Source organism: Microtus oregoni, unplaced genomic scaffold (genome assembly GCF_018167655.1).
Source record: "Microtus oregoni isolate MIOR12 unplaced genomic scaffold, Mior012 000032F_ref0000030, whole genome shotgun sequence".
Lineage (NCBI taxonomy): Eukaryota > Metazoa > Chordata > Mammalia > Rodentia > Cricetidae > Microtus > Microtus oregoni.
The window spans coordinates 28,039,754-28,173,428 of NW_024543091.1; the positions used below are offsets into that span (position 1 = coordinate 28,039,754).

The following is a 133,675-nucleotide window of genomic DNA, read 5'->3' on the forward strand; positions in this document are numbered from 1 at the left end:
TCCTGCCTCTGCCTCCCAAGTGCTGGGATTAAAGATGTGTGCCACCACTGCCCGACTGCAATCCCTTTTTTAAAATAAAAGATTTATTTATTATATATACAGTGTTCTGCATGCATATGTACTTGCAGGCCAGAAGAGGGCGCCAGATCTCATTACAGATGGTTGTGAGCCACCATGTGGTTGCTGGGACTTGAACTCAGGACCTCCGGAAGATCAGCCAGTGCTCTTAACCTCTGAGCCATCTCTCCAGCCCCTGCAATCCTTTTTTAAAAATAATTTAAAACTTTCTCTTACAGGTATATACTGTATATTGGGCACACTCCCTCCAGCCCATGCCCCATTCTTACTTCTTCCCTTCCCATTATTCCCTTGGGATATCACCAGCAATTTTGCTTCCTTCATTTAAGTGACACGCACATGAGTTTATGTGACCATATGGAGTCTAGGAATCATAAACCAGAGAAAATATTGATCTGTAGAACTTCCTGAATCCAGCTTAATTAACTTAATCTGACTGACTCCAGACTGAACTCTCGGGCTTCTCATGGGCTCCCAGGACAACAGGCGTGTGGAATGCGTGCTGTTACAGGTGCTGGACTGACGGAACATACAGGGTGACCGGAGGAACCAACCACAGACGTGTTCCGATCTGGGAAATTCAGGGAGTTGGGCCAGAGATGACCTGGCAAAGCATGAGGAGCTCCCAATGGATTTTGAAAGACAGCTAGAAGTTTTTCAGGCCTATGAGAAGGCATTGCTGACTAGGGAAGACTGTGTGCCGTTACAATGGGTGAGAATATGGGGCCACTGCGGATGGTCTTGGATAGGGTACTGCACCTAGAGGGGTGGGTTTGGGTTAGTGAGAGACTCTATCAAATGATATTTGGGTACCAGATTTCAGCTGTGGGTTAAGTCGTGGTCATCCCCCTGCCACCCACCACAGACGTCTAAGAGCTAACTCATACTATCTGTCAACATGGCTGCATTTGGAGAAAGTGTTGTAGGTGTCACTGAGTTAATGTCTTGAAATGAATGGGAACATTCTGAATTAATCTGAGAGGGTCCTACATCTAATGACAAATGTCCTCATAAGGAGTGGTAAAGATACAAAAATAGGAGGGCAGCCAGGCGGTGGTGGCGCACGCCTTTAATCCCAGCACTTGGGAGGCAGAGGCAGGCGGATCTCTGTGAGTTCGAGGCTAGCCTGGTCTACAAGAGCTAGTTCCAGGACAGGCTCCAAAACCACAGAGAAACCCTGTCTCGAAAAAGCAAAATGAATAAATAAATAAATAAATAAATAGGAGGGCAGCCACGGTGGAGGAGGTCCTGTGAAGATACTAGCAGAGTCTAGTGTAGGTAGGGTTTTCTTTTTCTTATTTTTCCCAGTTTTTCGAGATAGGGTTTCTTTGTGGTTTTGGAGCCTGTCCTGGAACAAGACCAGGCTAGCCTCGAACTCACAGAGATCTACCTGCCTTTGCCTCCCAAGTGCTGGGATTAAAGCTGTGAACCACTAACACCCAGGTAGGTGGGATTTTCTGTCCCACCAAGCAGCTCCCAAATAACCACACAGAGACTTGTTAATTATAAATGCTCGGCTGATAGCTTAGGCTTGTTACTGACCAGCTCTAACAACTTAATCCGTATTTCTTATCTACACTCTACCATATGGTGATACCTTTTTCCAGCACAGCATGTTCATCTCCTGCTTCCTCTGTGTCTGGCCGGCAACTCCGCCCTTCATCCCTGCAATCTCTTAGTCTGGCTCTCTCACCTAACCTCTTTCTGCCTAGCTATTGGCCAGCTGGCTCTTTATTAAACCAATGAGAGCAAAATATCTTAAGGGTGTACAAAAGGATTATCCCACAGCCGTCTAGAGTAGTGGTTCTCAACCATCCTAACGCTGCGACCCTTAAATATGGTTCCTTATATTGTGCTGATCCAACCATAAAATTATTTTGTTACTATTTCACAACTGTAACTTTGTTACTGTTATGAGCCTTAATGTAATTGTATGATGTCTGACATGCGACCCACAGGTTGAGAACCACTGGACTAGAGTGATGCCCACATAAATCAAGGAATATGAGCGGGTGCTATATGCTAGAGCAAGGCAGGTAGAGGAGGCTTCCTGGAGCCTCCAGGTGAGACCAGTTTGACATTGTGAGTTTTAGAATTCTGGTTTCTAGAACTCTGAGCAAAAACAATTGGGGTCTAACCACCCAGTTGGTGGTAGGTTGTTAGGGCCACCACAGATCACCAATGTATAGCTTTGGGTGCTCAGATCCAGTATAACTCTGCAGTTGGTAATCATGGAAGTGGGACTCCAGAGAGAGGTCTTGTGAGCATGTGTGATTCTAATCCCTTCCCTTGGTGGCTTAGCACAGAGAAAGTTACAGTTAGAACAGGCTAAGAGGATTCCTGGTGAGCAGCCAATCCATTGCTGCCCAAAGTGGGCTACTGGCTACCTTCTCAGTATGATGCAATGGAAGTGTCCCTGGATGAGAATCTTTAAGTGTGTGCATGTTTGTGTGCATGCATGTGTGTGTGCATGTGTGTGTGTGTATGCATGTGTGTGTGTGTGTCCATGTGTGTGTGCGCACCCTTGAGGTGCAGGCTGAGGGTCAACCTTGGTATCATTCTTCAGGGCTGTCCACCTTGTTTTACTCTTGCGGAGACTTGGGCCTTGCTGGTTAGGCTAGGCTGGCTAGCCAGCAAGACCCAGGAATCCACCTGCCTCCAGTTCCCCATTTCTCTGGTTATAAGGGGCACCACTGTGGACCCAGGTTTTCCACTGGGGTCTGGGCATTGAATTCAGGCCTTCTTGCTTTATCAACTGAGCTGCAGCTCCCACAGAATGCCTCTGTTAGTAACTCTCATCCTGTCTGACTCTGGGGATTTGGTTTTACTTCCTGCTCACTGCAGATGTTTCTAAGTCCCTTTCTAAAGATAAACATTTATTTGGTGGCTTCCAAAATTATTTCAACAGGGAGAAAGAAATGGGTGTCCCAAGTGATGTCTTTTTTTTTTGTCTTTGAGTTTTCATCCAAGTGATGTCTTATATCTGCCCACCAGGACTTTTTAATGAAAGTAAACCTGAAGATACTCCTATGATACACCTTAAAAAACAAAACCAAACCTTCATGTTCAGTGTCTTCTGAACATGACAGGGCCACAGCTTTCATGAAGTCACAGCAGCCGGGGTTGCCTGCACAAGACCCACGTGAGATCAAGCCTGTCAACATCCCAGCATGGATGACTTGCTGGGATGACCCCAGCTGGGAGCTATTGCCAGACAATGGCTGCCAGAGGGAGAATAGTCAGTTTTCTTCAGGGGTGTGGCCTCTGACAGATTGCCCATACTCTAGTCGCTAGAACCTTGTGGATACCTCTACCCCATGCACAAGTGGGCAGCACTAATGGGACTCAGTGAGTTTTAAAAAAAATTAAAAGGGGATATAGGAGGAGGGGATCTGGGAGGAATTGGGGGAGGGCAGTAGTTCGGGGGTGGATATAATCAAAATGCCTGGCATACATGTATGAAATTCTCAAAAAATAAAGATTGCATTTTAAAAAAGAGTTTCTTGAGAATATAAGATTTGTCTGAGTTTTTTTTTTTAAAGATTTATTTATCACATGTAGTATTCTGCCTGCATGTATGCCTGCTTGCCAGAAGAGGGCACCAGATCTCATTATAGATGGTTGTGAGCCAACACGTGGTTGCTGGGAATTGAACACAAGAGATCTGGAAGAGTAGCCGCTGCTCTTAAGCCCGGAGCCATCTCTCTAACCCCTGTCTGAGTCTTTACAAAAAAATTAAAAATATTTTCTGTGTGTGGATGTTTCACCTGTCAGTATGTATGGACACTACCACATGTGTGCCAGGTGCGTGTGGAGGCCAGAAAAGAGTATCACGTGCCTATGCCAGCATACACGTGGTAGCTACAAATGATTGTGAGCTACCACGTGTATGCTGGGAACCTGACCTGGGTCCTCTGAAAGAGCATTAAGTCCTCTCAGCTGCTGAACCATCTTTCCAGTGCCGTGTCTGACTCCATTAGCAGCTGGCTGGTTCTTCAGCCAGTTGTGGGAGGAAGATCCATTATACTTTGTCTCCATAGATGTCTTGTCCCAGTCTCTAGAACAGGAGAGTGTGTTAGACCAGATAGGAGGAGGAATGGATATTAGGGGTGGAATTAAAGTTGCTAAGCAGATAACTTTAAAATAGAGGAATTGTCATGGACTTCCCAGGTGGTCCCTAAGTGTGTTTGTCAAACAAGTTGTGTTTGACAAACAAGGGTGTTTGTCAAAGAAAGGGCCTGGGGAGGTGAGAAAGACCTTCTAACCTGCTGTCCCTGGGTTGAAGAGGGAGGGATGCAGGCAGCACTTGAAGCCTGGAGAGGCCAGGAAGGGGTCTTGTTCTCAGAGCTTCTAGAAAGAAAGCAGACTTGCCAATATGGACTTTTAGAATGGTGACAGCCATTCCAGACTCCTGACCTTAGAAAATGCATGTGTGGGTTTAAGCCCCGGAGTGTGGAGTATGCGGTGACTGTTATGGCAGTGACCTGAAACATGCTGGGGAAGTTCTGGTGGAGACATCCTAGAGAATGCAGGCTGGAGCAACAGGAGAGAAGGCGAAGCGTGGTCATAGCCCTTGAATGTAATCCTACCACTGAGCAAGCCATGGGAGCCTATTTCCCCCCTTTCGGGAGTAAGATGTCTCAGCAGAGTCCATAGGGTTCTGGCTGGAAATGGTCTCTGCCTGGCAGCCATGGAGAGACCTGTGGGATTCTCCTCTCACTGTGGGGACAGCTGCTACAGAGAACAGGATTGCACCAGCCTCTCTGACCTGATGAAACCTTAGCCCCTGTGGGGTGTCTTGTTTCTCTGGAGAAGTGCCCTGGAGGCTTCCCTGTGTTCTGATTCTCCCAGGCCTTCCTGGCCTAATAAGACACCCTGAGCACCTGTCATGACTGGACCACGTGTCACCCCCACCCCAAGATATGGAGAAGCAACTGAACCTGCATGTATTCCAGGCATGCTCCCTTGAGTCACTTTTCCCGACAGCTTCTGTCTACACCTTCTCAGATGTCTCCTTGGGTTCTGGCTGGAAGCCCCTCAGCTTGGAATCCATGAGATCCAGACTGTCAGAATCTAAGCTTGGGGATGGCTTTCCCTGCCTGACCTCAGAGCGCCAATGGCAGAAATGGAAAGGGAGGACTTTGGAGGCCAGAGCGGGTGGGAGGGGATGGAGCAGTGTCAGGGGGAATGTCAGGGGATCTCTACAATTGCATCAGCACCTTCCCGAAGCTGCAGGAAAGTCGGGGTTCCAGGTGGTCAGGTTGTGTGCTGTGGAATGAGATCATAACCCCATTCCACCATTCGCTAACTAATGACCTTGAGAGGGAGGTTTAGCATCTCTGAGCTTTGTCTCCCTTTGTGTAAGATAATAAAGCACTAAGAAGAAATAACCATGAGCTTCAATGGTAACCATTGCTATTTGTTACCAACTATGCCCTTCATCTTGGAGAATCCTAACTCTTCAAATATTCTCCAGTGATATCCCCCAAACATCTCTGGACTTCCACCTCTAGTTCTCCTTGTCTGTCTGTCTGTTTTATTATAGTATAGCTGACATATAGGACATTGCATATTGAAGTTTGATATATCTTTTTTGTTTGTTTATTTTGTTTTTTTGAGACAGGGTTTCTCTGTGTAGCTTTGGTGCCTGTCCTGGAACTAGCTCTTGTAGACCAAGCTGGCCTCGAACTCACAGAGATCCGCCTGTCTCTGCTTCCCGAGTGCTGGGATTAAAGGCGTGCACCACCACTGCCCAGCTGAAGTTTGATATATCTTGACACATATACATACTTAAGAAATAATCACTATCATAAAAATAACAAAAAAAATCCCTCCATCGTGCCCTCGCTTTCCTTTGTGGTCCCTTCTTCCCATTTCTTCCTTCAGACCCTTCTGTTCCCAGTGATTTATTGTTCTCATTACATATAAGGTATTTTATAGCAATAGAATCATACAACATATCTGTGGCAGAAATCTGGCTTCTTTCAGTTAGCTTAGTGATTTGAGATTCACTCATGGTGATGTGTCTGTCAATGGCTTTTTCTTTTTTATTGTTTGGAATTTGCAAGGATGTTTCACGGTTTGCTTACTCCTTCACCTGCCCGTTGGCATTTGGGTTGTTTCTGGTGTGAGACAGCTTGAATAAAGTTGTGAACATAAAATTTCACTTCTGTTGAACAAACATTTAGGCGTGGAAGGTAGGTGTAAGTTTAATTCCCTAAGAAGCTGACAGATGCTTTCTTGAGAGGTGGATGGCACCCACGCCTCACCACCCATCTTCTTTGCTAAAGCTTGGTATGGTATGACTTGTCGGTTTAATTTTATATTTCAGTCGGATGTACTGGCTTGAATTTGCATTTCCTTGGTAGATAATGGCTTTGGACATATTTTCTTTTCTTTTTTTTCTTTTTTGTTTTTTACTTTTTTTTCTTCTTCTGGTTTTTTGAGACAGGGTTCTTCTGTAGCTTTGGAGCCTGTCCTGGAGCTAGCTCTTGTAGACAAAGCTGGCCTCGAACTCACAGAGATCTGCCTGCCTCTGCTTCCCGAGTGCTGGGATTAAAGGCGTGCGCCACCACCACCTGGCTTGGACATGTTTTCTTGTGTCATCTATGTTTTATGCCTATTTTGAAAATTGAGTTAGATGTGGCATTGCATGCTAATAATCCCATCCCTTGAGAGATGGTGGCAAGAGGCCAAGAGTTCTAGGCCAGCCTGGGAAACAAAGTAAGACTGTGTTTCAGAAGCTACAACAGAATACCCCCAAAACACGCTGTATGCTTTCCGATGACCAAGCTTTCAGAGGTTGTTATGTATTGAAGATATAAATTCTAATTAGGAGTATTTGAAAATGTTACCTTCATGTCTGTGGCATGTCTTTCCAGCCTCTTAACAATTCTGACAAAAGAACAGAAGTTCCTAATTTTGGTGGTGCCCAATTTGTTGAGCATTATCTTTTATGGAGTGTAGTATGTGTGTTGACACTAAGGAATATTGGCTTCAATTAGCATACAAAGATTTTTTCCTGGATTTTATTCTGGAAGTAGTATAGCTGTATGCTCACCATCAGCGTTGTGGCCTGTTCTGAGTGCTTTCTCGTAGGTGATTCGAGCTAAGTACTGAAGTTGTTTTGTTTTTGTTTTCAGTATTTGAGCAACTGATGCTTGAGCGTGAACCACTTCCACCCTGGGTTCTCTTTGCATCTTTTCATTGTTGCTGTTTAGAGACAGGGTCTCGTTTTGTAGTCCAGCTGCCCTTGAACTTTGAATGGTCCTCCTCCTTCAGACTCCATAGTGCTGGGATTATAGGCAGGAGCCACCAATAGTCGGTGACCTTAGCTTCTTTCTTATCTCTCTGTTGACCTTATGTGCTACAGGTCTATGTCTGATGAAGTGATTACTTATATTGTTCCATTATTAGTTAATAATAATAGAAGTCAGATATCAGATATTGGGGTAAAAAATCTATCTTGGGATTTTTTTTTTGATCCAAAGAGCAAAGGAGGAACAATCAGTTGACCCTGCCTCTCCACACTTCCAGATCAAAAAGGCCATTGAATCTTTATAAGGCTTCCCTATTCCTTCCTGTGTCTCTATCCTAATCTGGGTTGTCCAAAAACCCTATGGTTAATTCTGGACAGCTGAATGTTTGACTCCACCCTCTGATTCAAATTTTAACCTATTGTCAGTCTCAGAAGTGCCAGAGCGCAATCGAAATATCCCATATTACCCCACGTTTGTCTAAATAAAAATATCCCATATTACCCCATGTTTGTCTAAATAAAAATATCCCATATTACCTCATGTTTGTCTAAATAAAAATATCCCATATTACCCCATGTTTGTCTAAATAAAAAGGGAAGGTTTTAACTCTAGCACAGTAAAACTATGTGCAATAAAAATATTATCAGGTATTGCCTAAATAAAAAGGGAAGGTTATAAACTTAACAAAGTGAAGCTATGTACAGTAAAAATTTCCAAATAAGAATTAAATTCACAATGTCCAGTTCATTTACATTTGCTAAATTCAGAGAAAATCCTCCATATCTATCCTATTTTGGTGAGTCCAAAATTTTGCACCTAATTTACTTTCTATCTTAACTTGTATTACCAACCCCAAACTATTTTTATAGATCTCTAAACATTTTTTTATATAAAAAATTAAGCTTTTATGTCTCTCAACCTTATACACTTTACACCTTTTTTGTGGGTTTCTTTTCTGAATTTGGTAACAGTGAAAACTGTAAGTATCTGCTCTTCAAATCTACCAAAGACCCAAGAAGGATATACTATCACTTGAGTAAACAGGAGGTGCAGAGCAAATGTATTCCAAAACTATTGAAATGACAGAAACAGCTGGCCACCTGGAGAGTCACCCAAGGTTCCTCTGCAACTGGGGCATCCATCTTTGGCCTACAGGTATAGCATATCTGACAGACTTTTCTGTGAAGCAGGGATTTTGAAGGACTGTCCTTCCTTGTCTTGGCAAAGTTTGGTGATCATCTTCTTTTGTGTTCTACTTGTCCAATTTGGACAGCACACTGTCAGCTGAGGCAAGGGCATTTTTTTTTTTGCCCAGTGGCTAACTTGTGCCATAAAGAAAACAAACTCCATATGGAGGTTCTTTGATGCCCATCATCCTTTTCTGAAGTAAACGGTACTGCCAGGAGCAGATGTGTCTCATTGTCATGATAAACCTTATGTTATTAAAACATCTTAATTACCATATTCTATAGATCTCTGAAGTATGTGAAGACCATCTGTCTATTGAAAATATATCTCTGTTTGACCTTGAAAACATATCTAACATAGCCACAAATTTGATTGTTAGATAACTAACTACTAACCTGTATTTATTAATTATCCTAAATAGTTTATAATAATAACTTTTAAAGGCTAGAAATTTACACTATATTTTTAAGTGTGCTCCACAGGTACAATACCTTAAACAAGAGCATAATCATATATACAGTATAACAAAGATAACCTTAAATTTATATTGATATACAAAAATCTATACCAATGTAAAATATTTAAGACTACTATTTGCTTTTTTAGTTTAAAGGTAGATTAAATAATCTACCCTTTTATCCTATCATTCCTATATTCCCCCTATTTTCTTTTCAGAAAAAGATCCCTGAATCTAGCCTCCTTTGCTTAATTTTTTCCCCCTGATCATGACAAGTAGTAATTTGCAACCAACCCTCCTAAACAATGACAAACATTCATAATTCACCAAACAACCAAACCAAACCAAACCAACCAAATAACAACAACAACACAACCACCTTACCTCTTGGGAATGTGGGCATTGTCTTCTTAAAGTTACTTCCTATTGTCTGGGGCACTGACATCTTTAGAAGATCCTGATAAAACTGAGATAGTGGTCACTTCGTGGGAGAGCTAGTTGTTGTCCAGTATCGGTTGATGGGAAAGTGTAGAGCTTACCTGAAGTCCCAACTGGAGTAATCTATGAGGCTGGACTACCTTAGCTAACTGCGTTGATGCTGGCCTGAGCAGTTTGTAGTCCAAAGCTGATCTTTGGATGGTGTTTGTCAGCTTAGTGGCATTACCACAATCTAGGTGGATTTGTCATTGTGGGTCCCCATCATCTTCTTAGAGACTGGTCACTGCCAGGAATGGTCACAGGTCACTGCAGAAAACATGAACCTTTTAAATGTCATATGCAGCAGATTTCAGAGAATTTAAAGGACCACAATCTATTAAGTATATCCAGGGTACACAAATTTAATTCCTAGTTACCTGCTTTAGACTCAAGCCTGAAATCACATATAGGAAGCTAGATGAAACCAATTTTTAGAATTAGTTTGTACTTTATATGACCATTACTATCACAGCAGAAAGTTTAAATATATATATTTAATCTTATAAATTTACACCTTATAAAAATCAAAGGATTATGAAGTTAGTGATAATAGAATAGTCCCTTAGTTTTGGTTTTCTTCGGTCCCATACCAGGCAGCTCTTTTGACATGAGACAGAGATTTTGGATTTTCCTTTAACAAACATGCTTGGGTTTAGAGGAGAGAGTCACACTCCAACTCCAAAACTAGCTTCAATTTTTAATTGAATTGGGATTACGAAAAGACCATTTGCCTTATATGTCTGTAGAGAACAGCAGAAACAAATATCTGGGAAGATTTATGAAATTTTATTGTGGGAGCCCATACATAGAACTGGTTCCACTCCATCTTGACATAAGGTCAGAGAGTTCAAGCTTATTATTGCTTCTTCAAGGTCAAACAACTGGCCTAAGGTGAAGTTGCTGTTAGTCTTGCTTAGATAACAGGATGTTTGGACTGGATGTTTTCTGCCTCAATACCTAATAACAGGATATTTGACTTAGGGCATAGCTGTTAGATGTTTTGAATATTGAAGAAGTAATCAATCTTGTTTGTTTCTTGTATCATGATTTTATAAAAGTCCTTTTACCCTGCCCTTTGACTTCAGGTATAAAAGGACTATGAAAAATGAGCTGGTTTTGCCAGCACAATTTGTTGAAGATGCTCTCTTTTTTCCATTGTATACTTTTAGCTCCTTTATCGAAAATCAGGTGTTCATAGGTTTGTGGGTTAATGTCAGGGTCTTCTATACGATTCCATTGTTCGACTTCTCTGTTTTTATGCCAATACCAAGCTGTTTTCAATACTGTAGCTCTGTAGTAGAGTTTGAAGTCAGGGATGGTAATGCCTCCAGACGCTCCTTTGACCGCGAGGGGTGCACCCACACACTGAGACAATGGGGATGTTCTACTGGGAACTCACCAAGACCAGCTGGCCTGGGTCTGGAAAAGCCTGGGATAAAACCGGACTCTCTGAACATAGTGGACAATGAGGACTACTGAGAACTCAAGAACAATGGCAATGGGTTTCTGATCCTACTGCACGCAATGGCTTTGTGGGAGCCTAGGCAGTTTGGATGCTCAACTTACTAGACCTGGATGGAGGTGGGGGTTCCTTGGACTTCCCACAGGACAGGGAACCCTGATTGCTTTTCGGGCTGAGGGGGGGGACTTAATTGGGGGAGGGGGAGGGAAATGGGAGGCGGTGGTGGGGAAGAGATAGAAATCTTTAATAAATAAATAAATTTAAAAAAAAAGAAAAATGAGCTGGGGGGTATTTGGTATTCACTGGAATGCCCTCCCAACTCTACCTGCAGTCTCTTGTCTATTTTTTCCTTAATCTACACTCCCCTTCTCAAGAATGTATAAACAAGTCTGCTGGACTGAGACATTTTATCCCGTTGGAAGTGTGATATACCATTAGGTCAATTTACTCTTTCTCTTGGGACCTTTTCCCTGGATAACTTGTCCTTCTTCAGATGTCTCATTTGTCCAGTGATCTTCAGATTTTTTAGTTGGATGCTATTATTCTCCTGAAAAGACACAAACAAAATTCTGCTCCAACCTTAACTTTGGGAAGTGTCCCTTTGTGGCAGGTTATAGCTAATCAAATAAAAGGCATTTGTTAGTCTTATTAGTTAGTTTAGATTGAATGGCCACACTGTCTGAATTATTGCTTCTCCTAATCAAGAGGTCTCTCTTGTTTTAATCTAATCTTTATCAAATTTGATGATATTCATGATATCAAACTTGATGTTTCCACAACGTTTTCTCTGCTGTGGAAACAAAAGCAATACCTCTTCACCAACATAACACATATCCTGGCTTCCATTCTGAGGCCATCGCATCTTTAAAGTATATGGACTGGTTTAATTCAGTAGTCCAATGTCTCTCCACAGCTATTGTTCCTTTGTCATTAGCATTTACAAAATTTAAAGTTAATAAAGCATTGTATAATCTACCTATGGGGGCCTTTATTACTCCTTTCTGTCTATTAAGCATATCTTTTAAAGCAAAACTAGATCTTTTATAACTGTCCTGTAGGATTGTGTGGTATACCTGTAGTATGTTTTATGTTTTAATATGCAAAAAAAACCTGTTTCATCTTACTAATCTTACTAGAGACATACATGTGATCATTGTCAGTCTTAGATTACATAGGTCATAACTTCTAATAAAATGTGTAATTACAGAATTAACCTCTTCAGAACTCAAAGCAGTTGATCATTAAAACATTGAATATGTATCTATAGCATGGTGCACATACTTTAATTTTCCAAGCTCTGCAAAATGATACACATCCATTTGCCAACTTTTGTTTCTTTGAGTACCCTGTGGGTTATATCCTGCAGGTAGTGGAGTTGGCTATATAAAGAACAGGTAAGACATGTCTTTATAATTTCCTTGGCTTGTTGCCAAGTGATAGAAAAATCTTTCTTCAACCCTTGCTATTAACATGGTGTTTCTTATGAAATACCGAGGCTTTTGCACATTTCCTACCAATAGCTGATTAGTTTCATCATTACCTTGTGTTAGAAGGCCCGATAGTACCATATGGGATCTAATATGTGTTATATACAAGGGATGATTTCTATTTCTGATTATGTCTTGTAATTGAATAAATAACATAGTTAATTCTGAATCATCTGGAATAAGTTTAGCAGTTTCAATATGTGAAGCAAATTTTTTTGCATATTGAGAGACAGTAACTATATTAAGAGGGTCTGGAAAATCTAATGATACCATGAGAATATTGTTCCCTGTTCTTAACATAGGAAAGACTTATTTTTTTTTTTAAAACCATTTTCTTCCTTAAGAATCCCCAAGAGTTTCACCAAACCTGATGACTTTTCAGTTTGTCCACAGCAACGATTACAATAATGGTAGACCTGTGTGAGGTTGGAGATGGAGGGGTGTTGCCTGACTGTGTGTGTGTTGGTGCAGGGCAGTCAGGGTAGTGTTGGAATCTTAGGGGCCGCCACTGCACTGCCCAGGCAGGGCTGAGAGCACCTGCCGCTGCTCACATGCAGTCAGGGGCTGAGGGTGTGCGACGGTGGGCAGCAGCAGTAAAAGTCCAAGCAGATGTGAGCGGTGGCCCTGGGGTGGGGGGTTCCAGGGAAAGCCCACAAGCGAGTCACCTGAAAAGTGGACACAGGGGACATGCGGGATAAACCTGTATGGCAGGAAGTGAGGGCACAGGGTGCCTGAATGCCAGCCAGTGGTCAATGGCTGACTCTGTTGTCTGCAGAGCTGAAGGCAGCTGCCACTGCAGTGTTGGACGCCAGATTAAACTCTTGTGATTTAGAAAAAGCAGCGTGAGAGAGAGAGATTACCATGTGACAAAGCTCAGGTGGAGAAGTTTTATATTGGGGGAAAGTGAGTGGGAAAAGGCAGGGGAGAGGGGAGACCAGCCTCTGGGGACAGGAGTGGCAGAAGAGGAGAGAGGAGAGAGACGGGGAGAGAGAGAGAGAGAGAGAGAGAGAGAGAGAGAGAGAAGAGGTGGGTAAGGCCTGATGGAGGAAGGTCATTGGTTAAATAAAAAGAAACTGCTTGGCCCTCATTGGTTAGAAGATAGGTGGGAGGAGTAAACAGAACAGAATGCTGGGAGGAAGAGGAGGTGAGCTCAGACTCCATAGCTCTCCTCTTGGGAGCGGATGCCTCAGAGAGACGCCATGCTCCGCTCTCCCGGGCAGACGCCATTCAGCTCCGACCCAGGATGGACCTAGAATCTTCCCGGTAAGACCGGTGCTCACAGATTATTAGAGATGGGTTGATCGGGATATCAGAATTAGCCAGTAAGGGCTAGAGCTAAAGGGCCAAGCAGTGTTTAAATGAATACAGTTTGTGTGTTGTTATTTCGGAGCATAAGCTAGCCCCGCCGCTCATATTACTACAAAGGCCCACTTTTTTTTTTTTTCCGAGACAGGGTTTCTCTGTGTATCAGCCCTGGCTGTCCTGGAACTCACTCTGTAGACCAGGCTGGCCTTGAACTCACAGAGATCTGCCTGCCTCTGCCTCCTGAGTGCTGGGACTAAAGGCGTGTGCTACTACTGCCTAAGGCCCACCTTTTAAAAGGGAACGTAGTGAATGTGCACAGAAGGTGCTCTTAGTGGCTGCAGCTGAGGACATATCCTGTCAGGACCTCAAGGGCAGGCCAGTACAGATGCCTGAATACTAACAGAAACGTTTACATTGTTCTATTATTAAAGAAAACTCAGGAGTCAGATATTGGAGTAAAAAACCTGATAGATCCAAAGAGAAATGGAGGAACAATCACCTGACCCTGACTCTCCACCCACTTCCAGGAGGCTCTCTCTCTCTCTCTCTCTCTCTCTCTCTCTCTCTCTCTGTCTCTCTCTGTGTGTGTGCATGTGTGTGTGTGATAGAGAGAGAGAGAGACAGAGAGAGAGACACGTCAGGTGTCTTCCCAGACTGCTCTCTACCTTGTGCACTGAGGCAGGTGAGGCAGGGTCTCTGGCTTGTCCTAGGGTCCTAGGGCTCACTGCTTCAGTTAATCCACTTACTGCAGGGATGCACTGTCCTTGGGGTTATAAACTGACTGCCGTGCCAACTCGGCTCTTATGTGGGTACTGAGGATCTGAATTCTGGTCCTCACACCCCCACGGCAAGCTCTTTACTCACTAGGCTGTCTCTCTAGCTCCTCTGTAGCTTAGGAAGACTCAGGCCAATAGATGTATCCTCCAATCCTGTTCTTCCTTTTCAAAGCCATTTTTAGTTATTTTAGTTCCTTTATTCTAGGGTCACAAAAATCTCTGAAAAGCACCCAAACTCTACAAAAATTCCTTTTATATTTGAGCTTGGCCCATTTGGAAAGAAAGGATATCTTTACAGTGTTAAATTGCTGAAATCATGGGTGTAGTATGACTGTCTACCTAGGCCATCTTTAACTGCTTTTATTGACATTTTATAATTTACAATGTACAATATATATATATATATATATATATATATATATATATATATATATATATAATGCTGGGTATGGTGACACATGTCTTTAATCCCAGCACTCAGGAGGCAAAACATTTTTTTTTATATGTATGGGTATTTTCCTGGCATATACTTATGTGCACCATGTGTGTACCTGGTCCCTCAGGAGTCCAGAAGAGAGTGTGAGCTGCCATGTGGGTGCTTGGAATCAAATCCGTGTCCTTTGGAAGAACATCCAACATTCATAACAACAGAACCATCTCTCCAGACCCTGCACATTAAAAACAAAGCAAACCCAAAAAACCCAACGGATTATTCCTCAGCTGTTTTTGTGTCTGGTGATGGATGCTATCTATTGAGAAGGGTATTTGGGTTTACACATTTAAACTTCAAATTCTTTGCTGCTAATGTGAAGAAATGGTTGGATTTTATCACTAAATCCACTTGTTTTTTGTGGTAGCTTTTGTAGATTGCATATGACCTTCTAAAAACACGGTAAGTCATTGACAAAGACGGACAGTTTTATCTCTTCCTTTTCAAGCTATGTGTCATTTATTCCCCTTTATTATCTTTTCATATCTCTAGTGTAAGGAGAGAAGCAAGAGAAAGGACAGTGCAGGGTATTTCCCTTCTGATTTTAGAAGAAATCTATTTTTCACCAGTAAGTATGTTATTATCTGTAATTTTTGCTGGTAGCATTTATAGGGCTGAGAAACTTCTATTGCTAGTTTTCTGGAAAGCTTTATCAGGAATAGAAGCTGGCTTGTGACAAATGATTTTTCTACCTCTTTAGAAATGAACTCTTTTTGGTGTTGTTCACTGGGGCAGGAACTGTGGCTGAGGAGGTCATTGGTCCTAGCGGGCATCCCACTGCTATTGTTTTGATAAATGGACTTGTTGCCAAGCTGCCTTCTAAGTAGTCATGGTTATACCCATAGATTAATGCTGCTCTCAGCCTTCACCAGAGAAGCTTCTTATTGCAGTGGGCAGTAGTGATGCAAAGACTCATAACTTGTCAAGCACTGAGAATAATTGATGCTGCCGTGCTCAGGCTTAAGCACAACCTCTCCATCACCCTCCAAGGCTCAGGGAACACAGCAGAAGAGTGAGGGGAAAGGATGTTAAACTCAGAGGATGGGGAGACGTGCAGCAAAAAGGTGTGTGACCGTGGGCATGATGTCACCATTGTGCTCGTGAACTCACTGCAGGCCTGGTTACCTGGACAAGATGAGGTCAGTCAATACTTTCTCATGGATAGCAGATAGGTCCACGAGGCTCCACCACTCTCTGAGGCACTATAGGCCATTAACAGAGAGTTAGTCGTTTCTGGGGGAGGGTGTCTCATTTTCTTTAGTGATATAGACACTGGTAAGTTTCCCATAGTCCGGTAAATAACCTTCAACCCATTCTTTAATGAGATATGGGGGTTGAACATGATAAAAAAAAGACATGGAAGCTGGAGGGTGGCTTTCTGGGAAGAAGAGTTTCAGCTGAGGTGGGATGAGCAAGGGTAAGGGAGAGTCAGAATAACTGAGATTCATTGTATGTATATATGTATGCATGAATGGTCAAAGAATTTTAAAAAGTAGATGAAAGAATAGAAATAAGCATATTTTATATAATGATTTTTAATGCTCAATTAATGTTGTTACTGGAATAAACCTCATTTCTTTGCAATACAGTATTATCTCAAAATATTTGGGCTACTATAACAAAATATCTTACACTGGGTAGCATACAACCAAGTTTATTTCTTATAGTTCTGGAGACCAGGGAAGTCCAAGAGTATGGAAACTTCTAATCCTTTACCCGAAGAGGGATCACTTCCTGGTTTCCAGACAGTGTCTTCTCATTCTAACCTCACAGGGCTGGAGAAGGGACAAGGGCTTCACACTCTTGACCTCACCACTTCTTGTAGGGTCAAAGGGCTAGCCAAAGAAACACACCTTGATCCTGGAAACAGAGCCAGCGAAAGAAACACACCTTGATCATGAAATTGGAGCCAAAGAAACACACTCTGGCCCTGAAACCAGAGCCAGTGAAAGAAACACACTCTGGACACACACACACACACACACACACACACACACACACACACACACCACATCCAAAAACAAACAAACAAACAAAACCCAATTAATCCCTGAGCAGGAAAAACTCCTGAGCATGAAACCAACCAATCCCTGAGCTTGAAATCCAGCCAATCTCTGAGCTAGTCAAAGTTCAGGGATTGAAATCCGACCAATTCCCACCCTGAAAATCTTCACCCTAGAAAAACTTCACCCCTAAGAAGCCCTATATAAGCCTGTGCCTGTTTATTTGGGAGCTGCCTTTTCCCATCCTGGCAGAGGCAGTCACTCTCCTGGATTCCTCCCTCCTAATAAATCTCTTGAATGAGTTTGGGTGAAGACCTTCTTTCCCTGGAGTGGAACAGAGCAGAGAAACAACAAAGTTCACTGCTGGGAAACTCCCTTAGTGGAGCTGAACAGAGAAGTAACAAGTTTTGCAGGAGCAGGAGCAAACTGTTGCATTCTTGCATGGGGGTGGGGTGAAGGGGTGGGGGCGTGTTTCCCTGAAGCAGAGAGAAGCAGAGAAGTAACAACTTCTGCCAGAGCAGAGAAGCAATGGTCATCTCTGCTGGGAAACTCTTAGCAGAACTGAGCTGTGATGGTGTGACAGAGAGGAGCAGGGTTGATACATTCCTGCAGGGAAACCATCCCCCACCAGAACACAACTATAGGTATGGCCTGGCTCCTGACAGTCAGGATACCTTCTCTTCATAGTTATAGGTATCCAGGATCCCTACCTTCCCCCATAGCTACAGGTATAGCCTGGTTCCCGACAGTCAGGATACCTTTACTTTCAGAGCTGCTAATACTTGTACTTTAACCCTATCTCTTGATTTCAACAGATGAGTTTTAAAGGGATATTGTCATTCAAACCGTAGTTAGTGCCTTTGCAATACATTGCTAGGTTCAATTTCCTATAATCTTGTTCTTTGGTGACATTTTCTAGGAATGTTGGCTTGGTTGTTCTTTCTTCTTTTTTCTTCTAATGATTTTAGTTTCTGTTGTCACACCTCCATCACTGAATGAATTGGGAAGTATTCTGTTCTCTATTATGTGTTCAAGGTTTGAAAACATTGAGCAGTAAAGCCACCCATGTCTGGGATTTATTTTATGCCTGCAGGAATATTTTCAATAATTTTTTAAAACACATTTAGGAGTACCAGGCTGGAATTATAGCTCAGTGGCCTGTGGCACTTCCCTTGAGAATCTGATGCTCTGGGTTCTATCCACAGCACCACCAAGAACAAAAGGTACTTTAATCTTTCTCTGTAGGATCCATAGTGATACCTCTTTCATTTCCTGAAGTTGGCATCTGCATCATCTATTTTCCTCTCTGATTTATCAATGTTACTGATCTTGTTAATAAATATTGTAGTTTTGAAATGTTTATATTTTGTGTGAGTGTGTGTGTGTGTGTGTGTTTGGCTGTGAGAGTTTATGTGTGCCATGTGTGTATCTGGTGTCTGCAGAGGCCAGAAGAGAGTGTTAGATCCCCTGGAACTAGAGTTACAGATGGTTGTGAGATGTCTGACATGGGTCCTGGGTCCTCTGGAAGAATAGTAAGCGTGCTTAACTTCTGAGCCATCTCTCAAATGCCAATATTGGAGTGTTTATTTCATTGAATTTTATTTTAGTTCAATTCAAAATAATTCCTTTTGGAGGAGTCATACTAATATTTTTGTTTAGTTTATTACTTAATTGTATATATTTATGGGATATAATATGATAACTTAATAAATCAAGATATATCAAAATACTTTCTAATTTCTTTTGATTGCTTCTTTGTGGGCTATTTAGAGATGTGTTAGTTTCCAAGTGTTTGGAGGCTTTTTCAGAGATATTTGTTATTGATTTCAATTTCATTTCATTGTGATCTCCAAACATACTTTGTATGGAATAATTAATTTCAGAGTTATTGATGGGCTGAGTAGTAAACTTGTCTATGATGCACATGATTTATGACTGAACACATGATGTTCAGTTCCCAGTAATCCTCACCCCAGACAAACATATCCTTTTTTAACTGAGCGTGATGGTGCATGTCTGTAATCCAAATACTCAGGGGCCGAGGCAGGAAGATCATGTATTTGAGGCCAGCTTGGGATACACGATAAGATTGACTTCAAAATAATGCAGAAGGGGTTTGGATACATGGCTTAGTGGAAAAGAGTTCTTCCTCATCTTCAAGAGGACCCATCTTCTGTTCCTAACACCTACTTTAAGCAGGCTTGTAACCACCTGCAACTCCAGCTCCAGGGCATCTGATGCCTTCTTCTGGCTTCTGCAGGTACTCCCACATGTGAGTGTATACATGTGTGCATGTGTATACACACACACACATATAAATAAAATAATAAAAATATCTTTTTAAAAAGCAAGAAGATGAGGAACTCAAGGCCATCCTGGACAAATGAAAAAATAACAATAAAGTTATTGAGCCTAGTCTTTTTTTTTTTTTTTCAAGACAGGGTAACTTTGGAGCCTGTCCTGGAACTCCCTTTGTAGACCAGGCTGGTCTCGAACTCACAGACATCCGCCTGCCTCTGCATCCCAAGTGCTGGGATTACAGGCTTATGCCACCACTGCCCGGCATTGAGCCTAGTCTTATGGCTGGAACATGGTCTTTCTTAGCAAATGTTCCATGTCCACCAGAGAACAGTGTATACATTAGTGATGTTGCATGGAATCTTCTAGAAATCCCAATGGAGTCTAGCTGGTTTCTAGTTCTATACAGATTTCTGTAGGTCTTTCTTCTTGTTCTAACAATTATTGAGATTGAGGTGTTGACATTTTTCTACTCTTCAATTCTCTTAGCTTTGTTTCATGAACTTTGAATTTGTTATTAAAGGCCAACATGCCTAGAAATTCTCTTCTCTTCTCTTCTCTTCTCTTCTCTTCTCTTCTCTTCTCTTTTCTCTCTCTCTCTCTCTCTCTCTCTCTCTCTCTCTCTCTCGCTTTGTGTCTGTTTGATTTTGAGATAGGGTTTCTCTGTGAACCTCTGGCTGTCCTGGAACAAGCTAGGAATTTTGTTTCTTCATCAACATGAAATTATGTCATGAAATATTTTTTGCTCTAAAATCTAGTTTTTCTGTTTCCTGGGCTTCTTTTGATGAGAGTTTGCCTGTGTAGTGATTTGAATAGTGTCCACCTTTCCAAATGTAACCGTATTTGGAAACAGGGTCTTTGCAGATGTGAAAGCAATGATTGAAAAGTGAAGATAGGATTGGCCTAGAGTCCACTGAGAGTACCCATAAAAGAAAGAAAATGACAGTAGAGACATGGAATGATGGGGGCACATACTGATGTCATGCTGCCACTAGCTAAAGGAGCTACAACAGACACTGGGAAAGCCATTGGCAAAGGCTTCCTCAGAGCCCCTAGTTGTACCTTGACTTTAGGCTTCTAGCTTCTAGAATTTTAAGGAAAAAAAAACCCCTCATGTTTTAAAATTTGAGGTGGTTTTTTATGGCAGTCTGGACATCAAATATAGCCTGGTGTACTTTTTACTATCTGTATTGCCATTCTGTGAGATAAAGCCAAAAGGATATATACAAACGTGTACTGCTTAACAACGAGGGCATATTCTGGGGGAAAGTATGCCTAGGTAATTCTGTCGTTGTTTAAATATCATCAAGTACAAGTACACTTTCATGGACCTTGATGGTAGCTGTCAGTCACCAAAGTGACCTCTTGGTTTCATCCAGCGACCCAGTAAACACGAGATGTAGAAGGCTGCTGCCAGTGCAGCATGGCACGCTGCTTCACAGCAATCTGTGTGTGTGTGTGTGTGTGTGTGTGTGTGTGTAGGAGTATATTCTAAAACAACGGTGGGAAGCATAGCATAAGAAACACATGAGCCAGGGTCATAATGGTTTATTATTGTCATTAAATGTGATGTGTTGTACATAATTGTGAGTGCAAGGCTTTTATAAGAGCAAAGCAGGAGGTGTGATTACAACAGGATCACCTCAATGTGCTGTGCCTGAGGAGAGGTAGGATGAAAATTCATTCCTTCTTTGCATTTATATTCTAACCAAGCCTAAACTGCCTGGAGGATTCCTGTCCACACCGGAGGGGGACAGATCTTCCTTTACTCAGTGAACTGACTCAAATGCCAGGTTCTTACAGCAATAGGATCACAGACACACCAGGAAACAGTGGCATTCTTATCTGTCACTTCATCCATTCAAGCTGACACCCATGAGTAGCCACACACCACCCTTTCCATACTGGTGTCTTCATGTTTAAAGTAGGTTTCTTGCTGGCAGCCTGTACTTGCAGGTTGATTTTCCCAGTAGGACAGCTGCTGTCTTTTGTGAGAGAAGTCAGACCATATACACTTAATGTGACTTTTCTTAGACTAAAATTGAGCACCTTCTTGTTTGTCTTCTTTGCTTCTGTTTCCTGACTTCTTTTGCACTAATTGTGTATTTTTGTGACATTCGTGATTGTCCTAGTTAGGGTTTCTGTGCTGTGAAGAGACACCATGACCATGACAACTCTTATAAAGGAAAGCATTTAATTGGGTGGCTTGAAGTTCAGAGATTCAATCCATTATCATCACGGTGGGACATGGCGGCATGCAGGCAGACAGTGCTAGAGAGTAGTGAGAGAGGTCAAGAGTTTTATGTCTTGCAGAGGCAACAGGAAGTGGTTTGAGATACTGGGTGTGACTTGAGCATATGGTACCTCAAAGTCTACATCCCCAGTGACATACTTCCTGCAAGGCCACACCCACTCCAACAAAGACAAACCTCGAAATAGTGCCACTGCCTTTGGGGGCCATTTTCTTTCCAAACCACCACAGTGATTATTAGGTGTATTAACATCTAAGTGACTATAAAGAAGTGTGCAGTACATATTTTGTAACATTTTAGAGACTTTTTATTTATGTGTATGTGTGTATGTACATGTGTTCAGGAGCCAAAGAGACCAGCAGAAGAGGTGTCAGATCTCCTGGGATTGGAGTTGCAGACAGCTGTGTATTGTCCAGTGTGGGTGTTGGGAACTGAACCCAGGTCCTCTGGAAGGCCAGCGTTCTCTTAGCCACTGAGCCATCTCTCCAGCCCCTACAGTATACATTTTAACTGTCACCTTCTTCCTCTGACTGAGAGCATGCCATTTCCTGTGTAACAAGAATTGACAGGATTGGCCTATAATCTAACTTCTCATAAAGCTGACCTAGGGAATTATTAGTCCAAGGCTTGCATGGGCTGGAGAGATGGTTGAAGACCAACTTGGGCAAATTAGTGAGTAACTGACTCAAAAAGTAGAAAACATCCTGGAGATAAAGTTCAGTGGCAGAGTGCTTGCCTAGCATCTGTGAGCCCCGGGTTTACTCCCCATTATGGAAAAAAGGGAAAAGAAAAGCCATATACAACTATGATTTCAATGTTCTGTAAGCCTTTTGAGTATATTTGCATCAGATATTGTTTTTCTTTTGTCCAAAACATTAAAACATTTCTTGCTGCCTGAGTGTGATACATTTGATTTTAAAAGTAATCATAATTTTATGTGTGTGTGTGTGTGTGTGTGAATGTGTGTTCATTGCCCATGTGTGGAAGTCAGAGGACAACTTTCTGGTGTCAGTTCTTTCTTCCCATCATCTGTGTCCTGGGGAATACATGGTCAGATTGGCAGCAAGCACCTTTACCAGCTGAGCCATCTTACTGACCACATACTTTTAAAAAATTAGTTTAGTTTCTGCGTGTTGTTTAAAGTCATTATTCCCCGCCCCCTCACCCCATGTGTGTATCTGGTATGTGAGGGCATGTGCATACACAGATGAAGACCAGAGGTCCGCATTAGGGATTTTCCTGTATTGTTTTCTACTTTCCTTTTTGAGCTAGGACCACTCACTTAGCCCAGGGCCCACTGTCTGGATAGACTGGCTGGTCAGTGAGCTCCTAGAATTTGTCTGTTTTACACCCTTTCTGAGCATGGTAGTTACAGATACATGATTATAACCTTGACTTTTATACATGGGTTCTCATGTTTGCACAGGAAACACTTCACCCACTGAATCATGTCCACAGCCCTCATCTCCATTAAAACAAACAAACAAAAAAAGTTTGCTGGGCATCAAAGTTCTAATTTAGCTGAATGTGGCACCAGGAGGCTAAGGTAGGAGGATGGAAAGTTCCAGACTAGTGTACTAGGAAGTTAAAGGTCAGCTCGCACTACCAAGCAGGACCACCCTCACCCTCCCTCCTTCTCTCCTCTCTCTTCTGAGGTTACTCACTGCTCACTGTACACTGACGGCTATCTTCATCTCTTTCCTACCTTCCATGTCTCTACTGAGCATGCTCTGTTCCTTTCGTTTAAATTGTTGTTAGTTTTTGAAAGTCTGGTATATTGCGTTTTGATAATATTCTCCACTCTACAACTCTTACCGTTAGCTAGGCCATTTTGTGCTGCCCAAATATTCTGAGATGAAGTTTTCCACTCACCAGGGCTGTCCTCTTAGAGAACACTGTCTCTTCCACTCCCAACAGCTAACAGTTGATAGTGGTTGCATGACTGGCGGGTGGGAGCTCATGTCCCACTCCAGTCTCTGTGCTAGGATTTGGTCTGACTGGACTTGCATAGGTCTAATGCATACTGTCACCACTCTGAGTTCATATCTGCAGCTGTCCTTCTGTATCCAAACATACTGTTTCCTTGTAGTCAGCCATCACCTCTGGCTTTTATATTCTCTTTCTTTCTTATTTATTTATTTGTCAAGACAGGGTTTCTTTGTAGCTTTGGAGCCTGTTTTTTTTTTGTTTTTGTTTTTTTTTTTTTTGGAACTCACACTATAGACCAGGCTGGCCTTGAACTCACAAAGATCCACCTGCCTCTGCCTCCCGAGTGCTGGGATTAAAGGCATGCACCACCACCACCTGGCTGGCTTTTACATTCTTTCTGCCCCCTCCTATGCAATGGTGCTTGAGTCTTGGTAGCAGGATGTGCCATTTGGGCTGAGCATTCTATAATCTCTTATTCTCTGCACTTTGGTCAGAGTCTTTGGGTCTCTGTGTCAATAACCATCTACTGAATATAGAAACTTCTTTGAAGAGGGTTAAGAGACTGATCTATGGATATGACAATATGTCATTAAGAGTTGATTTAATACTATGTCCATTTGGCAGAATAATAGTGGTAGGCTCTCCCCTAGGGCCTATGACCTATCTAGATATAGGTAATTAGTCCTGTAATGGTGCCATTTATGGGTTTCATCTTGTGGAGCAGATTTAAATCCAACCAGAGAGTGGTTGGTTGCTCCTATGACGTTCATACCGTTCACTACTGGAGCAGAAGGCATATCTTGCTAGACCAGTCATTACTGTAGCTCTAAGGGGTCTCAACTGCGTCTGACTGAGGATTACTTTTCTCCTCTGTGCATAGAAAGTTCCAGCACCATGAAAGCTAGCCAGTAGGGAGGAAGCGCTGGTCAGTACCGACTTCATTTCTCCATGCTGTGTGATGTTGAGTATGTGATGTCAGCAACAGGGTCTCATTGTCAAGTTCTGGAGGGTAATAAGAGCACTGGCTGTAGTCTACAGTGTTTGGGGTCTTTTAGTTTCTTGAACATACATTTGGAATGCAGATAATCTATTTGTTCTAATGTTCTTATTCACTAATTCAGTTAACTCTATCTTTTTTTTTTTTTTTAATTTTCGAGACAGGGTTTCTCTGTAGCTTTTGGTTCCTGTCCTGGAACTAGCTCTTGTAGACCAGGCTGGCCTTGAACTCACAGAGATCTGCCTGCCTCTGCCTCCCTGAGTGCTGGGATTAAAGGCGTGCACCACCACCGCCCGGCTAACTCTATCATTTTTGAGTCAGTTTCAACTGATAGTTTTTATCCTTGTATAAGTGTTTTTAAATGTCAGATTTTTTTCTTATTTTCTAACTTTCTCTTAGTTATATTTTTTACTCTATAGGTGTCTAGAACCTTTTCATAAACAAATTAGCCCAGCCAGGATGGAAATCAGTATTTAGGTTCCTGAAATAATCTAAAATAGATGTAACATGTGTCCCAGTTGTACAATTCCTGATGATTTATGTGAAGTATGTTAATCTCAGAAAACACAAATATTTGCATATTGCTATTTATTGTACTTCTATGCACATTGGCTAAGTCATGGAGGTGACTTAGACATCCATCAACAGAGAAATGGATAAAAAACATAAGACATATATTCACAATGGAATTTAAAAAGAATTTCCTGTGTTGTGTATGTGTGGTGTGTGTGTGTGTGTGTGTATGTGTGTATGTGTGTGTGTGCGCCTGCTTACATGTGCATGGACAAATGTGATGATGGGATTTTATTTAGCCATACAAAAAATAAAATGATGTTTTCTCAGGACAATGAAGTCGGTCTCAGACAGATACAACATTTTCTCTCCTTCGTGGATCCTAAACTTTATGTAGATGCATGAAACCATGTTCGTATATATGACATGGACCTAGAAGTGAAACTTGGGGGACAAAGGTGGCTAATATGATGGGAAGGCTGGGCATGTGTGGGACACAGTCGAAGAACCTTTTATGTTTATCTGAAAGTGTCCTTATGAAACCCAGGACTGTAGAACACACATGCACCAAAAAAAAAAAAAAATCTCAAGACTTGAGACTTATTCTGGGACAGTAACTTGGAAATAGTTTGATGTTTTCAGATCTCCCTTTTAAACTTTGTCAGATTTAATGAGAACAGACTTTATTCTGGGGCTAACTTTGCCCCCACAGATTCTGTAAAGCCATTCTGGATGCTTTACCCAGTGGCTCATACATTTTGAGGTTTTCCCAGTCCAACTGTGGGGAACAAGAATCATCGACAGCCTCGCGTGAGCCCTGGGAGCTTTCCCTCTCGCCTCTGCTCCTTGGGCCTTTTTTTGTCTCTGACGCACACACAGGTAGTGACCAGAAATGTATGTCTGTTCTCTCTTGGCCTCTTCAGGCTAGAGGGTAGCTGGCAGCTCACCTTGGACCCTTCTGTGACAGCGTTCTATTGCTAGGATGGAAGCGACTCGCTTTTAAAAAACAGAATCCTATTTCAGCTCCCAGTTTTGGAGATGTTGGTCTACAGTCAATCAAATCCAATATTTTGGGGGCCTATAGTAAGGCAACACATGAAGGTGGGAGCATGAGACAGAGAGAAACCTTTACCCCGTTGCTAGAGAGCTAAAAGAGAGGAAGGGGAAGGGGCCAAAGCCTAGCAGTGCTCTTCCTGGGTCTGCTTCAGTGACTTGACCCCCTTCTACCACGCCTCACCTCTTAAGGTTCCTCTGTGTCCCACGAGAGCTTTTCTGGGCCTTTGGGAATATTGAAGATTTAAACAGTAGCACCCTCCACATTTGTCTGCTCTTCCTTCATCCCCCACCCCTGGGTTTGCCAAGAAATGTCATCTACTTAGATTCTTCGCTTAGTTCAAGCAGGAGGCCTGTGGACGGTTATGGGCAGTTATACTCTTAGAGTCTAACATCTCAGGATTCAGATCTGACTTCCAGGAAATCATTTCTTCAGTTTGTGCCTCAATTTCCTTATGTGAGCAAGAGGGGGATGGCTTGCTTTAGGTAAGATTCACGGAGGAACGTGACTAGCACCAGGTAATGAGGTCTAGACTGTAACTCAATGGCTGCATGGCCAAATGAGTACTAGCGGGTCTATGGTTTAACATCGTCTCAGAAGCCTTTGTTGTCTGCTCCCGCTCAGCTCCTGCGAGAGAACCCACCGTCACTTTTGAACTCTGTGGGAGGGAGGGAGGCCAGCTCTGCATTTCCCACACCAACCGAGGGGAGCAGTCACGTGGAGAATGTCCAACAGCACACACTAGCGACATCATGGACATTTGGCTGCATGAAGTATTATAATGATCTTTTCTTCGCGGCAGATTGACTTTACTAATTAGGTTGGGTTGGAGCCAATGTTAAATACAGTTTGCACGCACAGACGCAAACCAATTGGCAGAAGCAGGGAACTCAGACATTTTAGGTATTGGAACGGGGCAGCTATGATGAAAGCTTTGCCTCAGATAATCCTTCCTCTCTCTCCTTGGCCTCCCTGCTCATGAGCCCTTTAAATATTGAGATATTAACCCTTCATTGGATTTGCTGCAGATATACCTCCCATTTGTTGTTCAGTTGCTGCAGGCGGAATTTTCATTTTGTGGGTAAACTATGGATCGTTCCAATTATAATTTTCCCACTGCCTCGAGGCTGGGCAAAACCCTACCCAGTGACAGGATAAATGTTCACTTTCATTTTATTCATATTTTCATATTGAGTTTCTGATTTGATTTGGAATTTATTTAGATTTTGATATGTAGTATAAGGCGGAAGAGTGTGGAAACGTATGTGTGTGTTGTGTTTATGTGTGTTTATGTGTGCGTGTGGTGTGTGTGCATGCATGTGTGTTGTGTGTGCGTGTGTGTCCATATATGTGTGTGTTGTGTGTATGTGTGCGTGTGTTGTGTGTGCATGCATGTGTGTTGTGTGTGCATGTGTGTCCATACATGTGTGTGTTGTGTTTATGTGTGTGTGCATGCGTGTGTGTTGTGTGTGCGTGTGTGTCCATATATGTGTGTGTTGTGTGTGTGCACACATGCACTCATCCCTGCATGCTCCTGTGGAAGTCAGAGGACGACATTGTCCTCTTCTACTGCTGTCCAGCTTACTTTCCTGAGATAAGAACTCTCACTGAACCCAAGTTCACTGTTTCAGCTAGACTAGCTGTCCAGCAAGCCCCAGGGTTCTGCCAGGCTCCATTCCTCAGCACTGGGGTTACACATGTAGTAAGTTACTAGAAGTTTCTGAATCTAGACCTCTTTATCTGTGTTCTGGAGGTCCAGTGCTCCACTTGCAGGGACAAGAAGCTGTAGCGATCAAATGATTTAATGTTCCAAAAATTACCAACTATGGGACTGGAGGGATAGCTCAGCGTTTAAGAATACAGGCTGTTCTACAAGAAGACACAGGTTCAATTCCCAGTCTAGGTTAAGACATTTCTAGTAATTTAAGGCCCTGAAGTTAATGAAGAGCCGATTTCAACCCGAGATAGTTGACTTCAAATCTCGTGTCCCATTAATGAAGAGCCGATTTCAACCCGAGATAGTTGACTTCAAATCTCGTGTCCCATCTACTTCATTGTATTTTTCCTACCACCTTTCCAAATCAGCAGGGAGACCTGGAATGTTTAAAGGCTTGTGAACAGAATTGAAAACTGTCTTGGAAATTTGTGGTAGTTGTATATGGGGGTGGGAGAGGATGGTTTCTCTGTTTTGTGTTTCTATGAGTGTGTAACAGGAGGTTTATTTGTCTCAGTAGACTGTGTGTGGCTAGAAGGGACAGTGTGTGGCATGCTGCCTTGGCAGGGCTCTCCTTGGTCATGTCTCATGTCATCGCTAGAGAAGCAGAAAGGGAAGTGGCAGCACCCAGAAAGGCCAGCTATGGCACTGGCCTTGTAACACTCTGCTCTCATGAGAACGGACTACTCTCGCGAGGCGGAACCCAATCCACGAGGCTGCTGCAAACCTATTCCCAAGAGTGGAGTTGAAAATACTGCCCTATAGTCATGTCTACGATGAGCGATCTAGGTGGAAAACCAGGAACCAATTGCCAGAACCACCCAGCTGAGGTTTCAGGCATTGGGCAGCAGATTAATATTTGCCCTTTCTTTCAACAGCTAAAGCAACAGTTACATGAGGAGGCCATCTTTCTGATGGCTTCCCTCTCACATCCTCCTCAGAACTGGCAAGGGAGCAAGTGAGAGAACTTGGGCAGGAGAGAAATGAAGTGTGGGCCTGAGCAGAGAGCAGCTGGCAAAAGATAAGAAGCAAAAAAAGGTTTTTATCTGTGTCAGAAGAAGTGGTCTGCATTGGGAGGAGGCCTATTCTTCAGGACGGCAGAGAAGCTTCAGTGTGTAGCCTTTCCATACAGAAAAATAGCCATCCTCTCAGCCTGCAGTGGCCATGACATTAGATGGTCATTTCTTTTTGCTTAAAGACTTTTGAATTCTGGGGCCGAGGAGATGGCTCAGTCTATAAAGTGTTACGCATGCAAATGCAAGGATCAAGGTTCAGATTCCTAGCCTCTCATAAAAGTAGGGCACCTCACCCCAGTGCTGGGGGTGGGGTGCTTAGAGGCAGGAGGATCCCTGGAACTCACTATCCAGCTAGTCTCGCTGAACAGGTGAGCTCCTGGGTCACTGAGACCCTGGCTCCAAAAATAAGGTTGAGAATGATAGAGGACATCCAGTGTCAATCACTACCTACGCATGTACCTGCACACACACACACGTATGCTCACACACACACTACACATGCACACACACACTTCTTGAATTTCAAAGTGATTGATTCTGACTTTATTATTATTATTATTATTATTATTATTATTGTTTTTTAGAGACAGGGTTTCTTTGTGTATCAGCCTGGCTGTCCTGGAACTTACTTGGTAGACCAGGCTGGCCTCCAACTCACAGAGATCCTCCTGCCTTTGCTTCCCAAGTTCTGGGGTTGAGGGCATGTGCCACCGCTGCCCAGTGATTCTGACATGTTCTAATCAGGAAGAAGAAATAATCTTCACTGATGGTGCACATGGCAGGAGGGACGCTCGAGAGAGTACACAATGGGCATAACCTGACATAGTCCCCTTGGTGTCCTTCAGCATGAGCCTAAGTCACTCACACGACTAAGGGGAGCCTCAGACAAAGGCAAAATACTTTGTCCTTGGGGTTTGGTGGATGCAGGACAATTTCCTCAGTGTTTAGGGCCTGAGAAACAAGTCTGCCTTCTGCCCTGAGAGCCGGTCCCTCCATGATTACATCCATGTGTGCTTCAGAGCTTCCGTCTTCTGCTTCGTATTCATTTACACTTTACACTTCAAAAGGCTGTTTTGTAAGAGCTGCTCAGTGCACAAGAAGTCTCATGAGTTTTTCTTTTAAATGAGCCAGCAACTTTCCAAGAATCAGGAAGCTGCAAGTTGCCAAGAATAAATAAATCAACTCCAGAAGGTTCAAGTTTGGTTTTAAAACTCTGTAAGATTTTAAGTAGGTTCTATATCTGGCTTAACTCCATGCCCTTATCTCAGACATCAAACTCAGGATGGAATAGTACTCCTGCCATGCAACTTTCCTTGTAAGTGCTGGATTTAATAATAATAATTTTTATAATGATTAATTCGAAAGTCTGAGCAAAAAGCCCTTCCGCCAGGATGTCGGTAGAAGTAGAGGTACATTAGCCTGCTTTGACCTGAAAGTTAGGTGGCTCATTCTGTTAGACAGACCAAGCTTTATGGGCCTCAGTTTCTTTCTCTAGAAAATCAGGAAATAGCTCCAGAAGGACTCCAAAATTCTGTAACAAAATTTCCCAAAGACCGTGGAAGCATCAAGACTGAATTAGTTGGTGTGTTCATGTTCAACACTGAAGGAATTTTAAAAAGTGAAAGTAGGTTAGTGACAGACTCCATCCAAAGAAAACATGGTTTGGGGATATGGCTTAATGGGTAAAGGTGCTGGCCACAAAGCTTGACAACCCGAGTTTGACCCTTGGGACTCACATAGTGGAACGGGAGAACCAACTCCCACCAACTGTCTGCTGAACTCCACACACATGCCGTGGCATATGCCTTTACACACACATGTACATGCGTGTACACAATACACTCTAAACAAATGTAATACAAAAATAAATAAAACAAAAATGTAGAAAATACATGTGGTTGAAAACAATCAAGAAAGATGTTGACAGAAGTCAATCTTTCACCGGGATACCTTTTACCAGGTCCCAGCCCCGTGCCCGCACTGCTAAGGCAATCAGCTGCTGGCACCCCACACCTGTCCTCTTCCGAGCTTGCCCTTGGCTGATGGAAGCTGCAGGTGTGGGCATTGTAAGTTCCCACTTCCGGTCTCTGGAGGCATTGTGTCAATGACGACTGGGTGATGGCCCTCTGGCCCAGTCCTCTTGTCTCTCAGCAGCATGAGCTGTGGCTAGATTTCTCCTCACACCCTCCCTGAGCTCCCTAAGTGTTCTAGTTCCTTCCAAAGAGCGCTCCCAGCGTATTGCCCAAGAACCTCACCTGAGTCTCTTTCTGTTTCAGGTGGGCATGGGGAGAAACAAGTGGTGTGAGTAACCCTTTGGTACTGTGAGAAGCAGCTCAGCTGGGCTCAGGTGTTCCACATATTCTGGGTGGCCCCACTATGAATTAACAGGGGTGCAGGAATCGGGGCCACCAGGGACACAGAACTCTACTGCTTGGGTAGAAATTTCCTTCTTTCGCCGGCTCAGCAGCGATCCGGGGACCATTAATTACTGTGACAGCCCTGGGTCAGCCTTACTCAGCCTGTTTGCTTCATGCAAGAGCCTAACAGAGCTGGACTAGGTGCTGAGGCTTCAGCAGCAAACTGAGAAAGGGTGGGGATGAGGCAGGGGATGAGCAGCTTCCCCAGGAGGCACGGGAATCCAGGATTTGAAGGGAAAAACAACCGCATTCACCCACCATCACAGAAGACATACTGAAAGGAGATAGCATGGATTCCAAACCCTGCTAGACTCGTCTGATTTTAAAATGGGGAGACACGGGGGGGGGGGGGAGCATCCAGATGGAAAAGAGCTGATTTAAATAACCGTGCTCTTTTTATGGTTACGGTAGTTGCTCTTTCCCCATGAAATGATACCAAAGTAAAATTTCAACCTGCGGCGGGAGTCACGGGTCTGAAGCTCCACGTTGGGAATTGAAACTAAGTCCCCTGGGACTTGGGGCCAGGGTCTGGTTTCCTCCTACTTGAAGCTGCAGGTCTCCTATGAGCTCACTCAAACACTTTTCTAGATGGACTTCCTTTTCTAGAGTCTCTTGTTGGTGGCATACACGACCAGAGGGGACTCCCTCAGGGGAAGGCAGCAGATTTGTCTCAAGGGAAATCCAGGGGAAGCTAAGTGCCGAGACGCCATTCTGAAAGCCCTGGAAAGATAAGGATCCAGTCTGAGCGAGGGCAGGGGAGAATTCCACGCGCCTACAAGAAAGTCGGAATTCTCGGGGGAGACAGAAAGTGAAGACGAGACGGCAGCTGGTGGTAGGCACCAGCAGATGGCTGGCCTAGCTGCTGGAGACCAACAGTGATCCCAGACAAAGACGCCATCCTGGAGAGAAGAGCCGGCTGTCCTGGCTCTTCCGTAGGAGGCCTGGGCCAAGCTAGCAAGAGCTAACTCCTGCCTTCTGCCAGGAAGTGGGGTACCGGAAGGAGGGACGGTGAGTTTTAGCAGATTTCCTCCTTCTGGCAGAATATTTTATTTTTTAGTGCAGAGGGTTGAACCTGGAGCCTGAACATAGTTAGGCAAATACACAACCCGTGAGCTACATCGCTATCCCAACCTCCATCCTTAAGACGGTCAAGAAGCAGAGACAGATGGGAGTGTAGAGTTGGAATCACGTTCTGTTGATGTCGGAAGAGTGCCCCCTGCATCAGGACCTCTCAGGTTGTCTCACAGGAGTAAAAAGGAATGAAGGGAGGGGAGGGAAAGAAGATCAAGAGAAGGAAGGATGGGAAGGGCATGGGACCCCCCCCCCCCCCCAGGCAAGGGACCTGCGGGGGAGGGATGTGAAGTCAAATGGACTGAATTGAAGAGTCTCAGGTCAACTTCCTTAGGGCCTGAGATGCTGCCCCGACTAAATGACATTACTGAATTTTTACACAATGTATCTTCTCATTGTGATTTCTCTTAGTGTCCTAACTATAGAAAATCACCACTTCAAGGGGTCTATTATTTAATATAAATTTGATTAAAACCTCTTAAGTTGCTATCATTTGAAAAGACAACTCTCTAAAACCATTGAGATTAATTTGAGTGTGTAGAGAGAGGTGAGGACCTCATTTTAAAAATAACCTGCAGCTTTCTGGTTAGTTAAGAAAAACGGAAAAACAACCGTTTTAGGCATTGTAGCCATAATTAGGACAATAGAGAAGGCTTGACAGAAGAGAAAACCAGCAGGTTTCCGCACCAACCACAGCTGCTTTCTAAAGCACATCTCCTTTGATTCTTTTGTTGTCTATAATTTTTCATGATTGTGATCAAATGATACATGCAAAATTACATGGGCTGGTTTTTAAAATTGCATCTATTTAGGTAATAAATGTAATATATTCTGATTAGAGAAAGTTTGGAAAATACCTGCTTTTTTTTTCTTTTTTAAGCAAAAACCCCATTTCAGTTTTTTTTTTTTTGTATCTCCTTGTAGGAATACTGCTATATAATTTTGTAACTGTCTTTCTTGTAAAATAGCAAATGCTGAGCTTTAAGCCTTGTAAGCATGTTGAGCAGGTTCCAGGTGAAGGCAAATAGAAGGAGCAGAATGGGGGCGGGGGCTGTGAGGTGGCTCAGTGGGTAAAGGGGCTTGCCACCACGCCTGAAAAAACCAAGTTTGATTCCTGGGACCCACATGGTAGAAAATAATAGCTGATTACCACAAGCTGTCCTCCGACCTTCACATGTTCCCATGTGATGTGCATGTGCCTAAACATACACATATACACAATAAGTAGATAAGTATGATCTAAAAATTTTAAAAATTTAAGGTGTGAATGGAAATACATCTGCATGCATTCCAGACCTGTAACTGCCCCATCTCTGTAGAACCTGCGGTCTGTTTATCATTCCCCGATACCATGTTCAGAGGTAGCTTTCCCATTGTGATCTTTTTCAATGACATTGGTGATGTATTTTTTTTTTTTTTTTTTACTCAAGCAGTCTTTAATGGAAACTGTATGAGACGCCCCTACTCCTGCATCTTCTCAATCGTTTCTTCCTTGTATTTGCCCTTCTCCTTTCCTACTTGTCGAGACTTGGCTTTCCTTTCCAGGATCTTCTTTCGGTCTTTGTCCAGCTTTAGCCTGGTGATCACCACCTTGCTGGGGTGGATGCCCACATGGACAGTTGTGCCATTAGCCTTTTCCCGCTGCACCCGTTCAATATAGATGACGTATTTCTTCCTGTACACTTGGACCACTTTGCCAACCTGCTGGCCTTTGTAGTGTCCCCGGACAACCTGAACTTCGTCATCCTTTCGAATGGGCATCAAGCGAACATTGTACTTCTGTCTCAGCTCTTTGGAAGGGGGGAAGACATGATCATCCTCCGAATGTGAGAAGGTGCATTGAAATGCCGTTTGCGGTTCTTGCTCTGGTCAGAAGTCACAAGGGGATTGAACTTCATTTTGGTGGCTGCAATCCAGCGATGGCCGCAAGAGGAAAGACTGGTGATGTATTTTTAAGTGGAAACGCAGTACTTCTTGGTCTTTAGCTTGTGTCATGGATTGAGCCCAGGGCCTCATGCGTACTAAGGAAGTGCTCCTCTGAGCCATACTCCCAGCCAGCACTGTTTATAAAAATTAAAATTGGGGGGCTCAGAGATGCAGCTCAGCAGTATAGTCCTTGCCTAGCAAGATGAGGCCCAAGTTTAGCTGCCAGTACCACAGGATAGGTAACGGGGTGTCCGAGGACCAGGAGGCATTGAGGGATGAGTGCCCTGCACTGTTATCAACGTCATGGTGACGTACAGGCCAGAGCCGCTGCTGAGGGCCTTGTCTGAGTCCATTGTCCAGCTGCAGCTGGGATCTGTACTAATGTCTGTGACCCGTGTCACCTCAGGAGGCCTTAGGAACCGTGTGAGATGAAATCAGAGGGTCATGCTGAGCCAGCCCTGCCCTTCGCTGGCCCTGAGAAAGCTGGCCTAGCCTCTCGCTGGACACTACAGCAAGAGAGCAAGAGAGCTGGCCCCTGCACTCGGGAGAGATGGCCCCACCCCTCACCACAGGTGAGGGTGAACTGACCCTGAGGGCTTGCACTTAGGGGAGCTCACTCTGCTCCTTTGCCAGAAAAACCTGAAACCCTGTCTTGGAAAAAAAAAAGTGTGTGTGTGTCAAAATATGCTTGACTTCTCTTATTATTTATTTTGTTTTGTTTGTTTGTTCTGGAGACAGAGTTTTTCTGTGCAGCCCTGGCTATCCTGGAACTCGTTCTGCAGGCCAGGCCTCCAACTTAGAGATCTGCCTGCTTCTGCGTCCTGAGTGCTGGGATTAAAGGTGTGCACCACCACTGCCTGCTTTGCTCAGCTTCTCTCACATTCTGTCTGTTAATAATTTTAAAGCTTTAGAAGTAAAAACCAAGTCAGAGACTGTGACGTGTCCAGATAGGTTTACTTACCATGTGTGTGTTGCACTTACGTTTCTCCTAGCCTTTTAGCCTCTCTGTGGGATCTGAGCACTGAATCAGGGCCTCTGGTATAGGGCCATTGCTCTTAGTTACTAAGCCATCGCTGAGCTTGCATTGGTGCCTATTAAAGTGTGGCTGAGAACATACATTTTGGCTCTACAATTTCTGTTACAAGATGCAGTTGTAAATGCTCTCTTTTTGGGGAACTTTCAATTCAGGGTTTCTCTGTGCAGCTCTGGTTGTTCTGGAACTTGCTCTATGGAGCAAGCTAGCCTAAAACTCAGAAATCTTTGTGTTCTTCCTTCTGAGTGCTTGAATTAAAGGCACGTGTGTGTACATGTATGTATACCTACACATGTATGTTTGTTGGGGTGGATATGTGCTCATGAGTGCAGGTACCTGTGGAGTCCAGAAGAGGGTGTTAGATTCCCCTGGAGCTAGAGTTCTAGGTGGCTGTTAACCACCCAGCATGGTTACTGGGAACTCCAGTTGGTCCTCTGCAAGAACAATACATGTGCTTAAGCACGGAGCCACCCCTCTAGTCCTCCACCTTGTTCTTTGAGACAGGGTCTCTCACTGAACCTGGAACTTGATGGTTTGACTAGACTGGGTGGCCAGTGAGGTCCTGGGATCTGCCTGTCTCCTCCTACCAGTAATGCTTTGCTTGTTGTGGTTTTTCAGTGGGTATGAGGAGCCACAGTCAAGTCCTCATGGTTTTACCCACCAAGTCAATCTCTCCAGTCCTAGACTGATTTGCTGTTAACATGTTAAACCTATTTTCTTTACTGTATTCTCTTTTTCTCTCTCACTTTCTCTCTCTGTCCCGGTGTCTATCTGTCTCTGTCTCTCTTCCATACACATACAGAAAGAAAAAGAGAGAGAGCTTTCCTTATTTGTGTGTGTGTGTATATGGGTATATGTGTATAGAGTATCACAAGTGTGTGTGCAGATGCACACATCTGTGGGCGTGCATACAGAGGCCAAAGAAGGGCACGAGGTGTCCTCATCGCTTTTTGATTTATTCCTTTAGGCAGGGTCTCTTCCTGATTCCAAACCAGATAGTCTCAGCAATCCTCCTGTCTCCACTCCCCAAAGCACTGGGGTTACAGGTGTGTGTGGGATCATGTCCAGATTGTTATGTGGGTGCTGGTATCTGATCTCTGTTCCTCATGGTTGTGCAGCAAGCACTCTTAGTCACTGAGCCATCTCTCTGATCCCTGAGTGTGATATTTTTTTTCTGATCCATTTTATGGTAAGATATATAAATATACATATTTTTCCTATACCCTTAAATTTTTTGAGCATTTCTTTACGTTTTTTCCTTTACTTGTTTATCTGAAGTGTAGATGTGTGCACAATACTGTACCTATGGAGTCAGGAGAAAACGTATAGGAATTGGTTCACTCATTCCACTGTATGGCTTCTGGGGATCAAACTCAGGTCATCATCAGGCTTGGCAGCAAGTGCTTTCACCACTGAGTCACCTTGCCTGCCCACACTTGGCTTCTTGACCTAGTTCCTGGGGAGCAATATGCTTTCAAGGAAGCACTTTATGGACTGAGCTCTCTCCCTAGCCCCCTAACCATGTCTTCAGCTCTTTTCAGATCCAAATCCCAGAGTATGTACTGTGCCAGCCTTGGAGCCCTTGGAACCCTGTACCCTGTCATTTAGAGTGTGTTCCTCGACTCTGGGGAACTGTGTCACTCTGCTCAGCTCCACTGCTGTGAGGGGGACGATAGAGCACCTGTTCGGTGACGTTTCCTGCATAGGAGATCAACAGCATAAAAGAGGTGCTCTCAAGGGCGAGCGCCAGACAGGAAGAGAACCGCAACCACTCAGCAGACAGCTAGTGCAGCCAGAAGATGGTAAAACCAGCGTTCAGATGAGGCAGCAGCTCGAAGAAAACTGTAGCCACCCCTCCAGGGTAGCCCTTTGGAGTTCAGCTTTGCCTCAGCTACACACGGCTCCTGGATGCTTGCAGTTCAACAGAATCAATAAATAAATCAAAGAAAGCGTCACTACAATTTAGCATAATTATTCTTAAAAATAATCTTTTTCTGGGGGGAGTATTTTTAGCTACAGAAAACTCAAGCAGAAAGTAGAAATTACCCCCTCATATCCATTCTGTCTCCTTCTCACCCCATTTACTCTGTTATTAGCATCTTGCTCCAGTTGATGAGCCAATCGTGATACATTACTATTAATTAACACCCATGACTTACAGTAGTGCTTGCTCTCTGTATTGCACGTTTTATGGGTTTTGATAAATGTCTAAGATCACGCAGCCACCATACTAGTTCCACACAGGACAGTTTCATTGCCTTAACGTGTTTCTGGGTACCACCAATTTATCCTGCTCTTTCCTCCCCAGTAAGCCTTTTCCAGAATGTTCGATGGCTGAAAATCACACAGTATCTTGTCTTTTCATGTTGGCACCTCTGACTTAGTAATATACATTCTCTCCTCTTTTTGTGGCTTGATGGTTCATTCATTCATTTTTAAATCATTAGTATTTCATTGTCTGGATATTTGACAACTTAGTTGACCACCCATGACCTACTTAATGAAACTTTGGTTGCTTCCAAGTTTGGAAAATTATAAATAAAACAACTATAAACATTTGTTCATGTGTGTGTACACATAAGTTTTCAATTCACTCAGGTAACAACAAGAACACTGGTCACTAAATTTATGTTTAGTCTTGGAAAGATGACCAAATTGTCTTCCTTCATCTGTTGTTGGGGTCTTGCTCTTGTCATCTGCAGGAGTGTAGTCCATAGTCTGTGAGTAATTTCTCAAAGACAGGTGAGGATAGCCTGCTTTTCTAAGAATGCAAATCTTTCTATAGACTTTACCATAGAAACTGCAATAGCCACATGGAATGATGGTGTGCATGTATGCACGTGTGTGTGTGTGTGTGTGTGTGTGTGTGTGTGTGTGAGCACATGTATATATAATGCGGACATGTGTGTGCAGAGGCCAGAGAGCACACTCAGGTATTGTTCCTCAGGAACTGTCCACCTTGTTGTGGAAACGGAGTTTCTCATTGGCCTAGAACTCACCAAGTAGGCTGGTCTTGCTTTCCAACCAGGTCCAGGCATCTGCCTGTCTCAGGTCTTCAAGCCCTTTTCTGACAATGGTGGTTTGAATGAGAATGGCCCCACAAGCTTACATATTTGAATACTTGGTCCCCAGTTAAGCAGAACTGTTTTGGGAGGGATTAAGAGGTGTGGTCTTGTTTGGAGAGGTAGGTAGCTACAGGTGGCTTTGAGGTTTCAAAAGCCTGCACCAAACCCAGCCCCTCCCCACTCTGTACCAACTGTGAATCAGATAGATGTAAGCTTCCAGCTGCTGCTCCAATGCCTGCCTGCCTGCTACGGTGTTCCTCACCATGATGTCCATGGACTAGCCCTCTGACACTAGAAGCAAACTCCTAATGAAATGCTTTCTTTTATAAGTTGCCATGGCTACGGAATCTCTTCACGGCAATAGGATAATAACTAAAACGCTGACCGACCCACGCCTTCAGGTCCAGAGGAAATGAACTTGAATCACAGATCTTTCCCCTCAAATGTCTGGAGACACCATTTTAGTGTCCTCCGGCGTTTAAAGTTACTGAGTCACAAATGAGTCAACCTTGCATTTTGTCTTTATGGATGTCCGAGTGCGTGCACCTCTGTCTTTAAAGGCTGGTGTCCACCGGTATCAGGATCTTGCTTAGGAAGTGCTGGGATGCGGATTTTCATTGCTTTTGGAGCATAATGAAACTTTTCAGAAATCACTCTCCAGACCTTTAACCACTTGGGGAGTTTTCTTTCACGAGTCTTCAGTTCTCCTAGTCTTGAACACTCTGGTCTCCCAGTTCTCAGCTGTCACCCTCTGCTCATCTTCATCATCCTCCAAACCGCCTTCTCTTTTGGAAACTTTCTCAAAGTTGCCCTGACATCACCCTTTTGCCTTATGAGGGTTAGTTTTCTTTACTACTGCCAATGTGAATTTTAACACACATCTTTGCTTGTTTTTTCTTAATGTTTTAATTTTGTAATTGTGTTTATGTACAGAAAACTTAGCAATGTACATCTAACCTAGTTTTGTGGCCATGTCTTTGGCCTTTGCCTTTTCTAGCTTGGCAACGGGTGCTACAAATTTAGGACTCAGGACGTTGCCTCACCGGTGGTAGCAAATTGCATCATATACAAGTAGCTTCTATCAGCTTAGCTGGAGCATCCTTGTCTTATGAGTTAACCTATGTGAAGCAACAGTGGTGCAGTCTTCCTGTGGACCAGCAGCCCCAGTCTGTTTTCTCCCTTGATGATGCAGTAGGGAACCCCCATCTTTGACACACGGCAGGCAGGAAGACCACCAGCTCAGTGGGATCTATGCCATGGGCACTCACCACCAGCTGAGCCTTCTTGTTCTCCACTAATGTGGTGACTGTATTGACCCTCCTTGAAGGACGGGTGGTCTCTCAGTTGGGACATCCCCTTTGCCACCAGCCTTCTTCCTAGCATGGGCCATCAACCTTAGCTTCTTCTCTTGCTTTGTCTCTGGTCTGAACTTGTGGGCAAGAGTAAGCAGCTGGGTAGCCGTTTCTGGTCCAGGGCTTGGGTGAACTGGTGAATGGCAGGAGGTACTTTGAACGGCTTATAGGGGATGGCCCTTTGCCATGGCAGCCTGATGTAACCAGGCCATTTGATGAAGTGGGTGAGGTCTCTTTGTTACTGGATGTCCTGCTCAGTGCTAAGTTCTTGGGCATTTTTTCAACCAAAGGATTCACTATGTTTTTGGCCTCCTGTTTCTTCACAATGGTAGGTGCCTGGGCCACCTTCTTCCCCCTGGCCTTCTCTACTTTGGACATCTTGCTTGGCTGGAGGAAAGAGAAAGCCTTGTTTTTTAGGTGTTTTTTGTTATACCTTTCTACTCTAATTTTAGAGCTCGTGTTTCCCAACATTCAATTAAGGATGTCATGTGATGTGCTGATATTTTTCTGACTCCTCTAATATATAATACTTGACTTTATAATTACCAGGTCTTAAGAGATCCTGCTCTACAGCCTATTTCATCTCAGATGACCACAGATAGACGTGCAGAGTTTACCCAGGTCCAGCGGGGTCCCATCCGCTGTAGCTTCTGGATCTTCTATAATGGAGAACATGAAACGCCAGTTCCCAGCCTGCATTGTTATCAGGCTGTGTCCTATGGGAGCCACAGGCTGCATGGTGGAAGCTCCAAAGACAGCACTGCCCCGCCACCCCTTCCTGCTCTGGAAAGGCTGCTTGAGGTGGGAAAGTCAGCGCCTGAGCTAACTCAGTTTAGGAGAATATGTCCCCTGCCTAAATGTGCCTCCTCCTTGGGGTGCATCAGGATGAAGGTCAGCCTACTTCACAGGGAGCCCCGGGCCCACCTGCTTCCACATTTGAGCATGGAGCGAAAGACATTCGATTCTGCCTTTGGTTTCTTGGGAGGTGAAGAAAAATGGCCAAACGCTGGGAAAGACCCATGTTCACCTCTTAGTGCTCCTGCTGACTTGAGAAATAGTCAGCCTACCTCATCAACTGGATTGTATCAGCTCTGAGATGCAGGAAAAATCCTTTCCCCAAAGTTCTAGAGGACCAGTACAAAGGAACAGAAGACAGCTGCAGCTCTGACTGCAGACCATTAATGCTGATAAACACTGGGAGACTCGGGACAGTTCATCCAACTAGCGTTTTCCTTGTGACGTGGTGTGTGTGTGTGTGTGTGTGTGTGTGTGTGTGTGTGTGCAGGCGCATGTGGAGGCTGGAGGTTGATGACAGATGTCTTCTTCTTGTTGCCCTTCACCTTATCTTTTGAGACAAGATCTCTTTCTGAACCAGGACCTTACTGATTCATCTAGACCGGTTGGCTTCCTGTCTCTGCCTCCCCATTGCTGGGATTGCAAGTAATCGCTACCAGCTTTATAGAGGTGCTGGTATTTGAACTCAGGTCCTCATGCTTGTGTATCCCCAGACCTTCAACAAATGTTTGTGTGCCTCCTCTGTGCAGTACACACAGGCTGACGTCTTTGGATGCTGAGAAATGCCCTACTCAGCACCATTGAGGAGGAAGGACACATCAGAGAACAGCCTCCAAAGAAGTGGCCTGGCTTCTCTGAGCACCCAGAGACCTTTGACAATGAGGAGAGGCTGCTGGGAGAGAGAAGGGAGGAAACCTCAGAGACCAAGCAGCTACAAGGTTGTGGCTCCCCAGAATCAGGCAGAATTGTGCAGGCTCCAATGAATTTGGAGTGTAAACTGAGCAGATCGACTTGGCTGTTGCAGCACAATAAAGATCTGCAGACACTCAGCTCTGTATTGAACCTGAGGCAGGGTGATTAATTCATTATTCACTTCCTACGCTGGAAGTGAAAGTGTGTACACCCAGGGGCCAGCTCGGATGAGAATGGTCATAAATCACGCTATTTAGAAGTCTAGCAATGAGAAAATCAGCTGGCTGCAGGGGGGTGTTCTGTAGGCAGCAACAGTGGCTGCGGGGCCAAGGCAGGCCAGCTCGCTCTTTGGAAATGGCCCAGTTGGCCAGGCATTTGGCTTCCCAGTTAAGGCAGCCAGCCTCTCCGCCACCCGCCTTGGCGCTTCCTGGCCTGACCACAAGCAAACAAACTCCATTACGCCCAGCAGAAGTGTGCCTGTGACCTGAGATGGCCTCTCTCAAAAGTGGACAAAGTCCTAGGAATAGTATTAGAGCCCCCAAAAGGGCTGCTGGAATAAACAGCCCTCTCCTGGGGCTGTTCTGGATTTCAGGTCTTTCTGGCCAGACTTGGGTGGCTCAGCATCTTTCAGTCAGGGTTCATGGCTATCACTAGGTACCAATCTTGAGCCACTCTCTTTACCCTCCAGTCTCCATTGTCTTCACACAGGAGTCCTTTGGAGGACTTGAATTTCCTTTAGAGTAACAATAACAATGAGTCTCTCTGAATATGTCATCTAATTTAACCCTCATAGTGGTGAGAGGAGTTTTTAGCTATAGTTTACAGTGGAGGAAACCAAGGCTTAACCCAATAAAATGGCCTACGAGGATGCAACCTTCGGTTGGTCTGTCTACAGGCACTGGGTTTTTAATGTTTGTTGACAGACCATTCGGCTGATCCAGAACTTTGCAATATTTGCTAAAATGCTCCAGGCATGTTTCAGGGCCCTTCAGACTTAGCCTGTCTTCCCTGGAGCCAGAGTGAGCCCTGAGAGACTGGCCAAGGCTTCACTTGCTACCAAATTTAGCGTGAAAGAATAAAAAATGAAGTAAAATAAATGACTAAAAGTATTATCTGTACTCGTTCCCATTCTCTGCCAGAGCTGAATACTCTCCTTAATAAGAGTCCTGACTCCTCCCAGTCCTTTCCCCCTGACGGAGCCCTTGGGCTGCCGAGGGCTGCCGGCAATCTGTCTGCACTTCCTTTGCCTCTCTTGGCACACAAGAAACGTGGCTCTCTTAAATCTACTATGGAGCAAAAGTGCAAATAGCAGAATTCTTTAACAAAAGGTCAACTAAGGGATTAATAGGTGAACCTCATTCTCCTGTGTTCCATAAAAGAACATCGTAACTCAGTTTACCTTTTTAAAGAACAGGTATGATCTTCTAATATTGCCCTTTCTGCTAAGCAGGGAAAGAACACTAACGGCCAGCCCTGCGTGTCTCAACTGCAGTGGGGATTCTACTGCCCGCTTCCTTTAGTCTTGCTGGCTTGTGTTGATCAAGCCCCAAGTGAAGGCCCCTAGAACGGTCAGTTTAGTCTGGCTATTCTCACATATGGGTTGTAGTTGGCATTTATGGCTAAGAAGGAAGACTGGGGAATAGACTTGTTTTTTACACCAAGTCTCATCCTGGAGAAAGGTGGGTGACCTGAACAGGTCACCAGGTGGGCCCTGCAGAGCCTGCTCGCTATTCAAATCAAGGCTGCTAGAGAGACAGACAGAGGGACAGCCACATTTGTTCTATTCCCTTCCAGAAGTTGTTTACTCAGTGTCCGCAGTGGGGTGGGGTTGCTCCAAGGGAATGGGACCCAGGCTCCTAGCTGGTGCCTGCCAGTGTTGTCTGGCAAGAGTTGTGAGTGGAGGCTCTGAAGAATGGGGAAAAGCTGGGGAAAATCGCGTTTGGCTCACACCCAGATGTAAGCATCCACCACAATCTGAACTCAGGACGTGGTGTCCTGAAGCAGCAAGCTGTAGTTTCGTTGCCCCATATGAATCTACAAACAGAAGTTATGAAATTTTACCCCATTACTTGATAAACTGAACTTTCTTTTTTTCTTTTTCTTTTTTTAAGTAATAGTAAGATCCAGGGTTAGTTTTTGTAGCCATGGCTGGCCTTTCTACTCTGGCAGGCTCAAACTTCTGGCCCTTGGAGCAGACATAGGGTTTGGTGTGGCTATGTGGGGTGTCTGGAGCCTTGCAAAATGCCAATACATCTCTCTGCCTTTCCAAGGACCAGATAGGAGCATGGTGTCACAGCCCTTTGGAGACTCCAGGTCAGCTGGTCAGGGATGGATATTACCCCAGCTTTGAGGATGAGACTTTGGGCCTGCTCACTCACAATCCACACACCTTCAGCTTGGGCACTTCCAGAGTCCGCAATCATCTGTGACTGTCCCCACACACAACACAGCTGTTGTGTTTTCTTGGCCAACAAGCTTCATCTTTCGGATCATCTGGGACAGGGACAGAGGTGGCCGGTTAGTGCGACTCATAAATAACCTTTTTTAGCACAACCTGATTGAAGGTGGAGTTGTTGTCTGTCCAGAAACCTGTACGGCCTGACTAGCAGCTGCAGGTAGACCTCCTGACTCTTCAGCTCTTTGCACCGAACCTTACCACCTTGTGGCAAAAGTCAACACCCATGATGGCACCTCCCGCTCAGACAGGTCTAGAACTGAACTGAACTTTCTAAACAGGCTCACCCAAATGCCTAACCAAGTACCCCTAAAACTACATTTTGCCAAAGAAATATGTAGTCTGAACTACAAACTGGGGTGAAAATATGCTCATTTGGTGTGTGTGTCTGTGTGTGTGTGTGTGTGTGTGTGTGTGTGTGTGTGTGTGTTCAGACCCTCACAAACCTAGGTAAGGGTTCTGTGCCTGAGCCACACCTTCAGCCTGGTATGTTTGTGAGTGGATGCTGGTATGAAATAGGGACTTTAAATGACAATTCTGGAGCAGGAAGATTGCTTGGTCAGTAAAATGTTTGCCTTGCAAACTTGGAAACCTGAATTTTATCACTGGAACCCATCTTTCTTTATTTCTTCCTTCTTTCCTTGCTTCCTTCTATCCTTCCTTCCTTCTTTCTTTTTTAAACGCCAGATTTGGGGTTCACACTTGTAATCCTAGTGTTTGGGATGTAGAGCCAGGCTTGCTGGCCTGCAAGCCTGGCCTCGTGAGTTCCATGCTAGTGAAAGACCTTGTCTCTAAACAAAAAGAGAAGCATATGGCACCCAAGATGGTCTTTTTTTTTTTTTTGGTTACACACGCACACATACACACTATACACTTGTAAAAGCTCATGTACCTGAGATGGTGCTCTGGCCTACACACACACATGCACTTGTGTGTATATGAATGTGCACTCACACATATACACGATAACAATTATCCCAGGGGGTATTTATTTAACGTAGTAAAGATACATAGTTTTTCAGAGGACAGCTCCAGGCTTTTGGTATGTGTACCCTCTTTTGTATAACGGCCACATTCTAGATCATGAAGCAGAATCTGCTCAGCTGCATCCAGTTCCCTCCTAGTCAGTCCCTACCCCCTAGATGAGAACTGTATTAATTTGTTTAGGGGACTTTAATTTGCCACTGCCTTTGAACTTTACATAGCTGGAACCTGACCTATGCATTCTCTGGCTTCTGATTAGTGTAATGTATTTGATATTAATTCACTTTGCTCATTGTATCAGCATCAATTCTATTACTGCTGAATGGTCAACTCAGCGTGAAGACAGACAAATCTGTTGATCCTGTCACCTGTTGACAGACATTTCTTGTCTTTCTAATGTTTGCTTGTAAAGAATAAAACTGGGTATGGCCTTTTGTTTGTTCTTGTTAAGAAGGCTTTATGTAAAAATTACATTGGTTCCTCTATGTTTAATAGGACTTTATTAGAAACTTCCAAGAAATATTCAGTAAGTTTAAAAATAACTTACAGAAATGTGAAATAAAGATAGAATGCCACTGAACCTTCATAATAATTCATATATTAAAAGATTTATTTATTTTTATTATGTGTATGAGTGTTTGGATGTATGTTTGTGTACCACATATGTGCCTGATGCCTACTGAGACCAGAAGAAAGCACTGGGTTCCTTGGAACTGGATTTACAGCTGATTAGAGCCACTATGGGGGTACCAGGAACAGAAACCAAGTCTTCTGCAAGAGAAATGAGTGCTCCTAATCATTTAGCCATCTCTCCAGCCCTGAATTCTTATGTATACTTATTTTTATTTTTGATTGTGTGTACATGTGTGCTCTGTATGTGGGTATGTGCACACAAGTGCAGATTTCCAATGGAAGCCAGAGTTTCCAGATCAGAGTGGCAGTCACTGGTAAATATGAGCTGCCTCTGTGGATGTGAGCTGCCATATGTAGGTGTGAGCTATTCTATGTGGGTGTGAGCTATTCTATGTGGGTGTGAGCTATTCTATGTGGGTATGAGCTGCCTATGTGGGTGTGAGCTATCCTAGGTGGGTGTGAGCTGCCTACATGGGTGTGTGAGCTGCCTATGTGGGTGTGAGCTGCCTATGTGGGTGTGAGCTGTCCTATGTGGGTGTGAACTGCCTACATGGATGTTGCAAATCAAATTTGGCTCCATTGAAAGAGTAGTATATTCTTTTAAGCACTGAACCATCTCTCAGGTCCCCCCACTATATATGTTTTTTAAATAGTTCAATTAGGAAGAATCATCCAACATCCAAAATTCTTGTAAAAATAAAATAATTTCATCCTATATAAGATTTGCCAGCATACTCTTAGGATCTATGTTTTCAGTATCTAGGAACTTGAAGCGAATTCATGTTAGGTAAATAGGTTAGACACAGGCTCTGTATAGTCCTGTTAGACATACCCAACCCCATCCAGCACTAATACAATTCAATCTGTAAACAATGCAGACTTAATGTTTCTTCCTAGGAGAGTCATACCAGTGGGAAATATATGGATGTTTATACACAGAGATACATGGCAATCGGGTGAAGGAAAATGTGGACCCTTGGTACAGAGTTCTAGGGAGACCAGAAATGAGCCAGGAGCTAGAGTGATGCCCAGGGCGTTAAAAACCTAGTGGAACCGTGGCAGGGGCCTCTGAGGTGGCGGAAACACAACAGGGCCTCTGCAGTGGTGTGGGTGGGGGAATAAGGGTCCCTGGGGAGCCCAGATGAGTCACAGGACATGGTCATCAAGGTTGGGAGCAATTTGTGGAGAGGAGTTGGTGTATCCTTACAGAGAATGAGGACATGAGACAGAAAGCTGGCCCTGGGGATGGTGACCAGAGAGTCACCTTGTTAGTGGGCTCTGAAAATTAAAACAAAACAACAAACCACTGATTCAGTCAAGTCTGAGCCTCTGTCCTGGGTGCAGACATTTCCATTTTCAATGTCAAAATGTGTCCACATATACGATTGCAAGTTAGAAAAAAAAGAATTATAGTCATTCAAATGCATTCGCTATCTCTTCTGTCTTGCATACATTTGATAAAAACAGTGCCCTGTCACCTTCCAAGTTACTCATATGAAAACCTTCCCAGTGAGGGGCCTCTAGATAATGACAGTGAACTGTGCAGTTCACAGAAGCTAGGAGGATTTTCGATGTTTTCATCGGAAAGGAATGATAAATACTTAAGATGTGCTTGCTCAGGTTTTATACAAGGTACTTCATAAATGTATGTATGCCATTTTTATGGGCTCTTTGGAAAAAATAGTTATTAACTTGGACAGAATCTGAACAAAGTCCACGGGAATGCCACCAGACTCCCTCCCAGGGTGACAAGACACTGTGAGAAGTCCTTTCAGGGGATTGTAAATCCACCCTTGTCCTTGGCACATGCCCACTCAAGCACAGAGCAAAGCAGGAAGAAAGGCCTCACAGAAATCAAGATGTAGGGATGATGGATGACCCCTTATCCACTAACCTGGGGAGACACAGAAAACTACACAGAGAGAGACAGAGACAGACAGACAGACAAAGACACAGAGACAGAGAAATAAAGTCAGACCCATGGAGACAGAGAGACTGAGAGACAGAGAGAGACACACAGAGACAGAGAGATATAGAGACAAGGAGACAGACAAAGACAGAGACACAGAGGCATGAGATACAAAGACAGAGAGAGACAGAAGAAATAAGCTAGACCAGTTCCTAGTGAGCCCAACTAGTTACTGGCAAACACTGTTTTCTTGTTAAAGAACTCTGCAGTCCATCTGTTCAGTAATCTTGTCTGGATTTTGGTTGGCACAGGTGGCACTTGTCAATCAAACTGTAAATTTTATTTATTAACTCTGATTAAAAATCAGTCTTGTGTGTGTGTGTGATTATGTGTGCATATGCATGTAAGTGAATGTGGAGGTCAGAGGTCAGCCTTAGGTACTGCTCCTCAGAAGTCATCTACCTTGCTTTTTTAGACATGGCCCAAGACAGCTAGGATAGATAGCTAGGCTGATTCCTAGGGAGTCCCAGAAATCTGCCTGTGTCTGTCTTCAAATCCCCAGCTACTGTAAACCACCATAAACGCAGCCACCACACGCGGCTTATCTGGGTGTGAGGATTGAACTCAGGTCCTCATGACTACATGGTGAGTGTTTTACTGACTGAGCCATTTCTCCAGCCCCAGGCCAATGTTTTCCATTTATGTCCTTTTCCTGCCATTCCTCTGGTTTTCTATGCTATCTTAAGGGTTTCTTGGGGACCCTTGCTATTCTCTGGGCAGTCAGCTCTCAGACAGGGTGAGCTAAGCCATTCAAACACAGTGGGCAATGCACTTCATGGAAGCATGAAGCATGGAAGCATGGAAGATACTGGGGTCTGAGTAGAAAGCCGCAGGTAACAATTCATCCGACTAATGACGTTTTTGGTCATAGCACTCATGGTAAGTAAAAAGTTCTACAGTCTCAGTTTAGATTGAAATTTCACTACCATATAAAAAGGAATCTGGAAATCTGTTTAAAGTTAAATCTTTCTCATCGGCCTGGGCTTGCTGCCAGCAGGGAGCTTCCAGCAGTGACTAGCATGTATCTGGCTTCTGTTCTTGTGAACCTGGAACTATGGTCCCTCCTGGGGTGGGCTATTCTAGAGGCTGGGAGCAAGAATCCTTTGACAGGTACTTCTGTAAGAGGACACTTCCCTCCGGGGCTTCACACAAGCTGTAAGCCTTGTTCTTTTCAGCTCTTCCAGTCAAGAATGGGAGCCCATTTGCCGTGTCCAGGCCTCTTCCTCTACACCCCATCTCTCAAAGAAGGCACGTATTTCCCCATTCTTTTTAGAGGACTCTTCCCCCACCTCCCATCTCCGCTGCTTTGGCCCTTATGGCTTCATTGTGGTTTTAAGGACTTTAGCAGTATTTGAAACCAGTTCAAAGACACTTAGGAAATATTTGAACAGTGGCCATCTAATGGAACGTAGCTTCTCTTTTCACATGGTAGCCAAGAGGAAGGCAGAGTTCCATCTGTGTGTTCGGCTAAAGCAGCTTCCCACTGTCTGTTCTAATCTTGGCTTTCAACTTCCTCCGTTCAAGCTTGATGGTATTTCTTTAACATTGTGTGTGTGTGTGTGTGTGTGTGTGTGTGTGTGTGTGTTATGGCACACATGTAGAGGTCAGAGAGTTGCAGCTTGCAGAGGTTGGTTCTCTCCTTCCACCACGTGCATCCAGCGACTGACCTCAGGTTGTCAGGGTTGATGGTAGGCTCCTTTACACACGAAGCCATTTCACTAGTCCCAGCTTAATGGCTTTTCTTCTAGATAGAAAGCCACTCAAAAGCAGAGGTTAAAAATCTGTGCAGTGTCACCCCACATGTTTTCCACAAGGGCAGTTTTCCTTCTATTTGAAACACGCAGTGTAAAGAGCAACAACAATTACGGAATCCATTTAAGTCATAATATAATGGTACATAGAGTTGAATGCTCACCTTATCACTTCTTTTCACGTGTATGGAATAGGTGTGTGTATGTGCTGGTTCATGTGTGTGTGGGTACATGTGTCTACATGCACACGTGGAAGCCTAAGGTCGACATCAGATGTCTTCATCAATTTCTCCCCATTTCAGTCCCTAAAGCAGTGCCTCTCACTTTAACCCCAGGCTTACTAATATGGCTAGTATCCTTAGCCTGCTTGGCTTGGGCGTCCATTGTCTCCACATTCTGAGCACTAGAATTGCAGTCAGGCTGCCATGCTGACCTGGCATCTAAGTTGGTTCTAGGGGACCCAAACTGCACACTTGTATGGCAACTGCTCTAACCATTGAGCAATCTCCTCAGCCCCTTATTGCTATTATTTCTTAATGGCAAATTTTAATAGGCTTGGGAAAAGATTGGGATGCATATAATGAAACATTATTCAGCCTTTTAAAAAGTAGAAAAATTTGCCATACAAAACAACATGACAAAATAGCAATTGCTATATATTAAAAATTGGAATTTATACCAAACAAAAATGGTCCATGACTAGCGAAGAGAACAAAGGGAAAAAGTCACTAGTCACAAATATCTAAAGAACCAATGTGTTTCTGTTTAGTGTTTTACTTGGGGATCTGTGTAAGCGGAGGCAGAGCTTTTCTTTTGTCCCAAATAATCACACAAAAGCTTGTACTAATTACAAAATGTTCAGCCTATAGCTCAAGCTATTATTAATTAGCTCTTACAACTTAAATTGACCCATTTCTATTCATCTGCATCCTGTCACACAGCCTTGTTCTCTAACACATCTCGTTCCTCTGGGGCTGCTCATGTCTCCCTCTGACTCTACCCTTCTTGTCTCTGTATTTTTAGTTTGACTTTCCTGCCCAGCCTTATTCTGCCTTGCATACACAGTTCTAAATCCTAATTCTTTCCTTTTCATCAGTAAGTTTGTAGGTACATGTGTGTGTGTGTGTGTGTGTGTGTGTGTGTGTGTGTGTGTGTTGTGAGGGTGAGCCTGTGCATATATATGTGTGTGTATGGACATGTGGAGCACAAGTTTTTGAAGTATGGCCGGATGATCCTCTGGATTTCCTCTGTGTCTGTTGTTATGTCCCCCTTTTCATTTCTGATTTTGTTAATTTGGATATTCTCTCTCTGCCTTTTGGTTAGTTTGGATAAAGGTTTATCTATTTTGTTAAAGAACCAACTCTTTGTCTCATTGATTCTTTGCATTGTTTTTTCTTTGTTTCTATTTTGTTGATTTCAGCTCTCAATTTGATTATTTCCTATCATCTACTTCTCCTGGGTGAGTCTGCTTCTTTTTGTTCTAGCACTTTCAGGTGCTCTGTTAACTCACTCGTGTGGGATTTTCCCAGCTTCTTTATGTAGGCATTTAGTGCTGTGAACTTTCCTCTTAACACTGCTTTCGTTGTGTACCATAAATTTGGGTATGTTGTGCGGTCATTTTAATTTCTTTATTTCTTTTTTGACCCATTGGTGACTCAGGTGATGATTGTTCAATTTTCATGTGTTTATGGGCTTTCTGAAACTAGTGTTGTTGTCAAATTCTAACTTTAAGTCATGGTGATCCAATAAGATACATGAGGTTATTCCAATTCTTTTGTATCTGTTGAGGTTTCCTTTATTATGAAAAATGTTTTAATGTCTCCACACTGGGCCAGTGTAGGGTACACCGTGATTTACTCGATCTCTTTCCTTTGTTATTGAACATTGAAGTTGCTTTCATTTTTTTACCACTTTGTGGAATATCATAATGTCACCATCACCCATAAATCTGTGTTTGAATTTTGCATGTGGACTTTTGAAAGGCTGTTGACACAAATTGCCATATCACTTTTCTAGAAAGGTCTATCACAGGTCAAACTCATTAGTCTAAAGTCGCATCCCCACACCTGTGCTGACCCAGACTCGGAGCTTTTATTCAGATTGCACATGTCATTCTCTTCTCTGGGCAACGCCAGAGACCCAGGAACAAACTGGGCTTTGGCTACAGGGACCATAATCTTAAAGCTGAGTATCCATTTCAGGGAGGAGAAGAAAGAAGTAATGTGTGTAATCATGTTTGCATAGTCAGGGTCCTCCCAGAAGGATGCTGCATTCTCTACTGATCCAGTGTGTGTATGTTTGGCTCATTGCCTGGCAAGACAGTCCTGCTTTTGTCATCAAGCATATATCAAGGCAGGGTAGCTTTGTTTACTCCCAGCATTGCCCAGTCTTCCTGCACACATGGAGGCAGAGCATCCTCCAGGCATCTTTAGCAGCACCTGATAGTCACATCCCTAGGTAGGTTATTAGCTGTCTATTTAGCCTGAGTGGTCCTGCTTTGCAAATGCTGACTTTCATCCAGAGCGTGTCCCAAGTCCCCAGACAGGACCCCACCACACACAGGACCTGTCTTATTATAATTTTACCATAGGAAACAAGGAAGATACTTAAAGGCACGTTTTAATGGACATATTTTAATGCCTTTTATTTTTCGACTTCGAAAGTGCTACATGTTTGCAGGAGAAAACTTAGGAAAACCAGGAAAGTAGGAAAAGAAGGCTACAGAGCAGCCAGCGTGGATGGTGATCTGTTTGGCAGATGGTGAGTTTGCCACATCTCAGAGAATGTCTGTGTGGGGTCTGCAGGGATTATGGTCATTCAGCCCAGCAGATGTCCCGAGATGCAGAATAAAGATGGTGGTCCAGAGAGCGCTCTCCCCACACTATCTAAACCTAGAGACTTAGCTTCAATCCCAGGAAGAAGGGCAGGAAAAACTCTGAACCTACTCCAATGAAAACTTTCCCTTCTGTCCCAGAAAACTGTGTTTGCAAGAAAATGAGGAACACCGGTAAGGTTTGAGTGTCCAATGTCCCCCATAGGCAAATGTGTTTGAATCCCTGGTCTTTAGCTGGAGGTGGTTTTGGGGAGGTTTAAGGACTTTAAGAGGCAGGACTTTGCTGGAGGAAGTGGGTCTCTAGGGATGGTGGAGGAGGATGGGGGGGTTGTTGAGGTTTTATGGCCAGCTCCATTTCATCTCTGCTTACAGACAGCAGGTGCCTCTGACCAGCTGGCCTTCCACTCCTGTCACTGCGCACCTCCGTTCACCTTCCCCCCATCCTGGAATGTGTCCCCCAGCGCTGTGATCCATTAGGAGTCCTTTTCTTCCTTAAATTGCCTCCTGTCAGGTGTTCTGTCATAACAGTGAGAAAGGTAGCTAGTATAAACAGAGTCTAGTCTGTACTCTTTTTCAGTTCCTGTGGCTTCTGATTACCACCTTCAAGTAGTGTGCCTCATTCACTACTAACCTCTTAGCCGGTGGACCAGCCAGCTTCTGTTATTGTGTGGCAGAGGACCCAATGGGCCAACTTCAAGCATCCAGAGAGAGTTCTAAGGAATACACTAGTAACTCTGGACTCCCTGTGGCATTTCCCCAAATAGTCACTGAGAGCAAGACACTGCGCTAGGCTGAGATTGTTCCCAGGGAAGGCTGGGAAGCCATTCTTGTCTTCAGTGGTGGGTATTTCCCCCCTCACTTCTCCTTGAAGGGAACTGGAGGTTAACTTTCATAAAGCAGCATAAATGTCTAATCACAAAAACAAACAACAAAACTCAAGAAGGTCACAATTCTTCACAGGAACGAACCAGAAGAAAAGGACTCTGGCCTCCCTAAACTGCGAGGAGGACCTGGTTCTTCGTCTTCCCAGGTCCCTGACAGACACTGACACATCTTCACTGTCAAGACAAGGGAGCTGTAGATGGGTCACCGAGGCAGCCCTGCGAGCCTCAGAGATTTCAGAAGGCGGGTTCTGACTCCTGGGTTGCCATTGCAGCGATGCCTACAGTGACAGGGAAGCTGAGCCATCTAGAATGTGGAGCCACAGGGCAGCACTTAAAACAGATTAAGGTCTATTTATACTCAGGAACACCACACAGTAATTACAAATCACAAAAGATTATAGAAATTAGGGACATATGAGTCTGTCTCGATTTTAAGTTAAAAGGACTTAAGCAATGTGTAGGACACAATGTTATTTTTAAATACAGTGACATCCATTCAGATCTATTATGCAGAAAACCTCTAATGGGATAGCAGCAATCTTTATTTTTCTTTTTCATATTCTTCTGTGTGCTTAAAGTAATTATGGCATAGATGCAGTGCTTTAACTTTTTTAAGTATAAGGCTTCTGAGTGAAAATATTGTTAGACCCTGCTATGACATCCTTGAAGTACTGACACCCATAGCTCCTTCCAAGAAGAAATGTTACATTTTCTACAGGGAGTGGGGTGACGGTCAGCCTTCAGCTGTAATACCTGGGCAGTCAGGTCAGTCTCTAAGCTGATCCCATCTCTCTCTGGACAGTCAATCGCCAGTGCCAGCATGGAGGAGCTCTAGCCCCCACCTCCCTGACTCAGGTCGAAGTCTTCTTGGTGCGTCCATGGTCTGAGAGCTTCCCAGGGGCTGGCAGAGGCTCCCTGAAAGCCTGGGGCTCTATGCACCAACCCTTCTCCTCCACTCTCCTACCAGGACCGGACTGCACAGCCCTCATCATGCACTCCTGCTTCCTCCACAGGATCAGCCTAGCATGTCTCTTCCCAGCTTGGTTCTCCTAGAGGACCTACTGGATCCCTGTTTTTCCAAATGTACTATGGGAAATCTGCCTTAGCTGTTACAAATTCTTTACATAGAAAACCCCTGAATCCTGCCAAACAATTATACCAGAGAACACCCAGTTGGCAACAGAAAACTAAACAAAACCCATTCTCTACCAGGATTTTCCTCTTCTAATTGTATTCTGGATTTATTTTCCTTAAACCTGGCTCCCCCTCAACTCATGGTGTTTTATATTGATTCTAAAATGAGAGAAGCTTGTGAATAAAAATGAGTGTCAAGGGGCTGGAGAGATGGCTCAACAGTTAAGAACTGCTCTTCCAGAGGACCTGGGTTCAATTCTCAGCACCCACATGGCAGCTCACGACTGTCTGTAACTCCTGTTCCAGGGGATCTTACATCTGACACCTTCACACAAATGCACAAAAATTAAAAAATAAAAATGACACTCAAAAAAGAATATCTTATAACTATGTATCCTGGATGTCACCAAGAAAAACATGAATGAGGTGCTAGTTAGTTTTATATCAACTTGATATGAGTTAGGGTCATCTTGGAAGAGGGAACCTCGGTTGAGAAAATGACCCCACAAGACTGGCTTGAGGGCAGGATTGTGATGTATTTTCTTGAATGATGATTGATGTGGAAAAGCCCAACCCTGAGGGCAGTGCCACCCCTGAGCTGGTAGTCCAGGGTGCGGTAAGAAAGCAGGCTGAACAAACCGTAGGGAGCAAGCCAGTAAGCAGCCTCCTTCCACGGCTTCTGCTTCAGTTCCTGTGTCCAGGGTACTGCCTTGATTTTCCCAAATGATGAAGATGAAAGATGAAATAAGCCCTTGTATCCCCAAGTTTATTTTGTTCGTGGTGTTTTTTCACAGCAATGGGAGGAACTGCTAACTAATGCAAATGGAAAGACAGCCAATACCATAGGAGTGGAGACTTGGGGCTAGAGAAATTATGAGTTTGGGTTCTTCTGTCAGGGTCATCAATTCTCAGGACAGGAGCTCTCTCTTAAATACACGTGCATGTGTATATGTGTCACCATGCATCTTTAAGTGGTTTCTGGGGATCAAATTTAGGTCCTCATGCTTGCATGGGACATACGATTATGTTTATATCTAAGTTAAAAGGCCTAACAGTATGCAGGACCCTGTCTTATTTTAAATAAGATGGCGTCCATTTAGAATCAGTGCACAGAAAGTTTCTGTGATGGCAACCACCATTTTTCTTCATGTTTGCTTATTGAACCTTCTCCTCGGTCCCTCAGGGCAGCATCTGTTAAGCAGATCTTTCCCTCAACACCAAAGGCTCAGGGCCCCTCTGGGACTCATGAAGACATTACCAGGTTTTTTTTATGGTAATATAAAACTAATACGCCACATCCCAGGAGACACAGAGTTGGAAGAAGGAGGTTCTCACAGTCACCTTCATGACTCTTACCTTCAGCACCCTGAGGTCAGCACAGCATAAGAAACCAGGAAAGGTGCAAACACAGCTGGAGGGGAGGGCTGTCCCTGCTGTTTTGAGCAAGGCCAACAAGGCTTCAGAGTTAGGGTTACACCAGAGTCATAAGAGGGATGGAGAGATGAAGACCAAGATGAGTGTGTGTGTGTGTGTGTGTGTGTGTGTGTGTGTGTGTGTGTGTGTTTGGGGCGGGGGGAACTGCCTGATGGAGGTGAATCCCCTTTGCCTCCCTGTCAGGGCCACAGAGCCCACTGCAAAAACTATTCATACAGCTTACTTTAAGGCATTGCTAGAGATGGTGGTCCTAGCGGAACAGCCTTAAGCTGGTTCTCAGCTCACATAGAGGTCTTCTAATTATTTGGTATTTTTTGGGGGGGTGGGCAGGGATGGGGGTGGGATGGACAGAGTCTTTCTATGTAGCTCTGGCAGGACTTGAACTCTTAATCTTCCTGAGCTGGACTGGGGGTCCCAAGTACTGAGACTGGGACTGTCAACTTGTTTAGCTTTTTCTTTCCCTCCCTCCCTCCCTCCCTCCCTCCCTCCCTCCCTCCCTCCCTTCTTTCTCTTTCTTTCTTCTTTTTTTTTCTTGGCAAGGTGTTGCTAGGCAGCCCGTGATGACTTTGAATTCACCATGTAACCCAGACTGACCTCAACCTTGTCATCCTCCTGCCTCCACTTCACATGTGCTAGAATTCTACAGACATGCAATAGCATGTCCATCTTCAGCATCTTTCCAAGACACCCCTTTTCTGTATCAAACAATCAAAATTGTTTTCTGCTGCTTATTTTCTCAGAGCCCTGGTTGATTAGCATGTATAATCTAAACATTTGGAAAGAACTATTTTGCATGTGTTAAGTTGGCACAGAGAAAACAATATTAGCAATTAAGTTTGACAATGAGGTTGCTTGGGAGAGATGTGAGGTGAAATGCAGAGAGGAAGAAGGGGGTACAGGAAAATAGGAGTGGATTTCAGGCGGTGAAAGGGAGATTAGCCAGGATGTCTCGTGGTGTAGTCTCTTTCCAGCTTTGCATGTTCAGTATGTTCACAAACTAGCACAGGCTCATGTCTGCTGAGAACGACGTTTCCTGGGGCTTTGGACAAGGCTGTGTGTTTTTCAGAACATCCCTGTAGACACTGTTGAGGATCCAGAAATGATAAGTGGTCTTTTACCAACGGACTCCCTGACCACCTGCATTAGAATCAGCTTCAAGTTTGTTTAAAAATTCATGTTCCTGGATTCCACTGCAGACTGCAGACTTAACGAGTCAGATCGCTGCCCAGAGTGAGAAGCCCACTGTGCCATAGCCACAGGACTGGTACCGAATACCTGGAGCTCAGAGTAAGCGCAGAACTGCTTGGCATCTGTCCCGGGCTGGTGCTGTGGGTCCCATCTTTTCAAAGCCTGCTTTTAAAGCCTTTCTTGGCTGTTATTGCCCAACAGTTCCCCTTCCTGGAACTTATCCTGAGGACATAAGTACATGATGTAAAAGGATGTGTGAAAGAAAAGCCTTCATCACGGCTCTTGCTTCTAGTAATGAAACATTTGGAAAGATCTCAGGTATCAATCAGCAGCAGAGTAGTTAGGATAAATCTGACATGCCCACGTGATGGACAGCTACATAGACTTCTTAATTGCGAGGCAGATGTCAGTGCACAAAATTAAAAATGTATCTACAATATATTGTGTGTTATGGGAGGGGAGGATCAGGTGGCAAAAGAGTAGGGACATCTCCTACATGACAGATGGTACCCACAAGCAAGCAAGACTGTGTGGCATGTATCGTCTTGGGGACACTATTTCTTACCCAAGAATACAGATCCATATGCTGTCATGGACAACCTTGAATCCATTCTCTCCTTTACACACACACACACACACACACACACACACACACACACACACGAAGTTATGCTGGTGGGAAACACGTACAGACACTCCTGCAGTTATTCTCTGAACAGTATGTCATACATCATGACAAGCTATTTATATTGAATTAGGTGCTGTCTTAGTTTGGGTTACTATTTCTGTGATAAAACACAAAACCACTTGGGGAGGTAAGGGCTTATTCAGATTACACTCTCAAATTGTAGTCCATTACTGAGGGAAGTCAGAAAGGAATTTAAACAGGGCAGGAACCTGGAGACAGGAGCTGATGCAGAGGCCAGGGAAGAGGGCTGCTGACTGCCTTGCTTCCGGCTTTCTTACAGAACCGAGGACCAACAGCCCAGAGATGGCATTGCATCACCCACGATGGCCTGGGTCCTCCCCCGACAATGACTAACTAAGAAAAATGCCCTCCAGACTTGCCTACAGCTGGATCTTACAGAGGCATTTTCTCAGCTCAGGCTCCCTCCTCATTTATGACTCTTGCTTGTGCCAAATAGACACGAAACTAGGCAGCACAGGTATCATAAATAATCTAGAGATAGTTGAAAGAATGCAGGAGGCTGCATACAGGTTATACAAATATTATACCATTTTATTTAAAGACTAAAAGCATCCATAGGTTTTGCTATTTTGGGGCACCTCGGCACCAGCTTCCTCAGGGGACATATAAAGCTCTCAGTGTACCTGCCATTAGCTCTGTAATTATCAAGACCTGGGCTGGGTGTGTAGCTCAGTTGATAGTGTGACAGTCTTGAATGCACGAAGCCCAGACCCTGGTTCAGTCCCCACCAAGCACCACATGAACTAGGTATAGTGATGCATGCCTAGAATCCCAGCAATCAGGAAATGAAGGCAGGGAGATCAAAAGTTCCAGGTCATCCTCAGTTACACCAATAGTTCAAGACCAGCCTGGACTATCTGAGCTTCTATTTCTAAGTGAATGAATGAGAGAAAAAATCGAGGCCCATTTTATTCCATCATAACTTTAACTTTGCATTTTTTTTTAGTCTGGAGTATTTGAGAGCACATTCTTTTCTAATTTTTTATTTTGTAGTTTGAATATTGATTCAAATAAAGGATGATAGAAGTCTCTTTAATAGTCCCTAAGTCTCTTTAGTCTGCAAATTTCCTCATATATTTCTTTCCCTCTTGTTATTTCTATAAAGCCTCCTTGTCTAGTACATAGCCATGTTTGACAATGACACAAATTCTGGGGAAAAAATCAGGAGAATAAGCCCATATACAGCAGCCTCAAGACTAAATCAAAACAGAGGACTGGGGGGCTAGTTCAGTCAGCAAAGTGCTTACGGGTTAGCATGAGGGCATGAGTTAAATCCCTAGAACCCACATAAAAATAGGGACATGGTTCAAGGAAGCCTCTTCTTCTAACCCTAGCACTGCGGAGGTACAGAGATGATGGATCTAGATGGATCCCACAGCTTTCTGGGCAACCAGCCTCGCCTAATTTGAGGAGCCTCAGGTCCTAATGAGAAACTGAATTGCCTAAAACAAGACGCATGATGGCTGAGGAATGACACTAAAATTTAACCATAGCCCTCTGCAGGCACATGTGTGCACACACACACACACATGCACACACATGCACACCTGTGCACACACACAAGCACACACATGCACACACAAATGCACATATCCATGCATGCACACCTACCTGTATTCACAAATAAGTATAGAAATCCATCAAAAGCCAACATCTAGGACAATTATGCTTTTGAAGAGTGGCGAGTGTGACTAAAGAGCTAAATTTTAAGTAAAATTTGAGTACAGTTAATATGAATTTGAATATAAAAGGGACCTTTTGAATCTGCTTTTGGGAAACGTGGAAATCTGGAACACTTTGGTGTGTAAATTTTATGGAAACAGATGCAGATTTACTGCCTCTGATGAAAATGTTGGATTAATTTGGGATCTGTTTCAAAAGCAAACTAATAAAAATAAATAGATTTTTAAAAAATGGAGCTGGAGAGATGGCTCGGTGGTTAAGAGCACTGACTGTTCTTCCAGAGGACCTAGGTTTGATTTCCGGCAACCACATGGCCGCTTACAACCTGCTTTAACTCTGCTCCCAGAGGATCTAATGTCCTCTTATGACCCCTTGGGCACCAGGCAAAATATCTATACAGATATAATACAATAATAGATGAAAATACATAAATCTTCAAATGTGAACCCCACCCTTAAAGACCCAATAGAAAGAGAGTATCTACTGTGGTGATTTGAATGAGAATGGCTCCCTAGGCTCACATGTTTGGAGACTTGGTCCCTGGTTAGTGGAACTCTTTGGGAAGGATTAGGAAGTGTGGCCTTATTGGAGGACTGTCACTGAGGGTGAAAGGCCCAGGGTGTCTCTCTCTCTCTCTCTCTCTCTCTCTCTCTCTCTCTCTCTCTCTCTGCCTGCTGTCGTTCACCCCACCATGGTGATAATGGATTCACCTCTGAAATTATAGGCAAGCCTCCATTTAAATGTTTTCTTTGATAAGAGTTGTCTTGGTTGGTCATGGGGTCTGTTCACAGCAATAGAACTGTGACTAAGACATATATGATCCAATTACAGGTTTTATATTGGTTACACATTACATCAATACCACTTTGAGTTCATTATGTCAAATAAAACATTAAAAATAATTTCATTGCAAACCTGGCAGTATACATCAATATTACCAGCAAAGGAGATGTCGAGGAGGAGACACTCATATTTGGGGCAGGCCTGAACTGTGTAGTGAGAGTGAGCTCCACACAGACAAAGGCCGGTGATGTAGCCAAATGCAGAATACTTACCAAGCACACACAAGGCCTGGATCCTCAGAAACATGATTTTTCTTTTTCTTTTTAAGACAGGATTATTAAGTCTTCTCTACCATGAAGGACTCTTTCCCCGAAACTGTGAATGACCAAATCACCCTTTCTCCTTTAGGTCACCTTTGTCAGCGTATTTATCATTGCAGCAGAGGAGAATCCAATCCATGGGCAGTGCTTAGCCCTGGGAACACCTCCAGACGCTGGGTCCAAAGTCTTTCAAGTGTGTTTCCCTCACGGAGATTCTGGATATTTCTTACTAAGTTTATGCTTAGATTTTTTTATCTTCTTGTTGTTACTAAAAGGCTACTTCCCTCCACTATATCTTCCCCCTGGCCTGTATGCCCTACTTATCCCTGTTTAGCTTTGTTTTGTTTTTGAGACAGGACCTAATGTAGCCCAGGTTGCCCATGGACTAGCTTTGTAGCCGAGGTCAGCCTTCAACTCCTACTGCTGCTTCCCTCTTCCAAGCATGGAGGTTACAGGCATGCATCACCATTCCTGACTGGTCTATATCCATGAGTGTTATGGACTTTTCTATGTTGATTTCTAATTTGTTGCTTTGCAGAACTTCCTTCTCTTGGAGCAGCAGCCTTCCCGCTAATCCCTCGGGTTTGTTTCATATGTGATCGTGTTTTTCACAAATACAAATAACTTCATGTTTTTGCATTGATGTTTTTCTATGTTTTCAGTTTGACCCTTGTTAAGTTTGGGTTACTGTTATACCTACTAACAAATTTAATTTGAAATTTTTCTTTTTTCGTATTATATTCTAAATCAGGTAACACTGGACTACCTAATTTTTAAACATTTAGTAGAATTTCTAAATTGTTTGGATTTATGGATTCTGTTCAGTGATGATCTAAAGTTTGGCCACAAAAAACCATCAGAAGACGTTTTAGGAGAGGGAATAGTTTGTCAATGTGACTGTTTCACAATTTCAGGATTGTGTGTAGTCACCAGACTCTAAACTATACAATTATAATGGGTGAGTCCATCACTCAACTTGGAGCTTGCTGATTGGCTAGACTGACTGTCCAGTAAGCTGCAGTTTCCACTCTAAGTTGCCATTTATCTTCTCAGGCTTTTTTTCCCCTCTTTTTTCTAAAATGACTTTGGTTTTTTTTGTTTTTGTTTGTTTGCTTCGTTTTTGTTCTTCATGACAGGGTTTCTCTGTAACAGCCTTGGCTGTGCTGGAACTCACTTTGTAGACCAGGTTCTCAGGTCAAATGGCTTCCTTTTTAAGCTTTTTCTAATCTTACTGTGTTTTTTTTCCCCACACGTTTGTCATTTTCTTAATTTCTTTGAGTTCATTTAATATATCTGATTGTGTTCTCTTTTCTTTTCTTCTCATCATCCAGAAGAACACTCTGCTTTACTTTCTTTTGTCTTAAGTGGTTTTGTGTAGGTTGGCTAACAGTTGCTTTCTCTTGCTCACTGTTAACAATGGGAATTTTTGTTCTTTGATAAAAGAAAGGTAGGCTAGGAAAAATTTCCTGTGCTCGCTATCTTGGAAGCCCTCCTTCTTCTCTTTGGGAAAATGAGGTTAAACCTGTGGCTGGACGCTTTCTGCCTCGGGCTCCACCACTCTTCCTTCATCTGTGTCATCTCCTCTTCCCCACTCCCCTTCCTGTGCTCCCTGGATGCTCAGCTGAAATTTGTTCCTACAAGGTATTTTGTCAGTTCAAGATCTTTATCCCCAAACAAAAATAGTACTGAATTTAAAAAATTAGAGAGTCCAGAATCTTCCAGAATCTTCCGTCTTCCAGGGATCCCCTTGCACAGATATGCAAGCTGGACTCAGAAACTTCTTTTGCCTGATGCTCTCTGGCTGAGCTAACAAGATTCTGAAGGCAATTTTTCGGTTGTTTATTCTCAGGACTACCAGACTTCCCCCTCTTCCCAGGCAATTGTCAAAAATCACAGGTTCTCACTGTCAGCAATAGCTTGTGCCCACTTGTGTATATTTTGGAGTCTGCGACCATGTCTTTATCACCCTGTTTAATTGGGGTTCATTGTTATTCAAACCATAGAATCGCCAGGACCAGAAGCTCCAGGAGGGCTGGTTGACTCTCAGATGCCAGATCCCACACCTGGAATGTCTGAACCAGAGGTCAGGTGAGAAACCAGGTAATGGGGATGCTTCAGAGTTGAAGATCCTCCCTGTAGAACAGCAGCTGCAGGAACCTGTGAGTTTGGTTTTTTGTTGTTGGTTTTGAGTTTTTTTTTTTGGTTTTGTTTGTTTGTTTTTGCTTTGCTAACATCACCATTTTGTCTGTTTTTTGTTTTTTTTTTCTGGAGGGAACTGACAATTTAAAAAATTATAGTGCTGCCATTTTGACCAAGAGCCTGTCAGTTCCTTGAGATGCTAAACACAATTCTTATAGGAGCAGGAAGTTCTGTTCCTAGGTGGGCAAAGATAAATGAGTGGGACCAGAGAGGTGGCTCAGTAGCTGAGAGCACTGACTGTTATTCTAGTGGACCCAGGTTCAACTGCCAGCACCCACATGGCAGCTCATAACTATCTGTCACTCCCATTCTGGGGGATCTGATGCCCTTATCAGGTTTCTGCGGGTACCAGGTATGTATTTGGTATACAGACATACATGCAGGCAGAACACTTATACACATAAAATAAAAGTTGAAAAAGGAAATGAAAATATAAGTTTTCACAAAAAGTTGCATCCAAATGCTTATATAAACATTACTCATGATAGATAAAATATAGAAGTAACTCAAATGCCCATTAATAGATGGGTGAATGGATAAAGAAAACATAATATCATTATGTAATAGGATGTTATGCCGATTTCAAAAGAAGTGAAATTTTACCACACACACCAACATGGCTGACCCCTAAGGGCGTTATGCTGAGTGTAATAAGCCAGGTGCAAAGGAGCAAATATTACATGATCCATTGCATGAAAATTCCAGAATGAGCAATTTTATAGAGACAAAAAAATAGATTAATTTTTTTCTTTTTTGGAGGTGGAGGATGACATCTGACAGGTATGTGTTTCCCTTTTGGGGTGATAAAAATGTTCTAACTGCATTGTGGTGATGGTTGTGGAAATATGTGAATCTACTAAAAAAGAAACCACACTGAATCAGAGCTGGAAAGACGTCTTTACTGGTGAAGTGCTTGCCCCTTAGGCTTGAGTTCAGTCTCTAGCACCATGTGTTAAAGCTGGGCATGGTGTATGTCTGGGACCCCAGTGCTGAGGCGAGAACAGCAGAGTCTCTAGGGCTTGCTGGCCAGCCAGTCTAGCTGAGGTTTAGCGAGAGGTTTAGTGAGAGACCCTATCTCAGAAATGAGATGGAGAATGATTGAGGAAGGCACTGGATCGCTGACTCACATAACATACACATACATGTATGTGCACCAGCACACACATGAACACCTACACACAAAAGATCTGCTGAGTTAAACAGTATATGAATTAAATCCCAACGAAGCTGCTTATTCTTAAAAAAGCAACTGTTTTTGTCACAAACTGCCATCTACCCGGAATCCTACTTAGCAAGATGCTAATTATACACAAATGTCTGTCCTTCCATTCATTGTAACAAGTTTCAAGAACAAGGCCTTGCAGACAGTTACAGTGTGACATTCTGTGGTGGGGGCTGAGTTCTCCCCGAGCAAGCCTTCCTGGCTTCAGTCTTTTACTCTCTGGATAAGCCACAGTTATGCAGAACACGCAGAATGGAGTGGTCTTGATAAAGGCCCCCTTTGGCCTTTGAATTAATCTCCTCGGCCTGGGGGGGCGGTCACGGCCCCTCACTGGCCCTCAGTGCAACCCACAGCCGGCTGCCACATCCATGAAAGGAAGCAGCTATCTTCCTTGTTGGCCATTCTTTCCCTACCGGCAGACCCCTTCCCAGCCCTTTGCTGGGTTCCAAGGGCTGTCAGGGTCACTTCCATCTTCCCCAAGCTTTCCACCCCCTGCCCCGACAAGACACATTCTGCTTTCCATCTTGCCAGACAACAAAGACACTGGAGGAATTTATTTATACCTCCAGACAGCTAATGAGACAATTCAATGAAAAGCAGCCCCAGCTTGCTGGAGCCTCGCTGGGCCTTTGATGGCCTTTTCTGTGTTCCAATTCCCAAGCATTTATTCTACATATAAATTTTCCACGGTGAATAGACACCATTCTTCTGAGAAACCCATTTGTTCCCTTGGCCATTTTATTTCAATCTCTTGTTTTGCTTTTTATTATTATTGTTAAACTGTAATTAATTCTTCTTCCATCAGCTCCTCTTTAGCGCGCTCTGCCTAATGGAGCATGAAGTGTCTTTGCTCACCCCCAACTGCACACCTATTCTTGAGAAGAATGAAGCCTCTGACAACCCCAAAACCCACAAGCTGCTAAAGCTTTCCCTACCTGGGATAGGAATGGGGAGGGAGGTCTGGGCAGACAGAGTTGAACAATTTCACAGTCAAATGACCATGGGTTTCAGTCTCGGTAAAATGGAGTCCATTCAGCAGACAAACTCTGAAGATGCTTTAAAAACTATATAAGAAGACTTTAGAGAGATGGCTCAGTGGTGAAGAATACTACTTGCTCTTCCAGAGGACCTGGGTTCAGTTCCCAGTACCCACATGGAAGCTCATAATGCTTCATAGCTACAGGTCCTAGGGATCTGATGTTCTCAGGAGGCAAAGGCTTAATGCATAAGTGCGAAGATCTGAGTTTGGATCCCCGTTCCCGCTTGATAAAGCTGAGTGTGGTAGCAAGTATTGGTCTGTGTGTGTGAGTCCAGCCTGTGGGACAGAGACAGCTGATCCCTGGCGCTCAGAGGCCAGCCATACTAGACAAACTGGTGAGCTGCTGGTTCAGTGAGAGACTGTTTCAAGAAAGGCCGTGGGCAGTGCTTGAAGGAGATATTCCATGTTGATCTCTGGCTTCCACAATTAGGTCAGACATACAGAGAACTGGTGTAAACATAGAGTCAGATACTGGATGTGTCTACAAGAGACACTCAGCATTGCTGAGCAGTACCAGAGGCTCCAAAAATGCTAAATGGATTCCCTCCTGGCTCCATTTAAGGGGAATGAGGTCCTGCTGATGATTTGACTTCAAACTTATCAAAAGCAAAACCAAAAACACTGTTAGGTTGAGCTGTTAAGTTTATAGTCTTTTGTTATAGCAGTCACTGGCAACTAATACTGTTTCCATAGTTTGTCAATTCATTAAGAGCAGAGAACACAGAAGAGAAAAACTGAATGATAGACACAAAACCTTTGCCTTCAAAGTGTGGCTGACAAAATTGTCAACCATGCCTAGAACATGCTTTGGATGCAGGGAATGAATTATTGCTGGACTGGTTGTTCATGGCTTTACTTCTCATGAATCTTTTCTCTTACACACTGAAGTGTGATGTATGGTTGACTAGCCGTGACTTTGTTTCTACCTGACATTTTTCCATCCAAATGATTTTTTTTGAGACAAGGCCTTACTGTGTAGCCCTGGCTGGCCTGGAACTGAGAGAGATCTGCTTGCTCTGCCTCCCAAATGCTGGCATTAACAGTGTGTGCGAACACACTCATCTCCACCCAAGTGATTTCTAAGTTGAGGATTCTGGATTTCTGCCCCTCCCCAGATTTTCTCTCTATGGTTTTAAACACCTGGCAAGAATTCATGTCTGAGTAGTTAGAGAAGTCTCTTGTTGGCATGGATCTGCCTGGGACCCTTCTGAGAAATCATATCATTTATTTGTTTTTTTTTTCATATCATTTATTTGTATCAAGGAGTGGCGTATTCTAGCAGGCAAAGATGTTATATGGATATCTCACTGCATCATCCAGGGTTTTGATTCTTCATTCATTCATTCATTCATTCATTCATCAAATGCTATAATAATGATGGTGATGATAAATTATATTAAATATAAATTAACATAACTTATATTAAAAACACAATTTATTATTATTATTATTATTGTTCTTATTTTTATTTTGGGAAGAGTCTCACTTAACTCAGGCTGGTCTCAAGGTTACTATTAGCTGAGGATGATCTTGAACTTCTGATTCTCTGCCTCGACTGCAGCCATGTACCATGGTACCCCGTTTTATGTAGAGCTGGGGTCAAATCCAGGGTTTCTTGCATACGGAAAAGGCTCTCTATCAATTGAGCCACATCCCAGCCCTGTTCTAATTTTTTTCCCCATCAATCAATGACACTTTTTATAAGGAGCCAGTTTTCTTTGTCATTCCGTGGATATGGGAAACTTCTAGCCATTCTTCCTGTAAATGCAGCCCAAGTCTTTTCCTCTGCCGACCTCTTATGTAATATCTGATGCAGTTCCCTGCACGGCCCTTGGGGTTTCCAGCTTCTTTGGGTCCACATTATTCTTTTACTGCTCTGTAGAAATGGTGCCTAGCCGTGCAAATAGTAGGTCCCATAAGTGACCCATGGAATAAAAGGCTAAGTTTCTAGATGTTCTAACATACTTTGATATTATCCTGTGGGGAAATGTTTAAGGATATGGAAACTGCTGCTTTCTTATTGTTTCAAATAGTATTTTCTTATAGCTTATAAAGTGACTTTTTGCCCTAAATGGCATCTTGCTGTTTGATGTGTTGTGGTTGTATGTGTGTTTACATCTCTGTGTGTATGTGTGTGTGTGTGTGTGTGTGCGTGGGTGTGCACACAAAAATCCCTCTGGCAATAGAAAGTTTGTTTTTTCTCTTCCCATAACTCAAAAATCCACTGAATGCATTTAATTAAAATTACTTCTCCCAATCAAAATTAATAAATAAAACACCAAAAAGATAAATTATGGCCTAAATGTTACTTCTTATTTTAAAAATTGAAAAAGGATGATTGAATTTGTGAGTCTGTTGTTCAAATCACATGTCTAATTCTTGGCAACCCACCCTCAAACAACATCCCAGCTCAGCTCTGTGGCCCAAGCCTGCTGGCAGGAGCCCCAGCCGCTGTGCTGATAAAGGCTTTTCATTTCTGTCAGAGCCTGCAGTGACCCCAGCCCCACACCAGCAAAACAAGAAGCCATGTAGAATTTACAAAGCTCAGAGGGGCAATCGCTGCTAATTTGCTGGGCTTAACATCCTCCTCTGGCTTGAGTACAGGACTTGAATGAGAAACAGACCCTTCATTCTTACAGAGAAGCCCCCAAGGATGGGGGTCCCCAGGAAAGCAAGGCCTGGGAACCCTGCAGAGAAATAATGCAATTCCCTTTCATTAGCTGAGTCTGTCAGTATTCCTGGGGGAAAGAGCATTTCTGGTGTTTTCTTATTATACCTTATATTCTAGCTATAGAGAATGGTGGCCCCAAGAAAGCAGTGATCTGGGGGTGCCTGTGGAGGACGCTGACTGTATGTCTTTGGGTTTCTGCTGCTTGTTTCTGGTGACTGTTTAAAAACCAGTCTCAGGAGTCTAAGGGAAATGTCCAAGGTTTTCCCACCCCTTTTTATGAATTCAGGGACTCATCAATTGAGCCATGCTTACTTGAGGTTCTACTCCCAGATGGCGCTGACCTCTCTGGTGCCAGTACCACTCATGGGCACAGCAGATCCCTTGAGTGCCAGGATTCCAAGTGTCTCGTGTTTGTGGTGAGATATGAAAACCAGTACAAACTCTGGTTGGAGACCTCCGCTCATCTTCCCCCAGCCTGCCCACATAGGATTAGCTGAGCACTTGTATCTCTGGCTAAGAGTCAGATGCCTCTGTAAGGTGGTCCTGCAGGATCTTCCCAGGACCCACCCGTGAAAGTTGATCGCTGCGCTATTGGGATGGGTATAAATTTGTTGCCATCATTCTTTGACATTTATCCCTCACACATTTTTCATCCACAGTGCATAGTTACAAGAGGAAATAGAACAGAAAAGTGCCTGCCCCCCAGAGAAATGTTTTGGAGTTAGGGAGCCACACTGAGGACCTCAGTCAGTCACTGTGGGTAGCTTTAGGCAACACCGTGCGATGGTCAAGAATGACAGTCAACTTGACAGGATGTAAAACTGCCTAGGAGACAACCTTCTGGCTATGTCTGTGAAGGACTTTCTAGGTTAGGTTGAAGTGGGAAGACTCACCCTAAATGTGAGCAGCACCATTTCCTGGGCTGGAGTCCTGGAGTGAATAAGAAAGTGATCCGAGCACCAGCGTTCATCTCTCTGTGCTTCCTGACTGTGGATGCCGCATAACCAGCTGCCACCGGTGCCTGCCTTGCTGTGGGTGATAGATGGTATCCTCAAACTCTGAGCCGGAAGAGACCCTCCCTTCTTCAAGTCTCTCCTGTCAGGCATTTGTCACGACGACCAAAATAGTAACTAATATACATGGAACATGTAAACAGTCTCCAATAATAGGGAGTCACTAAGGGTGGACCAATTGCTAGGTAGTTAGGAAGGCTCTCTTCAAAAAAGTGACACTCTGGGGCCTCTTTGATGGGATTGGAATAAACTTAAGCTAACGCACAGCCAAGGCTTGAGAGGCCATAGGTCAGGCTTAAAGTCAGATTGTAGTCAGATGGCTTGAGTTTGTTGATGGCCACTGAGATAGGCCGTACATGGTGGTGTACGGTCCAGGCCTGGACCATCCGAGGATCCGAGCGTCCTGAAATTCTACTGTACTGCCTTCTTGCTTCATATTGTCCTATTGGCCTCAGTAATTCCCAAACCTTTAGGGATAAAAAAGGAAAACTGACATGTGGAAATTCCTATGCTATTTGAGCCTTAGAAAATAAAGAATGGGAGATGTTTACTCTAAGGACAGAGGACAATAGAAAACTGACGAATTCTGAGGAGTCAGACATTTGAAGCCAGCCAGTCAGGCAAACTATGAAGGCCCTTGGGATCCCTCAGGAATCCTGAGTAGGGCAGTAAATTTCCCATGGCACATCATGGAAGCTGGAGCAAGGTTAATTGGCCACTGGAGGAGAGGGATTCCAAAAGACCAAAGATCCTAGGGGCTATGTGGGGTTAATATAACTAAAAACATGCTAATTGATTTTTAAAAAATCAGAGACCTATAAAGAAATAAAAACTGCTGGCGTGGCATCCCCATCCATTTGGAGTGATACAGTCACGCATTAAAAAGTAAACCCACACGCTGTCCTCTCCAACTTCCCTCTCTGCAATTCCACTCGACGGTCCAGCTCTTAGAGTAATGCAGTCCACAGCGCCAGCAGCATGGAGATCCATAAACCATTCCGACATCTAATAGAGCTTTAAAAGGGGCCCTGAACACTGGAGGGTAAGTGGCCAGTAATGGCTGATCTGGGTTCAGAGGGGGAGGAGAGAGGGCCCAGGACTCGAGGAGAAAATGGAATAGCCCCTGTAAGAAGAACTTTTACAGCAGCTATAAAAGCTAGCCTCGTGTGCTCTCATAGCTAGATTCTGTGTTGGCCAAATACACCCGGGACTCCCACAGTTTGTGCTGCCAGCCCTGGCTTCGGTTCTGGCAGCTTCTACCTTAGAGACCCAGAAACACTTCAAGAAAGAGGCACCACCACGGTGGTATTGTGGAGCCAGGACAAGGATGGCTCCCAGAAGGTCTCCCTGTTACCGGGAGCTACAGGCCGCAGGCGGTCTTCCCTGTCTATGGGCTCCTGGCAGGTGATAATCACTATTCAGCTCCAGCTTTTGGCTCCTGGGAACCAAACAGTGATGTAGGCCTGGGGGTGAGGGCCATGCCTTGTAGACGTGGAAAGGAATGCCTGTACTTGCCAAATGCTGTGGTTTAGGGATGTGGGCTCGGCAACCCCTTCCCGTAGGGATTCAGGGCGGAAGTGCTCACATATCTATACTCCCTAAATTCTCGGAGAAGTCAGCACACATCAGCCTCCCCGTGACTCCCCAGTTTAGAGAGACCAAGAAAGGCAGGCTGGTCACAGGCAGACCAACAAATGTGACACAAACCCTGAGTTGTGACATTTGCTGATTTCCACTGGAGTCATTGTTCTTACCAAGTCACAGGGCCAGGAAGATGGGTTCACCATCACATAGTAGATAGATGCTCAAGGACTGAGACCACAGTCAAACACAACAAAAATAAAAGGAAGTGATGTGCTTTGTGAATTTAGAAACTGTCATTTGGAATCTTCTCTTGGAGACAGGGACTTACTCTAGAACCCAGGCTAGCCTCACATGTATGGTAATCTTCTTGTCCCAGCTTCCTAAATGCTGAGATCACCGGAGTGGGCCACCGTGTCCAGCCTTCCAAAGCCTTCTTGCTTTAGGTTAGCTCTCATTTCTTTCTATAAATTTCCCCCAGGCCTTTATCGTTTTTTCTTCTCTTCTGTTTTTTCTCTTCTCTGGGCTCTGCTTTCCACATCCTCGCTCTTCCCTGCTGAGTATGTTATGTGGAATAGAAGAGTTTCTGTGGGGAAGACTAACAGTGCCCCCCCTACCCATTTACACTCTTCTTTGGGCACGGCAGGGGGTAGGGGGTGTGCTTTTTCTGTCTTCCAGCAGTTAGGCAGAGCTATAGGACCAGCTCTGGTCACTGGGCTGTGATGAATGTGACATGCTTCGCTTGTGGACTGCAACATTAAATGATGAAGCGAGGACTTTTAATGCCCTCTTTTCCTGTGGCGGCAATCTTGGAAATGGCCTTGTGTTAATGGCAGGGCCAAGAGCAGCCAGGAGCTCAGGGCGCTAAGTCGGTGCACAGGGGATGGCTGCCCAGTCACCTGAATCCACAGTTGATTTTGCATAGGAAGCAAGCATCTCCACAGTGAACCACAGAGATTCTGGTGTTACCTGTTAAAACAGCCTAGCTTAGTCTGTTCAAATAGCCAGAGACCAACCGCATGCTTTTATTACCAAGAACGCCTGTGCTTCTCTCTGCAGCCTGTCTTCCTCTACCAAAATCTTTAATTGTCTAGGAATCTCCATGTACTGTAAGTATTTATGGTTTGTTTTCCTGAGGGATTGGACTTTTCAGTCAGGTCTTCCCAAGCTAGGGCTGATCTATGGCTTGCAGGATAGAATGGCTGCCTGAAGTACAGGCGATCCTGGCTTCTGGTTTCTCCAGTACAGTGGTTTTCATTTCCTCACCAATCGAGATCCTTACACTTAGTGATCCTCATTTTCTCAAGTGTGCTCCAGTGATGTGAGGAGAAAGACCATCGACTCAGATCATGGCCAAATTTATTAATGTGAGCTTTTTTATTCATGTGCACAGGCTGTCTCTCCCTAAATTGAGGCTCAAGAAATCAGCATTTGAAATGGGGAAGGTAAGGGTTTTTAGAGCTTAACTGTTTCCAAATGGAAAATTTGGCAGGCAAGTAGGTGGGTTAAAGAAGCAGAACATAAGCATAACAAGTTGTCATAACAACCTCCTGAAACAAAGAAATGGTTGCAAGGTGGTCATAACAAAGTAGTCATAACAACATTGTGGTCATAACAAGGTGGTCATAACAACCTTTTGAAACAAGGGCATGGTTGCTTTTCCCTAGAATATGCAGTACATTTGTAGTTAAGTTACAAACAGGCCATAGCTCAGTCTTTGAGAAACAGATTTAATTATAAATAAGAATGAACTTACTTTTCTTTACTATAAGGTGTCTTTCAAACCCAATATGGAGGCAGGCTGGTTTATCAGAGATTCCCCACCAGGGAGAGGCACAGATGGAGGGCAAGAAGCCCCATCAAGCTGTCTGCAGGATGATGACTGAGAGTACTGGAGAGTGTGGGGTCTGGATCCTGACCAAAGTGTGGAATCTCTATTCAGGTTTGCATCTATAAATCAGGCATAAAAACAGTGCCAATCTCAGAGTGATGGAATCATTAAAGGAGACAATGTAACTGTGTTTGTATACTCCCTTAATAACCATACGTGGGGCTGGGCAGATGGTTCAGTCAGTTAAGTACTTGCCACACAATCATACAGATGTGTGTTCAGATCCTCAGCAACCATGTAAAAGCCTGGTGTGGTGGTCTATCTGTAGTATCTGTGTCCATAGCACTGGATGGGGTAGAGACAGAAGGTAAATTCTTGAAGCTTGTTGACCAGTCAGATCTACCAGTCAGCTAGCTCTGAGGTCAGTGGGAGACTACCCTGTCTCAAAGAATAAGGTAGAGAATAATAGGAGAAAACACCCAACTCCCTTCCTCCCTCTCTCTGTCTCTGTCTCTCTCTCTCTCTCTCTCTCTCTCTCTCTCTCTCACACACACACACACACACACACACACACATACACACATCATTTAGGAATCATTGTCACTCCTCCTTCTGCTGTTATTACGGCCAACATTATGACTGGGAAGACATATAGCTGATTTAGAAAGAGGAAATTTTCACTTCCACCTGGATGCAAAAGGCTCCTGCGTGTCTTGTGTCTTAAACCTAAACAATGGTTCTGTACAGGGCAGCCTACCGGTCCCTTTCTACTCTTACAGTGTCTTCATTTCACGGTTCTTCTTACTCTTCTTGAGGAAGAGTCCTAGATCTGAGAGGGAGGAAGTTAGGCAATCAGGTCATTTCTCCCACGGACTCTGAATGCTTTCTTCAGATTGATTGTCTCAGTACTCAAACACTGCCAAGGAACATGTGTGTATGTGGTGCTGGTGGTGGTGGTGGTGCTGGAGGGGATGGAAGGGTAAAAGAGTGGGGTGGATGGAATGATGGGTATTGGGAGGTGAATGAAGGGGTGGGGATGGAGAGGTGGGGAGAATGGGAGTTGTGTCATCTGGCTTTGCCACAGCCTTTTTCCCAGGGCTGAAGGCTTGGCAATTTGCATATCTAAGGAGAACACAAGGTGTTTCCTGTCACTGTTCAGACAGAGGTGCAGCAGGCAGCTTTTCTGAACAGTAGATTAATTAATTTAAAAAATATAGCAGCAATAGCACATAGAATCTTTGTTTTTATTCTGTAGGCCTCACAGTGAGTCTGTGAGATTTATGTGTAGAGGCAGCCCTATCTAAGTTTGAAATATGGCCCTTTCTGGTCCTCAAATTATTTATACCAATGTTTTCAGGCAGAACTGATGGAAGAGAAAAAAGAAAATCTTATATCCATAGGAGTCTATTTTTAAAGTTTGAAAAAATATTCTAATAATGGCTAAACCTGTCATAGATGCAAATGACAAACTCACATCATACTTGATTATAAAAAACCTGCAACAAATTGGTTCAAGAATACCAAAATTCAGAGGCATCTGGCTTTGAGCAAGTCTGAATGTCAGTGCCCCACCTACCCTACTGGGCCTTTCCAGCATTCTGCTCTCCTTGCGTTGGCTTAGCTTTCAGGTCTAGCACCTTCCCATGGAGACCGCAGAAACCTGTCAGAGACCTTCAGTCTGCCAGCACCAGATCAGGAAAGAGATTTTTTTTTTTCTGGAAGCTTCAGATTAAGTTTTAGGATTGACTATCAGAGTCTCTCCTTGACCAAACCCTGTGTAGGTCTGGCCTTCTGGTCAACCCAGTATCGTTTAATTTTACTAAGAATACTGCTGAGTCAGCACATCCATCCTCCATGTCTAGTCAGTTCGCTAACTCTCCCAGTCCATGACGGATGCAGCCAGAAACTTTTTTATAGTTGGTATTTTCTCTTAGTAACTCTCCACCCACTGAACCCATACTATTTTTTTTTTGATATTCATTCTCATTTTTCCTGGTATTCAAAGCAGAGTCAAATCCACTTGCAGCAGTCCCTGTGTCTACCTGATGGTCCATATAGAACCTGCTATTGAACAGTAGTCCCTGTGTCTACCTGATGGTCCATATAAAACCTGCTATTGAACATCTCATGAAGCATGTTTTTTAAAGACTCATTGACTACTTAGCCTTGCTTTGGGCGGAGTACTGACTTGTGATACTGTCACAATCCATAGAGTTATCATCTTGAATTCCATAACTTTGAATCCTGAAAATTAAAATTCCCATTAAAAAAAAAGCTATATGAAAGATATCAGAAGCTGAATTCTGGGAAGAAATTGACCATGTGCTATGGCAACATTGAAAAACTAATCTTTGTCTGTTTAGGGCATTTATATGGTAGTGTCTATGTTTGTGTGTGTGTACAATTACATTTGGGAACCAGGTTGGCATTGGGGTCTTCCTCTATCACCTTCCACCACAGTGTTGTTCCCCAGAAAGCATTATTTGTGTGCACTGCACTGTTGCCAACTGCCAGTGTCCTGGGTGCTGTTAATGAACAAGAGCCATGTTTGTCTGAAGGAGCCAGGGATGTCACCGGCTGCCTTGAAAATAATTAGAAGCACAATGGGAGCTCCACTGGTCCAGGAACAGTGGGATGTCTCTGAGAACCACAGAGCCTTTTTCAGGAAACTCCGTGGCCACCAAAGCCCCCCAAACCAGTGGCGTTCGTGTTCTCGGGAGTTTGCAGGATGAAACTGACAGACTACAGAGGATTGGTTTTAGAGAGTAATTTATTCTAGATTTATAGGTGGCAACTCAAGGAGAAGGAGAGGGGGGTTGCCCCATAAATGGGGTGCCACCAAGCTGGGGCCTTTTACAGGATTTATGGGCATAACCTGGGTGAGGCATGGGGAGGAGGTGAGTTGTTCTGTTCTGGTGTCCCAGCCAGGTATCCAGGTGCTCCTCCCAGTGAGTGTCAGTCACACAGCCACAGAAGCTTCCAGGCAGGTGATTATCTAGGAGATAACAGAGAAAAGGAACCTGACCTCTCTCCTGGGCTCCTGGCCTCCAGCAAGGACTTTCTAGGAACTGGTGCTTGGGGCCCTCTTGTTTTGATAGCTCAGGCCTAAGCTCCAGTGAGTGAGTGCAGAATGGATTAGTCAGTTTCCAGAACCAGGAGGATGCATGCATGGCTGGGAAGATGGAGAGAGTTCATAGTAATATCTCCATCCCCCCCCCCCCCCCACGTCTGTAATCTGGAATCACAGAAGTACAGAACAAGCAACACTGGGCAGATATCGCATATGAATGCGTTCTCTGAGGAGAGCCCTGTTCTAAAAGAAAAAAAAAGTAAATAAAAAGAAAGCAGCTATTCCATCACGATGTAGTACTTTAAAAATATAGTTACTAAACAGGCATGGTGGAGCATGCTGTTCATTCCAGCCCTTGAGAGGCAGAGGCAGGCCAATCTCAAATATGAGCCACCCCCCACCCCACCACTACCCCAACCCTGAGTCTACAAAGCAAGTTCCAGGCCAATCAGGACTACATAGCATATGAAACCCTGTCTACAAAAAACAAAAACAAAAACAAACAAACAAAAAAACCCCAAAAACCCAAACTGACAAAACAAAACCCCATAGTTAATGACCACAATCCCTGTGATAGACTTTTCCATTGGCTACCATGTCCTTAATGCTTACTCTTTACTACTCTATGTTATTAGCATTATTTTATAATTTTATAATGCTATGCCATGTATGTCTATTATTAAAGGTGTTAAAGATATGAAGACTTTTACAGTTCCACTTCATTTTATGGACTTTAATTTTTGCAAATTTGTCTCTATTGAAAAGTTTTTGCACCCCAACAAGCCTCTCCACTGACACAGCAAATCTCAGACCAAATCAAACCAAATTAGAAGAAGCTCAGGTTTAGTGGATAAAATACTCCCGAATGATTTTCCAGCCTCCCAGAGAGGAAACAGGAAAGAGAGACCGGAAAACCATATGTCTGTTTTCTGGGGGGTGACAGTTTTAAATATTCTGTGGGAGTGGTCTTGGGCATCTCTGGGGGAGGGGTCATCATTTGGCAGGCTTTCTGAGATGTGCCAGGGTTTGGAGAGAGGTGGGGGAGAAGGCTTGGGTTGGAACCTTCCAGACTCTTTGGATATACGGGTGGAGGGCTGGAGTGAACTTCCCACTGAATGTTCTGCCTTTGCTGAGAACAGGCAGTCTGCAGCTCAGGTACACCCATGGGTACCCTCACCGATAGCTGCACTCAGAAGAGTTGGGCTGGAACAAGGCATGATCAGTGTGGTCATAAACCACAGGTTCTAACGTTAGGTACCAGGGAATTGGAAGGCAGCTTTCAACCTTGGCTTCACAATACAGTCACCATGAGGTTTTCAAATTATTATTATTATTATTGTTATGATGATGATGATGATGATGATGATGATGATGCCTAGGACTGGAGAAGTGGCTCAGCAGTTAAGAGCACTGGCTTTCTCTTTCTCTGCTGCCAACTTGTGGATCACGTCATAAGCTTTCAGCTGCTGCTCCAATGCCGTTCCTGCCAGTCTGTTGCCATGAGGGCCATGGACTCTCACCTCTGAAACTGTAAGCAATAGAACAGTATCAAAGAGACCCACGGAACACTCATGCCATTTTTGAACCCATGGACTTATCATGCCATGGTCATAATTGTAGTTCACAGGATTCATATCTGGGAGAAACTGTTGGTGACCTTTCTCTCCCAGCAGCCTCTGGTACTATGAACACTGGCCAGCAGGGAGGGAGCTTCCTGGTCAGTACCAATTTGATTTCTCCATGTGACCAAAGAATGTACTGTCCTCAATGATACGATCTTACCGTCATACTCTGGTGGGCAACCAAGAACACTGGCAGCAGCTCGTCCTGTTTTGTGGGAACCCTGGACACCACTGACCTTGTTACCTTGTTATCCAAGGGCAGATAAACTACACCTGTCATTGTGCTTTTCGTTTGATAACCTATGGCTTCTGAGAGGAGCGTTTTTTCCCTGTGAAAGGTGACTCCAAGTATGCACTTTTATATGAGCATTTAAAACACACATGTACACACGCACGCTTGCACACATGCACATGAGTGCAGAGGAACTCTATAAAATGGCATTTTCAGACAGTGTTAGTTGTCCCTTCCCACAAGTCTCCACTCTGTCCAACCTCCCATCCTTCTCCCCACTTATCCCTCCTTCCCTATTACTCCCCCGTGCCCCTGAAAGGAGTTTTATATGGTGTGGGGGCCTGGAAGAAACCCTTCCTGAATGAAGCAGGAAATAGCCTTACTGCTCACATGTACACATCAGCATAGCACAGATGGTTATGTAATACATCCTCAACTCTAGACCCCAGGAAGGACCACTGACCCAAGTTCCCTCAAGGCTCTTTGTGAGCTGGTGAGAGTAAGGGAACCACCCCCAGGAGCACATAAATACACAGGGTTTTGGTTCATTTCTGATCGTACCACCAAGTCGGTGACCAACAATTAATGCTTTAGAAGAAGATAAAACTCTCTGATAATGGACCTTCCCACTCATGTAATCCTAAGGAAATATGCCTTCTTGACCCCTGCAGGCAATTTACTCAGACCATAAAATGTGCAATCGACACATGCATAATTATGAATGTCACTAATGACCATAAAAACCATCCAGCGCTTACAAAACCCAAGCCTTATTTCCGCCACAAGGACCCCTGCAACAGACTGGTTATTCACGACGGGAAGATGTATTTCCTCTCCTTTGTGAAAATTTACCGGCCATTAATCCCGCTGAATGAAAAAGTTCTCATATTGTGGACAAGTTGAAGCTTTGCCCAGAGAGGAGAGTTCTATGCAGGAAGCTCCCTGCTTGGGGCTAAGGTGGTCTGCCATCTGGCCCTGGCTAACCAGGAGAGTCATTTCCATTATTCCCCCAAAAGCCATGCGTATGTAAGTGCAAGTCAGCTCCATGACTGTGTAAGACCCAGGACTAGCATGCTCCAGGGAGGCAGGATGAGGCAACGTATCAGCCCTTGCTTCCAATACAGGATCAGCTTGAACACACTGTTTAAAACGTAATAGGCAAAACCAGCTTGGTATGTGGTGGAATGCCATGTATTCTGAGAAGATGTATTCTGTCCCCAGTAGTCTGGGGGCTCCCTCACTGTTTAGCCTTCATTGGCTTCATCTTCCCCACTTAATAGGAAAGACAGATTATCCTGGTCCTCCTCAGGCTAACAACCTGATTGAACCGGGTCAACACCTGATTGAAACTGGTCCAATCAGAATGTCTTCTGGCCAGAATGATAAGAGATCAATATCCTTCTGGACTCCCTGGCTTTGTATACTCAGGAGAGGCCAATGGTATGTAATTTTTGCAAAAGCCAACATGTGAAAAGAGATGGAGAGATACAAATTGGTACCACTTTGGCTTCCTCACGCCTTGTTTCAGTAGCTCCTCCTAGTTTAACCCTGAGGTCTGACTGCATCTCTGTCTTTCGTTTCCAGAAAAATATCCCCGATCTACACAACAAATTTCTTTCCATTTTGAAATCTAAGGGTTAGAGAGGCAGCTTAATGCTTCGGAGTACTTGCTGCTCCTCCAGAGTAGCCAAAACTTTGTTCCCAGTACCCTTGTCAGACATCTCACAACTGTCTGACTCTCCAGCTCCTGGGGGTCGAAGGTCCTCCTCTAACGTTTTACACGCGCAGCATATGCATACACAGACACATAGATGAAGCTAAAATTAGGGGCTGCAGGTGGCTCACAATCACTTGTGACTCCAGTTCCAAAAGATGCAACACCCTCTCCTGGCCTCCGTGAGCAACTGCACACACATGGTATACACATGAACACACATATACACGTGTAAAAAGAAAGCACTGAAAAGCAAGGTAAAAATAAATATTAAAAAACTACATTGTGATGTCTAAATAAACACTTGAAATTATATAACCACTAAAAGTTTACTTATAAATAATTTTTGGTATCAAGGGAAATTGCTTCTGAGATCATGATTCAGAAAGCAGGCCATAATAGTGTATAAACAGCATGACCTTAGAAATACCAAACAGTGGATGAATTAAAACATCCAAACAATTGAGTATGGTGGCATGCTCCTTTAATATCAGCCTTTGAGAGGCAGAGGCAAGCAGATCTCTTGAGTTTGAGGCTAACCTGGACTACAGAGCAAGTTCTAGGACAGCCAGGGCAAAAAGATCAAAACATTGTGATTACTTGAAATTCATGGGGTTATGGATAAGTTTTATTTTTCTTTGTTTTCTCTTTCTGCGTATTTACTTATATTAAAGAGTATTTGCTATTTGTCTTTGGTTAGACTAAGGACGGCCTATAAGGCCTTATCAGTGTGAGGCAAGGGTTCTCCACCGACCTCCAACTCCAGCCAAAGAATGTGTATTAAGAGTTGTTTGTTTAGAGATTAAAATAGCTCATAATCTCCCTCAAAAATATTTGCAACAGGAGAGCCCCTTTAAATCTACGCCTGCTCTCCAGGAAATCTGTGTCTGGAGGCCTTGAGATCTTTTGGTAGGAGAGATAGGAGCCTGTAAGGAGAGGGGTGGCTCTGGTTAAGGTATGTGCTGATCTTACAGAGGACCCAAGTTCAGTTCTCAGCACCCATGCTGGGTGACTCACAACCACCTGTAACCCCAGTTTCAGGGAATCTGATGTCTCTGGCTTCCAGGGACACCTGCACAGGAGGACACACACCTGTATTCAGAGGTACACGTCTACACAATTAACTAAAAAATAGAAGAATTGCAAGCCATTCCACTGTTTTCAGATAAAGGCAACTCCATATACAGCTGGGTATCCTCCCCTCAGACCTGCTTCAACCAGTCTCCAGCGGTGCTGGCCACAGAAAGAAGGTGACTTTAAATGGGAAGGGCTTCCCTGGAAGGCAGACAGGCGAAGGCAGCCCTGTCTTCCCTTCAGATCCTCTTAGCTCTGGGTCCCTACCAAAAGGTGCTGCCCCATCTGAGGGATGGAGGGGGATGAGCAGCTCTCCTTGGTGACTGTATTAGTGACTCTTGTTGTTAGACACAAATGTCTGGCAAAAGGAACTTAAGGGAGAAAGGGTTTATTCTGGCTCCAAGTTCAGGGGGCTGTAGTGAAGCACGATTAATAAAAACTCAGAGAGAGAAACTGGGGTTCAACCTGAAGGTCAGAAAAGCAAAACAGTCAGCCACTGGCTCTTACCTCTACCTCAGTCTGAAATGGCGACCCTGCCTCCAGGAATCTCAGAATGAGACTGAGAGCTGTCTCCTCCCGTTTTACATTCCTCTCTAGTGTACCCCACTGCTGCCCCGTTTCTATGACAAGCTGGTGTGGGTACTGGGATTAAAGGTGTGTGTCATTGCTGCTTGGTCTGCAAGGCTGGCCAGTGTGGCTGTTTTACTCTCCCAATCCCCAGGCAAGCTTTATTTATTAAAATGCAAATGAAATGCCTCTACACGGTAGTCCATCGTGGCAGGGAAGGCAAGGCACTAGGCCGATGAGGCAGCTGGCCACACTGTCTGCAGTCAGAAAGGGGGAGTGAAGGATGCTGATGCTTAGTTTGCTTTTTCATTTATCTTTGGTCTGAGACCCCAGCCAGGGAGTGGAGCCGCTCATCTTTCTAGTAGGTCTTCCCACCTCAGTTCATCCAGTCTAGAAATTCCTTCACAGACTTGTCTCATGGGTGATTGTAAATCCTGTCAAATCGATGATCAACTTATCATCACGTGGATCCTCTAAACAAGAGCCACAAGATAAGGGGTCCCCCCCCTTTGTCTTATAACTGACCAGCATACAGTTTTGACAGCCTGAGATGGACCTGGGGGATAAGCAAGGGTATGAGGGCAGCAATGCTCGGCAGAGGCTAGACCCAAGGACAGCAGCAGTCATATAAACAGCCTAATGGCCAGCAGGTACAATGTTAGCTTCTAACTAATGCCGTGGGTCCCATGAATCCACAGCAAAGGCAGCCATGACCAGAGGGTGTGGCTAGTCTGGGGCTGTAAGGGATAGCGTACAGAAAGTAGGATAAGAGTCGATGGACAACATATTGCTAACTAAACAGCTACATGGAAAACTGAAAGCTCACATTGCCCCAGAAACCTGCAGTAAATCGCCAATGTCTCCTCATTGGTTGGAGCACTGCTACATGTCCACCCCTACCCCAGAGAAAGCTGGAAAAAACAAGTGTCCAACTGTTCCATTTTTCTAACGTTTATTTTATTGAAGTGTATGTGCATGTGTGTACAAGTGCCTGAGGAAGCCAGAGAGGGCTTTGGTCCCCTGCTGGAGTTATAGATGGTTGTGAGTTGTCTAGTGTGTGTTCTGGGCACTGAGTCCCAGGCCTCTGTAAGAGAAGCAAGCTCTCTTAACCACTGAGCCATCTCTGTAGCTCTAACTGTTCATTCTCAATCCAGACCTAAGAGAGGAAGAGAGAATTCCAGGCATGATCACAGTGAGGGAGATCCTCGGCTTGTCAACCTGACTGAATCTGGGATCGATTAAGAGACAAGCCTCTGTGAAGGTGTTTTCTGGAAGGATTAACTGAGGGAAATGGCCTTCCTCAGTATGGGCATCACCTAGATATGAAGAGGTCTGAGGGGAAAGCAGGACTGCTCTTGCCTGCCTGCAGTCAGACCCTGACGGTCAGTGCAAATAGTCTGTCACTGCTTCTGTTCTTGCTGATGCTGGAACCTTTGTAGCTAACACCAGTGACTCTCCAGGAATCAGAACGTTAGTGTTAAATTATCCAGCCTCATGGGCTAAGAAGCTACTGGGGCCAGGCAGTGATGGCACTCACCTTTAACCCCAGCAATCTGGAGGTGGAGGCAGGCAGATCTCTGTGAGTTCAAGGCCATCCTGGTCTACAAAGTAAAGGACTGAGTCCAAAGCTGCATAGAGAAACCTTGTCTTAAAAAACAAACAAACAAACAAAAAAAGAAGATGCTACTGGGTTCTCAGCTTCTCCAAGGTTCAGATGGCCATTGTTGGTCTACCCAACTCATGTCCAGTAGGCCAATCTAATTAATGCCCTATCATCCGTCTGTCTGTCTATCATCTATCTGTCTATCTATCTATCTATCTATCTATCTATCTATCTATCTATCTATGTCATCTACATATTTATCTATAATAAAAATATATTTCTTCTATTGGTTTGGTTCCCCCTAGAGAAGCCTGATTAATACAATTGCTTATTTGGTAAAGGTGAATTTTAAAAAATCAGTACAAAATATTCAAGAGAAAGATTTAGTAAGATTCCATGTAAACATGGGTAAGTAAATCCATGAGAGCTCGAGATAAAGGTGGGTATCAAATATTTATTGGTGAGCACTCTGGTCTTCTGTTCTGTGAGTGCTGGGGACTGCGACCAGATTTCCTGTCACCACCCAAGAGAGTGAGCGAGCCCCTTCTCTCTTTCTTAAAAGCCAACATATCTGCAGACAGAAACCACACCCCTAAGTCTGGTATACCCAAAAGCTATTAATTGAATGAATTCCTACAACACTTCCCCTTTTTTCTAAATAAGAGGATTCTAAACCTAATACAAGACTATATACAATAAGAGCAAATATCAAATATCGTCCAGGAAAAAATACACACAAAAATAGAAATACAATCAATATGAACAAAATCAAGCAAGAAACACATGCTGAATGTCCAGTCTAAGGTAACTAGCAAATAACAGAGTTTATTTCAATAGCTGTCCTATCCTGAGGAGTCTAAGTCTTGTACTTAAAATGTCTTAGCTAAGTTATGAGAGGATAGTAGCTGTGACTATCTAGTCTACAACCCCATCAAAGACTTGAGAAGGAAAATCATGTTACCTGAGCAAGCAGGAAGTGCAAGCAAGTGACTTCTAAAAAGTGCAAGAAATGACAGAAGCAGCTGGCTACCTGGACAGTCACCCAAACCCCACAACAATTCCGTATTCGGATTAGTTTCATGAAACATAAAAAGACAATACCGTATATATCCCTATAAAAAATCATTCATTTTATGTTTTCGATGAAGATGTTTAACAGATACCGTTATCATTGCTCCTGGTTTCGACAGCAACCGACACACCCCAACTTATCCAGGCTGGATCCCTAATATCCTGTAGATTACACAGTCCTTCTCCCACATTCTTCTTCTTTCTGTAGTTTGGAAACAGCTTGGTTCTTTTTAAAGATTTGTATTCATTACAAATATTGTGATCACACAGAAAAGCACAAAGAGTGAAGCAAGTTCACTTGTTAGGGTGAGCACGAGCCCGGATGCTCCTGGACGTGCACCTATTAACACAGCACACAAAGGAACCCTGCTGCTCCGTTATCTCTCTTATGTGCTTCATCCCAAGTGTCACCAGTGAGTGCCCACGTCATCGGACCGGCATCAGCATGTGGTGTGCTCCTGTACCATCGTTTCTTTAACCGATGATTTAATGCTATTGATGACCCAACTTTCACTATGATACAAGAAAATGGAAAGGGAAATCTTTTTTTTTCCTATGCTTTATCAATTATTGCCTTGGGGAAATGATGAGAGATGAGGTTGCGGGGTCAAAGGTCTGTTCATTTAACATGATCATTTCTATCATCCCTGAGCACTTGAGAAAGGGACTAGATCAATTTATTCACCACCTGTAGAGCATGAAAGCCTGAACCCCAGCCCCTTGCCAGTCCAAGGCTTTTGCCATTCTTCTGAAGAATTCTCTTCATCCATCCTCCTCCCATCGTGCCCTTCTTTGTAGATACTTTTTTGCATAGGTTCCATGCTGAGTTTTTATCTTCTTGCCGGCAATTGATGCTAGTTCTGTCTGGGCCTGCCATTTGCTTAAATTCCTATGAGGGGGATCCCAGTCCCTTTTGTCATTCTTGTCACTATCTGAGCTTTCTTTTATGACTTAAACTGAATGGCTAAAGTCTAAACATGATTGCCCTCTGCTAAATTTATCAATTTGCCAAAGAGAGTTGGTTAAATTGGCCTTCGTTTCCCTCCCAATTGTCACTACTCCTGCCACCTGGGACAGCCTCTTTGAATGGGAGGAGTTCATGTCTTACATCTTCTGAGTAGGCTGATCATTTTGGTGCCAAGCAGGGTAAGTGACATTCCCCAGTTCATCCAATGAATTTGCTTCTCTTTTTACAAAGAATACACCAACTAAAACAAACAGAGAAAACAAAACAAAACAAAAACCCACATCCTGTGTCCACCTAGATTACTAGTATCCAAGGTGGCTCAGGCTTTGCATTGGCTGTTTCTGCACCTCAGAGTTGATGCAATTCTTTACTTAAACCCAATGGCTTTATTTTTTTGAAATATATTTTGATACTTAATAGATACATATCAGTGGTACATATTTATGGTGTCTAGTGTGACATTTTAATACTCTGTGTAAAGATCACATCAGGGCCATTGGCATAACCAGCTCTTTGGACAGACATTGTCTCTCTGTGTTTGGGACCATTCAGAATCCTAGAAGCCACCTTGAAATGTTCAACTCATTGCTGTCAGCTATTGTTACCCCACTAGGTCACAGAAGGTTGAAAGTTACCCTTCTTATCCAGCCATACCCTGTGCCTGCTTATCAGTCGGGCTTTGATAACCATGATATATTCTCCACTTCCCTGAGGATAATGTTTAAATTACATGTAAGTAAGAACATGCATGTTCATGAGTTGGTATCATTCTATAGAACCCAGTTGTAGGACTCAGAGGTTTTTCAGCTGACATCTCGGTCCGTAGACTCTAGCGATACAGCTATGCTTGGTTGGCACAACCCTACTTTGAGGCATGGGGCATGCTGTCTCTATCTATGCCACACAGACCTAGCTATGCCCTGTGCCTGGACTACTCTTTTCACTCAGAAGGCTTCAGGCAGCTGAGGGGTTACCTCACTCAGAAAGCCAACTATCTGCAGGTGGAGACCAGGGTTGTCACAAATGTCACCTATGAAAACGATGGATAAGCAAGAGGCAGTCCCTTGTCCACATAGTACAAGAGACTACCCAGTTTCAGGGCCGGGAAGACTGTGGATTGTTTTCTCAGTGCTGGGCATTGAACCGATGACCTAGTGAATACTAGACAGATGCTTCACCACTGGGCTCTGTCCCTGGCTCCTCAGTTTGTCTTTTAGAATCCCACCTAACAGGTCTTTAAGAAAACACAGATAGCTACAGGGTGTGGTGACACAGACCTGTAATCCCAGTAGTTGGAAGGCCAATGGGGGGGATGTTGTAAATTTGAGACCAGTTTGGACTTTGAGGCAAGACTCTGTTATAAAAAGGAGGAAGTAGAGAAGGAAGAGGAGAGAAGGAGAGAGAGAGAGAGAGAGAGAGAGAGAGAGAGAGAGAGCGCACACAAGCACACAAACACCAAGGAACATCCCAGATTCTAGGCGCCATCTGATTACACTGAATTCATCTGAATAATCCAGAATACTCAAGAACATTTTTAGAAATGAAAAGTGTTTTAATACCTACAACTGTTCTTCTACAAAGTTCCTTTTTTCGTGTGACAGCACATGCACAAGTCCCAGGTATGAGACATGAGGCGTGGACATTTTCGGAGGCTATTCACCATGACTTTTTTCTTTCTTTCTTTTTTTTTTTTTGAGTCAGGATTTATCTAAAATAAAATCCCTTCAAGATCATTCCAAAGAAGAGCTCAGCGTTCTCTCTCCTCCACAGGCATTTTCCTACCAGGGACCAGTTGGCTTCGACCTCCTTGAAGCAAACCTTGCCAGATTCCTGCCATGATGTACCACTGCTCAGGTAAGGAGGAGTACCTGGCACAGCCTTCTCCCCCTGGAAGGCTGAGACCTGGCTGGTACTTTCACCCAGAGCCATGAATTGCCCAGTCTGTCTGTTCACTGCTGTTTTCTGAACCTGGGCCAATATGTCTAGGAAGAGCCCAAGGACTTTGGGCTTGATCCAACAAACCCATAAGCACAAAGCTTGGCTTTCCCTCTATAGGGGACCATTAGAGGCTGGAGCTAATGTTCCAGAAGAATTACCAATATCATAATGGTATTATAGCCAAGGCCCCAGGAAGGCTAAAATGCCACCCTGCCAATCATCCCCTACCCCTTGAGATCCCATATAAGGAGGAGTGAAAGGGTACAGATTTTTAAACGCCATTTGTTACGAGCCTGTCAATAGCAGACACTCACATGCAGAAGCTGGCGAAAGGATGGATGACTGAATGAGACTGCTGGGGTCTAAACAGGGTCCTTCACTCCCCTCCTAAATCTAAATCCGAGGACAGCACATGCAGGTACTTATGCCAAAAGGGTCCTAAGCTAGCTCACTCCCTAAGATTCTTATTTAGGGGTTGGGAGACACGGCCAGTCCAGTGCTAAGGAGGAAGCCTGGCCTGGATCTGACCACTGTATCCAGGCAGGAAACAAAAGCGTGGCAAAGAGAGACTTAGACCTTCCCAGGATCAAAGCAGGAAGCAGGAAAGAGAAAGTGCAATGGGTGGAGGCCTTTGAAGTGCAGCAACTCCCCAGCTTATCACCCAGCAGTCCACTGGACCTCAGTGAGTTGTACTTTGACCTCTCAGATTAGTAACCCTGGGATCCTTTGAACGCAACAAGGAGAGAGGAAGGAGTTGGACCGAGGCTGTGCTGACACACAAGAGTGGACAGTAGTGTGCCTTTGTCTACTTCCAAACTCCCTCGTGGACGTCCCTTACTTCCTGGAGACTGAGGGTGGCATTGCTCCTTGGCTCCCGTGTCAACCTTGACAGCCAGGCAGTTAGATGCTGAATCTACCTGCTAACCCTACCGGTGGACCGACATGATACTAGACATGGTCACTAAGCCAGAGACTGCAACGGCACAGTCGCCTGGAGACACGCATATGCCTGCCCTAGTGTGTGACACTGGTGATACCCTGATAGGGGTGAGCTGTTCCCTAAAACACCAAGGACATCCCTAATGCCTGAGATTCAAAGAACCATAAGGGCTTTCTGTACCAAGTTTCTGTTCAGAGAGCTTTTTGACCTGGTTTTGGGGAACACGAATGCTTTTCCTGAGTTCAGCGAATTATCAAGAGTCTTGCCAGAAAGTGTGCGTGGATGCCCAGGTCAGAGGTAGATGTCCCACCCACCTTGTGCCTCCCTGAATGCCCCATACTGTTCTGGAATAGTCGTTTACTAGTCTGTCTCCTCTGTGAAGACAAGGACTATTACCTCCCTCACCCCCATCGCTTCCCCGGCCTCTCATAGGCTGCCACTCAGAAGAAACTTAGCTAGTGACTGTTGGTGAATGCCAGGTCACTCAAATGGCTGTCCTCCTGCACTGGCCCCAATGTTCCTGGAACAGACTGGCATTTCTATAAACACTGTAGCCATTTGTTCAAAGTGACCTCAGCCTCCAGAGCAGGTTTCTTCTATAGCTGGTCCTACCTGCCAACATGGACACAAAAGGTCCCCAGTGATGAGTTCTTGGAAGAAGCCAACAGCCATGGCAGCCAAGGCCCTGAGAGGGGCAGTCCTCCGCACCATCCAAACAGTCCTTGCCAGCCTCAGGCTTCCCAGGCTTGGCACTTTAAGAAGAGTCTTTGTCCTGATCTGCACGTTTTCCAAGCTCACTCTGGCTCACATGATCTGCTCCAGTCCTATTCACCAACTCACCAAAGAAGGCAGTGTACGTGGGCATGTGCGTGCTTCTTCAAATTGCTGAAAGCATCACATTGTAGCACCAATTCAAGCACAATTAATAAAAACTCAGAGAGAGAAACTGGGGTTCAACCTGAAGATCAGAAAAACAACAGCCAGCCACTTGCTCTTACCTCAGTCCGAAATGACAACAGTCCTGCCTCCAAGAATCTCAGAATGAGACTGAGACTCTGAACTGTCCCCTCCCATCTTATATTCCTCTCTAGGACTGGGATTAAAGGTGTGCACCACTAGGATTAGAGGCAATGCACCATCCAGTTTCTATGACAACTAGTGTGGCTACCGGGATTAAAGGTGCATGTTACCACTGCCTGGTCTGTAAGGCTGGCCAGTGGGGCTGTTTTAATCTCTGATCTTCAGGTAAGTTTATTTATTAGAATTCAAATGAAATGCCACCACAGCTGATGATTGATCCTCGCGATCAGAACGCTTCTCTCACCTCATCCTGGCCCTTTATCACCATAGCGTCTGCTTCACTGCCCTTGTCCCTCTCTGCGGATGCCAGTCACTCACCAAGGAAGCAGAATGCTGGAATTAGGCAACTTGTAGTTTGCACTTTAAAAGAGAAGGGGTAAGATCTGGGGAGGTGGATTGGTTAGTAAAGAGCCTGCCCTGACACACAAGTACAAAGACCTGAGTTTGGCTCCCTGGAACCCTATAAGAAGGCTGGGTACAGCGGCAGCTGTCACCCCTGAACAGTAAGCTCCAGATTGACTGAGAGACCTGTCTTTAAAATGAAGGTGGAGAGCAATCGAGACACATGGCATTGATCGCTGGTCTCCACACATACGTGCACATCCTTAAGTACAGTATGTGATCACAAACACACACTTACACAGAAGGAGATGAACATAGAAAGATACCAGGAGAAAGTCAAGCCAGAACTTCTCAAGCAGTGAATCTGACCCAGCTTCCTGACCTCACAGCAGCTCGCTGACTGCTACCCACCCAGGGCCCTGCTCCACTCCAAGCAACTTGCCCGCTTGGCTCTGCTTCTATCCCATGGACTAGAGCCCTGGGTCCGCGTTGCCAACCAGCCCCCCGCCACTCACCGCACTCACCAGCAAAGGCCAGGCCCATGTTCTCCACATCTTTATTCAGCTCTGCTTGAACCTGGCCTTGCAGATGGAAAAAGTGACAGGGACTCTGATCCTGCCAGTTGACAAATGCTCAGGACTTTAGGACACTTGCTGACACAATGCTGGGGTGTTAAGAAAATACAGAAGACCTTCTGCATTCTGTTGAGTATCTGCCTTCCCTACTCATCAAAGTGCAGGTCTTGTTCCTCTTATCCCCCCCCCCCCCCCATTTTACCTTTATCAAGAAGTTGGGTGGCAGGAAGTTGCCTTGTATATGTGAATGTGTATGTGTGTGCATATGTGTGCATGTGTGTAGATATATATGCATGTGTATGGAGATCAAAGGACAACCTTAGGTGTCCTTTAGTCTCAACTTGCACAGAAGTAGGGTGAGGACCCATGGTAATGCTGGTGGAGCAATAGGCATCAAATACTGTGGAAGACTTCCTGTGGAGCGGGGAAGGACCAGAGGTGAAGTTTTAGAAGGAACAGTCAATAAAACCACCAAGGCTAAGAGCCTAGAAGCTGTGGGACAGCCATCATCACAAACACTGAGGGCAGGAATACACAGAGCAACAGGACACGGTTTTGGCTTGTCATGTGATACACCGAGCTTGAGGTCTGGGTAGAATACTTGCATTTCCTGTCCAGGACACAGTTAGGAATACTGACTTCAGTTTGGAGAGGGACAATCAGTTAGAGCTACAGGAGCAGTGTGCATAGAGTGGGCAGAAAACCACATAAAGATAAATGGAAGTTTTAAGGGAAAAATTCTCAGGTGTCCCCTCTGCCTAGAAAGCTTTTTCCCCATAGTTTCTGTCCTGGTTATTTATTGTTAAGTGGAAACTTCAATCGTAAGTGATGTAGGACTCTTGAGTATTTTATCATCTGAACTCTCATGATTGTGAACATTCGCTGTGCTTAGTTGGTAGTATTTGAACAGAGTCTAGAGGATAGCCATTCACTACATAATGCATTTTGGTCTGGTACAGGCTACGCGTTTGGTGGTGGATCCATAAGGTTCTATTGCTTCATGACATCCCAGATGTGATGGTTGGTATAAATACGCTCTGTAATGTTCACTCAGTGATGAAATATACTAATAATGAAAACTCAAAACACATCCCGTTATTACTAGATGCAAGACTTTGACTATGACTAGATAAGCCCTTAAGACACATGCCTCCCTCATATGTCTGGAGTCCCAGCTAGAAAGAACCTGACAGGAAGAGGAACCACTAGTGCTCCTTCCCCTGTGTTCCCACTTTATTCTCCTGCCTAGTGGTCCAGACTCGCATGGACAGGTAGGGCATAGGTGGGCAGGGTAGCCAGACTCGCAGGTAGTTCCAAGGCTTATACCTGCATCCGGAGAGAGTTGAGAAGAATCCATGTCACCTTTTGTGGCCTAGCCTTGGCAATCACAGAGCGTTTCTCCAGCACATTCCATCCATACAGTACTCCTAAAGCCTCTTCATATTCAAAGGCCAGGGAGATAGCCTCAATTCTGTCTCCTCTCCATGACAGGATGAAAATTCCCACAAGAACACTGGGGAACATCTGCCCTCCTCCCCAAAACTTGGAGCAAGAAACCACCCCAACTCTTTAAGTTTGGTGTAATTCACTCTCTATAGCCCTCCATCACTGTATACACCTGCCATACCTATCATTATGGACACGTAAATCTTATCTGTCTAAACTGTAAGCCTCTAAAAGTCAAGACTCTTATTTTGTTTTGCTGCAAAGTAGCAAAGAGACAGAGCTTAGTCACTGAAAGTTAATTTCAAAAGATGGGGAAGGAGGGCAGGACCGTGGTTTAAAAATTCTGTATGTGAGACACAATGAAAGAATACTTGAGGAGAAATTTTCCAAAACCAAATCATCATCGTCTTGGAAGAAAAACTGTGGACAATTTCACCAGCTATAAAAAATGTCATTGGATGAGGTTAACCATGTTGCTAATAATTAGTAGCATCTGCAAACTCTCCACAATTGATGCTTTGAAAGAAACTGGCTGAGCAAGTTCCTTATTCGACAGTTGATTTCTTAAGAGTTAAACCTCAGAAGAAATTCTAACTGCAAAATAGAACAAAAGAGACCTGGGCATGACAGCTCACACCTGTAATTCCAGCACCCCCCAGAGGCATAGGCAAGAGGATTCTGAACTCAGGGCAAACCTGGACTACAGGTGAGCTTGAGCCCAACCTGGGCCACTTTTAAAAAGAGAAAATACTAAAGGCTGCAAATATTTCTCCCCCGCCCAAAATGTATGATTTGATAAAGAATGTAATTAAATCCACCAATAATCAAGCAGTCTTAAAACAAGATGCCATTTTGCATCTATTAAATTGGGAAATTTTTAAAACACATTTGTAAAATGGTCCAAAGGTGCCTGGGGAGATAGCTCAGTGGGTAAAGTGTTTGCTGTGTGAGCATGAGGCTGAGTGTGGATCCTCAGTGCTCACATAAAACAGCAGGTGGCCCAGCTCTGTAACAGGAGGATCCCAGGGCCTTGTTAACCAGTTACCTATCCAACTAGTGATAACCAGGTACAGTGAGAGAGCCTGCACGGAAAGACGGGAAAGATAACAACAACAGCAAACAAACAAAACAGAAACATGGAGATGGAGGAAGTCGCCTGATCTCAAACTCTGATCTTCACATATGTATAGGCAAGCACCTATTCGTATCAAGCACACACACACACACACACACACACACACACACAGAGAGAGAGAGAGAGAGAGAGAGAAAGAGAGAGAGAGAGAGAGAGAGCATACAATGACCCATTGCTGCAAATACTTACTTAGACATTCTGATGTGAGGGAGGGCTGGACAAACCTCGAGGATAAAGGAGGACTTTGAAGAACTCATCCCTTTCCAGTCAGCAATCTCACCCCCGAGGGATTAATTCTAAGGACATAATCTTGGATAGGCAAATATTATCCATATTGAGAAGGCTCACTGAAGTTGATGTTATGATAGCAAAATACTAGACAAATTGAGTGTTCAAATGGAAGCTGGTTAAGTAGATTACAGTTAAATCATTTGCCAAGGCATTATGCACTCATTAAAAAATAATTTTTTTGAAAACTATTTGTCAGCACAAGAGCACACTCACAACACAGTGTTCTCTGTAAATAAAACAGAATAGAAACCGCATAAATTACAGGAAGTCGTATGATCTCCACTTCATTCCAAAATTAAATATGTATGAAGACTAAAAGTAAATCCCCTGAAATGTTAACAGTAGTTATGTCTAAGTGATGGGATTACAGGCAGTTTAAATTCATTTTTCTCTTTGCCTTTCTGTCATTTTTGTTTTTGCTTTTTTAAAAATAATAAACATATGATGCTTTTGTCATTAAGTAAAAGAAGATACTGAGAAAGACTCAAAAATTTTTCCTGTGACTGGCTTAGATGATTAGGAAAATGAAGAAACATTATTATTATTATTATTATTATTATTATTTTTAGTCTTGAAAAGAAATTAAATAATTTACGATGAAAGTCTTGGGACTGAGTAGCTCACACGTTCAGACTCCTGAGCATGCAGGAAGGCAGACTTGGAAACAAACAGAAGCGCTGTCTCTGAGGTGTGAAATTTCACACGTGCTGCAGCCTGCATGTCCTGGGGAGCATTTCCTTTCATGGCACTGGAGAACTTGCTGTCCTCCAGCCCTAACTAAGACAGACTATAATGGTCCTCAGAGGTGCTGAGAGATGTCCTTCTGGGTCAGCCTCGGACTTGCTGGGTAATGAGGACCAAGTCCATTAACCTCTTTGAATTCCTGAAGCCCTTTCTCTGACATGGAAGTCCGTGACCATCAATAGGGTTCCTGAGGGCAAAGAGGAAGAAAGTAAAAGCCATAGATAAGGTGGTTTTACACCGAAGCCCAGGATGAAGGGCTAGGGATAGCACACCACTGTGTCTGAGTGGACAGCAGGGATGTGCAGGTAAGGGTCTTCCCAGGATCCCTTTTGTTACTGATGCTGTTATGGGTACCCAGCGCATGCTGATGGAGCGGCCTGGATCCCTCCTCTGCTGGGACAAGCACTTTCACAGGAAGTGGTCGCCACTCCCCCATGAAACTGCCTCTCTCAGGCAGTTTCTACAGTGACGACAGTTTTCTAAAACCCGGCTTCTATGTGGACACTAAAAGTTAGCCCCGATGACGTATACGGACAATATTTGGGCCTATTCCCACTTGTCAATGATCCAGAATGTTAAATCATGTTTGTGGAATGTCAGGGAGCTACTGTGAGGACCAGTCTTCAGCAGTTCAGAAACTGAGGGGGAGCCATGGAGTAGGCGAACTAATCACTCGATTTGACTTTCTATCTGAAGGAGTAAAACTTAATTCTCTGGGGCCAGCAAAAAAGGGAAATACACACACACACGCACATACACACAAACACACAGACACACACATTCCTTTAGGGGCTGTCTATCATCTCTCTCACCTCTTTATTTTTTTTTCTTACCTTTATCTAGATTGTATCCCTCTGTCTATCATAAATTTTTCCCTTATAGATTATATATCTCAGAAAAATCCTACAAAAATTACAATGTGGTTACAATCTATTTTTTAACTGAATGGTTACATTGAATACAAGTTAAGAAAAACATCATGTTTATCATTTCCCTTAAACGATTAAACATTTTACTTAATACAAGTGAAAACCACAGTGTCTCCAAGAATCCACATACATTCATGTCCAAACAACTTGTCATAGATTTATGAAGTGAAAGCGAGCAAGGTATTTTTGTCAGCCAGTTCTTTTACTGGCAGGCTACATTTTGTGGTTACAAAGAAAGGGTCAATCACTTTATTATTTATCTCAAAAGGTAATCTTATAAAGACCTTAAAATAATTACAAATCTAAACTTTTATATATGAAAAACAATCAGTCAGCTCTACTTTAAATCCTCAGGCACAGACCCACTCACCACGGTTTTTTATATAAGGAAGCTGAGGGCAAATATGGATACAAGGAATTCATCATCACCTTTGGTCACCAGCCTATCCTAGCAGGAAAAAATAACCTGTCTTTGTTCTCTTTTCTTGACCTCAACAAGTCCCTCATTCAGCTCGGTGCCTTTCTAAACTTTAGACTGTTCGCCAAGATTTTATACCTCAAAGTCATTAACAAAAACACTCTGACCTAACCTTACTAACGAGTCTAAATTCTTTCTAAGGGTGGTGGTTGAATCCTTAATCTGCTCCAGCAGCAATGCTTGGAAAAAGTCAGTCACTATTGTTGTAAGTACCAGTAACACTGCCCAGTGAGGGGCTAGAAACCCCTTGAGAGTCTTCATACAACCAATAGCTTATGAGGGATGTGGTGACCATGAAGGCAGCAGTCAGAGCCATGCTCAATACCAGCCTGAGGTCCTCAGGAACGGTAGTCTTCGGTGGTCCTCGGGGCTTTGCCTCTCCAAGGCTCACTCACACGGCTTTGCCAACCACTCAGCCGTGTTCCATGAGTTCTAATGCTGCCTGTTCGTCTCCTCATAAGATCCCGACATCAGGGAATCCATGTTCTAAATGTAGCACAGACAGGCCATGCAGTAGGTAATATCTGAGGATAGGTGTTAGCCAAGTTTAACACAGGGCCCGGTTCTCGTCTTTAGAATGCGGTAGGTAATATCTGAGGATAGGTGTTAGCCAAGTATGACACAGGGTCCGGGTCTCGTCTTTAGAAGCATGTTGTACAAAGTGTAGTGAGAGCAGAATACATTTCAATGTAGGAAATTATTTTATTTAATACTAGCAATTCAAATCACGGAAGACCATCTGGAGCATTAAATAATTGAATAATGAATGTGTTTGTCGAGAAGGAAGCAGGCTTAAGTGGAGGAAGATGAGAAAGCAGACTGTAGCAGAGACTAAAGAGGAGTGTCAGCAGTTTCGAGGGTTTTTTAAACAGCAGTGACATGGGATTTTTATTAATTTACTCTTTGTATCCTCTATATCAACGTAACAGCACTTTTTTTCAGTTGACAGCTATGATGATGGGGATAATTTTACAATGATTACACAAGAAAAGAGGAAAAGTGAGGGCCAGCAACAGTGCCAATCCGTATTAAGATAGCCTGGAGTCACGTGCCTGGGGACCAGTGTAACCAAGACCAGCACACAAATCTAAATCAGGACCCGCTTTGGCCACTCCTCGGCTCCAGTTTGAGATCAGAGACACCTATCCTTGGAATCCAGCTGTTGAAACTTAAGAGTGCCCATCCCATGGGACAACTGGAAAGATTAAATAACATCATGCATATAAGCACGCACATGTGTGTGTGTAGAAGCCACACATTACACTGAGCATCCTCCTTGATTGCTCCCCATTTTAATTTCTTGTTGTTTGTTTTTCAAGATGGGGTCTCCCTATGTAGCCCTGTCTATCCGGAAACTACTTAGACCTGGCTGTCTTGGAACTCAGAGAGACCCACCTGCCTCTGCCTCCCAAGTTCTGGGATTAAAGGTCTGTGCCACACTGCCCAGTTCCATTTTGAGTCAGGATCTCTCACTGAACCCAGGGTTTTTTGGTGAGGCTTGCTGGTCAATGAGCTCTGGGCACCCACCTGCCTCTGTCCTCCTCCCCTTCCCAGTGCTGGAGTTCCGTGGGTGCTGGGGATCCAAACTCAGGTGTTCATGCTTGTTTGGCATGAGCTGCCCGAGCCAGCTGACTCTGCCATGTCTGGGTACATCCCCTCCCCACCCTCAGGAGACTGATTCTATTTCCTCATGGATACCCACCTCCCTTATAGAAAATATGTTACTTACTCCCATAGGTATGCAATTCTTGATCAAGTAAAACAATGTAAAAGATATATAATTCATTGTTCTGATGTAATATTTGGGGAATAGTGATAAGAAAGAAGCCTGCACATACTCAGTGTAGTTACAGTTTTAAAAATAGAATGTCAGTTGTAATTGGTTAGTGTTGTGGATGAGAAAAATGTAAACATGAAGGGCCAACTATAAATGCTAAATAATAGTGATCATCACTAATGGGAGGGGCCAGAGAGATTTTAGGAGCCAGAGGTGGTGGATGTCTATGGTAAAACTTACTTGCTGAACATGACGAGTCCATTACATGCATGCTCTCTCTCACAGCAGCTATGACTACATGAATAGAACCTCCTTGAAATCAAGCCAGCCCAAATCCCAGAACGGAAGGGGAGAGGCTCATGAAGTCCCATCCCTAGCTGAGAAGCTATTGGTCATTGATGGCTGCTGTGTGTGCGTGGTGGGGGAGTAGTTTTCCTCGAGGATGTGGGCACTGGGAGCCTACCGTGCTCCGGCAGGTGGTCCCCTACCCATGAACATAGAGGCAACACTAAATAGACTCAGCAGGTTAAAAAAAATATAGAGGGAGAGAGCACAGGGGAAGTTGGCAGGGAAATGGAGGCAGAGAGAGGAGTGGAGGGAAGAGACAGAGGGTGAACTGGGTCAAAGACTTTATGTACACGTATGAAATTTTCAATAGAGTTGTTACTATTAAAATGGATTTTCCCAATCTGTTCCCCCAAACTGTCTAAATCCCTGCAAATATCAGGAGGATAAGACTTGTGTGTCCACTTGTTCTCCACCATGTGACCAGCATGTAGCAGACCTGACACGAGGAAAAGGTTCAACGAGCACGGACAGGGGAAATCTACATGCTACCACTGTCGCCTGTGGTCATTGACTTCTTGGGTTTAGCTTTAGTTTTACGTCATTCATTTTCTTTTTGTTGCTGTGTGGGTGTTTTATAATAAATTACAGAATCATAGAAGAAGGAGAAGAAGTGCAGCTCAATGGTCCAGAAAATATATTTAATAAAATTATAGAAGAAAACTTTCCCAACCTAAAGAAAGATATACCTATGAAGGTTCAAGAAGCATACAGAACACCGAATAGGCTGGATCAAAAAAAAACATCCCCTCGCCATATAATAATCAAATTACAGAATCATGATCATATATATATAATTTCAGTACATATCTAAAAATAAATCCCTTTTGCTTTATAACGACAATATGATTAGCATACCAAACAAAATTAATAATTCCCCAATATCATATATAACTACTTATTCAGGATTCTTCAATTATTCCCCAAACATCCTATTACAGATTATCTCCTCACAGCAGGATCAGAATTGCAGTGAGGATGGGCTCTTTTAAGTCCCGTGTAGAAAGAGCACCTTGCCCTTGGATGTAACACTAGCTTATTAAGGATGCTGAAGAATAGATTCACCTGACTGGTTAGTTGAAGTGACACCTGTAATTCTCCTGCCCCTCCTCCCCCTGCTGCCATCTTTGCCATGAGAAGGAAGCTAGCTCTAAAGATGTGATGTTATTCAAGCCAAATTTTTTTTCGCCTAGAAGGCAGGATAGATGACACTGTACCCGGAACGCTGAGTCACTCCTGAGAACTTCACGTCATTGGTCTATCTCAGTGCTACTAAGATTGGTCATCAGCTTAAAGTGGAAGTGGATTGATCCTCTCCCTGCAAAGTGAGTCCCCTACCCTTTTATAACTAGCAAATAAACTGCGAGGTGAACTTTTGTACCCCGTAAATTCATAGCTCGCCGTCAACACTTTGGTGTCTACTGGTGATCTTCACCTGAATCAGTTATCCCCTGGGGTTGCAAAATGCTGATTTTCCAATCCCATCCTCCCTTCTTTCTCTATCGGCTTGTGTGCTTCTGTAGTGAAGGGCTTTCTCTCATCCGCTGGGGTAAACAGCTCCTAGAGAAAGACAGGCTACGCATGCAGCATGCTTTCCTTTAATAAGCCATCTTCCAAATAAGTTATTGGCAAATGGCAGCATATTTTAAACACAAGAATTAAAGCAAAGCTTGTGCCAGGGGTGTTCCTCTATCCCCTGGCCCGGATAATTGTTTTAGGATAAGCCGGGTAAGGGGCGGGTGCACTAGACTGTGACCACTGTTCAAAATGCTTAGTGTAAATCTCACATCAGAATCCTCAGATTTTTAAGGATAAGGCTGACTGATCCTAAGTTTTTAAGTTGTCATGGCATCTCAGCCTATCCTGGTTATATGGTTTACGAGCCTGGTGCTAATTCTCCTCCTGTGGTTATAAATGTCTTTTTGAAAATACATTTGTATGTGCATGCCTATGCATGTGTGTATGTATGTATATGTGTGTGCATGTGTATCTATATATATGCATGGGGAATGCCTATGTCTATGTGTAGTTGCTCACACACATGGGTGAGATCAGCCTCAGGTATCATTCCTCAGGCACTTGAGAAATGTTTTATTGACTTGGATCTTCACCACAGGCTGGCTAGCTGGCCAGCAAGCCCTAGGGACCCTCCCTATCTCCGTCTCCCTCCTGCCCTCACTGGGGTTGCAAGTGCACGCCACCACACTTGGCTCTTCGCATTGGTTCCGAGGACCCAAACTGAGGTCCTCACACTTGTGAGGCAAGCACTTGACTGACCGAGCCATCCCCGCAGCCCTCCAAGTGTCTTTTATTTATTTATTTGTTTGTTTATTTATTTATTTATTTATTTAAGATTTCTGCCTCCTCCTCGCCATCACCTCCCATTTTCCTCCCCTTCCACCAAACAACTCCCCCTCCCTCATCAGCCCGAAGAGCAATCAGGGTTCCCTGCCCTGTGGGAAGTCCAAGGACCACCCACCTCCTTCCAGGTCTGCATCCAAACTGCCTAGGCTCCCACAAAGTCAGTACATGCAATAGGATCTGAACACCTGATTTTCGATAAAGGAGCTAAAAGTATACAATGGAAAAAAGAGAGCATCTTCAACAAATTGTGCTGGCATAACTGGATGTCAATCTGTAGAATGAAAATAGATCCATATCTATCACCATGCACAAAACTCAAGTCCAAATGGATTAAAGACCTCAATATCAGTCCGAACACACTGAACCTGATAGAAGAGAAAGTGGGAAGTACTCTACAGCACATGGGCACAGGAGACCACTTCCTACGTATAACCCCAGCAGCACAGACATTAAGGACAACATTGAATAAATGGGACCTCCTGAAACTGAGAAGCTTCTGTAAAGCAAAGGACACTGTCACTAAGACAAAAAGGCAACCCACTGACTGGGAGAAGATCTTCCCCTCCAAGTGTCTTAACATACACTTTCCTCCATGCTTCCCTGGGGAGAATATTCATTCCGAGGGTTCATGGAATAAGCCTTGCCCCTTACTTTTTTTTCTTTAGATTAAATTTTTATTTTGAGCATTTTGGTGCGAACTCCTGATTTCAAAATCTCAAATCACCTTTAATCCCAGCACTCGGGAGGCAGAGGCAGGCGGATCTCTGTGAGTTCGAGGCCAGCCTGGTCTACAAGAGCTAGTTCCAGGACAGGAACCAAAAGCTACGGAGAAACCCTGTCTCGAAAAATCAAAAAAAAAAAAAAATCTCAAATCAGTTTAAATATCTCCCTTCCCCCCACTGACTGCACCGTTCACAAGTGCTTGGGTCAATCGCTAGCATTAAAACCTCAATTCTCTTTCCAGCTACACAGCACAGGCTGCGCTGAGTTCTTTAATATGGCCTCATAAATCCAGCCCAGCTCTTTCCTTCTTCTCTCCCCCACTCACGGAGCCCAGCATGGCTGCAGGGTGCTCCCTTCCTGAAATCAGAGGCAGACTGTCCTACCCTCTCCCTGACCCCTTTGCCGCCAGGCTGCAACATAAGCTCCCATCTAATTGCTGCTCTGCCTTTCTCAGCAGAACTTGACCTCTTTCTGGGTCCCTCTCTTAAAGCAACTGTCTGTGTTTTTCATTATGTTTGCCAAGACATATTAGTTTGAACTTTTCCCGGACCTAACTGGGTTGGCTCCTTTTTCCTTAAACCTCTGAGGCAGCAGGTTCAAGAATGCAGTCTTTGGTGGGAGGAGGGGTTTGGCCTAGAAGCCGGAGAAGCTTTCTGCCAGGACAGTTGTGTTAAACTTATAGTCTTCCTAGGACTGCGTGTGGACTGTCCCTTTAAGAAGTGGGCAGACTCTGGGTCCAACTTCAGACCTCAGTTAGAAGTTGAAGCCACAAAGAGAACACACACAGCCTGCCCAGGAAGCTGCCCGGCCTTGCCATGGACTATCTCCTACTCGTCTGCCATCCTCAGATCCTCAGACCCATCCCACGCAAACACAAATGCATCCTCTCTAAACATCGAAGCCTTTGAGCAAGCCTCCACCCTGCAAAGGAAGTTGGAAGCCAAGTTCCCCGGGCACCATCCGCTTCTGTACTTTGGCCCGTCACCTAGCAAGAAGCAGCACCTCCCGCCTACACCAACCCACGTTCCTGAGAATTCTTTATGATCACCGTGAGGATGTCATCTGCGGCTGAATAATTCCCTTGAGAATAAAAGTGTTTGTGAGCCCAGGGAGAAGAGAGGAGAAATGCCGGGATAAGAATGCTAATCAGAACGAAGGGAGTTTTCCAGCTTTTCGCTTTGCTAGGGAATAAAATAAAATCAAATCAAAAGTCATCTATAAAAAGTGCTGGAAGGGTTTCATGCAGCCTGGGGCCTTTGCCAAGGGACAGATTTCTTCCATCAGCTCAGTTCCTTCCAGGCCCTTTATGTGTGTGTGTGTGTGTGTGTGTGTGTGTGTGTGTGTGTGTCTTCTCCTTTGCTTTCTTTTTTTTTCCCTTTATCTTTTAAGCAGGCCTACTCAAGCTGAGCAGCAATCTTTGGGGCCAGTGAAGCTTGTATTGGGTAAGTCTTAGAAATAGGTCGAGCCAGCTCACTGTAGAGAGGGACCCCACATCATTCTGGGATGGCGGCAGGGTCCCCACACCTCAATCTGGTGGGATCCCACCAAGGTCCACCCCCCTAGGCTGTTCCTTGTCCATTGCCTTCTCTCATTCATTCATCTCCTGCAAGGTGGTCCCTTTGGTGGCCAGATAGCTAAGGGCATCTTCCAGGCCAGAGGCTGCCTTTTGGAACCCTCCCCACTCTTGTTTCTGATAGGGCTCATCCGTGTGACTTAGCACATCCCAGGATGGCTTTCTCCTGACTTCACTGTCCGGATGCATGACCCCAGTGTCTTTGTAAATAAAACGGCATACTCTCAAGAGGTTAGCTTGCTGTGGAGAGAGAAATACATAAATCAATATGCAAATACACCCACATCAGACTCTGTGAGGCTGTGATGGAGCATCTTGGAGGATGGATGGAGCAGCATGGACAGTTTCTGCTGAACTCTGTCCGAAGTGCCATGATTCTAGATGTGCGCTGTGGGAGAAAGTGAGCCAAATGGAAAGTCCTTCCTGGATTGACTTTGCCTAAACATATTCCAGGAACCAAGCTAATTGCTGGTTCAGTCTCAGACTTTGACTTTTCCATCTCTCAGTTCCCTGCATCTCAAACAGATTTTATTGGGTGTCTGTGAGAAGCCCTCATTCTATTGAGGATATTTCTGGATTAGCTTTTTTTCTAATTTATCTTTATTTTATGTGCATTGATGTTTTTCCTGCCTATATGTCTATGTGCAAGTGTCAGATCCCCTGGAACTGGACAGTTGTGAACTGCCATGTACTTGATGAGAGGTGCTATGCAAGCGCTGGGAATTGAACCCAGGTCCTCTAGAAGAGCACCCAGTGCTTTTAGCCACTGAGCCATCTCTCCAGATCCCTCTTTCTGGGTCCTTGGACCAAGGAAGAATTAGACTCTCCTAACCTGCAAGAGAGAAGCTTTGGGCAGTTTCCAGAGGGAAAGGTAGTTGTTCTCATTTTGAGCCAAAAGAACAGATGCAACAGGCTCTCACTGTTCATACAGACTCACAGCCATCACGCAATGGTTGGAATCTTGGAGAAGAAAGAGAACTTCCAATCTTGTGTGTCCCTCATGCATCTGGGCAGCACAGAGAGCCAAAATCCAGAGTCTGGCTTCACGGTCCTTTTCCTGGCTCTCAGCCTTGCACCCAATCTGCTGCCAGTCTCTTCTGTTTGGTTGCTTTACCAACTGCTTCTCTCTCTCTCTCTTTCTCTCTCTCTCTCTCTCTCTCTCTCTCTCTCCTCTCCCCCCCCCACACACGCACACACCCCTTTCCTCCAATTCCTTCACCTCTGCCTCTCTTTCTAACAGAATCATATACTAAAAAGAGAAAAGAGTGGAGCTTAGGAGATCGCAGTCAGTAAAGCACAAATCACTCGCCCTACAAGCCTGGGGACCCGAGTTAGCTCTCCAAAATCTAAGTTTTTTTTTTCTTATTTCTTTTCTGTTTTTAAAGCTTAGCCTGTTGGTGCATATTTTAATCCCAGGTATGGGAAGGTCAGCTTGTCTATTTTGCTAGACAATTCCCAGGTCAATGAGAGACACCCTGCTTCAAATAGGAGGGGAAAATGGTGGGCAGCTTCCTGAAGAATACCCAAGGTTGCCTTATGATAACCACATGCGCATGTGCACACATACCCCGCACACGCACCCTCCCATCACATGTGTGTGCACACATACCCCGTACACGCACCCTCCCACCACGTGTGTGCACACATACCTCCCTACACGCACCCTCCCACCACATGTGTGTGCACACATACCTCCCTACACGTACCCTCCCACCACATGTGTGTGCACACATACCCCGTACACGCACCCTCCCACCACGTGTGTGCACACATACCTCCCCACATGCACCCTCCCACCACATGTGTGTGCACACATACCTCCCTACACGCACCCTCCCATCACATGTGTGTGCACACATACCCCGTACACGCACCCTCCCACCACATGCTCATGTGCACACATACCCCACACACGCACCCTCCCATCACATGTGTGTGCACACATACCCCGTACACGCACCCTCCCACCACGTGTGTGCACACATACCCCGTACACGCACCCTCCCACCACATGTGTGTGCACACATACCTCCCTACACGCACCCTCCCATCACATGTGTGTGCACACATACCTCCCTACACGTATCCTCCTACACAAATATGCACACACTTGCAATACACGCACAGTTACCTTTCTGTTGCTGTGTTAAAACACTGTGACCAAGGATACTTATAGAAGGAAGGGTTAATTTGGGCTTACAGTTCCAGGGGTAAGAGTCCATAATAGTGGGAAGCATGGCAGCAAGTGGCTGTGGTGGCCCGAGCAGGAAGCTGGGAGCTCGCATCTTGAATTGAAAGCAGGAAGAAGAAAGAGTAAACCTGAAAGTAGGTGAGGCTTTTTACTGCCAAAGCCCTTCCCCAGTGACACACTTCCTCCAGCAAGGCTGAGTCTCCTAAACCTCTCCAAACAGCACCGCCATCTGGGGACCAAGCATTAGGAAATATGAGCCTATGGAGGCTACCGTCATCAAACCACCACAGATGCCCATGTTCTACCACCTACCAATGAGCCAACATGGTAAAACATGTTTCAGTCATATGCCCATCCTGTTAACCACCATGCCTCACTCAGCTCTCAGTACCTGGATACTTTCAAAGCAAACCTCAAATACTATTTTATCTGTGATTAGTTTAGTGCCTGCCTCCAAAAGAGGATTCCTTTTTGGATATAATCACTCCATTATGTTATCAAACAATAATTCTTAACATTTCCAAATAGTTGATCAGCGTTAAAGTCTCCTTAATGCCTTGATTTATGTCTGCTCAAGTCAGGATCTGTGTCGGAGCTATGAATTGTGTATATGACTCTGTATGGTTTTCATGTGGGTTATGTCTCTATTTATTGATAGAATAAATTGGATTATTTGAACTAAGAATTCACTGACTACATTCCTGTGGTAGTGTTTAACACATTCCTTTGCCTTCTGTGCTTTCTTTGCTCCAGTGAATTAAGGGATTTGGGGGCAGACAGCGAAGTCTCTACTAGAGCGGCAGTTCTCAACCTGTGGGTCTCTGCCCCTTTGGGGAGTCGAACGACCCCTTCACGGGGGTCGTTTAAGCCATTGGAAAACACATAACAATAGCAAAATTACAGTTATGAAGCAGCAATGAAAATAATTAGGAAGGTCGAGAGCCACTGATAGAGAGAGAATGTAATGCCCAGATAAATTTCTTTTTCTGATAGCAATGGCCACCGAGCCCGGCCTGGTTGTACCATTTCCACTTTTTCATCGATACTGACATTCTATTCATCTTCATTTCAGAGCTTCTAGAAGGCGTAATTTCTTTCCTTAGGCCACTCAGTCTTTGGAGATCTCAGGCCACACAGCCAGAATATAAAACTGAGTTGTGGCCAGCGTCTTTCATACCTAATGTTAAAAGAAACTTCCTGTTTTCCTTAGTGGTCTATCTTCATTTTTGTTGGTCCCCCCCCCCCCCAAATACATTTCAAAAGTCATTCACTGGCCTATATATTGGCTTTGCTTCAGTGTCCACATTTACCAACAGAACGATGCAGATTAGTTTGAGTAATTCAGACAAATTTCTTCATTCAAACATAGACCACCCTGCCGTGTATGTTTGTGATATAAACGCACACTTGTAGAGCCTTCCTGTTGACTAACAAGCTCCATCCCTACTTGGCTCTGAGGATGAAGAAGGCCTAGACTCTTCCATGCAGAGACGTCATCACCAGCTCAGGACAGAAATAAGAGCAGGGCCCAGCCGCTCACTCCATGCCACCAGCCTTGCACTCCGACCACGATGGCTCCCGTCCTAATCCCTGCTGCTCACATGTGCTCTCAGAAGACAGTCCTGTGGCTCAGGTTTCTTTGTGGCTGTGGAGATTAATAGGCTGCAAGCTGCTGGCTTCTCGTTACACCATACCGACAGAGACAGCTTGCTGACACCTGAGGGGCGAGCCCAGAGGTGACTCTCCCTCCATGAGCTGTCAGTAGCATACTTCAGACTTCTGGGGAATGTGGAAAAGCCATCCAAGTAGACAATATTAAGGACCCAGGGTCCCTAGTCAGGGCCGAGCCAGCTGGTAGCAGCAACAGTATCTCCAAGGAGAGCATCTCAATAAACTGACCTGGATTGCAGCCACAGGCTTGAAAGCTTCTTGGTTACTGGCTGCATCTGCTACCAGCTCCAGCTGGGACCACAGGTGCCTCAACCAGTGGCAATGAGGAGAAGCAGTATCAATAGTATAGAAGCTTCTCCCCCCCCCCCCCCCCCCAAGCAGTCAGCTAAGGAGAGATGCCGTATGTGGAGCTAGGCTCTACCCTCCTCCTACCTTTAAAGGCTTTGTTGAAGTTGGTGCTTGGAACCCAGTTGTATGAACTTGTGTCTGTCTGCCTGTAAAACATGTGGAAAGAGGGGATAAGCATCTCTTCCTGAGACATCTACTTGTCACCCCATTTTCCTCTCTGTGCCAGGCAGTATCCTGGGCTTCTCACCAAACTTGCAGGAGGCCTGCAGCTACACTCTGTTACTGCCCAGCATACTGCCCTCTTGGAGTGTACTCAGTAGACTGGTTTTCCTATTCTGATCTAAAGTGGGAATGCCTTCACTGTCAATCACTCTCCCGTTTCCATAGTGACGGGGCATCCAGTCCACTACACTTCTCTGTGTGTAACTAAACCTGTCATATGGAAAAGGAGATTCTTTTTAAACAGGGTCTAGAAAAATTCAGGGGTAAGAAGCAGGGCTGGGGGGATGACTCAATGGAGATGGCACACTTTCTAGGCAGGTGTGAGGACTTGAGTTCAGATACCCGGAACCCATAGAAATCTGGATGCCATTGTGAGTATTTCCCAGTACTTGGATGGTGAGATGGGAGGTGGAGACTCAAAGCCTGTGCCCCCAGTGATACAATTCTTCCAACAAGGCCATACATCCTAATCCTTCCCCAAACAGTTCCACCAACCGGGGACCAAATAGTCAAACATATGAGCTTATAGGGACATTCTCATTCAAACTACCACGAGACAGGAGAATCCTCAGAAGGGTGTGGACTAGGGGCTTGGTGTACACAGCACTGAATGAGAGACCCTGTCTCAAACAAGGCAAAAAGAGATGAATGGCACCCGAGGTTGTTCCCTGGCCTCCATACACACAGCATGGCACACAGCATATGACTATATGCTCCCCATTCCTCTCTCTCACACACATGCAAGAGGATCCTTTTGTTGAACTATAACCCCATTCTAAATTTGTGAGCTGCACATTGGTTCAATGTGCTCAGTAAACAATCTCCTTCAGGTTGACCCGAGTCTAGGTTGTTCCATCTCCTGAGCACACAGGTGAGGAGTCCAGAATTGAGGTGGGGACTCTGTCCTCTGTGATGCTTCAACTCTTACCTGTATGGTTTGAGGTTGGTGGAGGGGACCGAAGGTGAGGCGCACGTGAGAGCCTGGTTATCGCTGCTCACCTTATGGTCGTGATTTTATTTCCTACTGAGAGTCAGATGTAGCTGGCGCAAGTCCCATGTCTCTGCCAACTTCACTTTCATGTCTGGGTATCAACAGACCATGCAAAATACCCCCACAGACCACCTGGATAGGAACCAAGAAAATGTGTGACCTCTGAGCTGAGCTGGGACAGATCTTGCCAAGTCTAGGGCCCGACTGTACAAGGCTCACACTCAGATCTGCAGGACTCCAGGGCACATCAGATTCTGGGTACTACTTGGGTACTCAAGGATGGTTTTTTGTTGTTGTTGTTGTTGTCATCAGAGAGGAGCTCAAGAGAAACCAGGCCTTGTAGGTTCATTTGTTTTGGTCACAAACAAGTTTTTGGATCAACTCTGACCATTTCTGGGATTCACTAAAGTGGCCTTGCTGGTATCAGAACCTCATTTACCCCAGGAACTAATAGCAATAATAAAAGTGGGAGATGTTGATGCTTCTTTAAAATATTCTTGCTTCTTTACCTCATGGACACATGGTAAGACAACCTTTCCTGGCCCCACTGTGTGTGTGTGTGTGTGTGTGTGTGTGTGTGTGTGTGTGCAGCCACTTGAAAGGTTTGACCCATGGACTGTGGGCGGAGGTAATGTATGCCATGTATAATAACATTGAGGGTTTCATTGCTGGCCAAGATGCTCCTCCATCCATTATGATTTCTCTTTGTCCCTGGGCCATGGCAGCTGGTTAAGTCTGAAATGGAGGCCTCTCTGTCAGTTTTAGATATCACCATGAGGAATACAGAGCAGACCCCTGCTGTGTAAACCAAATAAGCCTCAGTTGTCACAAACTACAAAGCCTGTCCTGACTCACACAATGAGTCAGACATACGTGGGGCAAAGTGGCTTTTAGGGTATCTTTGAGACTACACGGCCTTTTTGAAGCTCCGGGATCTGATGTAAACTCCTGCCAATCTTGTGTCTTCTCAGCAACCGTTCACTTCAGTGACACATTCCAGCTCCCTCCAGATACCCAGAACAGTGCACCTGACTTCCTAAGGTCTTAAATACCTCGTAATGTACTTTCACGCCTTGGGCTTGAACCAAGTCATTGATAAACCTTGGGAGCCTAAGATGTGATGGGGATAATGATGGCCCCTTAAGGATGTCTGTATCCTGGTACCCAGTATCCAAGACAATGGTAAAAGGGATGTGACAGGGTAAAGGGTTTTGTGATGGGGAGATCGTGAAGATTGTCTGCATAGTTTCAGCACCATGTATGGGGCCTAATTAATCAAAGAGGGAAGGTGGAGTGTCAGAGTCTCTGAATATTTGAAGATGGAGGATGAGAACTGGATGCCAAGGAATACTATGACCTCCAGAAACCATCGAAGCCAAGGAGACAATTTCGCCCTTAGGTCTCTAAAAGGGACACTACCCTGCCAACATTTCCACTGTAGCCCAATGAGACCCATTCCAGTATTCCGAGCTTTAGAATATAAAATAATTTGTTCATGCGAGTTTGTGTATGCGTATGTTTGTTGGTGTGGGTATGCGTGCACACGTGTGTATGTGTATGTACACGTGTAAGACAGAGGTTGACACTTGGTGTCTTCCTCAGCAACTCTCCACCTTGATTTTTGAGACAGGGTCCTCAAAACCCGGAGCTCACTGGTTGGCTGGGCCGACTAGCCAGTGAGTGCCCAGATCCTCTTGTTTCTGCCCTCCAGGTACTGGGGTTTATACATGGGTGCTGGCTTTACGGGTACTGGTTATACGCAGGCGCTGACTGAACACAGACACTGGCTGTGCGCAGGCGCGGGCTGTGCATGGTCGCTGGCTTCAGAGCGAAGGTTCGTCCTGCGCATGTGGTGGTGAGTAGTTCACAGACTGATCCATCTCTCTACCCCAGACAGTGTTGTTTAAAACTAACTTTGTAGTGAGATTCTAATTCTCACAGGGTAACTGTAGGCTGTCTTCACCATCCTCCTCCACTTCCGCTCCGCCAGACTTCTGCCCATTGTCCAACGATGCACGGCGTCGTCCTTCTTCACTGTGATACACTGAGCGTGTGGTAGGCATCACTGAGTATCCGGTGAATGAAGGGCTGAATGAGAGATTCCATTCCACAAAGCATTATCTGACTGTGTTGCTCTTGATGATTTATTGAAAAGCCCAAGCCAGAAACATACCAAGCTGAGTGATGCATAGTAAAAAATGGAAACGAAAACAGCCAACGGATACACAGGAGCGCTCGCAGTTCCGTCAGGTGCAAGCACAATCTGCACGATTCTCCTTAGTCGGCTGATTCTTTTGATTCCTTCAGCCATGCTTGTTTTCTTTGTGTGTGCGCTTGCAATCGGGTTTTCTGACAGTGCGACCGATTTGTTCTCTCCTGGGCACCTGCTTCCTCTAGCTGATTAAAATTTCACTCGTTTCGTAGAGAAGCAGCATGATTGTTTAAGCAGGCATGTTCCTTGGGACTAGAGCAGAGCAAGCAAACCCAGATTATAGTGACCTCAATAGAGTCTGATTTGCTTGTGCTTATTCCAACGCCACCGTTGAATGACAATGATGAAAAACATTAGTTTGTACTAAATGGCATATCAGATGAACACTGGCCAGGCCAAAAACAAAAAGACAAAAAAACCCAAAAAACCACTTTAACTAATGTTATATATGTGTATCTCACTTGCCAATATAATCCACTCCTAAACCAAAAGTTCTGTCCCCAAACATGAAACATTATTTTAAGTGTCAGAACACAGTCTCTGATGACCTCAAACTCAGAGATAATTTCCTAAATATCCGATGCTTAAATATGCAACATCTGTCATATTTGCATGCCAAACGCTTTAACAACATTCTTCTCTAATCAAAAAATGTACAAAGTTACAAAGTGTAAAGTAGGTTTAATGCATCAATTAAAATCTAAGTCTAAGAAGGGCAGTGATGGCACACGCCTTTAATCCTAGCACTCAGGAGGCAGAGGCAGGCAGATCTCTGTGAGTTCGAGGCCAGCCTGGTCTACAAGAACTAGTTTCAGGACAGGCTCCAAAGCTATAGAGAAATCCTGTCTCAAAAAAATCAAAAATAATAAAAAAAACCCCATAAAACAAAATCAAACTAAAAACTAAGTCTATTTAATTTCTGGGAAAAAACACAGAAATAAGTATTTATGATTTTAGACTAGGTAAATATTTCATGCTATAATACAAAAAACATCACGTATGGAAGGGAAAACTGCTAAATTGTACCATCAAATGTAAGAACTTCTGTTCTTCCAATGACACTGATTAAAAAAATGAAACAAATTACAGACTAGGAGAAAACATTGCCAATTATGTATCCAATAATGAATTTGATCCAAGGATATATATATTTCAAACCCCAATTTGAGAAAATATAAATAATCTAATTTTAAAAGGAACGAAAGATTTAAAGAGACTTCCTCAAAGAAAATCGATGGCTGATGAGTCAACACATCATAGGATCTTTATCCTTATCGTCATTAGGGAGACGCACACTGGACCTATTAAAGTAGCTGACTCTGTGTGTGTGCGCGAGCACGCACACGCGTTTACAGGCCCATGTTGTGTACACAGAAGTGCGGAGGCCAGAGGACACCCTCACGTGTTGTTTCTCCGATACCATTACTGTAGAACGCTGTCCTCTGAGCATTAACAGCTGTCCTCGTCATCAGAACAGCTGTGACTGCACGTGAGTAACCCTGGAGATAGCGCTTGCTGGCTGCTTATAGTCTCTCCTAGGAAAAAGAGGTGAGTCGGGACTTTAGACCCTCACCTGAGATTATGAGAACTTGCTCCCGCACCTCCTGCCCATTTGTATGTCATTCTGCCCAAATTGCACGTGGTCCTGTGGTTTCAGGAGGCGCTAAAATACATAGAGACTCTGGAAGGTTAACAGAGAGACTCCATCTTCGCAGCTGGGCGGAAGTCATCATCTCTGTGGAGGCGAGGCTACAGAGGTGCAGCTGCTTTGGGATCATCCAGATCCCGTAAGTAAGCCCCCGAGAATGCTCCATAAACAAGCCTACTAAATGCATCGGCTCCTACATTAGACTTTGGTTGGTTGGTTGGGCCTTATACAGAGAAGGCAGGTGCTTGCTTATCACTCTCGGGGAGAAATCCTTCCTCCTCGTTTCTTGAGATACGGTGTCCCGCTGGCCTGGCACTCCTACTAGACTGGGCTCCCTAGAAAGCCCCATGAATCCTCCCGTCTACCTCTCCAGAGCTAGGATTAGAGAGAACCACTATGCTTAGCTTTCTTACACGAGGTCTAGGGCTCTGACTCAGGTTCTCATAATTACAAGGCAAAGCCATTTATGGACTGAGCTGTCCTCTGACCACAGCTGACATTTTTAAAAGCTGATAATACCAAGTGCGAAGGACATGGGGCAGCAGGCACTCTCAGCCAGTCTCTGCCAGGAACCTAAACTGAAAGAAGCACTTTGAAAAACAATGTGACAGCCTCTAAAGTCAACACGCAAAAATCACCTGGCCCAGAAAACCCTTCTCTAAATAGTTATCCAGAAGGTACAGTCACACAAAACCTGCGTGTTGATATGTATAGTGGCTTTATTCATGAGAGTCAGAGTCTAGAAATAACTCACATGTTTTTTAGCTTGGGAATGGATAAATGAATTGTGGCTTTCCATATAATAGAGGTTATCAGCAATAAAAAAAAATGGACACATCCACATCAACACGAGTGAATCTCAAATATACTGCACCAAGTGAGAGAGCTAGACCTATGAGTTTTCCTACCGTGTGAATCCATTTATGAGAAGATAAAGTATAATAAGAGAAGGTGGCTCAGAACTTGCCAGGGCCTAGGGATGGGATAAGAGGCTTACTATAGAGACACAAAGGGATATTTGGAATGATTAAAATATGTCATAGCTTATATACTGGGCCAGTTTTGGGATTACTGAAATTGCACGTTTGAAAGGTGAACATCAACAGAGGCCGGTCAGGTCTTAACAAACAACCAGAAAACAAGACCAGTTGCTTTGGATACAGCAGCACGCATGCTGTGACCTCTGCAGAGAATGGGTGTGCATGTCTATGTATCTCTGACCCCTCCTGATCTTGTCGAAACATCTGCACACGAACCCGACTTTCTACTGTTTGTATTTGGAAAGGGAGCTAAGTCTTTTTTGCGTGTTATTTAGTTAAGATGTTGCCATGAGGTTGGCTTGGTATGTAAACATCTTTATCTTCTATGTAAACATCAGCTAAAAATATATAGGCAAATACATAGGTTCAATAAGGCTTGATTATTAAAAACCCAAAGAGATTCTACTGGGAAAACAAACCGAGAGACATTTTGCAGGGTGTGCCAGTAGCAAGAGACTGCTGAACCCTATTTTTACCTCCTGGCAGACAGCCTACCCCATTGCTATTCAACTGACATGTACACAGAAAAACTTCTGTAGAATAAAAGTCCTGTCTCATAAGCATGATTTTCTTCAGGCAGTGGCAGTCACACCAGAAAGAAAAATCCAAAGGAGCTGAATAATTTGAAGAATGAAGACTATCTATTATTAATACTACTATTAATATCTAGCCCCAGACCTAGAAAATGGACAGTCTTTTTATGCTCATAGAATGTTTACAAAAATGTATATCATAGTCTGATATATTCCAAAACATACAGCAAGAATAAATTATATCCTCTGATTATAATTAAACACTACTATAAAAAGATAATGGGAGAATAACCAAAATCTTCTAACTGCTTGGAATAAAAATGACAATTACAGAATTGCCTGGCAAATTTTAGTATTGTGATTACTACATGTTGAAACTTATAGGATGTAGCCAAAGTTGGGCTTGGAAGGAAATGTATAGACTTAGACGTCTCAATTACCAAACAAGAAAAAGTAGAAATGAGCAATGAATTAAGTAATCAATGGAAAACTCTGGCATGTGTTAAGCGGTGAAACACTTAGTGCAGACAGAAACTAGAGAGAAGCAACAAAACGAAGGGGGGAAGTGGGATGAAACAAGACAAAGGGAAGCATTTATGTAATCACTAAGTTTAAAAACACGAAATTAAGTTGGATAGCTGAATGGAAGAGGGTGGTAATAAAACAAATTATTTGCTAATTAAAAAGAGAGACAACACAGTTATTCAAAATTAGAATAAAAATGAGAGATGTACTCCTAAGTAGATATGAAATTTAAAGAATTATAGGTAAACTTCCTATATCATGCTGTTCATCTGGTAATTTAGATAAAATGAGAGACTAAGAAAATATAAGTTGTTCAAAGTATGTGAGCAGTGCTGTGAGGACATAATCCAGTTAGTAGAGCATTTACTTAGCAGGTACAAAGCCCTGAGTTCTAGCCCCGGCCCTGCATAAGGGGCATGGTGGCACATGTTTGCAATCCAGGGTTCCAGAGGTAGAGGTAGGAGGTGTTAGAAGTTCACGGTCATCTTTAGCTACATAGTGAGTTTGAGACTAGCCTTAGCCACATGAGACTCTGTCTCGGAAAAAAAAAACTGAAGGAAGGAAAGGGAAAAGAAGGTGTGGACTAACCCCACTTTGAAATACAAATGTGAGCTTCCCAAATAAAATATTAGAGTTCCTTCTCTGCGGGGTGTGTGTGTGTGTGTGTGTGTGTGTGTGTGTGTGTGTGTACGTGCACAAACTTGAACGTGTGTGCAGGCACAAGTGTGTAATCAAATATTGCCTTTTTCATTTCTGATTATGTACTGTATTAGTTTCCTTTTGCTACTAGAACAAATTACCACGAATTCAGTGATTTAACACACAGATTTATTCTTTCACGGTTTCAGAAGCCAGAACTCTGCAATTAGTTTCACTGGGCCAAAATGAAAGTGTTAGCAGGGCTGTGCTGGGAACCCTAGGAGAGAATCCATCTCCCCTCCTTTCCCTATGACTATGCTTGTATTCTTTGCCTTTTCCAGCTTCTACTCCCCATATGCACTTCTTGGCTCAGGGAGCCCCTTTCTCCATCCTCAAAGCCCAAAGTATTTTCTAATCAACAGTCCTCTAACGCAGATCAATGCATTGTGGTGTGTGTGTGTGCATGTGTGCATGTGTGTGTGCATGTGTGTATGTGTGTGTGCTAAAAGGGTTCACATGCATGTGTGTGGTGTGTATGTATGTATGTATGTATGTGTGTGTGTGTGTGTCTAAACGGGTTCACATGCATGCGTGTGGTGTGTATGTATGTGTGTGTGTCTAAACGGGTTCACATGTGTGTGTGTGGTGTGTATGTATGTGTGTGTGTGTTTGTGTGTGTGTGTCTAAACGGGTTCACATGCATGTGTGTGGTGTGGAGTCTGGAGGAGAGCCTCAGGTGTGGTTCCTCAAGCACCATCCTCCACTCTTCTTTGAGACAGTGTCTCTCACTGACCTGGGACTTTCCAAGCTGTCTAGGCTGGGTGGGCAGCAAACCTCAGGGATCCACCTGTTCTGCCTCCCCAGCACTGAGATCACAGATCTGCTAGCACGATCTCTGGCTTTTAAATTTTACACGTGGGATCAAGCTCAGGACACCTTATTTGCAAGCAGTTGCTTTTCCACTTAGCCATCTCTCCAGCCTGCAGCTTCTCTTGTCTGTATGTTGAAGCCTTCCTTCTGTCTCTCTCTTAGGAAAGCACATGTTTGCATTTAAAGTCTTCTTGTATGGCCCATAATAATCCACCCATCTTGATATCGTCAGCCACATTTCCAGAGCTGTTTGCGCCACACGAAGTAGCCGCACTGAGGTAACATTATTTTATAGGATATGGATATCTTTTTATTAGAAATATTTTTAGTCAAATTCGGCCCTTGACCTCCAAAAATTCACATCCATTCCACATGCAAAATATATTCCCACCCCAGAAGTTTAAACCCACTACATTATAAAATGTCACAACCTAAATCAAGTGAGAGAAATATTCTGGGTATAGTCCACCTCCCTTTCCAGAATCTATGAACTAGAAAAACAAGATGTTCTCCCCAGCATCCCCCCCGACCCCCAGATCTAACACACAAGCTGCTTCCATTCCAGGAGAGGGCATGTGAAGGAATAAAAGAGTCATGACTTCCCAAGAAATTTCAATATCTAGCCAGATGAATTACACTGACTTTCAGACCTGGGGTAAATCCTAGAGCCTAGAGGTTCTGCCTCAGCCTGGTGCTCTGCCCTCTGGGCCTTCTTTCTAAGGGGCAATGCATGTTTGCTGCTACGTGGTCCTATGGGCCCTGGTGCTGCTTATGGCTTGGTGGGAGTGGATGACAGACCTTTATTTTGTCTTTTCTGGGTCCCTTTCAGTCACAGTTGGCACTGTTTCTGCTGGGCTAACATCCTCAAAAACCTTGATTATCAGAGATCTGAGCCATTAGATGAGAGGATCCTCCGTGGATGCTTCTGCATAATCCTACATCTCTGTCTGGCTTCTCTCGAGATGACTGGAGTGTAAACACGTGTCATGCCAGTAATCATTTCAGCACTAGCAAGAGGCTGTCCAACCACGCCCTTGGCTTTCTCTAGAGAGCACAACATCCTAACAGCGAATCTCTTGATGCTGCCTTCTTATTTTATTTTAGTTGTAATTTCAGTAGGCCACGTTTCCTTTTGCTTAGCAGGTTTCCTTGGTATGTTTCACGTTATTCATAAACAGTAAGAGGAAACCAGCTGTACCTTCCACACTTTGCTTAGAAATTTCCTTAGCTAAGTAGCCAGCTTCACTGTTTGTAAGTTCTGTTCTCCTTACAGCCATGGGATTAAATTCAGATGTACTTTCCGTCACTATGCAACAAGGATGTTTTTCCTTCCAGGCTGCAGTAACATATCCCCCCATCCTCCCGTCCTAGCCCTTCTTAACAGCGTATTTAACATTCATATTTCCAACAACATTCTACACAGGATATGTATGTATGGCAATATAAGCTTCCCGCGTTCCTCGCCTCTTCCGGAGACCTCGCTGGCAGACTCTAACATTCTTATTTCCACCAACAGTCTGTTCAAGGAAGCTGAGGCTTTTCTTTTCAGATACTTCTAAAACCCACCAGCCTCTTTCCATCCCCCAATCCCAAGTGGCCCCCACTTGTTAGGTGCTTGTTATGCTAGTCCCACTCCCAGGCACCACACTTTTTCTTTTTACCAGGCAATGAGTCACTTGAGACAGAAGTGTCAAATATATGAAGAGTTGATGTGTGTAAGTGTGGGGACTTGCCAGTCATTAGGAAAACCAGGCTGGTGCCCTCAGACACAAGCTTCAGTCCTCAATGCCACTTCTGCTTCTTCCGGAAACCTCAGACACACTCTGACTGCACGTTCACCATAAAAACAGATTAGAGATGGAAGGAACATTTTCAGTGTAACAAAGTTCTACACGCTAAAACATCAGAGACAATACAGGGGTGCCCACTCGCTACTACAGTTTAAAATAGTGGCATTGTATGCATGGATAGTGAGGTAACTGGAAAATAAATTAAGGCCATCCCATTTATTAAAGCATTAATAAATGTTTAAGACTAAACCAAGAAGCTAAAGGATTCATACATAGAAAACTATAAAGCTTGATGAAAAAAAGAGAAGACTTCATGAATAAAAAGATACACTGTGTTCATTCTAGGTGGGGGCTCTACCTCCTAGCTATCACCACCCTCAATGGAGTTTATGGTAAAGTAATTCTGTTAACCCAAACCATTGAAAGTGTCATGCAGATTCAATGTACTCACTGTTGAAATTCCAATATTATCCAAAGAAGGAAGAAATTCTTAAAATTCTTAGGTACCTACAAATATAAGTAATAAAAAATCTTAATCAAATGGGACAGATTTTGAGAAATACTCCCTGATGTTTAGTATACTAAAATCTGAGTTTGGGATTCCTCAGAGCCCATGTAAAAGCTGGATGTGGTGGTGTCTGTATCTAATCCCAGAGCTCAGGAAGCAGAGACAGGAGAGTCCTGGGGCTTGCTAGTGAGCAAGTCTGGCCATATTGTGAGCTCCAAATTCAGTAAGAGACCCTGTCTTTTAAAAATAAGATGGAGAAATTTTAAGATGGTTCAGCAGGTAAAGTCAACTGCCACCACGTCTAAGGACCTGTTGTCAGCTCCAGGACCAACTCCCACAAGTTGTCCTCTGACCTCCACATGTGCACAGGAGAGCCACAGGGAGATTGGGATTGGATCTATAATTTAAACAATCTACGAAGGTCAACTCAAAATGGACTTAAGACTTGTGTGTAAGGTCTGAAACTATGAACAATGGGAAGCCTGTTGACATTGTAGCAGTGATCTTGAGGCTGTGCCCCTAATGTGCAGGTGACCAAAGTGAAAATAGACAAGTGGACCATGTTAAACAAAAGAGTTTAGCATAACAAAGAGTGAAAGCACAGCTAATGAAGGGGAGAAAATATCTGCAGGGCATACATCTAAAAAAAGATCCATATCCCTGGACCAGTGAAATGGCTCAGTGGATAAAGATGCTTGCCACCAAGCCTTATGACCCAAGTTTGTGTTTGGATCCCTCATGGTAGAAGAAGAAAACTGACTCCCAAAATTTGTTCCATGACCTCAACATGAATGAATACACACACACACACACACACACACACACACACACACACTAATTTTAAAAGCAAAGGTTAGTATCTCAAATGTATATGGAACTAAAACCAGAAAAAAAGAAAAGAAAAAACCTCCATGGTAAGAGAGGACTATTGGAAAATTGAGCAGAGGACTCAAGGAGACGTTTCTCAAAAGGTTGTGTGTAAATCACTGCCTTAGTTAGGGTTTTATATTGCTGTGAAGACACCATGACCATAGCAACTCTAATAAAGGAAAACATTGAATTGGGCTGGCTTACAGTTCAGAGGGTTAGTCCATTGTCGTCTTGGTGGGAAGCAGAGCAGCATGCGGACAGATGATGCTGGAGAGGTAGCTGAGAGTGCTATATCTGAATTAGAGAGCAGCTGAAAGAGAGAGCAGCACTGGGCCTGGCTTGAGCATCTGAAACCTCAAAATAACACCCCCAATGACACACTTCCTCCAACAAGGCCACACCTCCTAGTTGTACCACTTCCTCTGAGCCTCTGGAGCCATTTTTATTCAAACCACCACAGTCACAATAGGAATGTTAAAAAAAAAATTCACTGTCACCAGTCATCCATAGGATATAAATTAGATATGAGTTATCATCCCACATGTGTTAGACTGGTTAGTATCAGAAAGACAAATGGAAGGTGAAGTATACTGGTGGCACACAGCTCTAATCCCAGCACTGGGGAGGCTAACGGGAAGGGCTTCACAGTGAAAGAACCTACCTCAAGAGAAATAAATGATTTGCACATGACTGTGAGTGTTGAAGATAGCAGCATAGGGTACCCCTGCACACTGTTAAGAATGCAAATTAGTACAGTTGCTGTAGGAAATAATATGGAGGTTCCTTAAAAACTTAAAATTAGAGAGTAGGGCACTGGAGATGTAGTTCAGTAACTTAGCATGCACAGGTTCAATTCCCAGCACTACATGAACTATAATCCCAGTACTTGGGAGATAGAGACAGGAGGAACAGAAGTTCAGGGTCATTCCTCAGTTATATATTGAGTTCAAGGCCTGCCTAGGATACATGAGACACTGTATCAATGATATATTTCTAAATAGAACTAATATATATATATATATATATATATATATATATATATCCATCAAATCCACTACTGAGTATTTATCCAAAGGATCAGTATACTTAAAAGTGAGTGGCATTCTCAAGGTCACTGAATCACTAGACACAATGACTAAGTCCTGGGAACACCTCAAGTGTCTATTAATAGATGGATGGATAAAGAAGCATGAAGTATAAATACATAGTAGGATCCTATTGTGTTTGAGAAAGAAATCCTGCCACTAAGAATACTATGGGTGAACCTGGAGGGCTTTGTGTTAGCAGAAATAAGCCAGGGACAGCCAGCTTTTGCAGGATCTTGCTTTTACCTAAAAATTAGAAAAGCTGAACTCATGGAAGCAGGAAGTGGAGTGGTAGCTGTAAGGTGATTGAGAAACCTGGGGTTGACTAGAGGGTGAGCAGGTTAGGTTAAGACAAATGAACTCGAAATTCTGGGGTCTATCATACATCACCGTCACTACAGTCAATAGTAATGGACTATGTTCTAGGAAATCGTTTTTATAAAGTAGATACTGTTCTTGTCCTAGTTTCATCTCTGGTCCTGTGGTGATACACCCTGACTGAAACAACTTAAGGGAGAAAAGGCTTGCTTCATTTTATAGACCCAGAACGATGGCGTCCATCAGGGTAGGGAAGACATGTGGGCAAACAAGGTCGGACACCTCAGTAGAACCAGGAAGCTGGTTGGTACACTGCAGTTGCACTCAGAAAACAGCAGGAACAGGAAGTGGGGCCAGGCTATAAAGCCTCAAAGCCCGCCCTCATTGACATACTTCCTCCAATAAAGCTCTACATCTTAAGGGTTCCATAGCCTCCTAAATAATGCCACCAGTGGTGACTAACTGTTCAAACACATGAGCCTATGGGACATTGCTCATATTCAAACCATATCAATGTTCATTGTAAAAAGTGAGCATGTGAGATGGGAGACGTGCTAATGACCTTGACTTCATCATATCACAGTGTATTTGCTGTGTGTCATTTGCAGTGCTAGGAAAATAGAAATATGTGTTGATTATACTTAATAAATTTGGGGCTGGGGAGAAGAGAAACTACTCCTGCCTCCACCTTAGAGCCTCCAGATTGCAAGAAAGGAATTTAGTCATTTAAGCCACCTTCTCTAAGGCACTACATTATGGCAGCCCTAACAAAATGACCTTACAATCCTAAATTGGAGTGGTGTCATATAGTGCTTTGTCTTAGCTCCATGTCTTCAGTTTCTTCTTCTGTGCTTGCTAGAGTTTTGTCAACTTGACACGATCCAGTGTCATTTAGGAAGAGAGACTCTCAATGGAGAAAAATTCCCCCATGAGATTGGCCTGTGGTGCATTTTCTTGATTAATGATTCGAGTGGGAGGGCCCAGTCACTGTAGGTGGTGTCACCCCTGGGGTGGTAGTCCTCAGGTGTATAAGAAAGAAGGCTGAGCAAGCAAGCCATAGAGAGCACCCAGTAAGCTGTGCTCCTCTATGGGCTCTTCAGTCCCTGTCTCCAGGTTCCAGCTTTGAGTTCATGCCTTGACTTCCTTTGATGCTGGACTTTGATGTGCTGTAAGAGAAATTAGCCCTTTCCTTCTCAAGTTTCTTTGATCGTGGTTTCATCACAACAACGGAAGCTTCTTTTTATGTCATTGGGGAAAATGTACTAAAATGTCAGTCTACACACATTGGGACACTTACGGAGGATGTACATCACCTAGCTGTAGTCAACCTCAGGAGAGGGAGAACTTATTTCTACGGGAAGATCCAGTTCACTATTAGTTACTTCTCAGAACTGGAATTTAGGTCTGTTACTTTTGTGATCAATCATTGAATGAGTTTCTTTTCTCATTGCTGGGACAAAATATCTGACAAAAGCAACCTAAGTAGGATTTACTTTGGCTTCCAGTTTGGAATGGAGAGACCATTGTGGCAGTGAAGGTGTGAAGGCAGGGCCATGCGGCAGCCGGGCACAGTCACTCACAATGAAGAAGTAGAGAATGCTCGTCTTGCATTCTCCTTCCTACCCTGCCTGGGACCCCAGCCTATTGATGTCGGGTGCTTCTCACATTTAGGGTAAGTTTCCCCACATCAATCAAACCAATCTAGGTTATCACACAAAGACACGCTCTGTGTCTCCTAGGTGAATCTAGAAACTTTCAAAATTAACCGTCATGAGCCCCAGCAACACTTGAATTCAATGAGCTCTGGCAAGTCCTAGGGAGTGAGACTGCTTGAGGGGATTCGGCTACAAGTCAATATCAGAGTCCCTACTGCCCTTTCCTGCAAAACAGTTGGTGGCAGATTCCCTAAATTCTTCCCCATTAAGACCATCTGTATTAGTTAATTTTCAACTGCTAAGACATCATGACCAAGGCAACTCATAAAAGAAGGAGTTTAATTCGGCTTATAGTTCTAGAGGGTCAGAGTCTATGATGGCAAAGACATGGTAGAAGGCATAGCTGAGAGCTCACATTTCAAACTACAAGTAGGCGGCAGAGAACATACTGGGAAAAGCATAAGTCTTTTGAAACCCACTGACACCTCCTCCAACAAGGCCACACCTCCCAATCCGTCCCAAACAGTTCCACCAACTGGAAACCAAGTATTTAAACAAATGAGCTTATGGGGGCCATTCTCATCCAGACTACCACACCATCTTCACCAGACGTCAATAATGAAAGATTCTAAGGTCTCCAGATTTTACTAAGGAGAGATCGGGACAAAACAAAAGCTGTTTATGAGAGGGGCAACAAATAAAAAAAAAAATAAAGAACACATGTGTGTTAGGTAACATTCAGAGAGTTGCCTTGGTCATGATACAAAAGGAAAAAATGAACCATGTGGAAGTCCCATGTACCAGATATTAATCACTGCTAGCATTTTGGTGTAGTTTAAAATACTTTTTTGTATATACATCACACACACACGTATAAAATTTATAAATCATTGCAATCCTTGAATGAATTTTTCCTGAAAGATGTACTTTAAATTTCTATAATTGACTTAGATTCGTTGTAATTAATTTAACCAATCCTTTTCTGGGAATCCTTGCATTAGTCAGAACACTTTCTATTGCAAATGAGACAAACTCAAACCGAGTTACAATAAATGAGGAGTGTATTGGCTTAAGTTACTGGGAGGTTATGACCCAGCTAGACCAAGATGTAAATGATGTCAGAGGCAGGGTTGTCTAGCTTGGGTTGGCATCTCTGTTTGTTCTGCAAGATGGCTATCCCTGCTCTAAGAATCACTGCTATGGCTTGTACATAAAAAGTCCTTTGAAAGGGCTCTGTGCTGGTGAGTTGATCCCCAGCTATGTATCCAACATCGAGAGGTGACGACTCATGAAGGCTCTGCCCTGATCGGTGGACTGAGCCATAGACAGATTCCTAATTTGAGATACTAACTGAAAGGGATGGGAACTAATGGAGGAAGTGGATCACTAATCATCTAAGACTGTGCCCTTGGGGACCATGTTTTCCCAGGCGCACTTTGCTCATTCCCTTGTGTTCTCATTTTCCCTTCTCTTCTTTCCTCTGCCTTCCCCTCCATTCTCCTCCTCCTCCTCTCCCTCCTTCCTCTCCTCCCCAACCTCTCTCCTACATGCTTCCATAGCTGTAATAACCCAAGTGGCTAACCTTGGTCTGAGACCTCTGAGGCCGTGCGCCAGGGGAAACCTTCCCTTCTTTTAAGTTGTTCCCTCGGGTGTTTCATCGCAGTGACGAGAACACCAACGCTCTCATTTCCTGTAAGTTTATCCGGGATCCCAAAGAAGCCCGAATTTCATGGAAATCAGTGTTCAGAGAATTTTGAATGAACCATGAAAGCACTGCAAATCACAGCACGACTTCAGATATGAGCCACATGAGCTGAGGTGTAGCCTTCATTGACTCTGCATGGTGGGAAGGCACTCACAGAGCAAGGTAGGTGTTCATTACCAACGCTACAGTTGTGTTATACAACGTGGACGAGTACTGCCAGGAACACCCTGGATTCACTACACATTTGATTTTTGAATGAAATTTTGGTTGTTGCACATTCAGAAAACTTTTACTGTTGCCAGACTTTCACACATATCCACACTCAGTCCCCACAGGGTTACAACCTGCAGTTTAAGAAACTGGTGTTTAGATGAGTTTGTTGTCTTACAGTTTTGTACCTTAGATAGATGCCTGTCACTTCTGGCCTTCGGTGACAAAAAAGTATCACCAGGGCTGTGTTCTATTTGGAGATTTAAAGTAGAAGCTACTGCGCTGCTTCTGGAGGTTGCCCGCATGACTTGGGTGGGCACGATCCCTTCCTTCTGTTGTCAACGCTAGCAACACAGCAGTTCTCTTGGACCTGCTGCATCTCTTCTTGTTTCAGGGACTCTTCTGATGACACTGGGCCACTGAGATGGTCCACGATAATCTTACCACAAAGTCAACCTTAATTTTACCTGCTAACTTCATCCTTTTTCACTACCCAGTTTATTTTAATCACAATTTCTAGAGATGTGGGAATCTTTGGGGAGTCACCCTTCTGTTTACCGTGGAGGAAACATCTTCCAGGGTGAAAACAGTGTCCACAGGCCCCAACTATCAGCATGTTTAGTGTGAAAGGCTCTGCCTTCCCCTAAAGTTAGGAAGGAAGCAAAGGCGCCTTCTCTTGTGCACTTACACTGACAAATATCCAGATTAGAAAGAAAAAGCTAGAGATATCTTTTTTTAAAAAAAAAAGATGATATAATCTTATTAATAGAAAATTCTGACTAATCTCAAAAAAATCTATTTGAGCTAAGGGATAATATTTAAAATCCAATTACATTTCTATATGCTACTAATAAAAATCTGACTATAAAATTTAAAAAAAAACAACTTCATTTATGATCGCAGGGGAAAGAGTTAAAAATTTAGAAATGAATTTCACAACCATGTATGAAATTGTAGTCTGAACGGTATAAATTATTCCTGAAGGAAATGGGGTCTATATAAATAATTATTTGGAGTGACAGCATCGTCCCAAGTTCAGGAGAATATTGTTAACATGGTAATGCACCTGGTCTTGCTGTGCAGATTCCGTGTAAATGCTATAGAGAGCTCAGTGCCTTTCCCCTGCACCCCAGAAATGGATAGACTGATTTAAAAATGTATATAGAGAATGCAAGAGACCCAGAGTTCTAAAAACTTTTCAAAAGAAAATGAAGTCAGAGGAGTTATACTTCCCAATAACCAACTACAATCCTGTGTCCTGACCCAGGATGGGACAGAACAGAGTCCAGACACTTGTATTTATGGCCAATTGAAGTTCAGTGAAACAGGGGAAAGCTAAGGTGCGGCCACAGCTAAACAGCCGCACAAACCAACCGAGCAGCATCCTGACCTCACGCCGTATGCACAGGATTAAGTCAAGATGAATAGCAGGTCAAAATGAAACAGTTAAGACCACGCAACTCTTAGGGCCTTGGGTTGTGTGCAGGCAGCACTGTCAGGGTTCTGATGGGAGCCGGAGCTGGGATATTCCATCTTTACCAGCACATGGCACATGCTGCTCTCCTTCCTTATAATTTTCTATCACTACATGGCCAGTGACAATCCCCCCAAACAGCTATAAAAGTAGCACTTTCTCCACTCCAGGGTACCAAGACATAGTCTGGGACAAGATGGAGGATGTGTGGGACCTTTGTACCTCTCCACATGGACCCATCATAGCATACAGAGCACAAGCGTGCAGAGGTGCTGAGCAAAATTAGACATCAAGGATTCGTAAATTAGAACCACAGTGAGAAGGGTTGGCGATATAGCTCAACGATAGAGCATCTACCTTGCATGCAAAAGGACCTGGGTTCAAACCCCAGCACCACACACAGACACACAAACACACATAAGCAGCTATGATTTCACACTGGTGGTCAAAATTGAAAAGGCAAAACAAACTCTGCAAAGGCTATGGAGAAGCTAAGACTCACATATATTGTGGTTTGGTTGTAAAATGGTGCAATTTGGAAACAGCTTTTTACCACATGACCCACGTGAGAATTCACAAACAAACAAACGTGGTGGGTCCCACAGGATGGCTCAGTGGGTACAGGTGCTCGCTGCACAAGCCTCACACAGGGTCTATATAGCAGGGTTATTAATCAGCTCCAAATAAGGATGTATTGACACACACTACAATATGTATGAACCTTGAAAACTTCTTTTTTTTCCTTAATGAAAGAAACCAGTCACAGGAATAGTCTATGATTTTGTTTCTCATCTTTTATTTTTTCCAAGACAGGGTTTCTCTGTAGCTTTTTGAGCCTGTCCTGGAACTAGCTCTTGTAGACCAGGCTGGCCTTGAACTCACAGAGATCTGCCTGCCTCTGCCTCCCCGAGTGCTGGGATTAAAGGCGTGCACCACCACCACCCAGCAATGGTTTTATTTCTATTAAAAGTCCAGATTAATGGGGTGTAGGCCTGTGTAAGAGAAAGAGAATTCAGAATACTTCCAGTGATTGTGTGGTCTTTGGAGAATGACAAAATGTTCTACGGTGAGACATTGAAGGCTGTTGCATAAGTAAGCTCTGAAAACTGTGTAATTGTCTACTTTTCTGAGACTGTGTCTCCTGTCTGGCCTCAAACTTCCTCTGTAGCCAAGGATGACCTTGAACTTCCGATCCTTCTGTGTAAATTTCTGGTGGAGTTCTGGGATAACAAGCATGTGCTAGCATGACTGGTTTATGAGGTGTGAGGGATGGAACCCAGTGCTTGCTAGGTGGGCGCTCTACCAACTGAGCCTGTCCCCCTTGAAATTATTTCTTGACCATATCATCTACATCTTCTCATTTATAATTCACAGAGCTGCTGTTACAGAATCTACTCCTTAGATATGTCCTGCATTTAAGGCCACAGCACAGAGAGCTGGGAAGTCACCATTCACCTGCGGTGACCAGTGTACCAACAAGTCAACTCCCATCTCTGTGGTGTTTAGCTAAATCATAGATGTTTCTACGAACCTCCAATTGCTTGTTTTGACACAGCCCTCTCGTTCCTGGGGGTTCGGGAGAATCCTTACACGGGTCTGTAGTAGTCTGACTGTTGAATTCGACAGTTCATCAGCCTCACCTGTGGACAGTCGTCCGCAATGGATTCCACCACTACCTGATGCTGCTGAGTCCTCAGCCAGCCCAGGGCCCCCGAGACTGTTGTATAAAGTGCCCTGGATGATTGATGGCTTTAATTCAGTTCGTTGGGCACTTGGAAAGCACGTTCCATAATTTACTAATTCCTCCTGTAATATACAGGCTGCTATTTACTGCTCTGGTGAGCATTTTAACACTGGTTTCCATCTCTGAGAACGCTTCCTTATTCTCAGACTGCTCCTTTTTTCATAACAGGCTTTTTTTTTCCCTATTTTGTCTCAGCAATGTCCTCTGCTATCTCCCAAGAATACTAACTATATACCTGCTTTTTTTTTCAATTTTCTGCCCCCCTCTTTACTAATTTTTGTGCATGCCCAAAGTACTTACATTCTAAGACACTTTTTTTTTCCTTTCTCCTGGCCTGTGTTGTTATGGCCATGAACGCTTGTCGTGATTGGCTATCCCAAAAGGCAACAAGCAGGACAGAAGCTCCTGCTGTGGGGAAGGTTCTCCTCTGAGGCTAGCAAGCTCCCAACAAACAAGCATGGTTGAAAGCTTCTGCACCTTGGTTCTATATCTGAATCACCTAGGCAGATTTAAAATCTCTGGATGCTCAGGCTACACTAAGAGCAGCTGAATCAGACCTTTCTAGAGCTGGGTCCCAGGTATCAGCTTCCAGGAGGTCCCAATGTGTCTTTAAGGTTGCAGACTGCTGCCATGACCTGAGTCAGCATATCTCCAAACACTTATGTTAACAGTCACTTGGAGGTCTTAGTGAAAAAGCCTAGCCTGATTTAGGGATTCAGCAGCATGGCATGGACACGGAGATGCAGGATCGCGAACAAGCTTCAGTGAGACACTAACACCTCTGCTCTGGAATACATACTTTAAATATTAAGGGCTCAAAGTAGTAAAGTGTAAAATGAGGGGTCTGGGGCAGAGCAGCGCCAGCAGGGACCTTGTTGGAAGGATACTCTTCAAACAGACCTGAGATTCTACACCTTCTCAGCTAGCTACCTAGGGAATTTCTGTTCCCCTATTTCTAAGGCTTGTCCTGCATTCAAGGCCGCAGCATGCACAGTTGGAAGCCACCACTCACCGCGGTGACCAATGCACCAGTCAGTGATCTCCTATCCCCACTGGAGTCAGAAACTCAGGAGCTGGGACCTTGAGCCTGCACTGCCACAGCCCGGCTAGTTGATTTGCAGGCTTGCTTGTCTGTTGAGTAAGCCTCTGAGCACTTTAAGTGGAATTGCCTGCCTGGCTCTGGACCCTGTGCCTTCTTGGCTTCCCTCTTGGTGCCCAGTCAATGCCGAGAACAAAACCCATAGCTCTGCATGGCGAGCAAGTTGCCAGGTGATGTCGGCACATGCAGACTACTGTCTCTGGGCCTGGCTTTGCTAGGCCACTGAGGATACTTCAATGTCTGTTTCAATGTCCCAGTTGAAGCAGTTTTGGTAATTTCGAGGCCTTGGGCTATTTCTACCAGGTTAATTACCTGTATAGAAGCTTTGCGTGATTAATTCAGGTGGATACTATCTTGGAAGTCCCACAGAACCCTGTAATTATGTGTGAAATACACATTTAATTTAAGCACAGGGGTAAAGATTACCCTGCTGATACTCCTGGGCCTCGGGGTGTACAGAGCAGATTTTGAGCAGGCCATCAGAGCTGCTCCCTTCCAGGCCTGTGCCACAGCCATCTGGTGCTGGGACAGTGCTTTAGGTCTGGATTCCCCAGTCAGTTTTGACAGCATCCTATTAAGTGTTAATGCTGTCAGTTTGCCTAAGCTCAGAAGACAGCAGAGTCTCTATCAATAGCATTTAGCAGAGATCTATTCAGAACTGGAATAATTTGATCATCAAATCAGCTAAATGAAAAGTAACGTCTCTTCAAAACATGTTTTGGGGTTCTGAGTTATCAGAAACATATTTGTCCCTTCAGGTTTTTCAGAAACTGAATCTCTCAGGATATGTTTGCTTTTCAAACAATGCATTTTAATGTTCTCCACTATATTAAACAAATGGAGAAATTTTAGTTCAGAAATTTTCTTTTTCCTTTGTTCTAGCCAAGCATTTCGAATGGTTTGGCTTTGGTTTCAGTGTTCCTTTGGAGAGTAGTTTTTTTTTTTTTTCTTTTTTTGGCCTAGGGTACTTTTTAAAAAAAATCTAAAGTATGAGAGAACAGCCAGAGTGCCTCCATCTTGCCCACCCGAACTCCTGGGTAAGAAAAGTGAAATCAAAACAGCTCAAGAGGCCAAGCCTGGCTGGCTGAAAATAGCTCCTTTGGGGGCAGGCGTCCTACCAGATCTCCCGTTCCACCGCTTGTTCCTGGGCTGAACTGGAATGGGGCCAGGCTTCGGCACCTCCTTGCTTTTGATTGCTGTTTATCCCCTGGAACATGATTGTCTATAATTATGTATAATCTCTCCCTTGTTTGCTCCTCTCCACCGAAGCTTGCCTGTGGTGCAATTGTGTCTCCTTCTGCTCTGCCTGGGCACCGAGAAAAACTCTTCCTGTTTTTTTTTTTTTTTCCAACTTTGAGGTTTTTCATTTTCTTTTCTATCTTTCTTTTAGAAATAAAGGCATTAGGCCTCCATTTATCCTTTCCTTCTCAAAACCCGACATTCTGGCAGTTCCCAAACTGATTCATCCAACGAGAGTGAATGCCAAGCACAGTGCTAAGTGCCTTGGCAGAGTTCATAGTGAAGCCCACAAGAACCCGGCTCCTGATCGCTTCCCGGAATAAGTGTCTCTTTATATAAAACGTGAGATATCTTATAGGAAGGCGGTGTAATTCTGAGCAGAATGGAAGATACAGACAGTTACTCCACATATCAGTTGTTGTTGTTTTAATCTCTTGGCTATTTGCTCATTTAATTCCTGGCCCCTGAATTAACCAGAGTTTATTACAAGAAAGGGTTCAAGATTATTCTATTTGGTCTTGTAACGATAGTCCGACCATGCTCCTTTATTTATTTATTTTTTTTAAAAAGTAGGGTTCTCTCTGTGCAAACCAGAGCAGGCACATGGAGACATGCGACTACCCATGGTTTGATGCCTCCGTAAGAACTCTTGATGGTTTTCGTTTGTACTGGACTCATGAATTATGCAGCCTTTCCTGCGTGTACCTCAAACATACATTCCCAGAGTGTTCTCACTCAGCTTTGAGCAGTGGGAGCCCTTCCGGGATCTGATGGCACAGGCTGGGGTGTGGGGAGCATGTGTGTGTTCGTGTGCTAATGACTTTTGTGGCATCTCTCCAGCCTGGGTTTAGATTTCCTTAACATGCTATTAATCTTGTCGGGTTTCTGTGGCGCTCTTCTGAAACAGAACTGACCCCTAGAAGCTTCCTGGCAGTGCACCCACCGCCCAGGCTCTGGCCCTCTTTTCAAGGCATGCCACTACTAAGGGTACCTGTTTTCCTCAAGGAAGAAATTGCTAATTTCTGACTGAATCGAAAGGGCAGTATGTAAATTAGCCAACACTTCCCAGGGGTGATGTTTGGGCTGTAGTAGACTCAGCAGTAAAGGACTTGCCCTGGGCTTGGTCCCCAGCACCACAGACAATGACCAAAAATACCAACACATAGATGGTACATGGTCCACAGGAAGAGGAGAGGACTTTGTCTGTCAAATCGCCAGCCACAGGCTAAGGAGATGGTTCAGTTGTTGAGGTGCAAACTTGAAATGAGTTGAGATCTACAACACCCACATAAGAAGCCAGGTCCAGCGGCATACACCTGTAGTCCCAGCACTGGGAAGGCAGAGATAGGAGGTTCTGGAGCACACTGGCCAGCCAGTCTAGAGACTGGGTCTCCAAAAGGAAGGTGTAAAGTAGTCAAGAGGCACACCCAGCATCCGCCTCTGTGCTCCCCACCTATATACACATTCACACACACAGAAGGAGAAAAGAAGGTATAGAGAGAAAGGCTCCCCGTTAGGTTGTGAAGAGCTCCAGCCCCTTCTCTCAGAATGGCTCTGCAGAGATGGAGCCCCCGAGGCTGTCTACAGAGCCCAGAAGGTGATTGAGAATAGGGACTTTTCCTTTGACACACCCTTCTGAGCTGCCTTACAACATCTACTTTGTATTTGGTGTGGCAAATACTGGCAAAGGAATAAATTTTTTAAAAGAACAAAATCTTAAAAGGCAGAGCTTTAAGGAAAAGAAAAAAAAAAAAAGGCCTGGAAGAAATTCTGCCCAAATGTTCTTGGCTTGATTTTGGATGGAAGGGTGGTGATTGAGAATTCTCCCTCTTCTTATTACTTCTAGTTCTTCAAAAAAAAATTTTACAGACGTGCTTTGTTCTCCTTTTATTTTTTTTTAAAGTCTATCTAGCATCTATTTAAAATGAGAGGGTTGGGACTTTATAATACTGAGGGCTGTGCATCTACTTAGCTAGAAGCTACTCCATCGGCTCCTAAGCCTGAAAGAAGAAAGTAGATCACTTGGCTTCTCACTTGCTGTGTTTAAATCTTAGGGGACATTCTCATGCACGCAGGACTGTGAGGTCATGGCTGGCAGATGCATTTGTACCTGCAGAGCATTCCTGCCTGAGTCTCCACTCGTGCCTCCTTTTTGAGAGTGAAGGGAAGGAAGAGCCCTAAGAAGCTGGCTGTAGTATCAGGTCTCTGAGCGGCACAGATGTCCTCCCCAGGAAGACTCTCGCTCTCACGTGGGCAATACAGCCGTGAGGACTCGTGGTATAAATTACCTGGCAATGTGCAGCAACAATGTTGGCGAGAAAGCCTTTCAACCTTTTTCCCCCCCAAGAAGTGCTATGACTCTTTCAAGTACCAATTATAAATTTCCAAACCCCAGACGTTTAGGTGCCAGGCTGAAACGGGGCCTGTTCCTGCTAAGACTTGTAGTAAATTGCAACAGTGTGGAAAGTGGGTGGTTTGCTTCCCAGAGTTCAAGCAGGGACTACAACTGCCTGTGGCTTCTCTTCCCAGAAGCTTGGTCTTCCTCCATCCTCTGAGCCACTCCAAGATGGGAAATGGCTTTCACAGCCTCCCCGAAGAGGCTGGCCAGAGGAGTGACCGTCAGCAGATGGAACTCAGGCCTGTGGGCTCACGGCTCATCAATAAAAAAGTAACTGCTTCACGCGGCTCCCAGCTACGAGAAGAATATAAATGAACGCTGTGTTCTTCCAAAGGCCTCTAATCTCGGGCACAGGGGATGATGCATATGTATGCGTTAAATTTATCTATAAAGAGTCAGGGCTTGTGCCTGTCCCTTTATGGCTTAGTCCAACTGTGTGCAGCATTGGAAGGTTTCTGACTTCACAGATAGGGCCTTGTTTGAGACAAGGTCCCTGGGCTGTCATGAAGGGACACAGTAGGGGGAAAATGGTGAAAGCATCCCATGACAGTGGGTGGCATATGATTTTGGGTAAACGCCAGGATTTGAGTGTTTTATACATGTATATACCTGTATGTTTATGCCTCTGCCAGACAAACAGAGGGACAAAACTTGTATTTAAGTGATTAAATATATTTGAGTTTTACTGGTTCTGGATAGGGTAGTATATCAAAGGAGGGCTGGGCGATCAGCAAGGAGTAGGTTGTAAATAAGAGAAGGATGGGCTGCTTCTGCGGGGTGGGGGTTGGGAGGTTCTGGGACTGAAAGAAATTAGCCATCAACCTTCCCAGCCCAAAATGGCTGCAGACTTTTCTGAACACAAGTCAAGGGACAGATCCAGAAATACAGCACAGCTCCCTAAGGCTTGGCATCAAGACCCACAGTTCAAAGCAAAAGGAGATGAAGTCAGGACCCCTCTGCTCCTAAATAAGGTTTCTCGGTTGAAAGAGAAGGCCTTATTTTCATCCTAACACATTTTAGGGTTTCCTCGGGTGATGGGGCAGACGGAGTCTTGCTAGTACGCTAGACAACAAAGCACAGCAGGAATTGAGCACACCTTGGAACCACCGGACAGGGAAACTAGCCCACCCAGAGCACACTCCTGTAGTGGAAAAGCTTCAAAACAATCAGAAAGTTTAAGGCACTGTGCTCATTCTTTCAAGAAGGCCTCCATCAAAGCTACAGCTCCAAGGGGCTGAAGACTCAGCAGTTAAAAGCACTGGCTGCTTTAGTACGAGATGGGGAGTTCAGAACCCTGCACCCGCATGGTGGCTCACAACAGTCTGTAACTCCAATTCCAGAGGATCAGGCATTTGTATTGGCCGAGTGGGGCACTGAATTCACGTGGTGCACAGACATCCATGTAGGCAACACATCCATACACATAAGTAAGTCCTTTTTAAAAAAACTGTTTCAAAGCCAGGACTCCAACTATGTGGGGTCAAGGGCAGGGCAGGGAGAAAGCCTGACCATCTGCCACACAGGAGGCGGGGCCCCAGGAGGCTTCAGGTTTTGTCAGTTGGTGCAAGTGGCAGCTAGGGACGTCAGGAGATCTAGGGCTGTTTGCAGAAGGGTGACAACTTCTAGACAGCCTATTGCTAAAGTGCAAACTTGCAGGCAATATTACAAGAAGGAGGGAGCAGTGACATCAGCGAGACCAAAGCTTAATGACTACTTCCTGAGTTGGGCTCAGTTAATTTGAGTCTGTTTCCTTGTCATTAAACTGCTCAATTAAACCTGTCTAATAGGGATATTTGGCGGGTTTACCAAAATGCTGGCAAAGTAGACAATCCAAAGCTTCTTTGTTTTCTTTCCTAGTTAATATTGATTTGAGTCACCTACTCCTTTTGTCCACCTTGGCTTTCTTTTTTTCCTTTAATTTTAATCCCCCTTGTTGTCTTTCAAAGTGATGGAGGCTAAAAGTGCAATCCACCTGCCTTATCCCTGTCCGTGATCTCAATTCTTCATCCTCTTTCCATTGGTTGTCAAATGTGTTCAGGCAAGCCCGATGCTGCCAAATGCCACCAGTGGGCCAGTAGTGGCTTTGACATGAATCTCCCCTCTAGAAAATGTTCTTGAAGCTTTGTTTCTCTCAGGGAAAGCCACTTGTTATTTTAAATTGAATTATTGTCATTCTTTGCCTTAATAAGTCTCAAATTTCCTACAGTCTTTAAGAAATTGTCCGCTCAGGCTCTGCTGACCACACTCTTGGACCAAATACAACTGACTGTTCTAATTCGCGTAATCAGTAACTTTGGGATCAGTTTGTTGTTTTGAAGATAGACCAAAACTAGGTCAGACTTGTTATCCAGAGCTAAAATTAACACAGGGTATTGAAAAAGAGCAATTGGTAAAATAAATATGAAGGCAATAAAAAGTTGTTTGAGGTAGGTTGTCTTTATTAACTAATACAGTCTCATGACTTAAAAGACAAAACCCTGTAGAAAATTCAAGGGTGACAGATTTCTCTTCCCTCTTTATCCATCTTATTCTCTACTTTCTCCCCCTCATAACCCGGAACTCGGGAGACGGCTCAGTAGGTAAACTGTTCGCCCAAGCATGAGGGCACAAGTTCAGATGCCCAGCACCTACATTTAACAACAAGAACAACAAAGAAAGCCGGTGTGTCACTGTGTGCCCATAGTCCCAGTGCTGGGGTTGGAGGACTCAGGAGGGATTGCTGGCCAGCCAGCGAGGTAAAACCCTGAGCTCCAGGGTCGGGGAGAGCCTTTGTCTCATAGACTATGGTAGATACGTTCAGAGGTACCTTTGGCTTCTAAGGTTTTTGCTGTTTTGTACTCCCTTCCGGTTGTTTTCATGCTAACACGAATGCATCATTTTAGTTCGTCTGTTTCTGACTCAGAAGATAACACACCGTGATCCTGTCAGACGACTCAGCTGGCAAAAGTGCCAAACCCAGCAACTTTTCTTTGATTCCTACAACCCACATGTTAGAAGAGGACGGACTCCTACAGCTTACCCACTGATTCCACATGCATGCTATGACATGCACATGCTCCCTCTCCCAACACACATACACATGCACACAAAATAAATAAATTAAATGATTAAAAAAGATCAACAAACTGTATGCACATGCTACACCTTGTCTTTTGCTTAGCAGTCTGCCCTTCCCTGTATATTCTAACAAATCCACACACAGGGAGATCCCCTTGTATTTCTCTTCATTTTGCGAGTCCATACTATTCCATTGTGTGTATTTACTCTAGTCCATCCAGACTGCAAGTGATCGACACTTGAGTGGTTGCCCATCTGCCACACAGTGATGCTGTAATGACGTGGGGACCCATCATCTGTAGTGCCAATGGATCTGCAGTGGGAGTCCCTAAGAGCAGGCTTGTTGGTTAGAAATCAGCTTTTGTGTTTTAACAGGCATCATCAACAGGGCGGTGGCATTAGGAACTCCCACCAATAGTGTGTGTAAAGGAACGCCTCTTTCCCACAGCCTCACCGTACTCGATGCCATTAAGTGTTTGGATTTTTGCCAATCAGATATGTAAACATCAGTATCTCAGCATCATCAGCACACCATCTCATTGCCTTTCTCTTATGAGTTAAAGTGAGATCTTATCATGTTCTTAAAAAAAAAAAACAGCGGCAAGATGGCTCAGTGGGTAAGGGTACTTATTGCCTAAACTGTTGACCTGAGTTCAATTCCCAGAGTCCTACATTTCATATATGTGCTGTGGGTGGCACACATAAAAAACACACACACACACATGTTATCCTTTTTGAGACAGGGTCTCTCTACACAGTCCTGGCTGGCCTGGAACTATGTAAACCAGGCTACCCTCAAACTCACAGAGATCCACCTGCTTCTATCTGCAAGTCCTAGGATTAAAGGTATGTGCCACCATGCCCAACTAATACCAATGTCTTCTTTTTTAAAATTTAATTGTCTGGGTTTTTTTTTGTTGTTGTTGTTGTTTTTAAAGCAGGGTCTCTTTATTTAGTCCGGGAACTCGATACATAAACCAGGCTGGCCTCAAACTTACAGAAATCCTCCTGCCTGTGTCTCTCAAGTACTGGAATTAAAAGTATGTACCACTATTCCCGGCCAATTATTTTTTTCTTAAATAATTCATAGTTTTTTTTCCCTCACTCTCTGTGGCTAATCCATGTTCTTTGCTTAAATTTATTTTAAGTCCCCAGTCTTTATCTGATCAACATCTATTTCTGTTTAGATAACAGGAATTAGTCCTTCTATTGAGTTAATTTTCTTCCATTTTTTTATCATTTTTCTTTTTTATATTTTTATGTAATCGAGCTTATCCGTCTTCAATTCTGACTTTTTTATTTTGAATCGTTCAGAGGGCTTTTTCTACCTCTGTGCTATAAAAGAACACGCATGCACATGCAAATGCACGCACACATACACACACATCCTC

General features: G+C 44.1%; 2 pseudogenes; both read right to left on the minus strand.

Annotated features, from left to right (window-relative positions):
• Positions 1-33,694: 33,694 nt before the first annotated feature.
• On the minus strand, positions 33,695-34,141 carry LOC121466182 (annotated as a pseudogene).
• Positions 34,142-43,455: 9,314 nt separating this feature from the next.
• Positions 43,456-88,405, minus strand: LOC121466056 (annotated as a pseudogene).
• Positions 88,406-133,675: the final 45,270 nt, after the last annotated feature.